This window comes from Diadema antillarum, unplaced genomic scaffold (genome assembly GCF_040938485.1).
Source record: "Diadema antillarum isolate AM-2024a unplaced genomic scaffold, OU_Dant_1.0 seq00001122_RagTag, whole genome shotgun sequence".
Classification (NCBI taxonomy): Eukaryota; Metazoa; Echinodermata; class Echinoidea; order Diadematoida; family Diadematidae; genus Diadema; species Diadema antillarum.
Window position 1 is genome coordinate 61,861 of NW_027271936.1, and position 110,400 is coordinate 172,260.

The 110,400-nt window shown below is 37.7% G+C and overlaps 1 protein-coding gene across 1 annotated transcript; it reads left to right on the forward strand.

Moving 5' to 3' along the window:
- Window positions 1-27,572: 27,572 nt before the first annotated feature.
- LOC139743937 (two pore potassium channel protein sup-9-like) lies at window positions 27,573-77,802 on the forward strand. The gene is made up of 2 exons (XM_071654404.1): window positions 27,573-28,063; window positions 76,703-77,802. The coding sequence occupies exons 1-2, from the start codon at window positions 27,763-27,765 to the stop codon at window positions 77,530-77,532; spliced, it is 1,131 nt and encodes a 376-aa protein (XP_071510505.1). The 5' UTR covers window positions 27,573-27,762; the 3' UTR covers window positions 77,533-77,802.
- The last annotated feature ends 32,598 nt before the right edge of the window (window positions 77,803-110,400 follow it).

Here is a 110,400-nt window from a genome sequence, read left to right on the forward strand (position 1 = left end):
TATTCTGTCTCAGACGATACTCACAAGGTACAAAATACAACACACACAAAACACACACACACACACACACACACACACACACACACACACACACACACACGCTCACACACATACAGACACATACCAGATGATGTTGCCCGGTATTGTATAAAATAACATATAAGATGGTGATTCAAGGGAAAATACGAATTTACAGGAAAAAGAGAAGGAGATATATGAAAGAAGAGAATCCAGACAAGAAAAACAGAGATGACGTCCATATAGTTTAGGTAAAGAATAAGAAGGGTTAAAGGATGATTAAAACGAAGATATTAAGAGATACGGAAAAGAGTTGTGGGTGTTTCAGTACTACTAGATATACACGAAGATGTTGAAAAAAAAATCTAATCAAATCAAATAGAGAAAAAACGCAAGCAAAAGACAGATGATCAGCTGGAAAGCGATGGAAACGAAATTTGAAAACTTAAGCCGGCAGAGAAATGGAGAAACGTAAGTCATCTTCGTGACGTCATGCTGTTTTGGCGTCTGCCGCGCATCACAGTTGTAACATCCCGCGATCCGATGGACGTTTTGAATTAGACAACTCGCCCTGCGCCACGGCGGCCCCCTTGCGAACTCTAGGCGGGAAGGGTCACGGGCTAGCGCTGACGTGACAGATTAAAAGTCTCTATCTGCCCTGGTGTTGATTAAAGGAAGTCGCAGAAAGGGCGGCTGGTATTTACAGTGAGAGAGGAATGAACAGGGGAATGTGTATTTGCGTGAATGTGTGTGCATGTGGGTGTGTGTATGTGTTTCTCTCAACAACTTTCTCCATCCGCATCTTGCGATAACAAGGGTTAAAGAATTACGTCACCGATAATTCAACAAACTGTTCGCTACCTTGAATCTCTGTTTGTTTATTCCTTCATTTCCTGTCCGAAGGTGAATGGCTCCTTGCTTTCTATAATGTTGATTGACGTCCTCACACACAAACACGCACACACACGCACACACACACGCACACACACAACTAGCGATTTCAGGGTTGACAGTAAATACTGAAAGACGTACGGCTATGGGGAGAAATGGTGTGAATTGATAAATAATAGTCACAGAGAGTCTGGAAACCATACTAATCAGTGATTTGGCTCTGCAAATGATTCCTTTAAGTTCAAATTTCTTTTCCAGATTCAAGAAAATCTATTGTCTGATCAAAAATACAGAAATAATTTGTAATTTCCTCCACTGGCACACGTTATGATACAAAGTGATATAAAACCATTCAATAATATATACATGAAGAAAGTGTAACATAAAAGACATGTAAGTGTATGGATTCATGATAACAATAGTACATTAAAACACTTGAACTCACTGCATCCTTTCATTCCTTCCTCTTCTTGAAACAAAGACAACATACTCTTAATTAGATCGATAACATGAGAAATAGGGATACAAGCGACTAACATCTAACTACTAGCATGTTTAGCAGTCGAAAATACGACCATTTGAGTGGTTGTTATTACAGTCCTCATCTTAGATAGTTTATAAGCATGGATTTATTTTCATTTTGATGATATATCTTTATTATAGAGTTGATAATACATACAGTATCCAATAATTTATGTGAAACATGCAACCCCGTCTGTGACGTGTTCAAACAGAATATCATTAGCTATTGCGGCAAATCCATTTACTTTTATAGAGATCAAACAGACTGCCTACAAAGAAGCCACCCTTGTACATGTATTATCCCTTATACAAACTTTATTATTTGTCGTGACTATGCTATGATGACACAGTTATTGGACTGTAGATGTACCCCCGTCAGATTAGTTTAAGTGGTAAGTTCTAAGATATATAAATGATATCATCATACATTGTGCATTTTCAGGATGTGTGTCGTTCAGAATGTGTCTATACTTTATCTGCTTTTTCATATTGCGATCATATGTGTTTATGTGTGTGTGTGTGTGTGTGTGTGTGTGTGTGTGTGTGTGTGTGTGTGTGTGCTGTAGAATCCCAGTCCCTCAAATTTCCTTTTATTGTCGTCCCGATTGAGCGAGACTTTCGACTGTTTCGCCCGAGGGCAATTAGCAATATGGACCATCTTGTTAAATTTCAACTTTCTGTGTCGATCAGACGTGGCCACACTTGTCCTAATTACACAAGACCCTATCAATCATACTGCGACACGGAGGAATGGGCGGGGAGGGGGTGGGGTACAGACGTTGTCAGGAACGTAATGTCGTCCGTAATAATACGGACAAGCTCTCCTCACTGTTTATGTAGAACTTTATGAAAACGCCACGCGCGCTAAAAGCAAACATGTACACGCACATACATATGCCACTCACACATATACACCATCATATAATATTATTATTTACAATTATCCATACGACGGATGTCATGTGCCGTGTGGTTATGAGAAATTCGTACTGGACTCATAAACGTCAATTTTCTCCATAACTGTTCTACTAGTTTGATGTTTAAATTGATTCCCAGTTTGAGATACGGTCTTGCCCCCCCCCCCCTCCTCTTTCTCTTAATACTTCCTTTCTCTATCATGTATAAACCTAGATATATACAGCATCACACACCTGCTGTTATACGTGCTTTAATCATCTGCTCTTTTTCGTTGGAGATGTGTATGAAGATCTAATTGATGTATGTTTATCTTATACCTTATGCAAATTATTCCCTCGTACGTGCTGGTCGTAACGACGTCATCAAAAATTAGATGATAATCAAGCCATTTTTTTTTTCATTATTGTATAAATACCATATTTGATGTGATTTGATTTGATTTGATTAGCTTATTTTTTTTTCAATGTCATCATTATATATACAAATGAAATAACGTTGAACAAAACAGAACTAGAAAAAGAACAATACTTATTGAAAAATTCATTTCGAACTGGCGAAAAACAACCAAAAAAATATTATGCGGAAACCCTTAAAAAAGGGTAGGTTGTAAAGTATAAATTACCAAACTAAATACATGTACATAATTATAAGAGTTTGTTTGCAAAAACCGATAAGTCCATATTTGCCAAATGGAGATATTTGCGATTAAAGGTCAGGAAAAATAAAAAGAATAATAAAAAAATTTTTGCTTCTTTTGACCATAACTTAAAAAATGTACCTTTATATGTAGTGACTAATATATCATTTAAAAGGTATAATTTTGTACTTTATGACAGAGACCGTACTTTAAAATCTTCAAAAGTGGACTTATCGGTTTTTGCAAACAAACTCTTCAATATAGATACACGTAAAATCACATTCAGTTTTCATCCAGATTATGTACTAGTATGCCAATTAACAGTCGCCCTTTGTCATTTTTACCCTCTATTTCAAAGGTTTCAGGAAAAAATATATATTTTTGGACAGTTAACAACGTCCTGGGCTGAATTAATCCTAGGTTGGTTTAAAAACGTTCAACTAATATTTACCATTGTGCAGCTAATAGATAAAGTTATGAAACAACTTTCACAAAAACAGGATAATATAGCCTATTAATGGATAGCCCTTAATGCCATTGATCATCAAACTCTCTTTGACCGTAGATGTTCAGCGTGTACGAGCTAGGTCCAGCTTATTCTTGGTTTAAAATCTATAATTGATCTTAAAGGCAACAATTTGTATGCTGAAGGCCACCTCTCATCCATATCAAATATTTCATGTGGACTACCATAAGTCTCAAAACTTGGCCCCTAGAAAAATTCTTGATATATTTTATGGATGATACAATGAATTCATCTTTCATTCTTTTCTTTTTTTGGTCTATGTTTGTGGATGACACTACTGTTTTAGCTTCTCATAAGAATGATCATAATCACGATAACCTTAGTTAGATATTAAACTCAGAATAGCGGAAAATTGTGACATATGAAAATATGTATGTATATATATATATATATATATATATATATATATGTATATATATACAATATCCTACATATTGGTTTATAATATCCTACATATTGATTTATGTCGTAAGGCAATACAAACATAATTCCGTAACTCTCGGATCACGAAAGCGCGTATGCAACATGTTGTTAATTTCCGTCAGGTCTGGTTCATTAACCATTACCTATGTACAGAACTCTATTTACAAATCACATGAACAGTTGTTTGCATCGAAATTCAAACACCATTTTTTCATTCCGTTGTCAGAAGTGGGCAAGGTCTTTTATTATCATTTCATCATTATTTCATTATTTCTACTTTATCGAAATGGTGATTTATGTTGACATAGACACCTATCAGTAAATGTTGTATAAGGACGGTGAGGTTTTTGTATAAACACTGGCGACGAATCAATTTGCCGTCATTTCCAATCTCCAAATCGAACAGGAAAAAAAGAAAGAAAGAAAAGTGTTCAACCTTGTGGTGACTTTTGAGAACCTCTGAGATATTGCTGAGAATCTATCGACGAATAAAGAAGGAAATGTGAAGGGACACGTATATGATGCATTGTCTTCATATCAATTAGATTGATATTCTGCAAGAAACTTGTATTAAAGTTTATTTGTATCAATTATTTGATACATATTTATATGCGACATTATAGAAGATCAAAGATACTCTTGCATTGTAAACTTAAGAATTCTTGAATACCTTAATCTAGTTTTTTTGACTGGGAGCATTGGGGAAAATGTGTTAAGACAGGATTCTACCCATTGAGAAGTTACATGATTTGTAACTCTAAAAGCATATTCGTAGCAAATGATGTTCTGCGTCTAAATGCTGGAATTACCATGCATGTGGCAAAAATGAAATATGCCCTCTTTTCCCCCTCTCGTACTCTCTAATCCTCTATATAAATAGCGATAATTAACTTTTTGTCAGTTTGGATATTGCGAGAAAAAAGAAAGAGCAAGAACAATTTACTATTCATCCATCTCATTGCATATACATGAAAGCTTTCATCAAGACGTTATGATTATCGGAGCTTATAGATTTAAATGAAATATCCAAAATTATTGTGACAACGCATCAGTTATATGTGCACAAGATGTATTCATCCTGTACATAACCCACCAGTCAACGCATGCAGGAAAGATTGAGTAGAGATGGAACTTAATTACGTAATAGGGAAAGTAATTATGATCGCGATGACGGTCGTGATGATTAATGTTCAAGCGTGTACCTTCGAGGTTGTGTTTAATGACATCATGCGGCCAGTTACATTTAATTGAAGTAATTGATGACTTTTCCTAAATGCATCGGAGAAGGAGTGACTAAGCATTGCATATGACGAGAGAGGTGGTGAACCGCAAGGCAAAATGTATCGACGTAGCCGCAAAAACAAAACAAAACAAAAAAGCAAAGCAAAAAGATGAATGCAAAGGAAGCCAGTGAACGACAAACATGTCTGTATCAACAGAGGGTTGCACAAGGGAAAAGAAGCAAACAAACAAACACTCGAAAGTCTAACTTGTACATACACCGCATTATGATGTCATATTGCTATGCAGACAAGAAACATGATTGATTCTCCAGAGACTATGATGACGTCATAAACAGGGAGTCAGATTCAAGGCGCGTGCTGCCCTTCGATGAGGATGACGTCAATATTGATTCTATGTATACGGTCGTGGAAGGCGCTGGGAAACACTTACCGTAACATCGCAGTCTGACGTCACAGTCTGTCGAGATTTTGGAGATAAACATCGACGCCCATACACAAGAACGATAACCAATAAAGATTGTTGTTTGTGATTATCTTTTTTCCCCCATGACCTAAGAGAGGCATTGCTTATCCTATTAGAATAGCAACTCTTAAATAAAAAAAGAAAAAAAAAAGGCATGCCATTGCCGAAACGAAAAATATGACAATGCTGAGGCGCTTGATGAAAAAGAATCTCTTCTCTAACGACAGATATTTGTGTCGTTATTTTGCTATATCATAACCTTGACTGACGTAGTAGTAACGTATTTTGTTTTTGCGGAGAAGAGGGAGCTTAGTACAATGAATGTAAAAAACAAAAGAGTTTTCATGAGAACTCATTAAGTGCTATAACGCTTGGTGGTTTTTCTCTTCTGTTTTTTTTTTTTGGGGGGGGGGGTACTTTCGATTGCAGTAAACTATTTTTAGCAACTTCCTCTTATCCACTTTTTAGGTACCAAGAACAAATCAAATAAGAGATGATGAAACATAGCATTACACACTCTTAAAACATCCGAGTCAGAATTGACCCGGAACTGGGTCCGTTGGGGTCACACACCATTCCGGGTCAGAAATGACAAGGAATGGGGTCAGATATGACCCATTCAGAGTCATGAATTGGGTCAGGGTGACCCCATTCGGGGTCTTCATGACCAAATTCCAAGTCATTTTTGACCCGGAACGGTGTGTGACCCCAACGGACCCAGTTCCGGGTCAGTTCTGACTCGGATGTTTTAAGAGTGCATTCATGAGTGATTAATGTGCAAACGCATAATAATCAAGGCAAAACAAATTAACTCTTACAGACTGCTATTCACTGCCTGAAAGAGGATATTCTATGTCCTTTAAATAATCATTATTCAGTTCATGGTTTGTCACACTGAACTAAAAACTGCCACTCCATCAGTAAGGAGGAGAAATTGTCGCGAAACCATGAGTTACATTACATCGCGGTCCTGAATTAAACAATGAGATTCCGAGTTTGATCTCAAAAAGAGCTAAGCCCCATTTTTATATATTTTAAAGTTTGTTTGCTTGTTCATTTTCCATCTGAGAAGATGCTGGATAGCCCATATTCAGCTACGTTAAGCTGGTCTTCCATGGGGTCCAGTTGGATGTGAGGTGGGACCAACACCCTGCTCTTTGAGATGAATTAATGAAGCGGGATCTTTTACGTGCATGAGTTGTTACTCTCTCATACACGGGACCTCCATTTTATGTCCTATCCGAGGGACAGAGTGTTTTTGCCTCTTGCTAGGGGGGACGGTATGCTTACACACAACATTGCTCAGTCCAGACTCGGGTTCGAACCCGGGCCGCGTGATCGTGAGGCAGACGCGCTACCGACTGAGCCAACTCACCGCCCTTCACCATTACATAGAGCTCAATAAAACATTTCCAGTGATTCCCCACTTGATACATAACAAGGAATATTCTTGAAGTTTTGATTAAAAAAGATCGTAAATTTTCTTATCATTTCTTTTCATAGAAACTTAAATCGCATATATCCTAAATTACAGGAACTGAGATAAATCGTTTTGCGATCACCCAACGTTTGTAAAGGTCACCATCAAGCTCTATCCATGTTTCTAGACTTTCCCAGGTCCAGTGGGGGATTTCATGCAGCCCTAAAGGGCGGACTTCTTCTATCTCCCGTAAGTTAAACCTAAGGACTCATACCACAGAGATTTTTTTTTTCAAAGTTGTGACGTCACTATCAAACCGTTACCAACACGAAATACATGCAATAAACAAAATGATTACTAGCAACCGTGCTTAATCGAATATTCTATATTTTTTCGCGATGTCAACTAATAATGCCACCATTAAGAATTTTTGACTATGTAGGTCTCATTTAAACTTGAAAACTATTTTACGGCGTGTTGCTTTCCTTTGATATACATCGACAAGGAAATAAAACTCGTCATTAGCAGCCTTAAAAGTCCATTCGAGGGTAATAAATTCCCATGTCAATATCGTAACTGTCCGGATTAGAATGCAGCACCACCCACAGAACGAATGCATACATCGCAAATAGTGAAAGGGAGAAAACGCGCAGGGAGCGAAATCAGTGCGTCACGATGGTGCCATTAAAAGATCATAGTCCCACAGAGGGGCTTTCGTGTCATGCCCAGAGGGGTGCTTTTTCTCATTTCTGGCTGTTGCGACGTTCAAGATCCTTGCAACTTTACCGACATATTCCAAGTTTCCAAGTATGACTTTCACTGTTTTTTTCTTCGCTGATTTTGTAATTCTGGGCGATGTTTTCCGAATCAATGTCAAAGAGATAAAGATGTAGCGAAAAGGCGACATCGCCCTAGTACCCTTTCCGTCATGTCTATGCTTGCTGCAATAAAGCCTAATCGTTTTGCACCGCACTGACCATACTGTCTTCTTTGCAGAAAAAAAAAAATGCGAGAAATAATTTCGTACATAAATTTTCCTTTTGCAACTGTTTTATTGCATCCATCGTAAAGGGCAAAAAATTACGCTTGAAATTGCTCTCGCACTGAAACGCTTAACTTAATTATGAAATTGGAGGTCAAGCGTGCTACGGCGTACGAATTCCTAACGGCGGGTAATAAGGGCTGAATTGATTCGTGTGCAACGTTACGGGGTAAAACGTAATTCAGTGCTAGTCATGTACGCAGATAAGGATACCCATAGCATTAATGTAGCATACATGGAAGTCACCCAAAATGGCGCCTTGGGGCAACCTTTACTTGGATACCCTGAAGGAAACTGATCTCTTATAATTCTGATTCGGCATCATGCATCATAAAATAGATGAAGAAAGAAAGAAAGGAAAAAAAAAAAGAAAAACGACAAGAGATGATTTATCATAAGGCTGAGATATATTCATGGAAACATCATGTGAAATCATAATGGGCTGTAAGATATCCAATGCCGGGAAATGACTCATGATTTCTTTCTTTTTTATTCCTTTGCCTATATAGCTCTAACAAATGTTAACCCGTTCCTTACGGGAACCTGGTGACCTGTATATCAAGTTTATGGGCATTTCAGGATTCAATATCGGACGGGTTAAGAGGAGTCATGTAGGACTCTATATACATTAAATGAATCATAGGTTATTACGATATGTTATCATCATCATGTCTATTATCAAAGTAAAGTCTTCGATTTCACAAAGCTATGTAAAAGGACACTTTCAGAACAAGACATTTATACATTTGACAATCTTATCCCTACACACACTCCTATATGTGAAATAGTAAGAATCTCAACAGCTAGAGTTCTTATTTCATTTTTCTTTTCTTTAATCACAACTTTAGAAGACAATCAACAACCCCATGTACCCTGACTATGAAGGAGTTATTATCACAATAAAGTTTCATTAGTATACTCAACTATTCGTCAGCGGCAAAAACAAAACGAAACAAAAAGTAGCATTTCTCTGGAAAAAGAGATTTGTGTTTTTCTGAAACACGGTCATAGAATCAATCATTGACATAAAATTCATACAAATGCATACAAACGTAAGTGATTACAAATCTAGCAATTCAGGCCAGATTTCTGGAGATAAATTTTGTATTAAATTGTCTCGATCTAGCCGCGTCTTCAATTTAGTTGCAAAACGGCGCACTATATTATCATGGCACTAGCGTGCGGAACGTGAAGTAGCGTGCTCTTTGCAAACTTCAGGTTGGTGACTATAGACCCACCTCAAAGTACACTCGTCAGGTGCGAATTGATTGGATTGTTATTTGATATATTCCTTTAGTCTGAGATCCGGTGAAAATGCTTCATTTCTTATCAAACTGACAAGGAACATTACTTAGCGTCTCCCCACGGGAAAACAAACCTTCCTATACATTCTCGTTATCTCTCTCTCTTGCTCTCTTTCATTCTTCCTCATGTTGTAATGACTGCGCCTATGAAGAAAATGATGTGATCGAATTCGACAAGTTTTCATTTTGCATAATCACAACGCCAAACAGAAACGCACTGGATATTTTGTCTATTTGTCAGATTGAGTTCAGAACAACAAATTGCCACACGCCCACGTGGTGTCTTTCGAAAATGGCTTTAAGGCCCACGCGTATTCAAAGTGACGCCTATGTTCCGTTGATAGCCGAGACGACATATCGTGTAGTCATAAAGCGAAGGTTTGCCTCGGTGTCCAATATCGTCTTGTCACTCAGACGTACTGGCCACGGCAAATATTATTCGAGAAATCGATCGCGCTGTATCGGTTGTTCAGGAGAAAGCGGAGGATAAACACTGATATACACTCCATCGGGCTCTAGAGGAGAAAATGAAATACATCTCAGGGAAAGCCAGGCCTGGGAACTAATGGGGGTCCGTCCTGCCCGCTGCTTGCAGCTGGTAATCGCCTAGTCCGTGTATCGAGCCAATGGTTTGGACGTTGCCGGCCGTGCCATGGGGGTCGGGGAGATAATGTTTGTTGATGCAGTTAGAAATTAACTAAGAGGTTTGTGTGTGTGGGGGGGGGGGGGGTGGGGGAGGGGGTGTGGGAAGGAGAAACCCATGATCTTCAAATGGCTGTGATATGTTTGGACAAATGGATAGGTAGAATTGAGAAGGGAGAACATTATCGGTTTGGAGAATGAAGGGTAAGAGGCCACCGAGAATTATGCGCGGATAAATACTTGAGGAATATTCTTTAGGTTCTTATGATCCGTCCACCTTCTTGATTAAAGTGATACGCCTTTATTTAGATTGACGTGTGACAGTAGATCGACACAAAAAGGTGGTATAGCAAACAAGAACCTTAAATACGCATCACCTCATTCTATATTAGCAGGACTCTGTGTAACAAGAAAGACAATCTTTTAGCAGCTCTCTCTCCCCCTCCTTCCCTCAGCCCCTTTCTTTTTCTCTATCTCTTTCATTTCCTCTTTCCCTTTCTCTATCATTTATTTATACCAGCGAACGATGGTGACACATAAGTCCAAACATCATTGACCACTGCATTTTTTTTTTAAGTTGACTCAAGTTTGATAGATGATTAAAAAACAATCCTTTTATGAATAATGTGCATGGGAATGAGACGGATAGAACGTCGTATCACAAGTGTGTGTTGGTACTTGTCGGTATAATATTATCTGAATAAGAGAAGTTTGAAAGGTAATGCCTTCACAGTTTAAGCAATACCTGTTCGTCGAAGAGAATTATTTTGGTATCATGATATTATCAACGTATCAAGTTTAAGCGACATACACCTCTGAGATTCGCTCGGGGAGATGGTGTAAACAGCGTATTGCCGCAACTAAATCTTATTTTAACATTATTTCGATTCATCTGTCTTCATCCTTATATAGTCGCACAAATTACTCGTCTTGACTACTGAAAAGATCACACAGCAAGGCTATCTACTGTATGGATACGAATTCTTGTGGTCTTTATGTATCTATTATATCTCACAGACAAGTGTAGGTTATACCTGTTGATGAATGGGAGACAATTTTCATAAAATTTTTATCTGTGAGAGCTTTTGTTCTCCTTAAACATGTTCTTCTAAGTCCTGTACCTCATTCCACCGTTTTGTGTTTGATATCAGTCATATGTTTGTTTCCAGGAACGCCTTTCTAACTGGCAGGGATGGCGCTGGTTGCATTGAACGTGAAGACCTTGATGTCAATGGGAAATGTATACCGTGCCTCTTAAATAGTGTGAGGGAAAATAGACTAACAGAGACAGATACAGGAAAAAAAGCGAGACAGTGAACGGGGAGAGAAAAATTGAGATATATGGGAGAAAAGAGAGAGAGAGAGAGAGAGCTAAACATTATGCTACAAAGAGACTGTGAGAGACAAATAGAGACAGAGAGAGAGAGAGAGAGAGGGAGGGAGAGGGAGGGAGGGAGATGAGCGATAATGGCTTAAAATCATTCCTTTGTATCTCAACCCGCAGTTTAGTCGGTAGATTCAACTTGCATTTCTATTTCAAAAATAGACCGTGACGATTGAAGAAGGAGTGACTGAGAGTGAATATAAATATGATATGACAAGGAGAGAGAAAAAAAAAACCCGGGGTATGGATTCTGGCTATCTTCTGACAGACTCATTCACTTTATGATGAAGTTGAACAATGCGATGCGTAGTCTCTGTTTCAGATGTTTGAGACGTGGTGATCGTTTATAGATATGAACTGAGAGCTGCCGCTATCTCATACTGGTGAAGACCACGTATAGGAGGCTGAGCTTAAAGGGATCGTGTAGTTTTAGTTGAGACCTAATTTCAGGTTTCTAACATTTTTTGATGAGATAATGAGAAATCTCTTACGAAATATGAAAGAGCATGTAATTCTATGAGGAATTCAACGATTATTTGAGGAAAATTGGTTTGAAATGGCTGAGATATCCCAAAAAGAGAGATTCTAATAAAGTGTGGGACCCACACTTTATTACGATTGCTTTGTTTTACTTTGTTTTTGCATGTTTCAGTCATTCCAAACCCAATTTTCATCAAATAAACTTTAAATTCCTCTTAAAATGGTATGCTCTGTACTATATCATAAGTGTTTTCTTGGTATCTTGCAAAAAGTTTAAAGCCCAATTCTCATCTCCACCAATACTGTACCATCCCTTTAAAGGAATCAAGACTTGTACACTGGTCAAACTTTCTTATTGGTGGTAATAATTTTTGCTATAATCCCCAAATCTATGTTGGTCAAATTCCAGTCAGTGCTTCGCTGTTCATGATATCATCTTCTCAATCTTCATCCATGGGCAGAAAACTATTATTAAAATACATCACACGGAAAGACTGTTTTGTACGTCAACCATCCATAAAGATGTTTAATACTTCAACAAAGATATCTTTAAAGCAGATAACACTTTGAAATCCTATAAAAAAAAATGGAGAGTAGATGAAATAAAAATGAAATGAATAATGTATACAGGTTAATTATTTCATCAAAAGAATTTCGTGCATTCAAAAACAATTGAAGAGTTTGTTCGCAAAAACCGATAAGTCCAAAATTGTCAAATGGAGATATTTGCGATTAAAGGTTAAGAAAAATAAGGAGAATAATAAGAAATTTTTGCTTCTTTTGACAATAACTTCAAAAATGTACCTTTATATGTAGTGACCAATATATCATTTAAAAGGTATTATTTTGTACTTTATGACAGAGACCGTACTTCAAAATCTTCAAAAATGGACTTATCGCTTTTTGCAAACAAACTCTTCAATTGTGCTTATTACACACCTTACAAAAATCTTTGCAGTGTCTAAAGACGATTCCCCTACTTCAGGTCCACCAATTTCTTTACAAATTGACCAATTTGTATTATGCAGTCGCAACTGAGTGAAGTGAGTCTGAATCTCGATATCAATGTCCTTAATTAATGAACGTGTAACAATATTCTCAAACCATTCGAAAAGTCCGGATTTCTATACGTTTTTATCGCCTCGTTAGTCGTTATCTGTTTTATAGTAATCACCTCATATTTGGATGAAATGTAAGTGTGCGCATGAAATCCATGGGGAAAGTTTGCTGCAGAAATTATCTTCTGGTAATCAGTAAATTGGCAACTCTGACTAATATCTTGTATCGGGAAAAAGGTTATATTGAACTCTCTACATTAAATCCCGACTTCCTTGGCAGTCCTCTTCTATAGTGTAGAGGTTTTTGCCCTTAGGTATGGCCCTTTATCACTGTTTATACTCATTGCTTACTCCTTAAGAGGGGAGTGTAAGATGTCGATCCTGTGGCTACTTGCTTTACAAGCATTGGCTTTTTCCTTACGTTTACGTAAAACAAACCAAAAATTCAGTTCAATTCAATTTAATTTTGTCTAGTTAATTTCATTTTATTTTCATTTCCTCAACTTGTTTCTACAACTCTTTCTTATACAACATTAATTTTACAAAGACAATGTAAAACATGATGAATCTAAGGGTACTCCTTAGATTCGTGGTGCACATTGGCATAATAGGCTTATCATTATATACAATTATATGTATGTATATATGATATATATATATATATATATATATACAATGAAGGTTCACAGATTGAAAATTACGTGTTGTTGTTTTTTTTTTCGTCAAGAGAGTTTGCAATTTTATCGAAGACTTCAGTTGTTGTCGGATTGGGAGATTTTTTTTTTTCTAAAATCAATTTGAGCTCGACTGAGAATTCTATTCAGTGACATAGATGAAGAAACCAATATTTTACATTCATTATTCCGAATATTTTGATATCCATGGCAAAAGAGATATAGGGAATAATTTGCAACCCCGGTATAGGATAATCAATTGGAATTACTTTTGTTACTTTAATACACAGAACACTATTCAGTGAGTGTGATATATATAATATGTGGCAAAACTTTGTTATTATTAATTAAGTAATTATTTACTTTAAAAGCCTAGTCTTAAGGAAATCATATCTTGCAGACGTTTTGGAGGTTTAATCCTTAAATTTCGAATGTCTTATTTTGATCTTTTGGAATAAAACCCTTTATATTTTGAAAAGATTCGAAGAGATAATTTGAGGAAGGAAGAAAAGTACATTACGACTGTCTGTGTAATAAGCCGAACTGAATACAAAGTGAAAGAAATGTAAAAATTGTCCAGAGTAGATGAACATGAAACAAATGACAAGTTCACGAATGATCAACTGTAATAATCTGAGGGCCAAACGTTTTGTATCGATGTACATATATACATATATGTATAGTCTAAATTCAATATCAGCTTTAATTCCAAAATATTTCCATATTTCTAAATGGAAAATATATCAGATATAAGGAAATAGAATGATTAATAATACGGATTTCAATATAATCTTAATTAATACAGAACATGGCAGTCAAACTTAACATCGATCGCAAGAAATGCAACGCGTCACAAAAATAGATGTTTATCAATTTGAATAAATGCAAACAATAGCTGTGTTACATATTCGAGGTCCTGTGTGGACAATATGCAAAATGCTAGATGAGGACGACGGAAACTACTTTAAAACAAGCTTGTTAAGAGTAGGTTCCAGTAGAACTCGAGTGTGAAGAAGAACATAAGGATTAGGGATGCAACGTACTTGGACCAAGCTGAAGAGAGAGAGAAAAAAAACCCCGGACAAAATATTAGTATACTTTGGGTTTTATAGGGTTTTATCATTCTTCTTAAAGACAAGTATAGGAAAACAAATGAAGCACATTCTGCAGACAAATAAACAGTTATTCATCCACAAGCAATAATGACAGTATTACATAATATCTTAAGGCAAAATGGGTAAAGTGGAAGGTCTTTCTTATGCCCGACGTATTTCGCAGGACAGTTTTTGTGATTTGCCGTGCCAAATACATACAATGCTTTCAAAAGATACGAATAACATTATTACTACCTTACTATCGTGTATCAATAAACTAAATATATTACCATGCGGAGGAGAATGGGAAGAAAAATACAAATCATGAAGAATTCAATTCCAGCCACACTTTTGATACACCGCTTCGAAGAGGAAATCACCGGCAAAGTGAATTCCAGCCGACTCCTATAGGATTAGGACGAACGAGGCGTGCATGGCTTGGCAATAAAAAAAAGCGAATCTTCACAAGTATCATGACGGGGGATATTGTTTCAAAATGGAAACGACTTGTGGGCGAAATGGGAGATTATGCTCAGGATTTGAGGCCTTAGCAGACATTTCGATGGATCGGCTGTTAACCTCAGGGTACGATGATCCATCATAGGCAGGTCTGGAATGCTATCTCGGCGATCACGTGACAGTGCGGAGCCCTTTTCTGTTGGCGCATGATTCCGACTTTTATGTACAGATCGAAACTCCACCCGTCCATGTTGTAGGGCTGGATCTAACCTTAGCTTCTCAGCCAGGAATAATCTTACCTCCTTCTCAGTGACATTATAATCAAACCGATACTACCCCACACACAATCATACACACCACCACCATTTCAACCAACCAAATATACAGACAGACAGACAGACAGACAGACATACATACAGACAGACATAAAGTGTCAAAGTGAGTCAGTGTCTTCATGTCTGTTCTAATATCAAAAGCATGTGTATGCATACTGTCCACTCTTAAGTTCATTACTAATTTTACAAATATAAATTCCGTTGATGACATTTCTTTGCTGTGTCCTTTTCAAATTCATGAAAAATGCTAAAATCCTTCGGTTACGTGCATTATATTGATTGCCTCTATATTTGAGGAGTAACTGTGCCATGTCTGCAGAGAGCGTGGTTAAACACAGAAGAATGTCTATTTCATATCATTCATTTCATTTCAAACAAAAATACAATTGCAATTAAGAATTTGAATATTCACGATTACAAAAAGGAAAAAGAAAAAAATCTGTACAACACTGTAATCACTGAAAATACTTTGAACTGGAATAAAATAAGTGTTGTGACTTTTACAACAAATTTATCGAATAAAAAAAAATGGTTGGAAGTGGAGGAGACTGCTAAAAATCAGATCTTGTAGTTCGTACCTTTCTCATAAACAACAACTTATATCTCAAAACGCTTATGTAATTTTTTGATTTTGGTGTTTTCTTACAATGCCGTTTCATTTTACCTGCAAGAGCAACTGGACTTGAAAGAGGTGATGTTGAGATTAACCCTAGTCTGTTGTGGGTGAGTTGTATATAATATCCCACGATATCTCTGTTCTTTCACCCAGCTGTGAAAGAGGATAACCGGCAAAAATGACAAACTTCACAGGGCCCTCTGGTAGAGCCGTGATGACATGGACACAGGCTATACTGTAGGTAAACGAAAGAATTGAAAGAATAACTAGCATTGTTAGTCACCATACATAAATACCTGTACTATTATGGATATGACTACGTCACTGTTATCTTTGCTTATTATGTTTATATCATGATAGTCTTCGTTGGCATTATCTTTGTTATCAATCTTCTTCTTCTTGTAATCATCTTTCTTGATATTGTAATTGTTATTAGTCTCTTATACCAAGAGTTTGTTATTATCATTATCATCATCATCATTATCATCAATGTTTATTATTATCATCAGTAGGCCGTATCATTATTATCATTAATTTTCGTGTTGTTTTTAAATTACAATTATCAAAGTATTTTGTGTTTATCAACATTATCATCCTTAGTATTATCATCAGAATTGATCTTACGTCATTACCATTATCACGTTTTTTTTTTTCATTTCTATCTATTTAGGTCATCCTCAATGGGAAAGGTAGGACTAAATGAGGCGTTATTTTTTTTTTTTTTAATCTCACATTGTCTTTAATCCTGTCTGATCGAGATGTCTTCAATTTTACCATTAGAAAATCAATACAACAGGTGCTCATGTGACCATAATGACTCATGAAATTGATCGTAGTTATAATTCTGGTGAATTTTGCGCTCGATTAAGTTCAATTCAATTTGCATGACTTCATTTCTATTTTTTTCCAGAAGAAGAGAATGAAAGTGTAAATATCATGAATTCATTCTCCTTAAAATTACAAAGGAAACTAAAGTTATTCTATCACTTTTGTAACCTTTTGTATACTGAATTTAAAGCTGAAAATGCTGGATTTACCATTTCACTAATTTTAGCTTAACAAGAATGTGGTTCTTCGTACATTTTGAATGTTAAATTTAACACTTACAAAAGGTTTGAGGAGTAACAACATTTAGTATGTTGGATTCACCTTTTCATTTTTAGAGTGGTAAATGTGGAGTTAATCGTCACATGATATGCTTGTAAATCCTTCCTAATTTTAAAGGGATAGTACAGTTTTGGTTGAGATGAGAATTAGGCTTTTAAATTTTTGCAAGATACCAAGAAAACACTCATGATATAGTACAGAGCCTACCGTTTTAAGAGAAATTCAAAGTTTATTTGATGAAAAACGGGTTTGGAATAACTGAAACATCCAAAAACAAAGTAAAACAAAGCGATCGTTACAAAGTGTGGGTCCCACACTTTACTAGAATCGTTCTTTTTTGGATATCTTGGCCATTTCAAAACCAATTTTTATCAAATAAACATTGAATTCCTCATAAAATTGCATGCTCTTTCATATTTCATATGAGATTTCTCATTATCTCACCTAGAAATGTTAGAAACCTGAAATTAGGTCTCAACCAGAACTGTACGATCCCTTTAAAAACCAGAATTCAACTCATTACACTGAAAAAAAAAGGCTGAAAAGCAAATACCTCATATTCATGTAACTCTTCACTTGAATACAATCAGATATCACGTCTCTCTTTTTTTTCTTTTCTCTTCCCGACAAATTGTAATAAGACGGGGGAATGCTACGCGTTGGCCTCCGCGCATCTGGTAAGCTGCAAAAACCATCACCACTTCTGAACATCAAAACTACGGTGAAATTGAACACAGGCGTTGTTTTGATGCGTTAGTCGGTGCTGCTAAAACACTCACCTGAAGGAAAAAACTGAAAGAGATGTCATTGTGTTTCTGTTTTTTTTTCCCCCTCCCTTAAGTTGGCAGAATCGCTAAAAACTAATACAGTACATGTGTCGGGTGTGATTAGGCAAGATAATTGTACGCCGCACAAAGTGTGGCTTTCCAGCCAAAACGCGCATCAATGCAAAATGTCAGCGGCTTATTTTTTTTCTCCTTTTCTTTGCTTCTATTATGAAAGACTTTTCACAACGTGTGTTTGTATTTTGCAAGTATGTCTGGATTTTCTGTCAGGCCTATGTTATTTCCACGTACTTCCACGTACTTACCTCCCATGGGATCCTTTTAATACAGTTTGAATTGACGAACAAAGTTTTTTTTTAAGTTATTGTTCACCATTTGGAGCTGTGATTAAAAAAATGTTTTATTCAAAAAAGTTTATTTCATTTTATGTATAATGTGCAGATCAGTTGTATAAGAAAATATCCTACCATATAAAAATTTCCCTATAAAACCCAAAATATAAGAAGATATCAATATTATTCTATCAAACGAACCGTAATTGCAGACGGTTTATTCTAGAAACAATTCATCACAGCTTTTGTTCATATTTTGCATATTACACCACTACTTAACAATGATTAACATTTTTTCATTGGTTGTTTCTATCCCTGACTCACATTCTGGAACTATTTTGAAGCACTATTAAAAGCTTGGTTTTCGTTTCATCTGCAAATGGTAAATAATGTCTTTAAGGTCTTGTTCTATGAAGATCTGTAACCTTCCTCACCTTCAATAGATGCAGGTTTTATTGTGACTAATGACAACATTGTTTACTGTGCCAATTCTTTTTCTCTCATGCTCTCTGTTAAACGTACAATAAGAATCATGAACCACGCCGGATATTTAGATGATACAAACTGCTTTCCGTTCTCCGTATAAATCCACGGCAATGAATTTGGAGACCTACAGTTTTACAAGCGAAATAGCTTTCATGTAGACCCCATCATATTTCTGTTATTTCATTGTGACATGGCCATATTATTGTACATTTTTGTGTTCAGTATGCTCTGCCTTTTTTTTTTCTTTTCAAAAGGCGTGGTTCTATATATTTTGTATTCTTACTTGTGATATTACTGTCAATCATCTTTTGATTTCATTGAGAATCTTTGTGAAAATTTTAAATGAATTGAACTGAACTGAACTAAACAATCATGTGGCCTTCCATTGTGGATTTTTCTGCAGAACTTTGGTGTGTTGCAGCAGTACCTTGGTGGTTTGAGCTAGCATAATTACACTTTCAACATGTTCAAAGCATTTCAAATTTCCACATTCCAAGCAACATGCATTGTTTTTCTCTTTGATAACAAGAATCATTGATTCTTATGCCTTGAGTGTTGTACAACGAGACAGAGAAAATACACATTTACAGGTAAAACTATTCCATGATGTATTGGTTCAGCTTTTTCTGTTAAGGTTTCCTTCGTAGGAATTGTGGTTTATTTTGCTTACTTTGCATGAAAATGAATGAAAAATAATACCAACTCGAAAAGCAGATTCAATAAAACTGCTTGCGGCTGATCAAACTCCGTTGAAAACAACGACAAATTCCACTGCTCAAGCTGCAATGCACCTTATGTACTGCGAATACCAAAATGTATTTTACGAAAATGACTGGTGAAAAATATCAATAGCATCATAAACTTTGGTGACATCAGGTCCTACATATAAAAGCATATAGGCCTATATACATACACACACACACACACACACACACACACACGCACGCACACACATAATTATAGAGATATCATTATGTACATCAGACTCTAGCTTACAACTTGTAGCAATGACTGACTTTCTAGAATAAATGCATTTAAGGCAATCATTATACATGGTTGAGTTCGTAAAGTAAGGACAACAACAACAACAACTACAACAACAACAACAACAACAAAACCGAACAAGTTACAGCGTCTTTCACAGTGCTTTCCGAATGAGCAACACACTTTAATTTCATTATTGTAGTTATATTCTGTAGTGATGAAAGATTAGGATGAACCAGTTAACATGATTAAATCTATTCAAAATAGAAAAACAAAATGTACACAAATTTGCCATTTTGAGAAAGAAACAGAGTCGTTAATAGTCATAATGCCAATTTAAGAATCAGTTTCAAAGATACTGAGTACTTTTTTTTTTAAATTTTGCAACTGGAGCCATTCAATATTCAGAATAAAACAGAAAGGAAATAGATATGAAATGTTGTTTTTTCTCTTTTCTTGACAAAATGAAATACTTTGAAGGGATCGTATAACTATATCATTATGGAGTAAAAAAGAGTCAAAACGAAACCAGTTTCTGGCACTCGATGAGTTAATGAGACAGAATTGATATCTTGTCATCGTGACCGAAGGGTTAACCCCAGAAAATGATACAGATAATCCCCCCCCCCCCCACCGCCTTAAGAACATCAACATGATGCTATATACCAGCCGAATTAAGTCTCCCCGAATTTGATTAGGGGGGAAAACATGCGGCGGGTCGGGTTAGCAATCTGCTCATGGTGATTATTTAGTGGAGAAAAGGTCAATGGGAATCTAAACCAGGCTACTATTTTTAAAACATTTATTTGATTAGATTCGTAGCCATACAAATATTCGTAGATATAAAGTAAAGACCTACATAAAGTATGTATAAGCACATATACTGTTTATGCATTATAATGTTTATATAATTGTATACACTATCTACAATGTTTATATAGATTACATACACATATACACACACATACTATATAATATATATATATATATATATATATATATATGTATGAGAGAGAGAGAGAGAGAGAGAGAGAGATGTGCAATGTTTATCGTATTTTTCTCTCCACTCTCCTTCTCTTTACAGAGCTATGATACTCTTTAAAGAAAAGGAGAGTCGAGAAGGAGAGTCGAGAGAAAAAATGCGGATCGCGAGACATTACATTCTAGTACATTCTAGGTAATAAGAGGAAGGTATGTGAGATACCTCCTTGTTCCTATTGTGCTCTGTACGTCAGATAATATCAACGCGCTATTCCCCAAACAACAGATTCTGGAGTTCGTTGTTAGATCACAAGTAGATAGGATGTTAGAATCTGCACTGTTCTAAAGCAAACGAACATTGGGTGTGCAATAGCATACGGTGTCATGCTGTAGGAGTATGATAGTAGAGACCATGATAGTACAGGACTACAACGGTCAATGGCGCACCAGCCTAGGGCTAGCACCTCTCAACACCCCGTCCTCACGATGACCCGTGCCTTCACTCCCCGCAAGGTCAAATCTGCCAGGCCGGACAATGGTGAGTCCCTGATACCTATCGATCTGCGGTGTGCCTCCTACCACCACGTCCCTGCACCCTTCACGATCCTGCAACTGGAGGAGTTATCTTGGTAAACGGAGAAACGAGTAATGATAGTTAACAAAAATTTTGCTTCCAAAGTTTAGAATCAAGATGTCAATACGATGTAAATGAAATAAAATAAGGCATGTTTGATTTACAATAACACGGTAACCTAGTGATGATTGGTTCACATATTACACTCATTGTATATTCTGTTTTGATTGCGTGGTAACCGGGGATTAAGTGAACCTGATCCAATCAACATCATTTCTATCGATGTAGGATGCGGAGGGAGGCGAGAAGAGTGGGAGAAAGTAAAGGAGAGAAGGAATGAGAGCTGGAGAGATAGAGGGAGAGAAAGAGAGAGAGAGAGAGAGAGAGGGAGAGAGAGAGAGAGGAAGGGAGGAGAGCGCGGGGGAAGGTGGTACAGATGAAACGAAACACAAATCAAATTATGGTACCTCAGTCCTGCACGCCACAGGGAATCGTCGGACAAATTCGAGGCTGTCTTTGGTGACGGAAATTGGAATGGCATGTAAATATCTTGTTTTCATGGAAACGCTCTCAGTTACATGCCATTACCAATGATAATGATGCCTTTGAGAGTTGAGCGGTGTTCTCTTGTTATTATATAGAAACTGTTTCTGTCGTCCCGTCGAAGTTATACAAGTATGAAATAGAATTCCGCTCCATTTTTTTAGATTGACTAAACACGTTTTTCATTTTCCTTTCATTCATCTTATTTTCTATATTATGCTAGGATAAAACAGTGAAAAAACCAATCCTAAAATTCACCTAACATACAGGTCATATAACCTAAAGAATATATTACATGAGAACTGCACGTTATCTATGAAATTATACAATACATATATATGATGATGTATAATGTCTAAATGTTTTGATAAATCGTATCTGACCAAGGCATATTAATTGAATAGCTCTGAAATACAATGGATGTGTAGAGAACTTGGAAATAACAGAACAAAAAAACACATCAACACAGTAAGACTGAATAGAATGCTAGAAGAAGCTCAATGCAAGACAGGTGATCACTGGATTTGGAAGAGAGGAGGCAAGTTGTTTTCGACGTTTCAATAACTATACTGAATAGGATTTTAATTAATTATTTTTGTTTAATTTGAATGTTCAAGGACTTCAATTCAAATTCACTTTAGATTCATTCTAATTTTCTTTCATATCAATTTCTTCCATAACAAAGCATAAAAAAGAATAAGGTGAAATGAAAAGAATGCGCAACAAATTATATTACTTAAGTCATATTTCATTTCAGAAAAAAAATAAATGAAAATGAAACATGATTAATATTGACCAAACAGAATTATCAAATACATAAACATTTCATTCAGTTGGAATGTAATAGACAGCAGATGAAAATTAAGCATAATTAACAAAAAAGAAAACATGTTGACATAGTGTCAAAGTTATTTTGATGACGTCAGAAGCTCGCTGTGTAGTCGATTATCAAATCTCAATTGCAATTCTCTCGTGGCCGTGAATTAAGCCCCCCCCCCCTTGTATCTTTTTGCATCACATTAAGTTGCTGTTTGTGAAAGCGTAATAACAATAAACTTTGGGTATGACTTTTCATCAATTTTTCTCCCTCTGTCTAAAAGTGATATATGTAAGATCGCAACTGCTTATCCACATGTTTGTTAAAAATGCTCCGACATGTTTGTTGAAAATGTAGTTTAGCAGTTAAGATCTTACAAATTTAATTTGTACTGAGGGAATCAAACTGAAGAAAACTCATACCCTAATAACTGTACCCCTCTGCTTTATAATCTCCTGCATTCAGCAACAACGTTGAGAGGAATTAAGAAACGGTGTAGTTCTATATCATCGTTGAAAAGCCTGGTCTTCATACGACATAAACAAAATAATACTACTTCAATTAATTTGTATTCCTGTGTTTTAATTTCAATCGGATTCAGTTTATTTACCATCAGTTCAGGAGGAATATAAAAAGACATACAAAACACAAAATGATATACAACTAATTAGAACAAAGGGAGAAGTAGAACTTTAGGATGGGAGCCCTGCAAGAAACATTGCTTATAATAAGTGGCCCCAATATCTAAGAAAAACATTAAAAAGATAAGATACATAAAGGGGAATTAACTGGTTTACTTAAACCGCTTATCTAGGTCACTATAGGATTCATATTCATCTTCTTTATTACATTTTTATTTACACGTTCACACTGTTGTTACTATTTAAATCGAAAACAAGATACAATAATGTTAGAACCATACACCTGTAATAGAAATAATAATGTTTTCTCTAATAACCTTTTCTCTTGTTCTGGATAATATAAAAGAAGTTGCTGTTCTTTTAGATAGAAAAAAAGAAAAAAGCAGAGTGAAAAATGGGACCCTATTGAAAAGTATATTTATATGATTATAAAAGAAGTTTTTTTTTTTTTTACTATAAAGCACTGTTTCGTGGAAATCCAGTTCTCTGAATCATCTGCAATGATCTACGTAGCTCACATCATGTCGTTAATCACCATTATGGGGAAAAGTGACGTAATCACTCCACTCTCAATACAAAGACCTAACGATGAGAGATGATTAGAATTCTGACCAATTGGCAATCTCTCCGTATTAATCTATTTATAGGGTAGAAGGCTGTTATGCTTTGTTTGTCTGGGAAATGACCATTGACACAAGTACAGTTAAACCAGGCGACTTTTAAAAATAGAGAGATAGATAGAAAGAGAGAGGAGGGAGATAAGGGAATATACAAACTAACTCTGGTAATAATTAGGGCAGGTGGTTGACAAAGAAAAGTAGATTCAAGAACATTGCGTAACAGCGATCCCATTAGACAAGCGGTCATTGACACTGCGCGTGGCCTCAATTTGCTTTTAATAACGCTCTATATACCTTCAAGTAGTCATTGCAGTTTTAAAGGGACTGTTTACCATTGGAAGCAGTAATGAAAAAAAAAACTGTTCGAGATCACACATCACATTTTATTTTGATGCATATGTCTAGGTCAGTTGTATTACAAAACATCCTACCATGTAGAAATTTTGCAATAAAGCCTAACTATAAGGAGATATCACATATACACTAAATAAACCATAACTGTTTAGTCTGGAAACATTTTTACTAAAACTATTGTTCACATTTTGTATATTCAACTATACTTAACATAAGTTATACTGATTCACATTTTTTACATTGGTAGTTTCTGTCTCTAACTCACTTTTCACAACTATTTTGGAGCACTACACCTGGGTTTTTGTTTCATCTGCAAATGGTAAATTATGCCTTTAAAGTGGGTGTCACGGAAATCTGTTTTTCCTTCAGAAGAAATTGCAAGAAATCAAAGAGAGAAAGATGTGGCGGCGTGGGCGTGACGGTATTGTTTTGGAGTGTCATTGATGCCTATATAATATTAAATGGAATATGGCGCAGGCCAAAATCATGACTGTCTAAGGTGAATACATAAACGATTCAATAGATACCTAAAAGAATGATATTCCAAAGTATATCAAAAAGCAAACACAATGTTTGCACATATCTACATGTGTATGTATTTTAGATTTATTCCTTCTTGTTTTGTTTTGTTTTGTTTTACAGGAGCTTAAAAGAAACCCAAAATATAAATGTGGATTAAGTGAAACCATATAAGTGAAAGATTTAGTAAAATATACCAGCGATTCAAAAGTTCTAAATCTTTAAAATTTCAGTGGCGTGATTGATAGATAAGGAGCAACAAATCAATGGAGTTTTTACTTTTCATGACAAAATTAATTTGCGGAATTTTCTTTAATTGTATATATATATATATATATATATATATATATATATATAATTATTGTCAAAAATGACATCATGAAGTGAATTAGTCTCCTTATTCAGCGATGTCGGCACCGAAACTATAAAAAATTCTTTATCAGGTTTTCCCAATTTTCCTCGAGCCTTCACTTATGTTTTGTACTAATACTGCTGATTAATGTCAACAATCTTTAACGAATGGTCATGCGAAATGTAAGACTCACAAGCTACATTGCCACAGAACGTGAAAAAATGCCTTAAAAACAAAGATACTAAAACAGATATTAAAAAAGGCTCAGAGTGATACATAGAGAGAGAGAGAGAGAGAGAGCGGGAAAGAGAGAGAGAGAGAGAGAGAGAGAGTAAAGATGAAGGCAGAAGGTGAGGGAGAAAGATAATCAACATTAGAATATTCATGAATATCCGGAAGTAGGACTTAGTGATTACGTAACTGTAATTTGTATGGCATAATGAAGAGGAGTGCGAACAAACAAGCTGCTTTAACGTTACTTGACTCACCACTAACATTGCTGCTAAACTTTTTGCAAAATTAAATGGATATTTCTTTTTTATCTCTCCAGTAATATCTTATCATTATACAGATCTACAACCATATACATTATATAATATATATACATATATATATATATATATATGAATATGAATATAAATATATATATATATATATATATATATATATATACATATAATTCATGAAAGTATATATATATACAAACATTCTAAAAATCACATGCACAATTTTTTAATAATTGACTAGAATATCTCATGACCAGCAATGCAAGTGAAATATCGGTAGAGCCATACGACGACACAAGACAACATTTTACAACACGTGACTTGTTATCCAAAAAAAAAAAAAAAAAAAAAATCGAACAAAGGGTAGGCTCATTCCTAATTTTCTAACACGGAAAATATAATAAAGGAGCATTTGAATTTAGGTCTAGAGGCAAAATCGGGAAGTGTTCAATATAAATCATTGTTGGTTTTCCGCGAAAATTCCCCAATATACCGTAACAGAAAACATTAATTCACTTTAAATATGCTCCCCCTCCCCCAGTACACCATGTTGTACATCAATCATCGACTCACTTACCAAATGATATACCAGCACATTGATATGTGATATCTCAGTCGCTAGAACCTTTTTTTCTGTTCTAGTGATTTTTTTTTTGTTGTTGTCAGAGATTGTCAAATGCAAGATTAAAGTGTTATACCATTTCTTCTTATAAGAATGTCGTCCTTCAGAGCTACAGACATAACGTATGCTCAAGAAAGTTTTCATGCAAAACTGAAATCATGGCATACAAACATAATCTGATATCAGTTTCTGCCCTATATAGAGTTCTAGCAGTAAGGTTTGATATCTCCTTCTTATCTAGGGCAAGTCAAAATTTGAATGACTAGACAACCAGTGTGAACCCATTTCTGGGTTTCTGCAGACAACTCGTGGTTGCCAGGCAACGGAGATCGAAATTCAGATAGAACAATGTGAAAGCGATCGGTAGAGCCATCTCCCCAAAGACAACGCTATATAATGTCGACTCTGCCGCATGGCTGAACGCTCAATGCTACCCATAAGCAGTCGCAATCGATTTGATAGAAACCGCTACATTAACTCCCCTGGGTCCAACAAATCGACAATGCGGGTAACAGTTACGGTCCACCTGACTTCCAAAAGGACATATGAACATCATCATGGCCAAGAACGGTCGTAGAAATCGCTAAGGGGCGACCTTGACGGGCACGGGGGTTGGATCTGATGTGAAGATTTTGTTCACATCTTCCCCTGTTTTCAGGTGGTGGCGTGCATTTCCAACCACCGTTCAAATTTGCATGAGCAACGGAAAACGAACCCGTTCCTGTATTGACGAAATATCGTGCTCCCCCACCCCACTTTTTTTTTTTCTTTTTCCAGAAAGCATGTGCGGAGAGCGAAATGGCAGAGAGTCCGTACAATTGATGGGAGACTGCTCCGCTTCATCACAAAAAGTTCGATCTATCGGAGATGTGCTTAGTATGTCGGGCCGTGTGTGTATGTGGCTCTGAGTGTATGTGCATGCTTATATATTTTTGCTGCGGGTGTGTGTGTGTGTGTGTGTGTGTGTTAGCGCGTGTGTGTATTTCGGGGCAGTGTGTGTGAGTGGGATTGTGCGTTGTAGTTCTATGGTTGCACACTTGGCTAACAGAGAGCAGACGGTCACTCTGCTACGAGCGGAATGTGTGCTGTTTTGCTCATACGTTTCGCAGTGCGTAACAGGGCGCCTCGTGTGCGAATTTTCGTCTCTCGTTGATAGCAGACGACTTTCACTCGGTCACGTTCATTACACGCTGCGGCGTTATCGTGTGCTAACGCTCCGGATTATCTCTGAATCCAAGCGCCTCTTGCGAATGTGTGTGCCCTTTACCTTCGTACCTTGGAAACACTGAACGGATATAACCCACATGGAATCTATCTAACCCCACGGATTATTACGCGCGTTACGTTGTCGTTTAACCACCAGGGGAAGTGTTCGCTGGCATTAGTTGCATGTTTTTCCCGATCAAAATGAAGCGGCAAAACGTGAGAACATTATCACTCATTGTTTGCACGTTTATCTATCTCTTGCTTGGTGCCGCCGTTTTCGACGCGCTGGAATCCAGAAGTGAGGAAAAACAGAAGAATGAGCTGGAATTTATCCAGAAGCAGATCAAACAAAACTATAACATGACTGACGAGGATTTCAACAATCTTGAAAACACAATTATCAAACTAGTGCCACATAATGCCGGGGTTCAGTGGAAATTCGCAGGTTCTTTTTTCTTCTGCATGACGGTGATTACTACAATAGGTAAGCATCAACTGAAGAAGCGAAAGTGAGATAGAGAGAGAGAGAGAGAGAAAAGAAAGGGGGGAGGTGGAGTGACAATGCTGCCTAACATCTGTACAGCCTACTTATTCATTTCCAGCAAAGTCACATTACCGAACAAAAGTGATATATTATGACGCGGTAAAGCCTGTGAGTGTGACAATTGACGACGCAAACCAGTGAGTTATCAATTATAGAGGGATTCGCTATAACGGTTCGCTCACTGCAAAATTCACTGAACGGATTCGCAGAACTACAGCAAATGAAATTATTTCGAGCACATTTCCTCACATGTGAGTAATGGGTTAGGTCCCACGCAATGTGTATAGCTGCAGCAGTACACGATATGTGACTGTCGCTCATTAAATCCGAGTGGAGTAAAAGTTGCACGGTAGGAACATGCAGGATAGTACATCGTTTCAACGGTAGCAAGATTACCCTTGCTTCCATATCATCAATTACGTGAAAGGACAAGGCGTGCTGCATGTATAATGTTACGTCATTCTTGGCGGCCTTGATTCATATCGGGCCAAACATCTCATCATTCTCTTCTAGCTGCGTGTAGCGTGCTGCATAGTGAAAGCGCTTTAAACGGGCGATGGCTTAATTCTATTCGTTCTCTTCGATCAATTTAATTAGCATGATGTTGTACTAGTGCTGCGATTAGGCGTAGTATGCGTGCATGTCATTGCATCTGCCGCAGCTGCATAATCAGCGCAATGGATGTGGATACAACGACGCTATACCCGCCCGCGAAAGCTTGGTTCGTTTTTGCGTACCGAGGTTTCAACAAGCTGAACCCGCGAAATGACGTGTTCTGTGGCGCCTCCAGACACACACACACACTGGATATTTGCTTCGAATTCCCGAAACAGACAATTAAGTTCCCCTCACTATACAGAGGTGGGTATATCGTGTCAGAGTCCCCTAGCTTGAGGCGTCAGGGTTGCAGAGTTATACTCACACATCACCATAACAACAACACGAAAATGATATACACGATCCTCGACGTGGACCCTTTATCCAGATCTACTTGTGGGAATACCGTATCTATCAAGCTGTAATCGTTTGTGGAACACACAACCCTCATTAATCAACCGTTACTCGCGGTGAGGAACTGACGTGGTAGTTCATTTTACTCCAATTCTTCTTTGTCCTTGCTAAACACGACCTGGGTAATGAGAAAATGAGACTTAATATGATATTAACGTCATGAAAGTATTAGTTTTTTGCCCTCCGGCATTCGTCGTGTCGCGATTACACATCGTTCCTCACAGAGACGGTAGTAGAATAGACAAATCCAGCTGCCCTTTCAGATCATCAACGCAGATGAGGCACAAATCCCACCATTATTCTCTATTACGCGGGCTCTTTGTCAAGAGTTACACACGTGGCAGCAAAGTGCATTTCATTATCTTTATGAAAGTTGAGTCGCCTATTGATAAGAAATACAGTGTCAAAAGCGCGAAAGTGTTGTTGCTGATCGAGCGCCAAATGTGATGACATCGAAACTCTTGCCTGATCATAGTTTTTACTATAGTCACACACTACGTGAAAATACACTAGAGTAATAGGCGCTTTGTTGATATAGGAGATACGAGGTCCATCGCTTTCTAATGACATCAACACTGTGTGCACACACGCCGCTGTCATATTTTGATTGAGAGAGTAGAAGTGCATGGTTATTTCCGACGTCAAAATGTAATCATCCGCCTCAAATTACATGAATGATACTGCCGCTGTTGTACAGGAAAGACAAACATATTATAATAACAACTTGTTCAGTCAGTTTTCCTCTTTAAAAAGTTGCCAAGGCAAAACTGCAACAAACTGTGTGGCTTCTTCACACATCTTTTGCATCGGATCTGCATGCTTTGCGATGCCTCCATGTGTACTATACCTACATGCAAGAAGGGCACGATAGTAGGCCCTATATGGGTGTTGTGTGTTGTGTCTTTTTGCCACACTGTAGGAATTTTTATCCGATGGACACTATACAAAGTGCTATGGTGAGACTAATAATTTGAATTTTTCTTGCTTACTTCACATATTTTTTTTTCGAGAAATTTCCAAAGTTTCCAATCTAAAAACAATCAATGGATAAAGTAATAGCCAAAGCAGAATAACAACAAACAAACAAAAATCAAACAAACAAACAAACAGAATACAAAATAACTATTTCATTTCGTCTGATATATATCATGTCTGCAAACACGGATATTCCACGTCTGTGGACATTCTACTTCAGAAAGATTAAAAAGAGAATAGATACGCCAGCTAAGTTTTCATTCATTCACTTTTCTGGAATAAAAATTGAGGCCAACAAGACAAGGCTTACTTCATAATAACGACACCTACCCAACGCTGGCTGCGTAATTTATACCTCCGCTATGGCTATTAGTGGCCATAGAAGGACAAAACTCGTAAATCATGTCGAAATCAATTGCTGCAGTGAAAGCAGGGACGCCAGATGAAGATATTTTTTCATATTTATGGAATTACGAAATTGTAAACAGTGCCCCTTATCATCGTTACTCATGGTTGTTGTGTGTGTGTATTTGGGTTTTTTTTTTTTGAAGAATATTTGTAAAGTATACATTTTTGGGCCAATAAGAGAGTTGATCGCAAAGCAAATTTCGTCTCTTGTAAAAACGACATCATTTCGTATAGATATAGGCCTACTATATCTTTATGATATACGTAATATGTATGTATATATATATATTATGTTTATATATTGTGATGGATTGTTTTAAAAGAGAAACAGACAAACCTATATAATGATCCCAAATGATAAAAAAGCATGTCTCAAATCACGTTTTTACGAAATGATTCAGATTTCTTTTTTTTTTCACTCAGGCATTACAATTAATCGCATGTTTCCTCTTTTGTAGTCTTCTATTTCTTCTGTCTGTAGCTGTTATCGAGAGAGACTAGAATAATGCCATCCTTTCCTTTACATTTACCTATACCATGGATAATGGAGGCTGTCATAAATACATTATACTATACTATATCCCCTTCTACAGTTAGGTCGACAACACAACTACATATTGCTGGCGATTAGCTCTCACTTTCGTTAGTCTTGTTCATAGGCATATCAAGCACAGAGAGAGAAGGGAGGGTGGTGGGAGAGAGGAATTGACAGAGAAAAGGAAAAAAAAAAACAACAGCAACAGACAAACGAAGAAGTGAGAGTCAAAGACAGGCAACTGAACACTCAGACAGGTCAGAAAAAAAATCCAAGAACGTCTATTCACTAGGATCTCAGTTACTTTATTTTTCTATCTAAATATACAACAGTGCTAGTTTCGATGCAAGGCGTTTATAGTGGATTGTGTCACGTGACACGTATGGCGGGAAGAGGCATGACAATCCGAGATCTTATCGTCGCTCCGCATTTCCTGGTGCATGGTTTGCAATAACATTAAATACCGAAAAGGGGGTAATATCAAAGATAGAGAGAGAGAGATAAAGAGGGGGGGGGGGGCGTTGAAGAAAAACATGCAATCCCACACACCCGCATCCGCACTCGCAAAGATTAAAAAAGTACACAGAGCGTTCGTACTTTCATTGATAGAAGTGAGAAAGTGGAACCGACAGTATCTCCGTCCTCCTTACGTACATCCGGGTGTATGATACGATACTACATAGAGGGATCTGAGACTAGACCATAAAAAACAAAGAAACCGAAAACAAAATTAATGGAAATTTCAAAATTTTTCGTACAAAGTATTTGGCAAGTTGTGAGGTGATGACATAATATTAACTCCCCCATAATAATTACGCAATGTATATTGACTGTATCAGAAGTTTTTTTTTTCTGAAAATAACAATTTCATGACTTCCGTAATATTTATCCCACATTCCTGAACTAATTGTTCATATTCTTCAAGCCATTCTTAGGTGTCTTATTTGTCTATTTTGAGCAGCACTGTATATAGGTATATGTGCATAATCTCTTTTTAAACATATGAATGAAGCAAAATGAGGGATTGCCACAAAAAAATCCAGTCCCCCAAAATTTGGTATCTATAGAAAAGACAACATACATTTATAAAAGTTTTATCGTATCGTATTTCAAAGCTAGCAGGATCTTTTGACCAATAGTAACTTCTATCTATCTATCCTAATAAATGCATGTAGACCATGTCGACCGTTGTCTAACTATCCTGTTTTTATTTTATCTAATAACCTTTTATTAATTTGTTGAACCACTTGATGTTAATCAACGATTAGACATTCTTGCTCAATATTCTTGGCACGATGCGTGCACATTGTATAATGGCATTTTCCATCTATATCTATGCTTTCAGAATGTATCTATATGTTTAAGCATGGACGTCGACATAAAACGTCTTTTTGACACCTTATGGATCTTTATACAAGTTGAATACGCTTTTGCAAATATTATAACGACTACAATCATTAGCTGCCTGATGATGAGAGAGTAATACGAGAGAACTGTAAAATGGGGGAAAAACCGTCAAACTTTGGAATGTGATTTCTATCTACATGAAACCCAGCGTAGTGCTGCCGAAAAATCAGTCTCTTTTCATTTTATAGGAAATATGATATTCTTCGGAACACTGCTGTAGAATGCAGGAGGGATTCAGTTGGTTTTATTCACGATCCAGGGTTATTCTATTATTTCATCTAGCCAAGTGGAACTTGTGTTATAAGATTCTTCGTGTGTTCTGATGGCACGTGACTTTGCGTGTGCGCAGGTTTCTGAGGGTTTATTGAACTTAATGTCTATCATTGTGTGTATGCGTACGTGTGTGTGTGTTCGTGCGTGTGTGAGTGAGCGCTTTTTTAGTCCCTCAATTTACGAAACGAGGGTTCTTATAGAAAGGGAAAACTATTCAGGTCAATCGTCCAGAAATGTTAGGGTATATCATATTTCAATTCGACTTTTTATTTCTTTTTGATTGATTTTTTTTTCACTTGCAAGAGTTTTAGATGGGGAATAAAAGTCTTGAGCTTTGAATGATTCATAACTATAAACGCGATAACTGCTCCCCCGGATTTTTAAATGTATGCCTGCATATGGGAGGTAGTAAAAATTGCAATGCACAAAGTTGAGCCAATTGGCGCCCTGTAACTTTGCTCTTCTTAATTCAACGCAATACTTTGTCGTTTGTGAACGTGTGTGGGACGGAAGACTCCCTGGCATTATCTGCCTGTGACGATCAATCGAATAGAATTTGCCTCCTATTAAAGCTTCGGAAAGTCTGCCAGAGCTTTGGATACTGTAATCGCTATGGTATAGAGGTACTGACAACAAGAAAAATAAAGGAGGAGCATTTACATGAAGAATGAGTGTGAGAAAGATGGCTAGATTGAAAGAGTGTGTAAATAATTATTTTGGATAGATGAAGGGAGAGAAAACTTCATTTAAAGGGAAACTCCGAGATAGAGATGAAGAGAAAGAGAAGGAGGATAAGGAAGCGAGACAGACAGACAGAGAGAGAGAGGGGGGGGGATAGGGGAGGGAGAGAGGAGAGAGGGATTTTACGACAAATTATGTCCAGTATCTTCTAAACCTGTAAAGGATAGTTTAGCTCGTGTTATAAGCCTTTTGTTTTTTTGAATTAACCCGCCTTTTCATGAAGTTGTTCTTTTTGTCGATTCATTAAAGATGAGTGAGGTATATCCTTTATCGCCCACCAGTTTTGAAAAAAATAACCGACACTTAAATTCAACTAAGAAATATTGAAGAAAAAAAAGACTGCAATGTGTGCCTTTGAGGAGATAATAATGTATGATTTTCGCGGAAATTAATTCTGGAGGCTTTTTTCTATAACGATCAGAACATTGATGTATTCATCAGGGGAGATGGATAAGACATTGATGCATGGCTTAGCTGCTCTAAAACTCTCGTAAATGAATGGTATAATATTGGCTGAGATGGGGCTTCAGGTTGTTGTGATATAGTGAGAAACCTCTCATGAAAATAATATGAATCAGCGCACAATTTTATCAATGTGGAATTCAAATTCAGTTTGATAAAATAAAATGGTTTTGGAATGGATGAGATATCCACAAAAAAGCGAACATTATAAAAGGTGGAACCCATTTTTTATTATGACCGCTAAGTTTTACTTTGTTTTCGATAATAATAGTCATTTCAAACCGATTTCATCAAGGAAACTTTTAATTCCTCTTAGAATTGTATGCTCTTTAATAATTCATGAGAGGTTTCTAATCATCTCACAAAAAATCAAAAGCTGAATGGATTCCCGTCTCAACCACAACTAAACCGTCCCTTTAATTCGACCATAAGGTACAGACACACGCCAGTAAACACATACATACACTCACTTATGTTATTACGTGTTTTATATATTTCATGCATTTATGGGCCTACGCATTTTGCCACGATTGCACATTGGCTAAGACCTTGTACTATTTTCATTTTTTAAATCATAGTTATAAAACGTACAAAAAACAACAATGACAACAAAACAAGATATCAATTTGATTGAATTTCAGGTCAGCTGCATCCACATGAGATATCTATACCGATGTTATCTATCATATTCATTAAAAAAATATATGTCTTATCATGTGGCATAGACGCTGTTTCCCGTTGAATGCCGTGAACAACTACTATAAATCATTAGGAGAAATTCCTAAACTGAATGCAAAAGAAAATTAATTTTCATAAATAGTAATCACACGGATTGTTTTGAAAGGAGAAGGAAGCACACACACACACACGCACACACACACACACACACATGCACATGAATTTAAAGGACAAGTTCACCTTCATAGACATGTGGGTTGAGTGAATGCAGCAATATCAATAGAACACAGTGAGAGTTTGAGCAAAATCGGACAATCCGTTAAAAAGTTATGAATTTTTGAAGTATCTGCTCAGTCACGGCTGGATGAAAAGACTGCTGTAGCTTGTGATGTCACATGAGTACAACGATATAAAGAAAGAATAAAAAAAATCAACATATTTCCATTTTTCTCGCATAACAAAAGAACACTCGACTTCTCTCTTTCAGAAGGCAGGGGGAATAATTATTACCCTTAACATACGTCAGTAGCAAGTCAAAGAAATGTGCACTTTATTCAAAAAGTAAAGTTTTGTGAAATTCTCTTTTTTATTTTCTTTATACAGTACAGTTGTATGCATGTGACATCATACACTGTAGTAGTCTTCTCTTCCAGCAGTGACTACGCAGATACTCAAATTTTCACTGATGTGTTCTAATAATATTGCTACATTCTCTCAATCCTTATGTATTATGAAGGTGGACTTGTCCTTTAAAGTATCTACCTCAAAGATCTTTTTTTTTTCGTGTAAAGCTTCACTATTTTCCATCAATAGCATAATTGAAGAACAATGAGGGAAGAAACGACACGATCACAATATGCAGCAGGGCCAAGTGGGGCTGCCGAAACCTATACGTTACAGAAAAACATGTGCCTAACATTGTACCGTGGGTGTTCTTCAGATTGCTTGAATATTACGTACCATCCATCCCACATATCCCTACGATATTACCAGGGTACTAACTCACGTAGGCACATCATCATTACTGCTTCACTGCTATACAATCCGGACTCAGTGCTGAAACAAAAAAAAATAAAAATAAAACGACAACAAAAAAGAAACCACGGTCCAACGCACGTGCGCTTTCTAAAACGTGGCGTCAACTTCCGGCTTTACTTGAAACGTCAAAGGCGGACATCAGAAGTGACGGGCGGTGCATTATGGGAAAGTGGCCTTGAACCTTGTTCGGCGCGCATAGCCAATGTCGCGTATACACAACGATCATTATCGTAATACACACCGTAATGGCAGCCTTTGCGTGTCCTGTGACTGACGCTAATAAACGAATGAGCAGGAGAGTGTCTCGCGTTTAACGCTCCATGATCATGGATTATGACAACGAGCTTTCGCAGCTCACTCGGCTCTTAGCTTATTTACTCCATCATCACTGTTATATAGGCACTCTTGGACAATGCTGTAGCTGAACAACTAAAAAGGGTGAAAAAGCCTCCTCCCCCCAAAAAAAAGTAATATCCTGATTACCCAGTTTGATGATATTTGAAAAATACATATAAAACGCACTCAAGCCTGAAATACCGTGAAAAGGGCAGAGATATCCAAAACCGCAGAGCAATCCGAATAAAAGTTGGCACACTTTTATTAGAATCGCTTTGTTTTACTTTGTTTTTCGATGTCTCAGCCATTCCAAACCGATTTTCATCAAATAAACTTTGAATTCCTCTTAGAATGGTATGCTCTGTACCCCTATTTCATAAGTGGTTTCTTGGTATCTCGCAAAACGATAAAAGCCCAATCCTCAACTTCACCAATACTATACACTATACCATTCCTTTAATCACTTTTTTGTTTTTGTCTGTGTATGTGCGTGTGTTTGATTTTTGTTTCGGGGAAACAAGATCCCTCTCTTCCCATTTGCCAAAAGGGGGGTGGTGGCGGTTAGACACCTCGCAATTCTAGAGTTTCATATACACTGTATGAAAGTGACAAAAACCTTTCCACGAAGTGTTGTAATTTTTGAAGAAACTACTCTGGGTGGATATGAGCATACAAACTTATCAAATATCGTTCTTTTTTTCTACTTCTTCTCGTTTCTCGTTCTCTTTACCATGGTGCTCAGTTTCCCATTTATTCTCAATTCCAAGTTCCCAGTTCCCAATTATTGATAATCTGAACTTTTGTTTTTAGCAGTTTCGCATTTCTAACCATTATTTCGATAGTCTTGTTCAGGGCGGTAACTGTTATCATTTTCAGCATTGTTTTTGTTATGATTACTTCATCCTCATTACCACGGTCTGATTATATTGACCTCTGAAAAAATCTCTGTCCATATGCTCGTTCTAGAGTTCTCTGCTGCGGACACGCTGCTTTTTCCTTTGGTTCGGCCACGCCAAGGGCACGGCCGCCAGGGTCTCTGTCGGGCCGTTGACTTATTCACTCGATAGTGTTATTCATTAACTCTCCAAGACCCAAGGGGGGCAGGCTTCAGTGACTGGCTGACAGGGAATTATGACTCGGGAACTTCTGACGTCATCAGGTGAAGACTTCAGCTAGTCGCAGACATAGGCACATTTAATTTTTTTTCTCCTAGTCTTGAATAATGACATCCATGTTCGCTTCCCGTACGAGCATAATGAACATAAACAGTTACGTTTGCATTGCTCTCAGCCTTTAATGTGATTCGCAGGAGTTGAATACGCCAGTATTTTTACGTACACGAATCTATGTGATTATGTCATTGGTCATAATAAATATGTAATAATAGTTGATATTTTTAGAGCGCGTTTCCACTGGATACAAAGCGCTATGAGATGTCATCCCTGGTCGCCATAGGAGATAAAACATATACAAATTACGAGGCAGTGACACTACAAGTCCATATGCCATTTGGGTATTACACCTATATTAAGACTTTTGGTATTGTACTCAGTATGCGGTGTACAAAGTCCCCATAGTGGCATTTTGAGATTGATAACAACAATAAGAAGAAGATTGCCAACAACAATACCATTCGCCTATTAACCTAATAATGCAAGCCTTGGAAATGATAATAACGAAGATAAGAGTAAATGAAAGTAATACCTTTAAATACTATACCCACGCTCCATTTGACTTGACGTTCAAGGTTTTCTCCGTATAGACGGTTATGGACAGAACGCGAAATGTTCAAAAGGAGGCCAATGTTGGGTTAAAAGACTCTCCTGTGATTTTTTTTTTAAGGATCGGGGTGGAAATGATGGATCTTTCGCGTGATTCGAATGTTTGCCTGTGTTAGGACATTCAAAATAAATGAATTCATTAGCATGGAATAGTGTTTATTACTATGTATACAGTTAATCACTATGATTACGTCGTTTTTTTATTACGACTAATTCTTGACACTATCAGGTGCTGAGTGTTTTATTTCCGACCCACCTGATTTGATTCCGATAAACGAATGTTTGAATAGCAATATTCATGTTTTACTTGACAGCACTGAAACACTAACTCTCTATCACCGTAAACAAGAAGATTTAGCGACGATGTCTGAATTAATGTGGTGCTTGGGGGCATTACTGAGGATATATGGGGCAAGAATAAAAAGATGCGTGGGAGTAAGACAGCCTAAATCTCATAAACTCAGTCCGGTATTTCGACATCTTCACTCGAAAGTAATCATAATCCACCGAATCGTTTTAGCACGCCAATTCCGGTCTTCACGTTGATCAATACGCCATGCTATGTCACCGTAAAATTTGCATTTCATCTAGATGCTTTCCATTAATGCAAATTCGCGTATAGGCACACACACACGCACACACACAAACACACACCCAAACACACAGGCACACACACACACACACACACACACAAGGAGTCATAACACATGTATATAGACACAAGCATGTATTATACATAATACACGCACTCATAATGCACACTCCTGCTCTGTTGGTTACATACCAACACCCACGTATATTCTGTATACACGCCAACACAATGCAAACTCATCGGAAGCAGGGGGAAAAACGCCCAATTTTGCTGCATTTTGAAAATGTCAATCATCACAAGAAAAATTGCTCCCTTACTAATTTGATTATAGGTCTCTCTCTCTCTCTCTCTCTCTCTCTCTCTCTCAGCCTGTACACACACACACACACACATACACGCACACACACAGACACAAACATACATACCACATATCCCTCGACGCAAATCTCAGAGTCGTGTATGAAATCAAACCCTTGCTTTTTTACCGATCAAAGGGCAACAGGTTTCTGCTCATCCCGTATTCTACGGGTCGAAGAGGGGGTAAAGGGGAAAAAAACCCAGACAGCAATGGAAAGCGTACGACAGCGAAAATGGTACGCAGGCGTTGAATGGTGGGTGCCTGTAGCGGATGGCGCAACGAATACTAGAGTACAACGCATATACAGCGAGAAATGGACGCTGATTCATGGCGCTCTTGAATGCGTGCAACAGGCAGTCACATCGGGCGCCACTTTACTGCACTGGTGTACGCCTTGAGAGTTCATGAGATGTATCGTGGCGAAAGCATACAGAGTATGTACTCAAATGGGGGGAGAACACCTCTCGCTGAGGATCCATGTAATACTCTTTGCACTAAAAAATACTGTACCGTCTGTGTTTCACATTCATAGCTCGTGTTTGCTGTGGAGATCTCATGCAATAAGGGCAATCCAGTATATTACCAGAGTCAAGGTGTAGATTCTACCAATCAAAGAGTAGAAATAATCACCAAAAATTTGGGCTGACCTGAGAAACATCCATACTATTCCAGTTTGTCCAGACATAATACATGGCTGCCATTCATGAATAATATATATGACCCTTCTCTTCTTCACTTTTTTTTTCATTTAACAGTTTTGCTGTATTGTATCTATTCTTTCTATAAAATACTGTATGTATATAGCTATATGGAATTAATGAGGCGCCAAATTTATCTAATGCTTAATGCTCAAGGTGCAAACTGTGAATTACATGCACAAAAGTAAAGTTCAAAGAGAAACAATACACACAAACACACCTATTATATATACACATATATATATATGTACATACAAATGTTTATGTGTTGTGTGTGTGTGTGTGTGTGTGTGTGTGTGTGTAGGTAGGTAGGTTTGCTCACATTTATTGATCAATGAATAAAAACACGTGGTATGCACAAAGCTCGTAGGTTGTTTGAACGTAACATTTTATGCTTAATGTCCAGACAAACTACCAGCTTGGTGGGTTTTTTTTTTCTCTCATAATATTATATAAAAAATTAATACACAGAAAAAGGAGGGTGAAGACGTTGACACCCTCTCTCTAAAGTACATATTTGATTGACATATTCTGTTGACACAAGTTTGTGGGGTTTTTTTTCTTTCTTTTTTTCCTGTGACCATGTGCGATGTGGCATGAACTCCGAGGCATGTTTTCATTCCTCCTACCTTATGACGTGTACGAGGCCGCCGTCTGTTTGGATTCCATTGCGATATTGTTTATTCGCGTATTGACGTCTATTTTCGTGGGCCATTGTCAACTCTGTTCAGGCCAATGCATATACCTCACACTTTGCAGATGATTCCCCTGTCTTCATATTGACTGATATTATGTCGAATTCTGATGGACATATATTATATTACTTCATGTGTACGAGGAGTTATTCTTAATAATGACGATAGAAATAGGATCAGCGTGCATGTAAAGTCGGTATAAATGTAATCAATTTTTTTTTTAAGCTGATAGCGATCGTCTTGTCAATACTTACCTTGAGGATCAGGGATACAAACAAAATGCCTCTCATTTTCGAGGAAAAATATTTGGTTAACGTTCACAATGTACATGTAAACTGTATTGTCTTAGAGACACCACGTGACAATGCAAGTACGTGTCCCTTGAACCTCTTTTGTACCGCATCTATATACTGCAAAGAATGTACTAGTACAAGCTAGTGTAACACCTTTATCATCTCAGCTCTTTGGATTATCTACATGAATAAACCGCATGTGTACATGCTCAAGCACACACAAATGTCTATTTGTGGTTCTCAAAAAAAAATCACAAAAAAATTTGAAAATGAAACAAAATGACAACTTTACAGCTGACGGGGAATTAAAGAGTGGCGTTAACATTGTTAGAGTAATTGAGAAAATCTTTGACTTGATTTGCCGTAAGAAAATATGTAATTAACTAAATCAAGTCGTATCAATTCGAAAGATATTTTTTTTTTCGATGTTGCAGACGCGTCGCTTACATCAATTCTCAATTCAGGGCTTTTCTCAATCAATTTCTGTTGGAAAGCTCGGCGAAACATAATTGGCATTCTCGTGTCTTGCTGTCGATCTGTTTTCCAGATCAACGTCTTGCGCTTGAATAATCGAAATAAAAATTAATACAGAGTTAAAAGAAATAAATCCATCGATCTATACTGCACGCAATATTTGCACCTCCATGTTTCGGTGTAATTGCTCCAATACTTTCAATTTTGAGAAAACATAGGAATTGAGGTAAAAAATCGTCTCATTATTGAATTGACCATAATCTTCAATTTTTCGATGTAGGTCTGAAGAAGAGAGAGACGAAAGTGAGAAAGAGAGAGGACATTCTATCAGTGATTATGGTAAAGTTTATTGGAGAGTTTTATCGCAAAAACGAGCTAATTCCATTTTGGTTAAGTTGAGATATTTGCGGTAAAGCTGCTGAAAAAAAAATAAGAAAGAAGAAGGTAAGAATATATTATGTGATATTTGTTATCGTAATTTAAGAATATTTCTTGTTGTCCTTGTTGTTTCCGAAATTTTGTTATAACTCTAGTCGTTATAACGGGGTGTACTACCCTATTATTGTTATTACTATTATTATCATTATTATTATTATTGTCATCATCATTATCATTAAAATAATTAATATTACAGCAATATTACTACATTGTATTTGATATCATTGTTATCACTACATCCTTACGTAAGATGTTGATTGTTTTAAAAAATACTTTGCTAATCATGCGGAGAGAAACAAAGAAGAAAAGACGGAAAGAACAGTTTTCAAAACAAAGCAAATATCCCAACGTTTTGGCCAAAATGACATGAAACATAGCAGAATGGAAGCACAGCTTCCTTTACAAAGTTAACTTTTCTTTTTCTCTCTCTCTCCCTCTCTCTCTCTCTCTTTCCCCGTCTTTTTGTCTGACTAGATCTCTTTTTCTCACTATCTTAGCTAGAATGATTCATACAATTTTACTCATCTTTTTGGTCCACACGTGCGACAAAAGCTGACGTGGAGACTTAATCTGATGAGGCATCACACATACACCAGTCGCGGGAAATTACTTCCTTTGCTCTCATGGTTCATGTACGCCGTAGACATGTTCAGAGTGTAATCATTTGGATTTCTGTGCATCATGGCTGTTTGAGGTACAGGGACAGGGGTAAAAACGATAATAACATTTGTGGACAAGACAAGGACAGATTATTTTACTAAATCAATCGCGGACCTGCAGATACAACGTCTTTTGCTCCAGGTGAACTTTATCCTTTGCTTTTGATGAAAATTTATTCGGCAAATATTGCATGCCATGACGAGTACACACACACACACACACACACACACACACACACGCACACACACACACACACACACACACACACACACACACACACATACCCCACACCACGCACACACACGCAAGCACATACACAGATCCATTGAGTGATGGATCTGTAGACGAGGCTGCTGCGTCTAAATATCATTGGTCATCAATTAGACCGTAATCGCTCCCACAAACGTTCACATAGATTGTGCGCGGGGTATATGACACTCCAATGCGTGGGTGGGGGGAAGCCGTACACACCTTATTGGACGCCAGTGAATTCCCGAGTCATCGGCGAATTTTCGATGTATTCAAGGCAATGAATTGAACTGCTCTCAAATTCATGCATTGCGTGGGTCCATGCCAGACTGCGTTGACTCTAATTAAACCCGAAGTCAATTTCTCGCTTTTAGGAAGTCTTGTGACAGGAATGCTTAACTCACGAGACGATTTTCAGCCAGACATCAAGACTAGTAACTCGTACAACATACAAAAATCTGCTTGACGGCTCTTCATGATCCAGCCTGCTAAAGGGAGAAGAAGAGGGAAAGACAGACAGACAGACAGACAGACAGACAGACAGCGATGGAGAGAGAGAGGGAGAAAGAGGAAGAGGAAAATGTGGGTTGAGTTCATCTATGACGATTATATTCAGAGAACAAGACTTAGTGAACGTGAACGTTTACATCTTTGGAATCCTATAGAAATCAAATCGAATCAAGTCAAATGTAAAGTGAAAATATCGCTAAATGTAATTTTCGCGTACCTTCCTTCTTTCTTACCCTGTATGAGAAATTCTTTTGTCTTTGTTGTCCCTTTCATTCAATGCCTGTCTATCGTTGATCCTCTCCTGCTATCGCTGTCTACATTTGAGATTCGCCCTTACCTTCCCCTTCCTTTTTTTTCGGAGGTGGGGAGGGGGGGGGGTGGTTCTTTTTCACGAAGATATGATTTTGCTGGAGGTAACCCCAGGTCTAGTAGGGAAGGAGGGGGTGGAGCACGCGGCTTTGATGCAATTGTTGGAATCCATCATTATATCGTCATCTTTTGAAATGTATGTACAACTCGACCACTCTCTCCTCTCGATTTTGGCGGTATGAGGTTACGGTTGGACCCATAATTAAACTGCATCGGAGTGAAATTCGAGACGAACTGTCAAATGTCTTGGAGCCCGTTCGACGCTGAGGAGTATTAAATTTATGGAAGCGTTTTTTTTTCCCCCTCTCTCTCATCAGTATACTTCAGGTCCTCTACAAGTGTGTGTAAGGCTGAGATAAAGAACAAAACCTACAACTATTAACTATTCAATGAATCGGTGAAAGTTTAAGAGCGCACAGAATATGCATATTATAGTTGTATTATACTTTTCAAAAAATGTGAGCCTCGCCAACAGAAGAAAGACCATAAGTTGTTTTGTTTTAACATCTTTCCATTTTGTAGACATCGATATTACACTTTATTTTAAGAGAAAAGTGTATCTTCCGAGGATTTATAATGAATGTATCCCATCTGTCTGTGCGCTTTTCCTTAAGTAACACATACAAGAGCATTTGACATTTGAATCGTAAGAGAAGCTTGATGCAACTTTCACTTAAAAGATTAGTCTTTAAAAGATTTGTGTTTGAGATTGCATTACACCATTTTCGGAGTACCCGCTTTTCTCCCGGTACGTTCATACAGACATCGACATAATTCCATTTGTCCGTTAATATGCGCAAGATAACATGTAGCCGGATTTCTTGAACATTCATATTCGTACATGTTCACTGCCAATAGAAACATGTGAGTGTAGTGAGACAGATGCGCTCTGAGCATACAGACATGGAAATGAAAGTAAAAACTAAAATGTGTGTACATAAATTATATTCAGAAAACAGCAACGACGAAAAATGGAGCGATCGATGTATGTTTAAAGGAGAAATCACTTTTTACTATGCGTTGGGATATTTGATTTCATTTATTGATTGGGGTAATCATATATAAATATATATATTGTTTCTTAACCGTCAATGATATTAAAGCTGTGCGAATTCTCAACAGCATGAAAATGAATTGAACACCAGCATTCGTAGGGCGCTAACATTGCATTTTTTTTCAACCCATTCTATGTGACCGTTGTCTCACACTCACTTTTTAATCAATCCTAGAGTAAAAGAGAATACTTTCTAAATTCCTTAGATTGGAAATCAATCTATGACATTGCGGTAAGGGACAAATCCAAAATTAGACTTAAAAATTAGATTGACTTCTAAATCTATCAGCTTGAGATTTTCAATCTAATTTTGGATTTCTCCCTCATCTAAATCTAAAGAATTTAGAGAGGTTGATAGCGTGTCATAAAATGCAACTCTTGATCAAAATGTTGGTTAGGAACTTTTAACAGTAAAACCCGAAAATACCACAAGTGCAGTTCTTTAGTAAATTTTCATATACCTTGGGTGAGGCGCAGAAATAATGTTCCATAATATCAGCGATTTTCATTGTCACCAAAAAGACCTTGGATGACGTCATAGTTAGCCTAGACTAGAGTGAGTCAGCATCTCCTTCCGGGAAAAAAAAGAAGAAAATCTACATAATTGTTATGTTAATGCAATGTCTTTCGTCCGGTTCCACGACTTGATTTGATTTGTTTTGATTTGATTTGATTTCTAAATTTCTTTTTCATACACAAATGAAATGCAAAGTCAATTGAACGAACTAATTGAGCACAGTATAATTTGAATCTGACAGTTAAAACAGATAAATGATTAATTCAAATGTCCAACATTTTTTCTAACACAATGCAGAATGAAAACAAACAGGCATTATCTTATGCATATTTTTATGCAAACATGGGTTTCTGTGTATCTGTCGTTCAAAGACAAATTAGGCAACTCTGGATATAACAAAAATACAAGAGACCATCATCATAAGCAAACGCTTCACGAGGATAATGGCCTCACAAATGATTGTCTAAACAATACGACATAGTAAGAATATATTCAAGTCACCACTCACTGAGTGGCGAAGAGAGAGAGAGAGAGAGAGAGAGAGAGAGAGAGAGAGAGAGAGAGAAGAAGAAGAAGAAGAAGAAGAGGGGAATATGAGGAGAAAAAAAGAAAAAAAAAGAAAAAAGTGCAGAGGTGCATTGTGCAGAATGTGAAGTGTTTGCGTGGAAATGAGTTGTGAATACTAGTAATGTTCATGTTTGTTGTGTACTACTTCATTCTATAAGATGTGCGCACAAACATTATGCCATTATCTATAGCCACGCTAAAACTCGGACAGGTTGCATTATCGATACAATTTGATGTAGGCCCACTTCTCGGTAAGATCCATAATAACATCCTTTTAATCAATCTAAATGCAAAACCCTCTCCCACGGAGGATCTGTGTATCTACCTGTCGGAAATAGCACACAATCGTATAAGACATGTTTGAAATCAAAGTAAAAATAGTCAAATTATCTTATGAATAGTATCTTCTCTTTTTTTTCCTAATGAAAGATGACGATTCATGTTTATAGTCAGACAATTGGCTTGATGTCAAATCTATTCTTCTCTCCAGTATATTTCATTTTTCCCCCTGGGTAACTGTCCCCGATGGCTGTAAAATCATTACGGTTTTCTGAATGCAGCTGTGAAAAATTGAAATGGAAAAAAAAGGCGGGAAGTGATATTTGATTTATAGTTTGATTACCGGCATTTCAAACGGGACTCTCTTGAGAGAGAAACTCGAAAGCTGACGGCGGTGTTTGGAAAGAAAGTGTCGGGTCCGCCATTCAATTCGTATCAAAAGAACTATATAAACCACGTGACATCCAAATAAACGAGCCATAAAACCTTCGTTTCTCTCTCTCTCTCTCTCCGTCTCTAATAGATTTATTGATGCCTTTATCACGTGCTGATTAAGATTTGTCGCTGCGACGAAAATTAACAGATGATAATGGCAAGACCCGAAATCATCGGGTGGAAATTTTTGTATAGTATAACACTCAATACTGATTACAAACTGCCATGCAAACCTCCTCACAAACATACATGAAAATGTATAGGCCTACATACATTTGTTTTTTTAATTTCTATTTGTGCGTATGTAGACATGTGTTTGTGTGTGTGTGTCTGTATGCGTTTTAGGCAAAATAAAGCAAAACATGTTTAATGTCCTGCCTGTAAGAATAAGGTGGAGGCCCATTTTTAATTTTCATTTTATTTTATTTCTCTTTTTTTTTAAAACAAAATGGCCACCTGACACATTTTCCAAGACAAACTGCCAAACACTTTATCAACATGGCGGCCTGCCTTTTCGTTCCTTTTTTGAATATCTTTTTTTTTTTTGGGGGGGGGGTGTAAAAAGTATGACATAGTTCGTCGATCTTTCTGATTAGAAAATGCGATCTTTCCTCCGGAAGAAAAAAATCTATCTGTCTCTCTCTCTCTCTTTTAGGAAGATCATACTTTCTTTTTAAGTATTTTTTTTTTTGGCTAACAAAAAAGGAAAAGAAAAAAAAAAGCAGACGGCCTCAAAAAAGGAAGCAGGCGGGGACGCAAATCATGTATTTTTCCTTACATCACCCTAGCATATCATGTGTTTAGAATTGTGAAGGCCTGCATTCATACGATAGCAGCGAAGAAAACGGACCTGGCCGAAGGCTGGTCGGCGCTGCCGCCGAGCCGAGCTGTTGGGATGAGTGATGGCTGGCAAAGCCTCCGAGAGACGGGACACGATCATTATTATCACGACCCGCGTCGGGTTACGAGCGAGGCACCAGGGCAGTAGATAGGAGAAGAGCTTTCCTCCTCTAAGATGCTCATTCGGTCACGTGATACGCCGAGATAAAGTCGTCTAGCCTTGCACCAAGATGCACAAGACCAACGAGGCAACATCAAACATCAATTACCGCCTACGGCAAGTGTACAAAAAGAGCAAAAGCAGCAACACAGCAGCCACTGCTAAATATAGGTCGCATTATAATATAATGATCATATAATCATATTATGATTTCTCCTTTGTAGGTGCAGCCATCATCTCTATAGCGGCCTATGTTGCTTGGAGGTACACTCAGATCAACACTGTGATACTTTTCTTTTTCTTTGGTTTTCGCCATTTAGTCTCCAAGTCAAATGAAGGTGTAATAGATGTCATACGCTCTAAACAGATCGCATATCATGGTCATATTTTCCACGTTATACCCACACCATAACTAGTCACAGAAATAATTACCGACGTCCTCATAAACGCAGCACATTGTCAGAGTGATAAGACGAACTATTTTCGTCCGTGCTTGCGAGATCATTGCGCGGACCATTAGAAGTAAATGTGCGAGGCGATGAAAGTCAAATGCTTATCAGCAGAATGTACTGTAAACTGGTCTCTTCTGTAAATTATCTGAGGTGAATTACGCAAGTAAACGCTTGTCAGAAGTAATTTACGACCATAATATACACGCTTACTTTCATAATCTCGTACATTATGATTAACTTTCTTTTCTCAAGTATACTTGAGTAATCGCGTAGTCATAAAGATATGTCGTGGTCGGGTGAGTGACAAGAAGGATAAACTATCTGCGAATAAAGCACAATTCGTCGTATTCATTATTGATGTATTCATCGCTTGATGTGATAACTCTGGAGATGGAAAACAGTGATGTAAATAAAAGGTGATGTCTCGGTCAAAGTGGAAAATAAAAGCCGAAGACACAAAAAAAACCCCACAAACAAACAAACAAGCAAACAAACAAACAAAAACAAACAAACACGAAAATGAGTTCAGGTTGGCTTAATAGGCCTAACAGGACAATAAGGACTTTATAGCTGCCACAAATGCATTATAAGAAAAGAAAACGTGACTATTTTTATCAATGATATAACACTACACATTGGCTTTGTGTTTGCATAAAGTGACCCACATCCTTACGCAAGGTTGACATCAAAATCTCTGACCTTATCCATTTCTCAGGCGGAGAAAACGACAATTTTTTGACAAGTTATTTCAGGCACGACGACATGATTTTATGAGCTATGGATTGCGTAATTTCGAATTGCCTTTGCTATAGTCCCAAACGGTGCATGATGACGTCACAATAATGGTCATACACAGAATGGTATATCTCCTGAATGTAATTTGGTAGAAGTGGCTTCGAATGGAAATGTACTGAGAGTCACGGATGTGATGCGTGTTCAGTTCACAGGCTTTAATTTCTTATACTTGATAAGCACTGTATATGTCAAGCGGTCAATATGAAACTGATACACTCTGAAAACTACTCTGAGTATCATGTACTGAGCGAATGTTAAACGGTAGCTTAGGTGTGACGTCGCGTGCGGAGAGCGTTTTACCCTCACAACATAAGCCAAGACTTACTTTCTGTTCGCTGCGCTTGCTGCTTTTTTTTTTAATGAATTGTTGGTGTACACTTTACATTCACCACATGAGCAGTCTGTCTTCAGTCAGTGTCGTGTGAGAATTGTTATGGCAATATTCATATCGTTAACTTTAAGGAATTTCAGACCTTAGTTTGACGTAACCGCTAACATTCATCGTCGATCAGCTCATGTGTATCATTGATAACATGCTTATTATGATTATTCACAGACATATTCACATTGACGGCTACACCTTCCTTGCGCACAGATGCGGACGTAGCCGCGAAGAGTTTCATTGCAAAGTGGGCTAAGCGTCATTTTGTTGAATATTGAATATTTTGAAATAAGTCCATTATCAGATGGAACAAAATAAACCTTCCCAGTCTACTTACATAATTGGGAATATTCTTGATGTAATGATTACAAACATCATTCCTCACGTTCTTATTATTTTCTATATCTTAGCAGCTTTAAACGCATATATCACAACAACAATAAATAAAACTCTTTTTATAAACTCAAAAATACGTACTCACATTAGGCCCTATATGTAATGTTTGTAATGATTATCTCAGAAAAGTTTAAGGATATTGCAGTTGAGGAATAGAGTGACTTTAGGCTACCAAATAAACCCGTCGAAATCATTCCCCTTTCGAGATATTTATTGTGTCTCTGGTCTTTCCCAATGATCTGCGGGGATGATTATTTTCTCTTTTTACGCCAAATAAAAACCCCGAAACGACCGAAAATGGAGAGCGGAATTGTTTACCTCCGCCTTAGCGAGGCAGTGACTCCATGCGGCATCAATATTACAGTTTGCCTTTTATTGGCAGGGCATTATTGAATTTTCGGCCCGATATATGGAGTCGTCATGAGGCTGGTGTTTATTTTCATATCGTTCGAGGCCATAAACACGAAATGTCACTCGATTTACATTGCGGCAATATCACCGTGGAGGTTTTTTTTTTTTTTTTTTTTTTTTTTTTCATATATATCTGCGCGAGGCATTTATTCTCACGCCGGACTATTGGGGCTACTGTTTGTGGTGACCAGTTGAAGTTAGTAGCGTGCTCTGAACGAAGTAATATCTCATCATGGCCGAATGGGGCGCCCCCACCGACACCAGAAAATGGAATTCGATGATACAGAGAATTTAGCGGCAGCTATTCGAATAGCATTAAGTTCCTGTAATTTGGATTGAGTATGAAATTCCTTGTATATCATTATATTCGTACATTATCCTTCAATAGGGGGGGGGAGGGTGATAGCTGTCAATTTGATTCTAAAAGTAGTATGAAAATCATTTCCTTTATTTTTAGAAGCATCTCCCCTCAAATACACTTTTCTCGAAATCTCTCCATCGACCTGTCTTTTGTGTGCTGGATGACATCAGAAATAAATGTATGAAAAGGATGTTGGGTCGAGGTTTGATTTTCAAGCTCCAGTGCAGCGATTTCTGTGTGTGTATTAAGTTACTCAATTTTCCCATCATGCAACTAGTATACACTGGTACTGATAAAAACAAACGGCATATCCTTTTTGTTTTCGTTATTACGACATCCTTTTGTTTTCCTCCGTTATTCCTGGGAGTTCACCCAGGTCGAGTGTTATTTAGTACCGACTGATATCACAAATTGCATTAATAACAAGATATTTCAGCCTAAATGTCAGAGAGAGGGCTACCCCTGCCTCGGAACGTGAAGACAATTGGATCTCGTTGTTGCCGAGTCTTGCATTGGATTACCCACCTAATTCGGCGCAACATTGGAAAAGTGCACGGGGCTTTGGCGGCTTGTTTCGGACGATCTTAGCATAAGCTAAGCGCTCACTCGCTTATAATGACATAATTAATCGCGTTTGGTATAATTAAACTATCAAAAGTGCTTTAGAGTGTGTACAAGAATACATTAATCAAGCTCCGAGAATTAATTCTCTTTTTCTCTGTGTGTTCTACCACCGTGGATGTACATGTACATTGTAATGGTGTATGGTGCGTTACAATCCACCATCTGGGAAAAACATTGTCGTAAATAACAATCTGCATTGCACAAATTAGACCTGGCACCGAGGTTTTAGGTTCTTCTGTTTCTTTTTTTAATGCATCATTCATCGTTACTTTAAGCTCTTCATTACCTCTGCTCGCGACACTTCGCTGAGTGCTATCATTGACATTAATATCAATCTACTCATTCGCTATCAGGATTTTTGTGTTTTCATTTCACATCGGTTACATCGGATACCCGCTTTGATAAATGAATATCCTGTATCATCGTCGGATATACTTTCCCTATCTCTGTCGAATCCATCAGTGGCTGCGCTTTCCTCTTGAAAACAATGAACGCTTCGTCTATTAACCGATAAAATTTTGCACTCGATGTTACTATTGGATCCGCAGTCTCCGTTCGATGTAAACGGATCGCGTTATTAATTCTGCGTTCCTATTCCGTTTTTTTTTTCGACGTGAGCGATACAAAAGAAAAAGCACTGGGTATTATGTTTAAACTCTGCGACCCGCTGAAGGTGGTGCGATTCTATTTGTCGTGATACCATGGTCGCGATTTCAATTCGCGTTATTTCGCTGTGAGATATAAAACACAAACGAACAATACTCTAAATAAATTTGTATCCTTCCGTCATCATTCTGTCAAAGGCTAGTCCGATGTGATGAGACGTCCAAAAAAAGTGTTTAGAAATGACTATTATCATTTGAGATGGACTAATGATCGATATCATATCAAGTTCGCGTCAATTTGTTCGCCGTGGATGATGTGACTTATTATAATCTCTTTCTTTATATTTCACAAGAGATTGCTTTATACCTTTAACTTCGTAATGAAAAAAAAGTAGAAACATCAGATATATAAACATGTATATAATACATGATTATAATAAGCTTTTGTGAATATCCATTGTCTGTTAAACTGTTATATTGTTCACCTAGGAAGGTTGTTATGTGTTTATATAGAAATGTTAAAGTAGTGTATGCATGTATGACACCCCTGTCGAGGGTAGATATCACATGCATATCTACATTTTGTAGTTATCGCGAGCGTGGTCACGTTCTTCAAACAGAGATGCGCAGTGTTCGATGTCACGGTCTCAGCGATGGCCAGTGGCCACCCCTACAGAGATACCCAGCCACGGCCTGGAGCCGACGGAGAACGCGATGCTCGGCGGGAATATAGAAGGAGACGGAGAAAAGGAGACAGAGAGAAAAGAATATGGAAAGGGAGAGAGATAGATAGAGAGAGGGAGAGATACAATTGTCACATGATATGTTTGTTTACCAACATAGAGAGATAGAGAGAGAGTGTGTCTAGCAGAGACACCTTTGATAGTGCGGACAGAGTAGTGGTGTGGCGCAGAGAGTTAAAGACTGTGGAGCATTTCAACCTTAGCCAGGTCGTTTCCATGAACTACATAATTTCCTTTTTGTTTTCATTTTTAATAGCTAATGCACGTTGTTGAGAGACTTTATTTTATATTCTCTAATTTTGCGTCCATAATTACTAAGGTGCGCACGTTCCATTTTTCACAATTACCTCAAACCTCTTTGGAAAGAAAAAATAATGTTCTTCCCTAGGAATGAATGTTCTTTCAGCAGTCGTAGAACTTACAGAGAATATTTGGACCAGTTAAAAGTTAGTATGATAAGAAAGAGTAAAATCTTTATGAGCATAACAGCGATCAAAGTCAGATGAAATTTTAAGGAATTTACGAATTACCAAATAGTGAGGATTTTCTAACTTTCACAAAGCAATTCTTGAACAATCATTAGAGCGTGTTGATGCCACCGCTGCTTACCTTACCATATCAAATAATTTACAATAATCACCAGTGGTTTGTTTTTTCCTTCAAATAAAATTATACCCCATTCTGAAATCTAATACGTTTGACTGCTGATTATTTTGACGCTTTTCAGGTAGAAATAACATTTGTTTGACACTTATCACTTTTTGATAAGCAAAAAAAAAAAATGAATTTCGTCAGTTTTTGCAACACGATGAATGGAAATATTGAGGTGATGATAATCTGTACTCACTCATTTGACTGTTCATATCTTTCGTAATCTGTTCGTATCTGTTCGTAATCTGTTCATATCTCTTCATAACATCCGTGATTTATATCAGATTTTGATCACATTTCAAAATTGTGTGATTATAAGATCTCTTTTTTTTTTCAGACTAACTGTTACTGACCGAATTCTCCTGTCGTTTGTCAACTCTCTATACCGATACTTCTATGTCTTGCGTTCTGGCAGTCAGTTATTTACTTTATGTAGATCACTGAATAGATAATAAATAAATAAGTAAATATCTGAATAGATAACTAACTAACTAACTGACTAACTAACTAACCAACTAACCAACTAACTAACTAACTAACTAAATAAATAAATAAATAGATAAATAAGCAATATCTTTACAGTAGTGCATATTCTGCGCTCATTGAAATATTTTGCTTTTTTATCAAGTTTTTTTGCATCTTTCGGAAGGGGCTTAGAAAGTTTTGTACTAAGCGCTGAAATATTATTTATTATTATCATTACTATTGTCATTATCATTATTATAATTATTATGATTATGGCTATTATGATTATGATGATGATGATTATTGTTATTATTATTTTTATCATTATTATTATCATTATTAGTATGATTATCAATATTATTGTTATCATTATATAGTTATTATCATTGTTATCATTATTGCATTATCATGAGATTGTTGGTCAGTTTTGTGTGATTTATACAGGTTTGGGTGTTTTCTAGTACTCTCCGGAAGGAATTAAATCTGCGCTCATTAATCTACCAGCATTATAAGAAAAGAACTTCTGTTCTATCAAACCGAGAGGAAGAAAAAAACGTCAATGTGAGAAAGACAAATGTGAAACAGTATCATGAGATTGTTTGGGAGAAATGTAATGCATCGGGTGAAATGTTAATTTCATCGTTATTATTTCCTTTAGACCATCAGAACATCATCTATTGAATCGTTTATTATGCATTTAGACATTTTTACCCACTTACTCCTGCCTTCACTTTTTCCCATATAATTTTCATTTAAAGAAATCATGGAATAAAATCATGGGCTTCTCAACTTGTCAGAAAATGCTTCATGATTGAAAAACAGAGCAAAGGACTGGTGAATATATTTCAAATTCCTATGTCAATCATGCACTGTATTCTTATGCCAGACACTCATCGTTCTGTTGTTCTTTACAGGGTAGTCTTTCGAAAAGTGAACAATTGACATCAGTTGCCGTCAGTGATACCACAAAGTTGTGTTTCTACGTGGTGTTTACACCACTTTGCTCGATGCGCCAGGCGGGAGGGATCGAACCTCGAATCTCTAGTGTGTGAGTCTTGGGTATTTTTCGTCGCACCATCGACGTCCAAATTAAGGGGTGTAGTCTTTTCTCTCTTTCTCCCTCTCTCTCTCTCTATTTTTCATAAATAATCTAGTCAGGTGTCTTTGGAGGACTACCTTAATCAATTTGAATCCAATTGCTTGTCGGTCATGCGCGTAATGCGGGGCGGTGTTCGGGATTTCTATCGACAAGTCTTGAAATGATGCAAAGAGTATTGACCCTGCCGGTATCGGGCAGGTGGCGGGCCTAGATGGGACGGGCGCGGGAGAAGGTCCCAGGACCTTTCTCGAATGTCAAAGGTTCTCCTTGGTTGTGGTGTTAGGAGTGCTCAAGGAAATGTCTTTTTCGTTATCCAGAAAGAGAAAGGGATTTGAAGAAAGAAAGAAAAAAAGAAAGAAAGAAAGAAGGAAGGAAAGAAAGAAAGAAAGACGAAAGAAAGAACGAAAGGAAAATGGAAGTCCCCTTTGTAATCCTCGTATGTGTCACCGTCAGATATAGAAGCACATTTTTATTCAGGATTCATCCGCGCGTTATCTTTGAATTCAAATTTCATTGGTGTTCAGCGAGACTTGTCAATATTGTTTTAATCAAATTGCTCACTGGAATCTATCATAGTGGCGGCATGCATGAAATTGCAATTACATTTGGGACAAATGGTTAATTGCACAACGTCGATACAAACACAAACAACACCAATGATATTTTGCAAGTAGATATGTCCACGGTTTTCCCGCGACCAGTGCAGCTGATGAACGACCGGAAATGGGAATGAATAGGCCTTCGTACGGCCGAGACAGGTTACTTCCATCTCAATGGACCTCCTTTGTGCTCGAACGTCATCGGAGACACGTGAACTCATATTCCTTTGTTTCTATGTTCGACGACAGCATTATTGTCCATTCACGCATTAATTCATGGTTTGCTCTTTAGGAACAATATGACAAAGAAAAAAAAAACAACAACAACACAACAAAAACACGACACACCAATCGTGAAACTTTTTTTATTTTGCTCTGACCAACAGAGAGAGAGAAAAAATACTGGAAAATTACATCGTGATTGAGTGGCTCGTTGGAGTCTCCTTTTGAAATACAACACCTGCAGACAGTTTTGTACTATAATTATAACTGTGTGTGAAAAAAAAGCTATTTCAACATCTAAATGCCACTGCTCTACCACTGCACTCCCACTGTCTTTTGCCACTGCTCTACCAGAGGGCCAGCCTGCCATTAGTATTACCCTAGCCCTGCCATGTACCCATTTATACACCTGGGTCGAGAGGGACGTGGTAGATAAAAACATCTTGTCCAAGGACGTATTTAAGCACTGGGCGGGAATCGAACTCGGGGCCTCCGATTGGGAGTTGGAGTCTTATCCACTGTGCCACAGCGCCCCCACAGCATAATTTTGTCGTAATGATGTCCTTGGAAGTTAAGGTTGAAGCATAATTACAACATATCTGGATGACTCTTATTAGAGATAAGATTAAAGGGAGAAACGCGCTTATCTACTTTCAGCGCAAATCCTCAAAGCCCTGTAACACAGTCCCGCTCCTTTCTACTGTACAATGCAGGGTGACGCGCGATGCGTCGGACGGAACCGGTGCGATCATAGCATTCAACACCACGGATGCCGATCACACCTTTAACAACGCCATTTGTGGGTGTGTGTTTTTTTTTTCTCCTGCCATATACAGTAGACGTACATTAACGAAGGTGTTTTTTTTTTGGAGGGGGGGGGGGGGGGGGGTGGGGGCGAAGGACGTTGGGGGTTAATGTTAATCTGCGAGCCTATTCTAATGACTTGTAAGTATATAAAACAAAACAATTTTAAGCCAAGTACATGTTGTGTGTGACCTATTAAAAAGGAAAGCGTTCGACAGGTGGATATCATTTTAATATGAGGTGTGTTTTTTTTTTTTTGAAGGATACACGTATTGAAGTTATTCTGATAAAGTTGTTCATTTGTTATCGAGGCAGTTTACATCGCTCATTTTCAGCTCAAGATATCGCCAAATGAGAGTTTGATTGTTTATTCATAATTTCAACATACTAAAATCTCTAAGTTTTCAACTTCGCAAACTATTGCTACCTGTTCTACCTCTGAACATCTAAAGATGTCTTGTTTGTATCAAATCTTGCCCTTCGTGTTTGCAAGACATGGACATTTCAGTCTAAACGAGCACAAATATACCCACCTGCAAATCAACAACAACAACAACAGTGACACACACAACAAGAAGAAACCACATAAACAGCACACGAATACACACACGCGCGCGCGCACACACACACCCTCACACACAAACACAAACAGATGGATAAACACAAACACACAAGTATCATTACGCATACTAGCCGAGTGACGCCAAACCGAAGCTGCATTGCCTGCGCACTGCACACCCGTCAGCGTTTGGACGAAATCAGCAATAATCTTGTTACGGCAAACCACGTGACACTAACACATCTCCATCACGGCGCACTGTAAATTTTTGGCCGTGAATGCATACGGAATGTTATCACGAGCGCCCACGCACGTTATTTAGCTTTAGGCCGGATAAATCCTAACAGACGATACCGCTTCGAACGAGGAGTTGCGACCCCACCCCCCCCCCTTCCTTCTTCTCCTTCTTCCCACGACCATTATTCTCTCAATTGCAGCGTTCAGCTACCATTACCTGCGCGACTGTCAAGACATTCTTGTTCAACACGGACTGTTGCATTCGAATTACTCCCACGCTTCTCTGTAAGATGGTATACATAGGCGTCTGACAATGCTTTTTGATGGTTGTGACATTTTAGAGAAGGAGGAAGAGTAAAGAGACAAAAACCCTGATGAATTTGGAATTCAGAGGGGTACAACCCACTAGTGTCCCCAGCGCGCGGCGACATAGCAATTGATTCTAACTGCACTGCAATCGGAGAATGGGGAATTCTTTTGTCGCTTAGCAACGATCTTTCAGATGCGATCACTTGTGGGTCAGTTTCGCGTTTGTTTGCCACTTGAAAAGGTCTTTTTATACGATCGTTTGAAAACAAAACAAATCTGCGTCACCGTATTATCAAATAAACATCACACCTCCGTCTCTCAATAATCTGTTTACGTTCTCATTTGTTTCATTGTATTTCACATTTATTTTTTGTTTAGCGATTTTTTTTTTCTCTCTCCTTTTGGAAAGGGGGTGAAAAAAGACAAAACAAAATTGACATGTTATGTCAGCTTTTATATTCCTGTCCCAAAATAAAACAAACGAATAAGAGAAAAAAAAACGGCCCTCACTGTAAATATCAAGCTACGGGATGATATGATTTTTTTTTCTTTTACGTTGTAGATTTCATCACCCTGTAACTGTGTATGGTGTATTCTTCCATTCTCGTCTTTAATGATACGTTCCAATAGACACATGATTGTAATTGTGACTTAGGAAAATATCCACTAATCAATTATGATTTCCTCCTTTATAATGATGTAATTTAGATACTTATTTCTGAAAACAAAACTGCACCCACTCCCGCTTGTGTACGAGAAAATGCAACTGCATGTGTTTCAAATATCCGCACACATTCCAATTATTCGCTTGTCGTGAACAATCATCAGATATCATTGGTATATTACATTCTAGAATAAAACAACATTATCTCTTTCTCTCAGTATATATATATATATATATATATATATATATATACATTTATATATACATATACATGTATATACCTCCCTTGTCAAAGATTATAAAAGTTTGTACAATTAAGAAAGGGGGTCATAATGTCGGCCCGACTAAAACTACGTTTGTCTCTTGTTAGAATGTTAACCACATTTCAGAAGTATTTTGTCGCAAGGCGTCCACATCATAATGACTCATATCATAATTGTAACAAGAAAGAATATAACTCATCAATGTATGAACAGTTCAGGTGAAGCGCTTTCAGCATATACATGCTTTTTTTATTGCTCTCCAAAAAAGCTCCTACATGCATATTTTTGCATTAATTATTTTGATTTATAGTGCTGCAAGTTACTTGAGTTTGTAGTTCGAATGCTGCTAGGTAAATCTAACATATATGATTATATCTATTTCATTTCAACCTGTATTTCTGAATGCGGGTCAACAGGGCAGTAAGATCAGGTACATCTCTCTGGTAGGTTTCAGACTATATTCACAGGTTTCGTTTTTAATATTATTGTCTGTTCTATAGACCATTTTTTTGACAGAAGATTGATTAATTTTATAAATTTGATATTTATTAGATATCTATTTTAATCAAATGATCTAGGACAGTACATTGAAACAAAGTGTGCGCTAAAGCTCGTACAGTGTGTAGTCTTGTAGTATATGCTTGCTATACATACTACTCTACAGTCTGTTATACCTTCAAATATTTTCGACGACCTTTGCTATTTGCCGAGGTAGGGGGCTACGATTGAATGCGTTTAGTAAACACTTGAGTATCTGCACGTGTTGTATGATATGTGTTGTTGATCCTCCGATGGGTATATGTAAATGTGTGTGTGTGTGTGTGTGTGTGTGTGTGTGTGTGTGTGTGTGTGTGTGTGTGTGTGTGTGTGTGTGTGTGTGTGTGTGTGGGCTTCAATGTGTGCAAGTGTGCGGTGTGTTTGTAAAACCAGCTGTGTTTACTTCGTAACATATGGACCGCGACGCAATAAGGAGTAATTCATAGCCCGGCGATATTGATGACAATATAAACACGAGTCTTTAGATTCACGCGGCGGGTAGTTGAAAGGCGACTAAACTGTCACTGTTGACACTGATAAGACCATTTTCTAAAATGCTGAATTGAAGCAAACAAACGGGGCAAATGCTGGGGCAAGATTTATCATTAATGGACGGTTTGAGTAACAACGCAGGAATATTGGAACTCCGTTGCACATTTTTGGTAGGTTGCTATAGCCATAATAATTGTGTCAGCTTGTTTTTTGTATCTTTTAAATTCTCTCACCTTCGTATCTTTTAGTACAGCATCAATTTACGTATCATCGCATTGTAAAGAAAATCACCTATGCACCAATATGTCATAAACATTCAAATATGCATGGCCTAATATTCAAACGATTTACTCATCCATTTAGTTTGAAATGGATGTTCTAATGTTCAAAATGATATCATCAATAAATCTGATGGGGAAGACATTCAAAATGATGCTTGAGACAGTAGTGGAAAATAGGAACTTAAATCACGTTTCTTACTACAATGGAGTACAAAACGGAACTATTCAAGACCAAGTATTATGTTTACCACACGTCGATTATTGTACGTGAAGTAAAAACAGAACTATTTGTCATTACGCGCAAGCGATTTTAAGAACAAGTCACCTTTACTCACATATTACGAAGGCCTGACCTCACGTCATCACTGCTAATGGATGGCAGTGAGTATTGTACGTTTACATCAATCAGAAATGGCGTGTAATGGGTTCACGAAGGGGGATTTTGTTTGGGTTGTATGGGCGTATGGCGTTTGTCGCATGGCGTACGCACGATGGTGCAAGCGGGATGATTATAGTGGAACATAAGACAGTTGTAAGAGCACCCGGTAATTCACTTCCAAACAAACATTATCCTGTCATGCCGGTTTACGTTTCACTTTAGGGACTATTGATTACGGAGATAATGCCATTGCAAATTGGGAGAGTGTGTATCTGCGAGTGTGAAAGGGAAATAATGTGTTCCCATCATGGTATACTCCGGCATTGGTAAAAGAAGGCGCCATGAGCAATTTGCATACAGATATAGTGTACACATATAGCATGCCCATGGGTATCAAGTTATAATGGCTGTATATATAAAAATACAGAATTCCACGTATATTGATATAATGGCTTAGTGTATATAATGGCTTAGTGTATAATTATGATATGGTAGATGATGGATAAACAATTTTGTCTGCCTCTCTCTGTCTCTGTCTCTGTCTCTCTGTTTATCTATCTATCTATCTATCTATCTATCTATCTATCTATCTATCTATCTATCTATCTATCTATCTATCTATCTATCTATCTATCTATCTATCTATTATCTATCTAAGATCTATCTATCTATCTATCTATCTATCTATCTACTCTGTCTATCTATCTATCTATCTATCTCTCTATCTACCTATCTATCTATCTATCTATCTATCTACCTATCTATCTATCTATCTCTCTATCTATCTATCTATCTATCTGTCTGTCTATCGATCTATCTATCTCTCTATCTATCTATCTATCTATCTATCTATCTATCTATCTATCTATCCATCTATCTATCTATCTATCTCCATCTATCTATCTATCTATCTGTCTGTCTATCTGTCTGTCTATCGATCTATCTATCTATCTATCTAATCTATTTATCTTTCTCTCTATCTATCTGTCTATCCATCTGTCTGTCTATTTATCTATCTATCTATCTCTCTATTTATCTGTCTATCTATCTCTCTATCTCTCTATCTATCTGTCTGTCTATCTATCTATCTATTTATCTATCTATCTATCTATATCTCTTATGAATTTTGGTCTTGATACCTATCGCAGACACGCAAACACAATTCTCTGCGTATGAAATGAAATGAAATATGACTGTTATGCTTATACCTTTAAGAGTGTATGTAAGCATAATCTGTTTGTGCATTGGCTGCCTAAGTATAAAGAACATTATGCACTATAATCGTGAGATAATATTGTGACCCACTTCATCATCCCATCATGTAAGACCCCGGTCCCCCGATATACGGAGTATAGGCTGACAGCGTGACAAACTCGCCTGGCGAAATATTAGATTCCTAGTCTAAGCAGACGATAATCTGTTCCAAATCGAATGATTCTAGCCTCGGTGCGTTCTTGCTTTCCTGTTTACCCGCTGCTCCATTGCGGTAACATTACTGTCCATTAAGTTTGGAGGTGGGGTTTATAGGGGGGTTGGGGATGAAGGAATAAAGTAGATTTCAGCTCGGCTCTGTCTCGAAAGAGAGCCCGTTGTATCCACCAAACGCTTCTGATATTGAGGTCGCTTGAAAGTGATACTGGGGAGATCTATTTAAAGATTGTTTTCCCTTCGAAGAGGAATCATGGTGTCTGTTGAAATGCCACATCTTCTCAAGCGAAGGAGACAATGACATTAGAGACCCTCTTTCCTACCGCATGTTGGTTCATTCCGGGCACATATTATATTTGCATTAAACAAATCCACTCAAACATTCAGCCATTCGTGGTCAATGTGATCCATCTTAAAATCTTCTTAACATATCCAAAGGTTGTTGTCAGAAACAACTTAGATTGAGATATGACCATCCAAAAAAAAACAACAACAACCCAAAGAACAACACTTTCATAATCGTAGAATGTTGAACGTCCGATTCATAATCATCTCGACCTGTTTTCCTGTGTGTCAGCTCTGTCAATGCAATAAATATTTGTTTATGAGAGAACGGCTTGTGAGTGAAGTCTAAGGACTCGTTAGTAACCTCATAAGTGTAATGAGTCTTTCTTTAGTCCGTGTGTGTGTGTTCATCTCGTTAGCAGCATGGTTATATTATTTTCCAAATTCAAGCGATACAAATGCCGTAGATTAATTCTTCTTAATCTTTTCCACATTGCATTAAGTGTGCAGGATTATCACCTTTTTCGCATTTTGCACCATCTTTTTAAGAAGCATTCAGTCCACACCACTGTTTGGTAAGAGACTGAATCTATATAGGACAAGTCTCCTCTATTAGATTTTGTAAAAGGACAAATATTTACAGCGAATGACGCAGAGACGCTCTCGACAGGGGACTGGTGTTAATCTAAAAGCCGGGTACTGCATGCCAATATCGAATCAGCTTCGGTCAGTGACTCTCCGAAAATGAAATTGTTTGCAAGGTCAGCCAGTGAAGATAGATGTTGAAAAGTGAAATGAATATTATATTACAAACTTGTGTGCTTTTGTAGTATGTTTTGTGTGTGCGCCTGTAGATGCTCGCAATCTGCGTATAGGTTGAGCGTTTGGTGCGTTACAAGAGCTAACGTTTATTAAAGGACTAGTTCACCATCACAGACATGTGGGTTGAGTGAATGCAGCAATATAAGCAGAACACATCAGCGAAAGTTTGGGGAAAATCCGACAATCCGTTCAAAAGTTATGAATTTTTGAAGTTTCTTCTCAGTCATGGCTGGATGAAAAACTACTATAGCTTGTGATGTCACATGTGTACAAGGATATAAAGAAAGAATAAAGGAAATTCAACATATTTCCATTTTTCTTGATAACAAAAGAACACTCGACTTCTCTCTTTCAGAAGGCAGGAGGAATAATATTACCCTTAACATACGTCAGTAACAAGTCGAAGGAATGTGCACTTTATTCAAAAAGTAAAGTTTTGTGAAATTCTCTTTATATTTTCCTTATATCGTTGTACGCATGTGACATCATGCACTGTAGTAGTCTTCTCATCCAGCAGTGATTGGGCAGATACTTCAAAAATTCATAACTTTTGAATAGATTGTCCGATTTTCCTCAAACTTTCACTAATGTGTTCTACTAATATTGCTGCATTCTCCCAATCCTTATGTATATGAAGGTGGACTTGTCCTTTAGGAGGGGGAGGATAGAGGGGCTATCGATTCAAGTGGATAGTATAGATTCTAAACCGTATACTATGGAGGAGGGTTGCCGCTGTTATCATATCGGAGTCACGTGGACTATTAAAGCCAGCTGGATGTGTTTTCCTCTGGGTAGCTGCCAACACACGTGGATAAACGCACTGTAGGCAGTCAGTCAGGTGCGCAGTGGGGTATACCCACCATTGGCCAAACGCCGACCGTCCCGGCCGCCCGCTGGTCATTGGCGCCGACACGGTGGGCGCCGATTTCAATAGCATATTAAAGTTATGGATACCAGAAAGGGTCATCGCCCCTTTGATCTCAGACTACAAAGTCGACGACGGGAAAAAAAAGAAAACTTTTGCTTCTTTCGAAACAAAACGAATGGCTCCTAGAATATTATCTCGATTCAATCGCGTGCGAATGATGTCAGAAAAATGATATCCTGAAGAATAAAGCACAATATTATATGCGTGTTTTGTCATTAATCCGGTTAGGTTGACCGAAATAAAATCGTACAATAATGCGTTCATTCTTCGCTGCATGTATCTATCGTGGCTCTAAATATCCAATTGTAAGACAAGCACCGGACCATCTCAACATGCGATCTACTGGTGTGAGGGTGCGAAAGGACGTTCTCCGACGCGTTTATGAAACCCAAGACGGCTTAATGTTAGCGATTACGGTATCGAAGCCGCCGGCAAAATGACGCATGGAATACGAAGGCGATAGATTTGCGATGTGATAGGTCTAATTTGGGATAAGTGGTACGGCGAGCGAATTGGTGATGCATGTGTAAATGCGCCGGCTGCAAGGTTTCCATGCGTTCGCCTTATCTCCGACGAAATGGGGTACAATTAAGGTAATTATCGGCAAAATTATGTACTCGCTGCAAAGCTTTCTTACCCGGTCCATCGGTGGCTTTTAAGTGCACGAATTCTGAACAATCTTGTCATTAGCATCATCACCCGACATACATGTTTCAATCTTGTTGATAGGATCCATCCATGGTCAGACAATTACAAACACGTCGACTCTCATTTCGATCGAGCCGTATTAAAGTCTCCACAAATCATGGTACATCTAAAGCTCTCCACATATAATTTGCGAGTCTTGTCCTCAACCAAAAGAAAAAAAGAGAGGGATAAACTACAAAAATAAAACAGAAGACGAGAAAAAACAAAAAACAAAATAAAACAAAACAAGACTAAGTGAAAAACTTCACAATTATAGTTAGTAAGTATTTCTAATCGTTTTCTTCTATTTGCATTGTTCTCCATGGAGTAAATTGTCTTTTTATTTCTTTTCTTTTTTGCGTAAACACATGTGTAAACACATATCAAGTAGCAAAAAAAGAAAAGAAAAGGAGATAGAAAAAAATCATAAAGAAAAGTGAGGAGAGGGAGAAAAAGAGTAAACATGGTAAGGTTGAAGAGAAGAGAGAGAGAGAGAGAGGAAACGTGTTTCCTCTATCACCTTACTGAAATTCCATTTAGTAGCAGATTAGATGTGACACAATAAAACCTGCGCTATGCATTCCTTGTTCTCGGTGCCATACACGAGCGTGACTCCAAACGACAATTGGCGTAATCAGATTTGTACTGAAAAGATGTTCCTCATCAGTTTTGAAGCAGGTCTTACCGTGAGGCAATTATGGTGACATTAAGTTGCATATCTTGATTATTTTTTTGTCAGCGTTGCTTTCAATCAGGCCCCTCGACATTGGCAAGCAGCTAGGGGGGCCTTAGGTTTTGCATCTTTTGAGGGATTTTTGTTTCTGTCGTCGGAAAAACGCATATACGATCTGACTCAATCATTTCTTCATTTTGAGGGGAAGTTCTAAAATGGAAGCCAAAGGCAAATAAAAGGGAAGGAAACACGTACACGCATACACCCAAAAACGCAGTAGGTATACATCGAGCAACCAAGGGCCAATCAGCAAAATAACAATTTCTCGTCTTCTTCTTCCTCTTACTGCAAGTATTTTAATCACTACTTATTATTATTATAAATATTGGTATTGTCATTATTGTAAATATTATAATAGTTTTAATTGTTATTGTTATAATTATCATGACAATAATCATCATTATGAGTGTTTTTATCTGTATGTTTCCCAAGAGAATCACGCCCGTAATACAACATAAATTATGAAAAAAAAATGAGGTTTCAAATATGATATAGATTGAAATAAAAACTTAAATAAAAGAACAGACGGGAATGTTGTTCTCGTTTTGAAACAATTTTTTTTTAGTATTCTTATGCATTGATTGTTGAGTTTAAACATTTTTGGCAATAGGATATGGCTAAAACAACATGGAAAATTTTATTTCATCTGCCATGCTTAATGGTTATTTTTACATAATAGGCCGTCACCCGAGGCATGCTTCCTCCTTGAATGTACTTCAAGTTTTAGAAATTTAGTTTGAAGTAAAAAGGATTGTTGAAAAAAGTTATTTATTCCAATTTCTCGAAAGTTCTAGTACTGCCACTTTTGTCCGTTCTCCCCCATGTGAATAATTCATCTGACAGAAAATGTCCGAGCATATACTGTATAGTGACAGTAGTACTTTAACCGGTGAAATTGGCTTAGATGGACTTTCAGCTTCAATTTCATATTTCATGCGATGACAGTTTCATGTTTAGCATCAGATTTCCAGCCTGCGTGACGTGGAATGCATAATTTCACGATTGGCGACTATGTGTATTTGTTTTGAAGCATTACACGCATATGACTTTGCCGACATGTAAATTTCATGAGCAGCTAGTGCATTTAGGGTCTTCTTTACTTTTGTTGGAACAAAATGCTCATTCCTGTTACTTAAGCTTATATATTTCACTTTAGATTTCATCTCTTTCATTTTCTTCCATGGAGCAATAAGTTTTTCATCTGCCGTCGTTTGGGTTGCTGATTTCTTATAAAGAATCAAGACACAAACACAACTTTTATATACTTTTTTGCGTGCACACTAGTTTCATATCTTTGAACATGTTGCAGCGGGTTGTATTTCAATATCATCTTTAAGCATACAGTATTTCCGTTTTTTAAGTTGACCGATGGACACAACTGCGCAGTAGCTGAGGTATATGATTTTTATAGCTTCGTGTTGATTCGGTCTTTACAATGCATAAAAAATAGTAGTAACTAACACCGACAGATTATTAGAAATGAGTTGGAGGAAGGGTCCATCCAGTCAGGGACCAACAACGTTACCTTCACCATGTTCACGGAAATTATGTCAAGAAATGTATGGCTTGCTGGTAAAACAAGGAAAAAAACCAAAAAACCTCTTTGTAATGGTTTCTATTCCCCGATGTAAAATATGGCTATTTGTATTTAACATTATACGTAAGATGAGTAATTGTTGAGTATCATGCTTAGACTTTAATGATACACTCCATGTCTGCTATGCATAATGGCATCATCGTTGAAATCGGGGAGCGATTCATAAGCATCGTTTTATGTAGAAGGGCGTTTCCTAAATATTAATCGGTAGTTTATTATCAACATTGTGCGCCAACAATTCAATGGTAATGGTATATTCTTCTTTTTGCAAGACAAAATCTCTGTTTTTGATCAGACATAAATATTATTTGTCATTTTTTTTTCTTCACTTGCCAGATTACTTCAAATTTTCCATTTCTATAAATTAAAATCTCAAAATATCCTCCAATTAAGACGCACTTTATAGCTGCCAAATGAAAACGATGGAGACAAACCGAACCATTAATAATTTCCCTTCCGCATAATTTAGACAAGCATAATCAAGATTATCGATATAATCCTGAAGCGATAAGTACATTCTTCTAAGAACGTCGACGTATAATAACATTCAGCTTCGTCCATTTAGGTGTGGTAAAGCCCATCGGAAATGCTGACAAGATTGTGTTGGTGTTTTAATAGTCATTTTATTATTGGTAAATTATACTGCTGTAATTTTTTTTTTCAGTCGGTTTCAGAGCATGAACTTAATGAAAAGTGTGAACCCATCCTAATGGAATCCATGGCGTCCAAGTGCAAAAAAAAAAAAAGAAAAGAAAAAGGAAATCATGTTTTTGCTCTCTTTTGGACAGGAACGGGTCTTTCCCTATATAAACCCATGAGGTCTATTTCACTGTCCGCATGCAACACCAGTGACACCACAGGGCGCGTCACTGCTTCCTTCATGCCCATTTCTCCGGGTTTTAATGTATATCGGACCTCTTCACAATGTACAGAAAACTGTAAACAACAACTCCTTTCACACTGAGATTATCATCCTTTGATTATTGTTTTCTCTGTATAGGAGTGAGATCAGATGAAAATGAAACTTGGCCAGCTGGAACACGGTACACTTAGAAAACACTCAGTATCCCTGCGTTTTACGCTACCCTTGATTATTGCGTTTCAAATTTTCCCGTTCGCGCCTAGAGAGAGACGTATAACGTGATGTGAGGTAGGGGCTGTTGTCCTTTTTTTTCCGAGGTGAAAATGTCGTGGACGTATGATTTTCAATCACATTTTCCCCCTCCGGGTCATGATTTATTGAACCCATTTGGGAGAGTACTTGCAAAATGATCGATAGCAAGTTTTCTTACCAGCCTGCGTCCGGGGCACAGGGGTCCCGTTCGATACACCTATCATAGCGGTAATAGGTCAACAAGCGGATGGAAAAGATTTCTTATAATCGATGAGTAAAACGTCCCTGCTTCTTCATTTTATAATATACAGAGGAGAAACTGTCCACCATTAATCGGAGTCTGTGGATTCGACTGATGGAGCAAATGAAGTTTCACGCGGAAGACGCCTCCCATAATGGTGTACAAGCTCATGTGGACAATGAAAACATCAAGTGTAAAACCATTTGAACTTTTCTGCAGTAATCAATATCATAATGCTTTCATCATCTAGGAAGTCACAAAGAGTAATTTTATGTCTTGTTGTGATTTGTCCTGTTTTTTAAAAACATCAGCTGAAAATGATATGATTTTTGTGACAACTTTCAACCCCGCGCTACATTGGAAGTGTTGGAGATAGATAGAGATAAAGAAATCCATGATTAATATTAACCCAACCCTATTAAAGTGACCCGTGTCTTAAACATTATGGATAATCATTGTATTACAAGAAAATTTAGGAAGCGATGGATTAATCTATATAATCAGCTCCGCTTTGATAACTTAATGGAAAAAATGTAGATTATGAGAAGGAATGAGCGTCTTCTATATTACGAGATTGAATAATTTCAGAGAATATTATATTGAAAAAAGTGATGACGATGATAATAGATTATGTACACCTATACGACCTGTCGGCTGTTACGACATTTATGATAATGAAATTCACGACCAATTTCAGACTACTGAGAGTGTAAAATGATGTTGAAAATTAAAATGGTAGTCACGCTTTACACTACAATATATTACCCTTTTTAGGTGTGAATAATTACATTACCAACGAGAAACAATCGATAACGGATGGTCTAAAAGACTACAAAGGAATAGATGTAACAAAATGAAGAATTTGGTCTCATAATGAATGAATTTCATTCTTGATAATTTGACGTATTTGTCGTGAAAGCTGTTAAAAACAAATAACCTAATAACAAAATACCGAGTACTCTTCATCATTCCTTTTGGATATTCCTTGTTATGGAATAAGTGAGGTACTAAGTATCACATACTGGCAGGGTTGCATCTTGTTCTATCTGATGATGGACGATGGTTAGAAATGCGATGACACTCTTCAAAAATGTCAAAGCCAAAATTTAACTAAAGAGATTAACCCCAGGCTGTAAGATCTTGCACATGGCATATCCGTCTCCTGCGAGCAATAAGTTAAGATCTACCCCAGATCTTCTCGGATCTGTAACTTCGTGGAAAAGCTGACTCATGTACAGAGTTTTCTTTGGAAGGGAAAGGATTATTAAAGAGAAACACGCCTCCTTTCCCTCACGCATGGCAATCTTCACACTTGAGTAATTTCTGTGAATTTTCAGGCTTTCTGAACGCATCAATAGGCAGTAAGAGGAAATTTTGTCTCTCGTTAACAGAAGAAATATATGTCCAATTAGTCACGCTCTACAAGCATTGTAAGTGACGTGTCTGATGCATGATAATATTATGATATGATTTAAATTGATTTGATCTATTGGTTTCTACATTATCTTAGTGTACGCTTGTATCTACACATTGTCGATAGTATCATTAAATAATTTATATATGATAAGCCTTTCTAACAGAATTGTATTGCCGAAGCGATCCCTTGACGTGAGTAATGAATTGAGTAGAATAAATTTTTCTGCTTTATTTTTTCACCTATGCATTTACACACAATTTATGAAAGTTAACACTTTTTCCCCGACACGCCAAAATCTTACTTTAGCTGTATTTACAGTCAAATCAAGGCAGCTGTGACTTATTTCCCTCGGGAGTTACACAATAACGCAAGGCTACAGTTTTATTGCATACAGTTTTATTGCTTTTAATGCTTGAACAGCCAAAATTATTTTTCCAGTCGTTTCTCAGACACCTTCTTCACCGTATTAAAGCCATCAATATTTATTGTCTTTATACTTTTTACTTCATACCTTTCAGTTCTTCCAAACAGCACTGTCAGCATAACAGCGACACTGCATGGTAAAATTTAATCTTTATATAATACACACATAGGGCAAAAGAGACATGTTTGATGAAACAGTTTGTCACATATAATGTATACACAGCGTGCTAACTCAAACTCAGCCCCCTCCGCCACCCCCTCTCCTATATACATACATACACACATACACACACACACACCCACACACACCCACACACACACACACACACACATACACACGCACAAACATATTTCATGAAATTTACTTCTGCAGCGGTGTTTCTCATTTGAGCAAAGCAAATAGAATTTTATTGCAGTCCAGAAGTCTCGTAAAAGAGGCCAGCTCTCCTTTAAAGATGGCTTATGGCTACTATAAACCCGAGGAATCATTTCTCAACTCGTCGATCATATTGCTCAAAGTCGCCCGTACAAACCACTCGGCCCCTTACTCTGTTGAGGCCAACCCAGACAGCTTGGGGAAGGGGAGTGGGGTGAAGGGTTGGGGGGGGGGGGGGGTGGGGATATGACACATGAATAGCATTGTCCGCAGGGCGCAGTTAGCTGCTAATGGTTGATTTAATCTGCATGGCTCCGTCGGTCGTTTGCACGTGCTCAGTTCTTGGCCTACCAAGAACATCGTCGTGTAATCACGTACCAGCGTGCGTGCCACGGCGCATTCTCCTTGCATTCGTCAATTTGTTGCTACTGTCTGCTGTATCCTCGCTGAAGCTTCGGATTAACGAGGGGAAATGTTGCATAGTTTTGTCGTTATTCCATCCGCCACAAATTCTCTGCGTCTTTTCTTTTTCCTTTCGAGAACGAGATGATAATGTTACACAACATCCCTTTCATTTCAGCCTCAAAAGAAAGGAGACATTCCGATATCATGGCCGAGGCCTCAAAATGTAGGTCAGTAGATCGTTTCATATACATGCAAGTTGATATACTGTTGAGAGTTTTTTTTTTCATATTTCATCATCATATTATGTGTGGAAGGGGAGAGATAGAACATAGTTCCTGCATGATACATACAGTTTTCTTCAAGCAAAATATCAAATTTTACTACTCACTGGTCATGAATGATACAATTTCCTAACGCTCATTTTCACAACTGCGGATCAAATTTATGCACGGAGAGATAATAAAAAGCTGCTCAGTGGTTTCTCATGCTTCTCATGGTGTGTTCGTGAATAATATGCCCATGCAAATCACTGAAAATAATATCGAACGTGATTTGCGCGGGTGGATGTCTGTCTGTGATAGCGATTGCCATGGTAACAGACAAACAACCACAGTATGGTTGTACAAGGAGAAAAACGTGAGATGCCGTCCTCCAGTGTGTCAGAGCTTTAGGCCACAAGGCGGGGTTTGTAGAGCAAGCCACTTTTTTAATATTCGATGAATTCCAGACTTTTTTTTTTCAATTCCTCACCATTTTGCATTGGCAATGCTTCTAAACCAGACGTGATTTCTTACACAATCCATTAAGAAAAAAATAAGATTAGAATAAGTGAGTAAACTGCTCGCTTTTGAGCACAATTATTAATAGAATAAAGTTTCCTCTTTGTTATAAGCGGGTTCTTCGAAGAGCATCATACACTCGGACATTCTTTGACAAACGGCGGTGTCTGCTGCAAGGCTTAGTGTCTGCCACGTTATTATACTTGATAAATATGTTATTGTTTTCACGCCATTGTGGCATTTGTGTGGCAAAAGGTTGTTCCCCTTGAAAAGCGAGTTATTGGTTCGTACGTTGCACTCTTAGCGCGTCTGCCTCTCGACCCACATGACCCGGGTTTGATTCCCGAGTCTAAAGTTGAGAAGTGTTGTGCGTAATCTCTACCTCTAGTACGAGGCAAAAACACTCTGTCCCTCGGATAGGACATAAAATGGAGGTCCTGTGTGTGAGAGACTCAAAACTCATGCCCCCACTTCATTCAGTCATCGCAAAGAGCAGGGAACAAAAAAAACACGGTGGTCCGCCGCACATTTTTTTTTCTTTTTTGAGTGTTTCAAAACAAAACGCGTTCAACAGCAAAAGAAATGCTGTCTTTCGAGTCCTTCACATTCCATAGTCTGCAGATCAAATTTAACATCAGGAAAACGTTTAGGACTTCCCATTAACAGGATTTCTGACATGATGTAAACCTAAAGGAACTCAGTGCTAGAATTGATTTTTCCTCTCATTATTTTGTTCTACTCTGTCTGCTGGTCGGAAAACAAAAACACACCATGATAAAGTATCAAATCAAATGTGGCTTAAAAGGAATAGATAAGTTGTTGAATGTGTTTTTCTCTTTTAGTGCGTGGAATATCACTGGTTTGTCATAGCTTTGTTTTTGTTAGGTTTTGGTTGTTTTGCAAAATATCCTCATACACGCTTTGAACAACAGTCGACGGCATAGACGATCGCGGGGAAACGAGTGAATTTTTATCATTAATACACGCAACGCCAAACCGCAATATCCATTCTTTTCTGCGCAGCGATACAAAGTACCTTATCCAGAATTCGCCCTCAGAACACAAGACGTGCAGTCTTCTTCGGTAACCCCTTCCTCCCAGGTATAGGTTATCAGTCCTTACCATGCTTGCAACATCATCTGTCGACTTAGTTCTCCACTGGCACACGTCACGTGAAAACACCAACCCTTTGTTGACTATGGCAAGGACAATTTGCCCAGTAAATGACGATGTAGGCCAAACAAATTCCCGGAGAATGTCAGCGCAAGAGAGAAGTTTCCGCCTGCGATGGGGAAGATTATACGCGGGGGTAGACTTGTGGGTTCGTAACAATCTCTGCCACTTCTAGTCAAGTTGGCACCCGTATTACGTGTTTTCTAGTCGAAAAGAGCAAAGTTTCTGTTAGCCAAGGCAGGAATCAGGCTACATCATTGTCCATGAAGTTAATATACGAAGCATTGCAAAGAAAAAAAAAACAACTGCAACAACTACAGCTTCTGCAAGAAAAGAAATAGAAGTTTGAAAAGGAGGACGTAACAAGGACAAAATGACGACGACAAGAATAGAAAAGCAAGAAAACACACCTTTTGAGAAGGAAACTGAAGCTGGAGAAATGAAAACGAAAAAAGAATTCCAACCTATTGACTTTCTGCAACATTTTGTTTTGCTCACACATTTTACTTTACAGGCAATAAATCCCACAAGCGTTTTCGAATTGTGACCTATGGTCATTACAATTATTTGCAGATGATGCATACGGGGGAAGGATTAATCACTCTGAATAATGATGTCAAAGAAAAAATAAACATCGTGACGTGACTACATTTAACATTATGGAAACTGTTTATTGTTATATTGGATTTTTTTTTTTTTTTGCATTCAGACATGTGAATTGTGTCGTGAGGGAACGAAAATCCTCAACATCGTAAAGCTATGCAGCGGGTGACAATATTGATTAAAAAAGGAATCAGACACTACTTCTGAAAGTTTACATTGTACCAGTCGATGACATTATACAAACCTCTGCGTTTTAACCCCAGTCTCATTTTCCTTTGAAATGAAGCACTTTCTGCACACTTTGTCTCTGTATAATTATGTGTATTGTTGGCTTTAAAATAGTTAACATTTGATACATTCGTACCCACATAACAGAACCAACTGTTTGTTCCCTACGTCTATCATGCGTAGGTTGAGACAGTGTTTTGTGCTGAGATAAAGGAAAGAAAAGACATTTTCGTATACCTGTTCAACAGACACGGTGCCTTATGGCTAGGCGCTACGCAGATCACATGTAATGCAATGTTTACATAATTACCACCGCCTCACACTGTACAACCAGATGGAGACGGACGCATCCACGACCCGCATTCTTGAGTAGCCACAATCATGCATTGCGGGAGCGTATGTTAGTGTGCAGTGTAACTAGGATCAAAACTGGCGCCACTTTCCGAGTTTGACAAGCTGTTATATACAGTGGGCTTTAGAATTTGATACATGGCGCTAGTCTTGCGTCAAGGCGTGCTTTCTTTATTCTTTCGCTACCTCACGTCTATCTCCTTCTAGAAAATGTGGCTATACATTTCACTATTTCCCTCTTCTTTTCTTACATAAGAGTTTTTGTTTCTCTCGTCGCTCTTTCTATATCTTAATCTATTCATTTAACTATCTATCTAGTCATTAATTAATCTATCTAAGCATTTTTGCATCTACTTATAATTTATCGTTTATTTAATTCTTTTTTCCTTCAGTTATGTATTGAATTGATTATCTATTCATTTATATATTTATCAATCCATCTATTTACTAATTTTCGAATGTTGCAAAAAAGGTAGCCTGTATTTAATAGAAATTAGAGTACTAGTAACCCTAGAAGTTGATACATTGAGGCACCCTTGCTTGTCGCGCATTGCTGAGCCTCAAAAGTTTGATAGTGTTTATACCTGGGTATACCCGTATACCTTCCTCGCGGTGCGTAGGAGAGTATTGCGCAAAGAAATTATAATATGAGTAGGCAGTGTGTATTGTAACCTCTTTGGTAGACTGTGAGTGGGTTGCACATGTATGTGTGTGTGTGTGTGTGTGTGTGTGTGTGTGTGCGTGCGTGTCTGTGTGTTATCTTAAGGATCCACTTGGTTTTAACTAAACATTTTGTGAGTAGTGATGTAAGGTTAATGTAGCAGCAAGGCCCATTGTTCCGCCTACACACACACACTTGAGTTTCTAGTATCATGCTTGACAAGACTCAAATACAGTTTTTCCCTCCGATCCCTTCGAGAAATTCTAAGCTCTCGACGTCGCAATATCTGAGTCAGACAGGTCAAATATCATCAATTTGTCATCCACCCAAAGAAGGTCTGTCAATCATATTTTAATGTAGACACAATTAATACGAGATTAAGAAACAGAAGGGAGCCTATCCAATCACAAAAGAAAACAAATCGGGAGTGAAAAAGAAAGACAAGTTATAGAGCAGAACCATGAGGAATACATTTTATCGAAGCAACATAAAGATGCAGAGATGCTTATCGTGAGTGATTTGTGTTAGTCTGGACTCGAGCAGTCTTTTTTACGTGGCCTTGACTACAAATTTTACCTCCTCAAGATCTTGATTTTCTGTCCCTTCCGATCGATACGGGGACGTCTGCAGAACGTGCAAGGCGGCGTGTCTCACCTGTGGGACGATGCATATCTAATGGGGGGATGTCAGTTATGTTGTGTGAAGGAGGGACTTTATTCGAAAACAGGGGAGGATTATGTATCAAAAGCTCTTGTTGTTGTGCGTCTTTCGCCTGCCGTCGAACGATCTTGTGCGAACACACGTACACTTTAAATCAACAGCCGCCTGGCATACCTACATTTGTCATTGAAGGAGCCAAATTCTATCAAATTACTTTGGTAGATGAATACATGTTTATTCTCCCAGATGTTATTTTACCAGTGAAATATAGAAGCCCTACGACATTCTGCTTGTTCAGCACGCAAAGATACAGCTATCGCAGACACGAACTGCCGAAATCACTTTAGTGTCTGAGATATTCTGGAGACAACACTTTCCACATGATTTCTTTTGAAAGAATCTTGAAATGAATTTTGTTCCAAATTCGTCTGGGAAGTCTATGTATTCCGTGCTTACTTCCAGAGTGATAAGCACAGATGGATTAGTTTTCAGTCTGTATAGAAAAACAATGCCTTTGATTATTTTCATTGTAACTATGTAGAGCACATTTTGTCGAGAGTATATTATTGTGTGTACGCCCTGATCTCATGCTGATTTTCTTTTTGTATTGTTTGGGTTGCTTTCTTTTGCTGTTGATTTAATTCAATTGAAAGTACCACTTTTTTCCTTCAGTACCAATTCATTTAGAATGAAATAAACAGTGACAATTTATGGGAGGCGTCGCACCATAAGCTCAGCTTTAGCTTTGTTCAAAAGAAAAAACACATTAGCACTCATAAACAGATAAAACAATGACGTTTAGTAGAATGAATACGCTGTGCCACTTGAGACATGGAATCAGTAGTGATAGTGTGTAGTCTAGAAATGTACTACAATGGAACGTTTCTGTCCAGTGATCTGAGCTCACTCGCCCACCCGTGACTGCAGGGGCACTCTTCGTGTTCGGCCCGCCGGTCATCGGCCGTGGCAAGCACACCGCGAATCCATCGATCTGCTCGAGATATGATAGCGCGGTGTTCGCCATTAGATCCAATTTTCGCCGAAATGTTCCTGCGATACAGAGGAGGATGCATTACACCGCTTCGCCTCCTGGGAATGCCACGGAGCAGACAGAGGTTCGGGGGAGGAAAACCAACACGGTCTCGGAGAAAGACGTCGCCAAGCTGTGTTCTCTCTCGATATCACAAAGCAGTCTAGGCTTTCCAACTGTTGCAACCGTATCCCATTGCACGCGCCATTGTGCACGTTAATAGGAACAATGTAGAGCGCTCCTTCGTTATTGTATACAAAGTTATAGCTAAGACTGCCACCTTGTACGCATGGTGTTGGCGTTGTTCTCGCTCTTCTTATTTTAGTTGCTCGTTGAGTTTTTATCGCGATGATTTTGACAAATATGAAATTTATATCTAATGGAAAATTCAACTTATTTTGCATCTGTTTCATTGGTATAGGCCTACCCCAGTTATTTGTGAGGATCATTTTCCCCTTCTTTGATGTAAGTTTGATATGGGCGAGTATAGACTGTAAGCCATCCTTCCATGTTAGCTTATTGCACTTCTTATCAAAGATGTTAGGATCCGAATGATCACAAACAAGACTGGCTCATGGTAACTTTGAAAATGCTCCACAACGATGTTGGTGGGGTTTGGGGGAACAGCATTTGCTTGTCCGTTCTCGAAATTTGAAAATGCATGCGAATTCTACATACTAAAAATGATTTGGTATACCACTACGTAATAGGCATTACACGTGCTGCGATGTACACAGTACGCAAATGCTCTCACCTTGTCCGGAAACCGGTCACAAAATGAAATGCGGGAGCTGCGCACGGCTGCCCGTCGCATTTCTCGCACTCAGCGGGATTTCGTAATCTACCGAAGATGTGAAGTAGGTCGACAAAGCCCCTTCTTCTCTAAGAAGTCCCTCGGAATTACATGGTGTCACATGACACGCTACGACTATGGATAGGTGATGAAGCTTTGCACAAAGCGTGTCCTAGACTAGGTTATGCAGGACAGGAAATTTGACATTGACAAGCAGGGTTGTGACATCCGAAGCGCAAGGTCGAAACATAGTGGCTCAGGTATATGGAGATAGTAGAAAAGTGAAAGTGAGAGTGGAAACAATCGGAAGCGCATGGCGAAAAAAAAATACACACAACAATAACAAACAAACATCAAAACAACATATAGAAGTTTGACACAAAGCTTTTATTAGCAACTCTCTATTTTTTTCTTTCTCTAATTTCTTTGTTGTTGTTTTTCATTGTCTCCTCCAAAAGTCACAAACCTCAGGAAATGACGTAATGGTGACGAAATGTTGAAGATCTTATGAGCAGAATGATACTGTTGAACACAAGAAACATGAAACTTCTCTCTCTCTCTCTCTCTCTCTCTCTCTCTCTCGCTCCTGCAACGCTCTTGTAGATGACACTATTTTAGTAGTATTAAATGAAACTACTAGTATTCGTAGACTAAAATTTGTCACAATTTTCTTCCTTGACAGGTTACGGTCACTCCGCTCCCCACACGTCTGGAGGAAAAGTCTTCTGCATGATCTACGCCCTCATCGGTATTCCGCTAAACTTGGTCATGTTCCAGAGCGTCGGAGAACGTCTCAACGTCCTGATGGGATTCGGCGTGAAGAAAGTCAAGGGGTGTCTGCGCTTCAAGAAGGTCGGAGTGTCCCACACGGAGCTATGCATCATTGGCGGCCTTGCTAACATCATCATTACCGTGTCAGGATCCCTGGCGTTTGTGCACTTCGAAAAATGGAATTTCCTCGACGCGCTCTACTACGTTGTGATAACGCTGACTACCGTCGGATTCGGCGACTACGTGGCTTTGCAAAAGGATAACGTGATACAGGAGAAACCGGAGTACGTGTTTTTTAGCATCATTTATATATTGGTCGCTCTAGTCGTTCTTGCGTCGGTGATGAACCTGCTCGTGCTGAGATTGCTAACTCTTAATACAGAGGATGAAAGGCGCGAAGCCCAGGAACAGCAGGAAATAGCGCTAAGGCACAGCGCGGGAGAGCTAAATCACATTGACACGCATATGAATTTTTACAATCACAACCACGCGCGCGGACCGCTATTGGAACCGCACGCAAAGGGCGAGCACAGGCCGTTGTGTCAGACGTGCACGTGCAACAGTAAAGCACGGCACAGGACTAACGCCGACTCGTACGCAGTGGATTTTAATGTGGACACAAAAACGGCTTACGCAAATAACTACAGCCCAGCCGTTTACAGCACCTTGTATTCGGAAGACGCCGAGGTTTTCGATCAATTTCTAAATTCGGACAGATCAGGTAAACGGGCGTCGATTTGATTACGCAATCTGTGACTTACATGGAGTGATGATATAGACACCTTGGGAATATCGGGCGCAATTTTGTAGACCCGGTCGTCTGCGTTCTTCTTCTACTTTACAACAATGGCTATATGATATGGGAGGTTATACCTCCGAGACAGCTTTATTAGTAAGCCTTTGTATGAACATTTCCACTGACATTCATGCACAAACTTGCCTTGGTTACTATACGTGCGTTCATCTTCTTTTTGCACGTGTTCAAACAAGAGTGCTTTCATTATACGTGCTGTCTGGCTGGCAGGTGATAACGCCTGGCTTCTTTACTGTCAGAAAGTTCTTTGCTTGTTGACTAATTTTATTCATGCAAGATGACTGACATAGACATTCAGGTTAGACTGCAAAGCCTGACGCTGAACAAAAAGAAAAACAAGTATATTTCTCTTCCTTTTAATATGAGAGATTACAAAAAGATGATTTGATGTATTTGTGTTCACTTTTCCCCGCTTCTATTATATTCATGGGAGACGTGCTCGTTGCAAACCTATATCTTCCTCTTTTTTTCTCAAGAAAAGTAAGACTCATGTCGATCAATTTAGGATACTCAACACAAGGTAAAAGCAAAACAAATCCTAGTATTAGCCAAATAAGTTCATTTTGATGAGCCTGTGTTACATCGCCAGAATGTGTTGAAAATAAGATATATCATTCGGCCTTTAATACTTTCCTCGTTGACACTTGGGTCATATTAGTGGTCATTCAGCCCTTATTGAACTACAAAACTACAATTTTGATAAAAGGCAGCATCTTTCAAAGTCATATGAGATGCAGGACATCACTGTGTGATGAATGTAAGAATGGTATTACATTGAAAGATGCGTGAATGACAAAATAATATTCTACTAGGATTGATAGAGTTCCCCCCCCCCCCCCAAAAAAAAAAAAAAATACCAGGTGACTTCCTCTAACGTCCAATGCCAACTTTTTTTAAAACTTTGGTTCTTGTTCTGAATGCACTGACTAGCCAGAATTGGCTTTGCCTTTGACTCGAGCGTATGTTGATACTTTCAATTAAACCATTTCGACACGCCCCGCTTCGAAACGCATCGGAGTAGATCACTTAGCTATTCCCCTTTTAAACCGAGACTTTTTTTTTTCTGTGGGAGGGGTTCGGGTTTTCGGCTGAAATGAAACTAGGTCAAGCATTGATACAGGTTAATGGCGTACATTATAGTCATGAAAGTTGATTTTTAAGGATCTATGAGATGCGCTTTTATTGCGGCACGGACATGTTTAAAAGACATTTTTTTCTCTTCAATTTTATGACGTAAGAATCAAGCGGGCACTGTTTGATATACCAGGTCAGGGTTTTTTTTTTTTTTTTTTTTTTTCTTTTTTTAATGTTATCTTGTGTCTGTGTGTGACCTTTGAATAATGCGACGGTGAAAGCAAAAATTTCAAATGTTTGCCCCCACATAATAGCTCTGATGATTCAGGAGATAAAGATAAAAGTTGAAATGACCACACTGAAGATTTGAAGTTTATTTAGTTAATTCTCTCGGCGCCACGGAATTTGGTCACTGTGTACAATGTTACCGGGTTCTCTGTACCATTCAACATTCAACGCACACAAGCGGTCAAACATGAACCTCTCTTCATTGCGGCTGTGTGAACAAAATGTTATCATTCTACTTTTTAGGATTTAGAATTTTTACAACTTATATGACCTGCTCATCGGTCGCGCTTTCCTTATTGAATTGAACTGTATTGAACGCTACTCCTAATGCACGTTGACAGAGTGGAAAATGATGAGAAAAAAAAAAAAACTTTATTTGAATCTTGTGTGATATTCTATAATCACATAACACGACCTCTCATGCTCCAAGAGAAAGAAAAGTTGCGACCAGCTCTCTGACCCCCCCCCCCCCCCCCCCCCGTACCCTTCGGTATCCTATTTGTGAATCTTCCGCCATCCTGTTTTCAATCGTCCGTAACGGATGCGTGGCTCCCCCGTCATTGCAAACCATCTGTATCCGCTGACTTCCATATTATTTCTCGGGAAAGTGTGTGCTCTGTCTCTGTCTCTGTCTCTCTCTCTCTCTCTCCATCTTTGTCTATTCCACATGGACTAAAACCCCTTCCGGCTGTTGTCGCAGGCTACAAGATGACTCGTGAAGGGGACGGTAAGCCACCCAACGGCTGACAAATTCTCGCACGTGAAGCGATGCGCAATAGCTACAGTCGGCTACACACAGAGCGCAAGCATGAAGCTTAAAGCGCGCCCCCAACTGCTTTTGATTGTAAAAGTGGAGAGCATTGTAACAAACACAAGAAAACAATAGACAAACACCTCAAGAAGTAAAAGGATGTAGCTCCGTTATTTTTAGATACTGTTTTCTACTCGTGATCAAATGAAATGGGTATTCTGTTGAACACGTACATGTGATTGTAAGTTTTAGACATTGCGAGAAATATTGACGAGCATTTCGATATAAATTCGTCTAGCCATGTCTATGTCGCTATTAATCAATGCAACTTGCCATAACATTAGGTTATGCGTTTGGCACAAAACCTTTCCCTATGATTATGCGTAAATGTTCTACTTGGCGACACCCTCCAAATTAAACTGTGCCCGTCATCAGCCATCATGAACAAAACAATCTAAAACAGTTTCTCTTGACGTAACTAAAGAAAATTGGTATTTCATGGAGGTCATCAATAAAAAAAAAAGGATGTAGTTGTATAACGAGTCCTCCCTTCACTGTACTATTTCTACACTGAAGGAGACACATCGGGACAATGGGTTCAATCATTCCCACAGCTCCTCTTGATATAGACCAAGCTATGAGCTCAAAAGAGGGTGAGTTTGGTTTATTCAGCCCGATACGGTTCCTACAAAGCGCGAGAACAAGAGACTCCGGTGAGGACAGGTGGTGAATGCAACACATATTCTACTGTGTCAATGCAAGGTGTCGGTGTTTTAAGACACCCGCACCCCTTCTTCGCCGGTTGATAACGCTCCCTACGTGAGCACTAACTCTTGTTCCATTATCGTTATTATCTATGCTACGGCGGAACCTACTTGAACAACGCGGAGGGGAAATCTAATTACATCCACACCTTGTGGACAGGTGGTGGGCACAAGAGAAACTAACGGGTGCGATTGGACACGCCTTCGAATGTCAAAGGCAAAATAAACGATTGTTTACCCCCCCCCCCCCCATACTGACGGGGGATTATAAACTATTCGATCAAACTCTCTTAAAGAATTACATGAAACAACTGTGTTTGGTGTGTCTTAATCTAATCCTGTCTTCATCTTCAACACAAACCTACAGATTCTTCTACAAATTTAGAGAGCGTTGGCGACAATGTTCCTCTATAGTGGATGTCGTTTAGTAAGACATGCAGACGACACAACTTAGACGCGTTTATCCTACCGCCAAATTACCTGTCAGCTTACTATACGCTAGCCAGAACAACCATTAATAGTGAATCCTAATGATTGATGGGCTTCGTCGGACTATAATGTCACAAGTTCGAATCAAACATTCACTCCCACGCGACACATCATACTAGAATGTATATATGCTTTACATCGGCAAGAAACATACTTGACATAGTTGACGCCACTTCAGAATTACCATGTAACCAAGTCCGCTCCTTCCACCTGCGGCAGAAGAAGATGTAAAATAAATATAGAGAAAAAAAAAATATGGAGCACAATATGAAACAATTTTGCCTCTCCTACCTGTCAATATTTGCCAAACTGGCTTTGTTCAAATCTTATCTGAATTCGCCTAAATCTTTGTCACCCAGGGCAGATCTTTTCATATCCCTTATGTTAATATTCACAATCCTCTGGCAATAGTTTGATTCATCATCGTACAGGTTATAAAAAGAAGAAAAGGATAGATGGCAATGAACAAATTTATCTCCCCCTCTTCCTCCCGCTCCCCATCTCTATCTCCCTCTCTCTCTGTCTCCCTCTCTCTCTCTCTCTCTCTCTAAGGAATGACATGCTACTAGTAACTATGACACACGTGATCGTAAAACTCGTCTGATTGCAACGAATGCCTTGCGATGCGGCTTAATGCCCAGCATATTAAACGAGGATAATTCAGCGGTCGTTAAAGAATACGAGAAACGTAGACAGACCCATACATCAGAGGCATGCGGGGGAGTCTTGTGGATTTGTCCGTTTTGCCTTGCTCGGGCAGCGGTGCCATCACCGGAGTTTGGTGGCGCTTCATCACATTTCCTCAGCCAACCCGCCCAAGCAAAGATTACTTGCAAATGAAGCTTTCAATGCACAGTGCAGCAATAAGTTGAGAAGAAGAAGAAGAAGAAGAGGAGGAGGAGGAGGAGCAGGAGGAGGAGCAGGAGGAGGAAAAGGTGTGCCTGCTGCACGACCACCAAAACAGCTTCTCATTAAGCCACACCCTATTTGGCCCATGTACAAGAAAATAGACCATTCAAGCTTTTTTCAGGTATTTTCTTTTTCCAGTTCGCGGAGAGTTTTAATTTCTTGTGATAAAAGCTGCACCATTGAACCCTTCAAAGCTAAAGCTTGAAATGAAAGCGATCAAAAATATCCAATCGATGAAAATATCATAAGGCATGTCATCTCTAACAACACGGAGGAAATCTTAATCCATAACGTTCTAAAACTCATAGAGTTCCATAATGCAAAAACCCTTTCAAACTCTATACTGCACTCATATAAGAACGCGAACAAGGTTCTACATCTCACTATAACACTAACGTTAGATGGCGCTTCCGTAACTTTATTGACATGGCTGTGATGGAAAAAGGCGCTAGTTGCGACGCAAAATCACGAAATGTTGTCACTTTTCTTCCCATTCTCCATTTTGTTACGCTGCAACACCTCGTGTAGGTGCGATGCCCTTTAATATTATGATACAAGCTGTCCTTCAAAGCGAAGGCCGATTCATGCGGATTTGATGAGGTGTCGGAGAATTATTAAAACATAGCCGTTGTAAGTCTAATCACAGGTAATCGATCAATTCACGCGACAACCGCCCGTGTGTTCGCACTCGGGCGCGGCTCAGGGTCAGCGCGTGAGCGCAAAAAGTGCACTTCGATACACGTGCAAGGGTGTTAACACCATCATTCAAGCCCTCGGCTTTAAAGGGATGATAACTTCGGAGAGAACGTTTTCATATCGGCAAGCTCGATGAAAACAAATTGAACAGCAGAATGGTGAAAAGATCCACCGATGGAATGTGTTACAGTTAGAAAGTCAGTGGATCATTTAAGCGGATTTCCTTTGAAGGCGGTAAAAGAGTGACTTGATAAAACAGAAAAGAGTTCCATTTGCGTCAATCAAGCGGAATAACATTCTTTATTTGTGTTCACAAGGAAAACTGAATGATTACATTCACTTTGGATTCTCCCATTTCATACGTTATGATGACAAATTACGTTGGAAGTTCTGTATATTTCTTAAACGGATTCATAAGAAATTTCCATGCTTTCAGTAAACGCTGAATTTATGCGTGTCGATAATCTTTTTTCATGATCTGTGACGTCATAGAAGAGTGACCAAAAGGCCCCATCGAAAGTGATCAGCTAGCACCATACTATGTAACATAATTCATTTGGCGGCATTACCAGACCGTATGGCATTACAATAATCCTTACAGATTTCCTCCACTTTTTTTTTAATAGTTCGGTCGTGTTTCACCACTTTCATGGGGAATGTGTGTTCCTTTAATCGATTACTCCCAGTAAATTGGGCACTCACATTGAATTTTAGGTTTCAGTTCTCTGCCACAGAGCAAGGAATGCCCAGGTAAATGTAATCACATTCATAGCGAGGAAAGCGTATTGTGTTGCGTGGCAAATTAGTGATCAGGGACACGGGAATTATTTTGAAATATTGTAGCTCCAAAGTACATTGAACTTCACCTTTGCTCTTTTTTTTTTCATACCTTTACATCAATGTAACTTTGCATAATAGCTAGATTTGTAATAAAATAAAAGGTAATGTAATGGTAAAACTGGAATTTAGGTTTGTAGTTAGATAGTCCATGCTTATTGATTGTCTGTCGGGCGGTCTTTGATATTTTGATATTTACATTTCATTCATGGAGGTGGGATGAGATTTCAGAAATTTAATGGAATAGTTTTCTTCGATTCTTCAGTTTTCTATATTCACGATTTGGGTATATTTTTCTTCTCTTAATCTGAAATTAAGTAGGTTGACGTCATGTTTGAAATCAGAAATGGCCATTTTTCTCATTTATTCATAATTTATCTATGTGTATGAGAGAATCCAATGACGAGAAAGCGCCCCTGGTAAACGAGTTAATTTGATTTGGACATTCATCCTCCTATATGAAAACTGCTCTGCTATCATAAGTAAGGTATACTGATTAGGAAACCGTCCCACCCCATCTCTCTCTAAGTTTTTATCTCTCTCTTCCCCTCTCTCTCACACACAGACACACACACACACACATACACACACACACACACATACCTATACATCAGAAGACAGACCAGAGCGTTAGGGTGATTTTAGGGGATAAGATTGGCTTGAGAAGAGCCACGAATAGACCCGTGGCAAAGCAAGATGCTTTGGAATTGGCAGCCCATTTGATCCCGGGGCAAAATTCCGTGTCGATATTATTAGAATAATGTCCGACTCCGTTTGGCCCTGACCCAAAAACAGCTCCCCGCACCCTTCCCCTTTCATCGCGCGCGTTTCGGCGCCATAACAAGAACTGCATCCCGCCGTGCCAACTGCATTTGATTGCAGACGAGTAAATTGAAGTTTGAAAATCACCTCTCCTCCATTCGTTTTAGTTTTCTGTGAATATCTTCAAGGAAATTATCATTAAACAGTTGCAGAAACTATTAGTCATTATTCATTTTGCACACCTCATTATCTTATAATCTCTCTCTCCCTCGCTGTCTCTGTCCTTCTTTCATTAAAATGTCTCGTGTTCAATTTACAATGCAATACCCCGCCATAATTCGCCTGTACAGGTCAAAAGGATGATGCACTGATGTGGAACTCGGCGTTGCCATGGCGACATTGACGTCATAAATTCATTCGTATTCCTCGAGCCGTCATACGTGTACGACTCGAGGTTCTATTGTCCGTGATCCTTGCGCTTCTCATAGTAGTTACCATTTTTAGAGTGTTCTTTCTCTGCATTTTGCATTCACATCAGGAACACTGATGCATATATACATTGGTTTACTCAAAAGACACTTTTTTTTATCAGGGATGCCCCCATAAGGGTCGTATCTGCCAATGTATTCAGGCACCTGCCTATCTTATAAGGACCCCCAAGTTCTGGCAAGCTTATTAGCATGCATAACCTAAAAGTAATTGTACTCTCTCCGAGTTCCACAATAACTACATCTTGAAGTCTCATGTGCATTATACTTTCAAAAATAATTGATGTTTAGTTAAATGCCAGTTGTTACGGACATTGGTGTTTTAGGCATTTTAACTCTGCGGAATTGTGATTATTATTTGCCATTTTCTTCCAAATGAAGATAAATCATTTGATAAACCACCTAACATTCTTCCCCCTCTCCATGCTCTCTTCAATTCTGCGATAAATACATTTTGTTAAACTGATTATAGACAAGATATTCTTGCTTTTGCCATTTACTGACCCCATCCCCTTACTGTGAGGGGTTACCAGTCTGCAGTAATACAAAATCGCGTTGCCGTAACACCGGCAACTTATGATGTATAATAATACAATTTCATATATTTCTGCAGAAAAATGGAATATATGAAATATGTGATTTTATAGATTTCCGTAGAAATAAATAATGTGAGACAGAAAGAGCGTATTTTTTTTTTTGACGGATCAGTGTGTTATTGAAATAAAATGCATAGAAAGAAGACACTAAACTGGCAATTTCAAAATGTGAAGTAGCGTTACTTTGTTAAATATTGAAAACGGTGGGGTTTTTTTTTTCGTTTTTATTTCCTCGTGGAGCTTCTTTGGTTCGTCTTTCTTGTTTTTGCATGTCCTCCTTTTGATAACACGATGCTATCTATGAAGGGGTGACTGGAGAAGAGTATAAGATTCCCCCAAGTTTTATTCTTAGGGACACGAAAATTATCGAATATTTTCCAGTGCTTCTGTTCTCCTGTTTGACGTCCTACCCTCAAATAATTCCTTTCTTTACCAAATTCTTTCCTTATTCCACTGTGTGGTAGTAAATCTATTCTTCCAGAGCTTGTTCTGTTCTTCTTTAATACCAATCCCATTTGGTCCTTCGATTACAACAATCTTTACTCCTTCCCATCCATAACGTCTTAGTCTTGTCTTTCCCGCAATAAATCTGCGAGGTTCCAAGTCACTTTTATATTTTGATTCCTGCACTGTGGTCAGTGAATTACCTTTTTATTATTCTATTCCACAGTTACGTTCTGGTTATTCAGTCTTTTTGAGTTTCCCGGCAGACATTGGAGACACTGTGTAACATTGTTGATGGTTCAATTTCTGAATTTTAACACATCATGACTTAATTTCTGTGATGCTTGCAAAACACTCCAGCATACAAAAGTTTTGGGAATCATGCTGTCTCTATATTGTAAGATCTATCATATTCTTATATCACCATACTAATAATCTGTTGAATGATGGTGTTGTTGTTTTTATATTACTGTGTATGGGAGATATTATTTCGCATAGTTCGTACGCTGACATTTTTTTAACGTTTATTTTGAAGTACATTTGGTTTTATGCAACTCTATCTTTCATCACTTCATATTATTTAGTCAATATCAGCATCTAGGACCATGCAGGTTATTTCTTATCTTTAAACTGGGGGTATCTTTAAACAGCGCCTTTAAAATAACCTCCTTCTTACGCGGTAATCCACTAGCAAACACGTTTAGCCAAATTATGCCGGCACGCGGTATACTTCGCTGCAATACTTTCGCTTCTTAATGTAACATTTTGTCTGAGGCAAATTTGTTGCGGTTGTATTTCTGGCCGAGTCGTTCTTGGCCTTGACACCCCACAGCGAGATACCAACTGAGGTAATCATGTTAGTTTATACTGCACTTTGATATAATCTTTGAAAGTGTGGTTACTGTTTCCAGTATTATTTCTTTCTTTTTTCTCTCCTACTCCAGTCATTCCTCTTTCTCCTCATGTTTTGTCTTCTTGATCCCGTTTTCCATTTGCCGGTAGACATAAGGCCTGACCTGATATCCGTATTCTCAAGAATTCGGACGTAGGTGGAACGAAAATGCATGCTTAGAAGTGACGGTGATAAAAAGAAAACACTAGCAAGTACAAATGCGGTCTCATTAATTACGAAGATTAAATCAATGAAGTGAATGTACAACCCCATGTTAAACACGAATAGTATAGAGCCACACTCGCACTTCATCAGTTCTCCTCTTACAATTTGCGAGAGATTTCGTGCAGTTATAAATCTTAATCACCATTTTCTCCAAATGATGTAATAATATCACCCTATATCGCAATGCATCCTGGTTGGTCATTAAAAGCAAAAGAAAAATAATTGACAAGACAACAATAGCTTCGGACCTTCTACAGGCGCATCACACGTCTTCCGGTCACCGGAAGTTTAAGGCAGCATTTTCTGGTAAAAGCCGCCTATACGACGAGCGTGATCGTTGAATTGTGGGACAGGTGTTTCAGACCAAGATGGCGTGTAATGCCTCAATGAGCTGAATCGTAGGGGCGTATCAGGAAAGGAGGGAAAACATAATTCTGACCTTTCATATTGAAGGGGGTAAGTGAGAGAATGACTTTACGTATGTGCGATGCATATCTACGTGTTAGTGCTTGTTGTTTTTGTGGGGTTTTTTTTTTGTCCAAACCTTCCAGTTTGTTGTTTCAGGTTCCTATCTTGTTTTCTTTCTTTGTTACGAGGTAATTTATGCTGCTCCTTGAAGCTACCTCCCCGTCGAGACTCGACAAATGTCTTTATTCATGAGAGTCTTCAAATACTTGCGCGAAACCATTAGTTACGCGAGAAGAGGTATAATATTTCGTTCCACAAGGTTACGCATAAGACGGATCTTCATTCTTATTTGTATGGAGTTGACAATTCAAGATGTAATGAAAATGAGGAGGAAAGAGCGGTCAAAAAAAAATGTGTGAAACACACGCACACACATACTGCAAACTTTATAACAGAAAACGGGTTTGTGGAATTTTCGTTAAAAATCATGGGAAGTACCGAAATGCCAATATAGCAGTCATCAGCCAGCCATTTTCTTGCCTAAACCTTGGAAGCGCTCGCGATAATCGATGTTTGTCGTCTACTGCGACGTCAAGTCTTATCAGCTTCCCCATATTTCTTTGGTCTCTACCCAAATATCTCCTCAGTGATTATACTGATTACTTACGCTGTATGAAGATGAGTCTGCTTCGAACAAAACGAAAAACAGCACGCGAGAAAATTGAACATAGCTCAAGAATGGATGTAATCATGGAGACTGTGATATTAGTAAAACAGGCAGTAATTATAGCGAAGTCAATGAGAACTGTTGTCTCGCATCAGTCACATACACCCACGTACACACCTCCGCACATACTAGAGATCGTAGCATACTTAAATCGGTAAATTTCACGGCCATGAACGCTTCATTGATTGAACATGACACTTCATTTCCATTCTGAATTGGGGTATCATCGAGCGTGTTCATGAAGTCATAATGGATAAAGCAGAATGAAGAAAACATACATGCACTGAAAAAGGGGTTTTCCCTGCCTGGTCGTTGTAGGCGTTGTGAAGAAATGGTTTCCATGATGGAAAAAGATGATTACACTTTTCCATTTCATTCTTTTCTTCTCTCTTTTTTGTTTTCGTCGAGGTAAAGTGATTCTTCTTGTGTGGTAATCCCAAAGCGATGTATGAGCTAGATTATCATCCCCGCTGACATAACTCTCCCATCTCAGCCGCGCACAAAATGCTGTCGCATGGCTGTCGCACCAGCGACGTTGTTCGTCCCATCTCCCGCGGCTCAACGCGTGATATTGCTTTGGCGCTGTTTGCTTAATTAAGTGTCGTACCCCCTTCACGAGTCCCCTCACAGCCTAAAAATGCACGAGCATATTCATGAGAGGAAGAGTGGTCTGCAGCCATTTGGGTGCAGTTGTAGCTGATGTCGCTTTCATTAAGCGAAGCCTCGTCACTCATACACAAACCTCATCCTCCGGTATCCTAGAGATATTACGTCAGATAACGGAGTGTCAGTTGAAACATGAAGCCCGTAATGAAAACAAAGCAATCGCACTTCCCGTTTCGAGACCTAACTGCGAGTTCATCCCCAGTGCTTCACCATCTTATATGTTGTTTGTGATTGGTTTGTGTGTTTGTTTTCAAGTCTGAAGAGATTACGGGTGTATACTGAACTCCCTGCCCTTGATCACAAGGTTTAACAATTGACTATTCTTACCGACGGTTTATCTGTCATGTTGGTTCAGAAATGAAAAATGAAAGAGATGTCCCAAGTAGAACATATCAAGATAAACGAACAAAACAGATTCCATGAAGGGATTGTATAGTTTTGGTTGAGATGGGGATTCAGGTTTTAAATTTTCTGAGATAATCAGAAACCACTTATAGAAAACATTGATGAGTATACCTTTTTGAGAGGAATTAAACGTTTATTTGATTTTAAAAAATCGGTTTTGAAATGGCTGAGACATTCAAAAACGAAGGAAAGCAAGTGGTCCTAATAAAAGGTGGGTCCCATTTTTTAATAGGACATTTTTGGTTTTGGATGTCTCAGGCATTTCAAAACCGATTTCCATCAAATAAACGTCTGATTCTTCTTGGAATGGTATGCTCTTTAATATTCATTGAAGTGATTTCTAGTTATCTCGCAAAAGATTAAGAATTAAATCCCCATCTCAACCAAAACTATAACATCCCTTTAACTGTGGGTAAAGTGAAACTTGTTACTTTAAATTGTTTAAAATCTTTTTATATATGTTTACTATGTTTATAATCATGTGATTGTAAATGTATATGTCGGCCTACATGTGTAATACCATACTCTTCAGGTTTTATAACATATTATAATCAATTTTATTGTTATTACAAACTAATAAAAGAGAAATCATAATTTTGTATAAGGTAAAACTGGTTCAAATTAATCTGAAGGAAAAAATAGATCTTAGAATTCTTCGAACAGTAATGTTGAAGGAGTCGTAATAATAGTGTAAATTATTCACAACTATTAATTCTTTTCAGTTTGTACTTGTATTTCTATTTACCAACTTTCTTTCACTCAGTCATAACAATGTTTTTTCGTAAGGTGAGAAGTTCCGTGGTCTTCGCTGTATGATGAGGCACTCTCCATTTAATTTTCTTTAATCTTCCTATCAATATTATTTCAGTGTATTTGATTAATATTAATGGCTTCGTCATCTCGAGTTTCTATTACACTACGATGTATCACGAGCTGAATTCATAAATCATTGTTTATCATTATTATCAAACTTTGCAACGATTACTGATGACTTAACGCGTTTCGAAGAAATCATATTTCCATATTTTAAGTGTAGTGCAGACATTATAATCCGTTTGTATTTCTGTGTTATTTGTATACTAATCATGTAAGAACATGGTATTCATAACTGCAGTCAAAAATTTTAATCAAATTACTTGTTTTCCATTAACCCTGTAATTTACCAGACAATATAATCATTACGATTTTTTGTGTTGTCAGCATTGTTTTCGCAAAAGAAAATTAACATTTTATAATAGTCTTATATTTGAAATTTTTATAGTAGAAACATACACAATGGTGTTTATCAGTGTATGATTTGATATAATTTAGTTTCAACATGAAATGCTCTTGTCCATATTTTCATATGTTTTGTGTCTATTACATGTAACCTGCACACCTCATTTTATACAAGTGTCGGCTTTCCAGGTGTAGGGGAAGTGATATGTATGAAATTTACTGATTCATTTTTTCCGAATACATACTACCAGTTTAAGGTTTAATAGTTTGCTTTATTGAAAGGGATCCAAATGTGTGCATGCATAAACAGAGGGGAATTATTTCGTATCTTGGAGGCAAAAAGGTTAATGACATGTGACGAGTGTTTGTTTAGAATCTGCCTGACCTGAAGCGTATTTGTATATAGGTCATCCCAGTTCATCTCTCCCTACCTGACGAAAGGCACTGCGGCGAATCTGTAAACTGGTCGTCGCACGCCATTAAATGCTTAGCACCCCTTCGACGATTAAAGTATAGGATGGTTTCATTTGTTCCTTTAAAAGTTAAACTATCACTCCAACGATGAATTGAATCCTTCACCAAAGTATTAAAAAGTAAATGTAAAAGAGTAATGTCCTATTTTTGCAGCTAATCGTCGCTGCTGGAGGCAACAAAAGAAAAATGGGCGTAGACCTATGTAGTGGAAGTTCTTTCCACTAGTGAAATTAGCATTAGAGTGCCCTCATCGATGTAAACTTGTGTTTAATCAAGTGAAATGCTTTCTATAGGTGTATAACTTCTTCCTAAGTATAATCTTCCTGCATTGATGAAAAGGGCCACTGTTAAAACGACAATGTATTCATTACAATTACAACAAGACAGGATCAAACGGAATCAAAACATTTTTGTATTAATGAAAAAGTGCTCATTTTGGCACCTCTGACATTGAAATCTGAGCCTATAATAAGGATTCCCATGGCGGGATCGTACGAACAAGGGATAGATCGCGACGAACTGTGTTTTGCAAGTACTGTGTGTGTGAATGTGTGCATAGATCGTTGTCTTTCAGTAAACTTAACCAAGTTGGTCGATTTGATTTCTGTTGATTTGACTTAGGAGTCCTCCGCTAAAGCTTATGTTAATCTCTTGCTTACTGTCATGACATTACGTTTTCTGTGGGTTGCACGAGCTGTCTAGTACAAGCATTATTCTATGGCTTCCCTCATATATCATTTTACGCATGCGTCAACACGTCAGTACATTCTGTATACACAATACTCCCCATGTCATACTCTAAGCAGGTATCTTGTCGACCTTAAAGTAGAAGTCGCCATATTTTTCTATACGTTTTATTCATTTACTTTGGTTTTTTTTGGGGGGGGGATTTCAAGGGAAATAACACACGTGTGATTGAATTCCATTTTTGTATGAGGATAACTATGTGATAAGATTATACTCTCTGTTTAGGTTAAGTCTATCGATGCGACAATGTGATCATTTGTCAGTAAATTGTTGGTAAGGTGAAACAATGAGTGAAATGACGATGAGCAAAAATATATTTAATATGATATTGAAAGAAAATGGAAATGCTTCAGTATAGAGCTGGAATTGTACAAGTTGCCTTTTCAACACTGGTTTATCCCTGAAGGACAAGGATGGTACAACTATTTACTAAACGTTATAAAATGCATTGAAACTGACAAGTAGTGAGGAGTTTGATCGCAAAAAAAGGTTAAGCGCCATTTTTGAACAGTTTTAAGATAAGTCCATCATCAAGGACTGAAAAATATAGCCTCTTAAATGATTCGTCACTTGTTACAGAAGGATTATTCTTGAAGTATTGATAAAGACTTCCAATATTTTTCCTCTCATTTCCTTTGTTCTTTAGCAAGTTTAATCGCAAATATCTCAAACTGACAGAAATGGAGTTAATTTATTTGTGTTTTTCAATCAAGCACTTCAACTGTTCACACACTGCACTGGTAGCGTGACGCTGATGTGTTTTGTGCTTTGATGCACGCTCTTCCATCAAATTGAAACAAATTGTCCTTTAAAAAAAGACGTTTTGCTTAAGGTTTTTCTTTTGCGGAGAAATAGGTGGAAGAAGGAATATTGGTGAACCCTTTGCGTGTCACATCAACTTCTTGTCCATAGGCTTATGTGTGTAATTCGTTCACATTTGACTCATTGGCAGAGAAAGGGTGAATTCCCAATTGATCGAGAGCGGAGTAAAATTGACATAACGGCAATGGGAACAAGGACATTGTCACTCATGTAATGTCAATGCATTTCCCTGCCATAGTAGAAGGAAAGATAGGAAAAAAACACAGAAATAAAGAAATCAAAAAGTAAAAAAGAAATATACACATTACCATTGTGTACGTGTAAAGTGACCTTGATCACTGATGTCAGACTTTGCTGACACGGATTGTCGTTCATTAATGTTACAATGTTCACTTAATATCACTTAATGTTATAATCATTTCCCAAGTGATTTCCATGACACTTCCCAAATGTTCTGTGATATTGACATTAGGAAAGTATGCTCGAACTGTGAAAAATTTTAGAAACCAAAAACAAACAACCGAAATGACAAATAAGGACCGTCTTCTATAATTTCAACTCAATTGTCCCTCTCAGTCCAATTTCCATTTTCACGTCTTCCTACTTATCACTAATACTTTCATGGATTTCAACTGGAGTTTGCTTGTTAAATTACCTGCTTTTTAATGGATCCACTGAATCGACTTCATTATTTTTTTTTTTCATGGGCACAGGATCAAAAGTGAAATTCGATCCTCTGTGAAAAAAAGCGTCTTTTATACCAGCTTATTACTGAGGTAAGCAGATTTGCAGATTGCTATTAACAAATTTGAGGGATTTCAGGTATGGTTGATATCTATTTTTCTTTACGTCAGAGCAATTCAAAGTTGGAGTACTTTACAGATATGTAGCTAATATCAACATGAATTTTAGATGTGTGTTGGCATTTTGAGCTATAGTTTACATTGTGATTATTATCAGAAAAGCAGCGATGCGTGTCTCGAATTCAACATCAAGGACTATGTACCATAGTGCATTATTAAAGGATAAGTAAATATTCAAACAAAGCTACTGAAATCAATCAAACCTTGGGTTTCATGTCGCACTGATTTTTACTAGAAATGGATCTGCAATCGCTGCTGCTCTTCTTTAATGCATACGAACAAAGCCAATATCTCCTGCTTTGATTACATGATAATAATATAATTCATGATTATTTTACGAAGGAAATACGTATTCATTTATGGCCTGCTTAGACCTAAAACATAAATGAAGACTGTGCCCCGTGAATGAATTGTATGCAAAGCGTTGCTCTTTATGCTTTTGACATCTATGATGAAGGTGAGATGGGAACGTACACCACTCTGTTTGTTGTGTAGCTCTTCATTCATTTCATGTATTCAACGAATTCCAGGGATATTCACTGGAAGTAATAGCTTCTTAGTTATAAAATCGAAAAGTACCATGTTATTCAAAATGTGCATATCTTTGCTGGTGGATACTGTTATGCTTTCATTTATTTCCGATTGTTCAATTTTCCCTTATTTAAATCCCAAACTGCAAAGTGTCGCTACAGTTTACAAGCGAATAAAGAGTGTCTAAAAATGAATAATAATCATGAACGGATATTGTACAGAAATATTTGTAGATAGTATTTTGACACGACCTGTTTTCAAGGTTATTCATGTGTGTATGAAATGATACAGTAGTAGCATTTACTCCTTTTTATACTACAAATAATTGTTCTTTACTATTACAACATATGAATGTAAATACCTATGATTGACTGTGTAATATTGAATTTTTACGATTTGGGCTAGTTCATTTGTTTTCTTTCAATTTTGAACAAAGTTTACTGATTGTGTAGAATTGCAGTTATGTATTGGGTACATCTTTGTTATACAACTGCATATAAGCTTAAAAAAGAATAAAAATACAAAAAATGCCGTGCCTCCAACACACGTATGTATTACGCTGTTGTCGTATATTTATTCTTGACAAGTAAGAATACAGGTGTCTGTCTCTTTATGCGAGTGTTCGTTGGAAGTGAAAAGTGACTCCATATTCAAATACAGCTGTCATGTTATTGAAACTTGGAATATACAAAACGGGAGACCTTTCGTCGAAATTATAGCCAATAAGGAGAGAAGAAAGTTAAGGAATTTGAGAATTCCTCATATTTTCACAAAACGTACTACTCTATGGTCGTCATCATAATTATGCCAAGCAGATTAGATGAAGATCAACCACAAGTCCCCAAAAGACAAACACGATTTTTTTTGGTAAATATCTCCTTTAAGATAATATTTTAAGATGTTGAACATATCCTGTGGTCAAATCATTGTGCAATTACACAAATTGAGCTCTGGGCACTTTTCTGGGAAGGGATCGAGCTAAACGATGTTTGTCAAAATAATGGGAAATTTGCCAAAGGATGAAATCATTCATTTAATTGCATATTACCATAATATTGCGATAATTACCATCACAGTCTGCATGTATACATGGAACCGAAGAAATCCATAGCTGATATAAATCTGAATAAGATAAATAATATTCCCTCTTATTCATTCCAGTCTGCTTCATATCAAACTTAAACTGGAAGAATCAAAATGGAGAAACATTATAATGTACTTGAATGTGCTTGTTACTTTATACTTGATATATGTATGGTACATGAAACGTAAGAATACAATGCAAATATACAGCTTAAGAATATCCTTGCAGATGGAAGGTGGCATATATTTAATATATTCTAGACACTCTCTGAGCTTGAAACTGCTCCATCCATCCGTACATACGTGAAGCATAAAGTTTCCACGATGGTTCTCTTGAACCACGAGTGAAATATTATTTGAACATTGATTAATGGTATCTTTATTTCCTTCAATAGATTCATTCATGCAGCCCGATGCAGAATTACAAATTATTTGCAAAGTATGTACACATAACTGGATTATGATAATGGTAGAATTAAATATTGCGTCAATACACCACATATGTTTTCAATTCAGCTTTGCAGAATAGAAAAAAAAAGAAGCAAATGGAGATATGTGTCCAAAAAAGTAGAATAGTAATTTTGATAAACATAATGTGAAAATTATTAACAATATAATATCTGAATGATAATATCAGCTTAAAGAAAGGTATATTGTGACATATGTCATTGTCAATATGCCAATAAAAAAATACCAAGAAAAAAATACCAGTAAAATTGAGATAAAATCACTGGAAAACATATCGCAAATTGTGAGAAATGATAAAAAAAAATCAGTACATCAAAAGGGTGACTGGACACAACATCACCTCGAGAAGTTCAAACCGGTTAAACTGTAAGCTTGCACAAAATATTGAAATACTCACAACTGATAACTGAAACATTGCTCACGACAGACCATTTCTTTTAGAAGAATAGTGTTAATAAGAAACACGATACCTTCTTGTAAGTACGGTATGACCGTCATTTTCATTTTCCTAATGAAATCCAAATAACTACCAAAAGAAAAAAAAAATGAATTCTTATACGCTGTCAAAAAGCATAATCGCCGGGTTGAAATCATAACAGACAAAGGAAACATGTCTGTTCCATTCCACTCTATTCACTTTTGAAGCGACAGTGTCATTGGCTTTGGTTTCATAGACATCGTCTGGATAAGATATTTACCGGTACTCCCCTTTACCTCTATAATATAGCTTGAATTTCAGCACATGCCCCCCCCCCCCCCACAAGTTTCTGGTACAACTTTATATACGTACATTACCTCAAGATCCAGAAATGACAAAATTACGGACATGTACCGATTTTCGTCACCTGTCGTCAAGACATACAGTAGTCATTGGACAAACTAAGGGTCATAAACGATCTGTGGGATTATGTTTGCATACGTTCATGACATGACATAAGTTTACATGACAAGATTTCAAATAACATCACTTTAACGTAAGAAAGACCAATACACCAATCTGTCCATGCGTACACACACATCAATTTCAATCAGCCTTTAAACATAATGACTTTACAGGTGATTGATATGACAGAGTAATGTATTGTGTTTTGTGTAAACAAAATAATGTCAATTTAGTGTATGTATTATCATACGCATACATCAAACAAACATGGCTGTGTATCATTGATACATGATGTAGACCTATTGTAACATACATACATCACATACAGAAAAGAGTGACATATTACATGCCTCAGAGTGCGCGTGTTTTTGAATTTGCGAATTTCAAAATGGCCCGAAATAATGCTCAAAGACTCTTTGGGCGCGAATATTTTATGCAGGCAATGCCACATGGCGAATATTGGCAGCAATATATAATCTTCCAAACGATTGCTGCTAGCTATCCGTCGCCATGGCAACGCTCCGCGTGACGTACACGGGGGAAGAAAAGACGGCAAGACGAAGTGATCTTTTGCACGGACAATTGTCATGTTACCCTCTGATGTCCCTTGAATCTCCTTTGCGAGCCATTATATCTCGCTACCAAATCTAATGGACTCTCAAAATCATGCCTGTTAGCGCATGTTTTTCCCCTATTACAGGCAAAATTCAAACATTAAAGTGAGCGAAACGACAGTCCATCAAGGGGACTATTCAAGCCTTTTTCTTTCGACGAGGAAGTGGAGGGAAGTGATTGAGAATTGGTTCATTTATTATGAACAAATTGCTAATCGATGTGCATGGCTGTCACTGCCACGGTTCCCTGACTGTAATCAGAATAAACAAGAATTTTTAATGTTGTTTGAAGCATTGAATTTGAAGAATGAAACTGCAATTAGAGTTTCAAATATAACTTTCTTATGCATAATATACAGCAGGGCGTCAAAGACCTCCAATTTCGCGGTATTGTGAGGATCAAGTAAAAAGGGATGGTATAGTATTGGTTTAGATGAGGATTCAGCTTTTAACTTTTTGCGAGATACCTAACAGAAACCATTTTAAGAAACGTTAAAGGGTATATACAATTCAGCAGGAATTCAAAGTGTATTTGGTGAAAATCGGGTTGGATATAGCTAATATCAAAAAAAAAAAAAAGCGATCCTAATAAAAGGTGGGTGCCACCTTTTATTAGGATGTTATCTCAGCCAATATCTCAGCCATTTCAAAGCCAATTTTCATCAGGTAAACTTTGTATTCCTCTTAGAACTAAATGCTCTTTCATATTTCATATGAGGTTTTTCATTATCTCTAAAATATATCATCAAAAAAAAAAACCGTTAGAAACCTAAAGCACCATGACAACAGAAACTGTATCATCCCTTTAAAGACCTGGCAGTAAGGGGCGTATGATTGAATCGACCTTTATTCGCTGGCCATCGGGGCATGTTCAAAAAACAAAACAAAACGAAACAAGAATAGCATCAGCGAATGTATGGTGCATCGGAGCGTACGCAAATCAGTGACGGTGACTCCGGTAAGTTAGCTCAGTCGATAGCGCGTCTGCTTCACGATCAAAAGGACCCCGGTTCGATTCCCGGGCACCACCGTCCCCTCTCGTAAGAGGCAAAACACGACTCTGTCCCTCGGATATGTCTTAAAGGTCCAGTTTACCTTTGGGAGCAGAGATTTCAAAACATTTCAAGATATCACATTTGATGCATAATTATGTGTAGGTCTGTTGTATCATAAAACATCATGCCATATAAAATTTTTGCAATAGAGCCTAAAATACGAGGAGATATCAGTGTTTTTCTTTAAATAATAAACCGTAACTGTAGACGGTTTAATCCAAAAACATTTTCATTATAACTATTGTTCACATTTTGTGTTTTTAACAACACTTAACATTGATTATACAGATTCAAATTTTTACAGTGGTTGTTTCTAGCCCTAACTCACATTTTAGAACTATTTTGAAGCACTAATGCTGGGTTTTTGTTTCATCTGCAAATGGTAGATTATGCCTTTAAAATGGAGACCCCGTGTATGAGAGAGTCACAACTCATGCTCGTAAAAGATCCCGCTTCATTTATTCATCGCAAAGAGCAGGATGTTTAAACCGGTGAAGTGGCCCTGTCTATGTCTAACTGGACCACGAAGACCAGCTATATATTGCAGCTGATTATGGGCTATCCAGTCATCTTCGCAGATGGAAATGAAACGAGCAAAAAGCAAACAAACAAACAAACAAACAAACAAACTCCAGTCGATATATCATATCATATAAAGTTCATCTTAAAGGAAACGAAAGCCCAATATCAATGGAGATTGAATGAAAGCAGAAATATTTGCAGAACACATCAATAAAAGTTTGAGGAAAATCGGGTGATCGATTCAAAAGTAATGATTTTTTATCCTAGTCGGCCTACCACTACTGGTTCATGATTTCATTTTTGGACGACATTTAAAAAAAAAAAGTATTAAAGGGGAATTCCACAAATTTTCACTTTTCATGACAATTACAGATTCCATCTACTCGTGACTTACGCATGTTAAAAAGAAAATAATAATATTCCCCCTATTTTCAGAGAGGTTTGTCAGGGCTTTTTTATTATTTTAGAAAAGTGAAAATAATATATTATTTCTAACATCCTTCATATTTTCTTTATATTGTACGTAGTGTTGTCCGTAATAACGTCACGAAGTGAAGTCTCCTTATCTTGCTCTGACGGTACAAAAACTTTAAAATTAATTCATAACTTCTGAATCAATTATCCGATATTCCTTAAAACTCTTTCTCATATGTTCTACTAATATTCGCATATAAATTAGGATATTGGTTTCCTTTATTGATTGATTGATTGATTGATTGATTTTATTTCTGCCTTTTTCCAAATCACACATAACAAAAGAATACACATATTTGGAAATCACGTTACACGACATTTAAGCAAGCATATACTGTCTTACAAATTAATTCAAGGTACACATACACACTATGAACATGACAGTATTCGATGTATAAAACATGTAGCATATCACTCACAAAAAAAGAAAGTTCGGAGGAGAATCATCAAATCAACACTTGTAGATTATATGAATAATAATGAAATATTCATTTAGAGCATATGATCACGTCGTTTCATTAAACGAATTTCAAAGAAAAGAATATAACAGAGGGGATTTAAATAAAGTGATATTAGAAATTAAACATTTTGCTTATTATAATAACAGAAAAGCAGGAGACCGCGATCATAAGCAGCAGCCTGACATGGATCGAAGCCTCGGGGTAAAATTCAAAGCTTAAAATCGATTTACATATCTGTATAATGGACGTGTCTACAAAAACAGAATCAATAGTCAAATCGAAAATATTGTAATAATTTATGAAATTAAAAGTAAACGAGAAATTCAAAATAGTTTTCGTTTGTTTCTCATCAATAGGCGTTTTTTACCATAATACTGTGCTGAAGTGAGTGCTGTGTTGTGCTGTACTGTGCTGTGCTGTGCTGTGCTGTGCTGTGCTGTGTTGTGCGGAGCTGTGCATGTGATACAATACAATTTCATTAATTTAATGTTTGGGTATATAATATACTTGATTAAATTGATTCTGGTTTATTCTTTGTGTCACATGTATGTCTTCTACATACTTCCATATACAGTATCAACAATTTTGATGCCCAGCAAAGTACTAAAACTAATACTATATCAATATTGACTTTTTATGAGTGAACGTAGAAACCCCAAAACTTCTTATCAGTCATATATCATTATATTTCGATAAAAGATATTTTTTCATAAGTGCCTTAAAAGTATGTAACTTAGTGGTTGTCTTAATTTGCTCAGGGAGATTGTTCCAAACGTCAGGTCCATGATGTCTAATTGACTTGTGAGCTATCACTAACTTGGGATTGTGGAGGTGATAATCTTTAGACTGTCGAGTTGGGTAAGCATGGACGCTGGAGTTCACAGTGAATAGGTTGTGGAAAGAGGAAGGAAGGGTGTTGGATTTGTATTTGTAGATGAATATTGCGCTTTGTAATGTGTGAATATCGTGGATTTTCAAAGCTTTCAATTTAAAAAATAGTGGTTCAGAATTTGTAAGATAATGTGAGTTGGTACAAATGCGGAGTGCTCTTTTTTGGAGAAGATGAACTGATTGAATTTTTGTTTTGTTAGAATTTGCCCATACCATATTACAGTATGTGATGTATGGTAAAATCAGTGCATCATATAAAATAAAAAGAGACTTTTCTATCAAAAAATCTTTCGGTTTAAACAATACACCTATATTTCTTGATACAATATTACTTATATTATTTACATGTTCATTCCAGGTAAGATTAGAATCAATAATTACACCAAGAAATTTCGTAGACTTGTTTTCTACAAGGGGTACCCCATCAATATATGAATTACATTCAATATCAAAAGAATGAACATTTTTAAAATATATAAAACTAGTTTTATCAATATTTAAAGATAATTTATTGCATTTGAACCAGGAAGAAACTTTACCTAATTCAAAATTAAGTGTGTGGATATGTATCTGTGGATCTTTATGTGAATAAAATATATTTGTATCATCAGCAAACAAAATACAAGTTAATATTGGTGAGACATTAATTATATCATTAACATAAATAAGAAATAACAGAGGGCCTAAAATAGACCCTTGTGGTACTCCACAATTAATTTTTAACCTCCTGGAAGAACATGAATCAAATTCAACATATTGCTCATGGTTATATAAATAATCTTTAAGCTCGATTTTGATGACAATTCATCTTGTCGTCGACTGGTGATAGTCTTCTACTGAAACCAACCTTAACTTGGTTAGTCACTGCATCGTGAATGCAATAAATTCATGGTAGGACGCTTGTTATTACAGTAAGCACACTTGACTTCCTTCGTGCGACAAAGAATTTAATTTCCACGTTCCGCGACCAATACTTTCTATTTATAAGTTGTCAGCGGAAATAACTATTTCTTTATTGCTGAAAACACTCGGCTAAAATCCACATTTCTCTTTGAATCCATCATTCTTTTTTTTTTCCAATCTGTCTCCTTCTCACTGCTTGTCAGTTCTCTCATCATAACAAATACGGACGACTGTGTGTGGCGCCTTTTTAAAAAGAAATGATATTAAAACAGCACTTTGGCAAAATAATTGTAGGCCTACTACCCACTCAATCTAAAAATAAAAAGAAGAAATAAATAGTTTTAGGAGCCATGGATTACAAACAACACAATCTCAAGTTCATGAAATTATATTCTATTTCATTCTGTTTCCTCAATTTCCAACAAACACACAATAACAAACAAAAATACAATTACAGTATAAAGATATTCAAATACACATAATTGAACAAAATCAATACAAATCTGTAATGAAGAAACTACAATGAACCGAAGTGAAATAAAGGTAACTCTGATTTAAATGCACATGAAAATTGTAGGAAATGGAGAAATCTGCTTAAAACAGAGTTTTTCAATTCAATTCAATGCATTTATTGTTCGATTCATTTTTTCTTCCAACAAAACGTAATACAGAATAGATCAAGAATTATATTATAAGCATTTGTGAAAAAGATAAACGATAATCAACAAATACAGATACACATACATACCGGCAAAATAGTAAGTGACGTTTAGAGGGGAAAAAGAGGACTCAGATGTTCACTAGAATGCAATGCTTGAGTTTGTATATCGCAGGCATTTCATAAACAATGATTAAACCACTTTCCCATAATTATAGCCAACAGGCAAGATGACTAAAAAAGGAAAGATCAAAGGACACACAATATAACGCACAAACACCATGAACACGAGACAACTCTCTTGTTAAAAAAGGAAAAACAAAGACGGATAAGTAAGGAAGGAGCAACAGGAATTGGCTTAAAAGACAGGGTTAAAGACGAAGAAAGATGAGTTGTAGGGTCTAAGCCAATGCACGTGGTACACGAGATGTACGGATTCATGGTGAGAGAAGGTTGAGTTTTGAGACGATAAATGAGTTTGTTAGAAAAAAAGACTTGAAATTAGGGCTTACAAAAGTGTAACTCCTTCTGCTACATAGGAATTTTACAGACAATTGTTTAATTTCAGAGTAAAAGTATTCAAACTTTAATACAGCTTATACTTTTATACTGTTATCAAGTAATACTGATATCAAGTTAATTCAAAAATTTTGGGCCAGAAAAAGAGAAAATAGTTTGGCAAAAATATAGTGCCAGTTTCGGGAAGGTTATGAGTGAGCATTTTTTTTCTTTTTTTTAATGGAACGTGGAATCAAACACAAAAGGAAGAGGATGATTACAAAATTTGTACATAAATTGTCCTAAGTGCAAACAGAATCTTGTCATTGATTTACGTCCACATTGTAAATGTTCTAAACAGTGTTGCCATGGCAACCGCAGTTTTCATAATGAAATTGATACAAATCAATACAAAAACACAATGGATTAAGGTAACTCCCTTGGTTTGTGAGCTTTTGATTTGAGATTTAGTACTTGTGACGGATATAGTTTTCAGATATGCAAAAGATATTTCCCGTCCGTGTTGTTCCTGTAGACAAGGTTAGGGAACCGGTAGAGGCATTGAAGCGAAACTTGACATAATGCGTTGCAGTTGCAGTTGTGCTTATCAAATATTGAGCGCACACATCATAGGTCATAGGACAGGTTCGAGTACTGAAATTTTATTTATTTCCTATTGTTGAACAATGCATTGCCATGATAAAAGCAAGTTTTGCAATGAAAAACTTACAAAAAATACGTGGATTTTTTTTTTCAGTCTATGAGTTTCTGAGTAATTGACCGGATATTTGCATTTATGACTGCTATGGTTTAGATAAGTAAATTTCAGATTTTTAAAGAAATATTAAACACTGTGTTGCCATGGTAACCGCAGTTTTTACAATGGAAACCATGCAAAATACTGTAAATTAAGCTAAATTCTTTGGTTTTTTAGTTTGGTATTTGAGATTTAGCATTTCTGATGGATAGAGTTTTCAGATATGCAAAAGATATGTTTTTCGTCCATGTTGAACAAGGGGCTGCCATGGTGACAGTATTCCTGAAAAAAAAAAAGAATTGTGGACAGAGCCAACTCATCCAGTTTTTCAAGTATTTTATTTGAAATTTCATTTCATTTCATTTCATTTCATATATTTCATTCTTTCTTTTTTCTTTTTTCAGCAAACATACGTTCACTGAAAAGCATGCTTGTAAATTGTGAACCACTCAAAGGATTCTTGTGAACATATTTGTTTACAAAGACAGGACGGAACAAGACAGGACAGAACAAGACAGGAGAAACACAACAACGTGACATGACTTGACAGAAGGGTATCCCATTGAAAGTAATAGAGCACAACAGGATAATGGAAAGAAAGAAAAGAAAGAAAAAATGAACTTTGGCACATGTGCCCGTTTTGATGTGTAGGTGTCTAAGTTTTACTTTTTGTTAAAATTGAATTATGTGTTGAAATGGCAACTGTTTTTTTTATTTTTGTTTGTTTTTTGTTTGATGTGTTTTGTTGTTGTTGTTTTTGTTGTTGTTGTTTTTGCCAGCGTTGAGCTGTGTGTTGCCATCTTGACAGCAAACTTCTTTACGTTTCTTTTCTTTCTTTCTTTTGTTGTTGTTGATAAGGCAAGCTTAGTATGTATTGGGCTGATTCTCTCACTGCACTGATTAAGCATTTGACTTGAGATTTGGCACATGTGATCAACGTAATGTTTATAATGTGACCAACAGGCATCGTTGTGTACGTATTTCTTTCTTTATTTTTGCTTTTTAGCTTTGCCAAGAAAGTTACAGCCGTTTGTTATCATTTCTTTATCAGCTGTTTATAGCATTGTTTATTCAGAGTATGAAACTGTAATAATCTATTTTTTACGATTATGATTGTAAATAAGTGCAATTTAGCCTTTGTTTGTTATTATTTATTGCTTTGATGGCAATGAGATTGCGCGCGCTAGTAGGATATCAACACCATACTGTTAATATCACTATAAAAAATTCATAAGCACTTTCATCCCTGACGAAGGGGGAGTCCCCCGAAAATTCGGATTTTGAATCAAAATCAAGGCAAGTGGCATTTAATGCATGCCTCAATTGTGACATTTTTTATTATTATATAATATATACGTATATATATATATATATATATATATACATATACATATATGATATATATATGTATATATATATGATATATATATATATATATATATATATATATATATATATATATATATAAATCGATGAGGAGACATTAAATAGTTGGTTGAGCTAAGTAGAAGTGAGAGCAATTAGGGTAATCAATCCGCGAAGCTGGACGGGGTCAAGTGCAGGGCTTGTTGATGACACGCATTGTGGCCGAGGAAGTTAACCAATGATTTCTTAATACACTTGATAATTTGAAAGCTTTAAAAGAATTTCAAACAACCTGAGATAAAAGATTTTTTATTATAATCAAGGCGAGATCTCCCTCCCCCTCCCGCCTCTCTCTCTCCCACCACTGTCATACTATTAAACCATGTCATTATATCAACTGAGGATATTTGAACACTGCTCAAACAATTGGAATTTCAGAAAGCAATATACAGTTGGTTTTGAAATGTGAACGTATTAATTCTGATAAAGAGCCGCGACGTCTTTAAGAAGATAGACACGGAGTCATGCGAACTTTTCTTTTCCACTTTTTTCTTTCAACGTCGAGCGCGGGAAATGGAAATAATTACATGATTGGCCCTGAGGTTGAAAGCGCATTTTCCTCGTCACCTTCCAAATTCAATCAGCTTCATGAGGTGCATGTCCATTTATTAAAATCCTTAATACGTCCTGACATTTCGAGAAATCGGGTCATTGGCCAGGAGCAAGGGCGCTCGGGCAAGGTGGAATGCATACACCAAAATTCCGCCTCCAACAAAAGAAGGTATAGCTGGCCATGCCGACATCTAGCCGCTGTCAGCTTTTGGAGTGCATTCTCTTCGACCTCACCCGATTTTAAAATTGGACAGTGGTCCTGGTGTTATTGCTTTGCGCGATGGCATTTGCCTTAGAAATTAAGTTCAGATTTTCTTTATCTCTCATATTCCTCTCGGCCTTTCCATTTTTGTCTTCTGCTTCTTTCAAATTTCTCGGTGACCTCTTTTTATCCCTTTCGGACGTCAAGAAAATAAACTGTTGATATGGGGGCTCCGTGACGCCAAGCAGCAATGGGCGTCCTTCTGCCGTAATCCAGACAAAATTTCCCGTATATCTGAAGAAAATGAAAAGAAAATTGTAGTAAGATGATTCCGAGTATTATAAAGCATGCAACGGATAAGTAAAAAAAAAAGAAAAACAAAGAAAAACGTACTAGGGGAAAGATCAGAAATAAATCAAACCGGCAGCGAGAAGTTTCAAAATAAACCAATTTGTTTGATATAAGGGTCCGAAAGGAGAAGAAAAAGAATCATACTCTCTGATGAAATGACATGACGTATTTTCAGATTTCATCATCTCTCCCTCTATTTCTTTCTTTCTTTCTTCTTCTTTTTTTTTCTCTCTCTCTGTCACTACATGAGTACTTACTTATACTTCAGTAACGTTACCTCAAACCGGAGGGCATTGTTTAAACATGAGAATAAGCTTTGATTGAAATCGGGATGTCAAGAAATTTCGATAGAAAGTTTCTTCTTTAAAAAAAAAAATCCAGACACAGACAGCTCAATACTCTTCCCTCTGGCCTTTGCCAGTTATTGAGCCTATTACTTTCTGTCAACCCTACCTACCCTTTATATAAACAACTTCTATTCAAAATTTCTTTTCCATCGCATCGAATAATCTCTTCTCCAGAGTTATTTCTATTTCTCTGTCTCATTGTCGTCAAAGAAATGAAATGAGGGGTGATATTTCAAGAACAATGCCGCTGATTATGTAATTCATGGATTATCTGTACTCGTACTCCATTTTATGCTTGTTGCTTTTGTTAATTGTCAACGTCCACTTGTTTCGCTATTTGTAAAGCGTTTAGAAACATTTTGAAAAAGGTGCTATGTAAATGTTATTATCATCATTATTTTTATCATTACTATTACCATTATTATAACTGTAATTTGCTGGTCACTGGGCGTTCTTTATTCACCACAGATGTAGCAGGAGATGTGTGAAAATTTTACAACAATCAATAAACAATATAAAAACACAAGTTGTAGTCAGCTGTCCTGATCGACGTGATCACAAATTGACCAGCTTGACCGGCTAGAGGGCGTGATACTCGTCGACATCCTCGTCTCAATACTCTTTTGTCCTATGTTTATTTTATTACTGTGTTTGTGTGTTTGTTTGTTTGAATGTGTGTGTCTGTCATTGACCCATTGCTTTACTTCCAATTTGTTACGGCACATTTTGGTAAATTGCACATTTTGGTAAATTACCAAAATGTGCAATTTACCAGTTACGGCACAGTTTGCTACTAAACTGCACATTTTGGTTTTAAAAAATTTTACCAAAATGTGCTGATAGTGCACCTATACCTGACGGGATCAACTGTTACCAAAATGTGCAGTTAAAATTGGATTTGCCCTCACATTTTGGACAATCTGCACATTTTGGTAACTGAACTAAAAAGCCATGGAGGGGCTTGAGAGTTATTATACGGTCAAGGAAATAAGGTGATGGTCCTGCAGTAAAGACAGGCAAGACAAATTTGCTTCCCCGCAAGTCAACCCGCAAAACTTCCCCGGATACGGTATGACAAGGCCTTCAGCATGCTCAAAATATGTTCCGATTGAGTCGCGGGGGTACACGCAGAACACCAGCAGGAGACCCTTACCGCATCATCTTGTAGGCAGTACCAACGCAGGTACTTCGCAGTACCCGTAAGTCGCTCGTAACAGAAAACGGATCGGTTTCAAAGCTCTCACGCAGGTCACACTGAACACACGCATGTAGAAGGTAAGTAGCACGCGTCTAGCAGGTAAGAGACAAGCACGAAACTCACAAACATTCTTGTCCGCCCGCAGAAATTTTCCTGCGTGCTGGAAAATCCCTACTCGCAACAAGCCAGCGTAACTTGCCCGGAAAGGTGTGACACGGCCTTACAGGCCTTACAGGCCGCGTCACATCTTTCCCGGCAAGTCTTACGTGCGACTTGCGAAGAACAATTTGTACTACCCGGAGGTCCCCGCAGATGACCCGCACTTAACAGTAAATAGCACGTATCTCACTCGTAGTCGCCCGGAGGTGCGCACGCAAATCCGTTTTACCCGTGGCCGTGTTTAGGCCTTGTCACACCTTTCCGGGCAAGCTACGCGGGCTTGTTGCGTATGGGGATTTTTCAGCATACCGGACAATTTCTGAGGGCAGACAAGGATTTGTGCATGTGTTTACTTGCTGGACGCGTTCTACTTATGTTCTTCTTGCGGGTATCCTGTGTGACCTGCGTGCCAGGCGCGTGGGGGTGACTACTCAGTTAGAAATTCATCTGAAGGAATGGCAGAAGTCCAACAGAAATGACAGAATGTCATTATTTTGGCAGCGCTGGCCGCATACGGGGACTGCGAAGTATCTGCGTAGGAGTTGCCTGCGAGGTGATGCTCAAAACTTGGCTGCGGGTAAATCGGAAATGCGTGCGCACCTCCGGGCAACTACGGGCGAGATAATTTTCCTGCGTGCTGGAAAAACCTTACTCGCAACAAGCCCGCGTAGCTTGCCCGGAAGGTGTGACACGGCCTTTAGGCTACCAAACTCATTCGGTGGGGACAAAAACCAACTGCACTTACAATTTGTTTTTGTGATGATTGTGGAGGAGCAGAAAGTTACCAAAATGTGCCGTAACATGTCACAGCACATTTTGGTAACTGCACATTTTGGTAATTTACCAAAATGTGCAATTTACCAAAATGTGACGTAACACACCTCTTCCTCGTATCCTTTCTGAATCGTTATGCCCACTCGTTCATGTACGCACGTATGCAGACTCATTTTTTTTTCTTTTCACTCCGGGAACTTGGTAATTGTACAAGCTCTGCTTTTTGTGCAAGTTCCCCCATATTCCCTCATATTCCTTAGACTAGCGACTCGTGAATTCATGATGATCAACTATGTAAATCACGTGTATCTTTATGTGGGTGCAGCTGTACATGTACTTTACTTTTGTAATATTATTGTTTGTATTTGTATGAGTGCTTCATCACATTTCACCTTTCCACCTGTTTGTACAAATCGATTTATGCTACTTTGCAATTATTTTGTATTATTTGGATATGGAAACAAATGAATGAATGAATGAATGAATGAATGAATGAATGAATGAATGAATGAATGAATGCTCCTATTTTACTGGGCAATGTACATAGACGTGCAAACATGGTCTGGCGCTGAGACAGATGTGAAAAATGGAACCTAGTTGAGAGACTATGTATTTGCCCGGCTAGCACACTTGTTATCATCTAACACCACAGTTCTTAGTAGTCTCGTTCCCAACAAAAAGTAGTCATCTTAAGAAGATATGGATATACTGAGAGGTTTACATGAGCCATATTGATATATCACTTGCCAATCTTTTCTCTACGGGCGGTGATGTGGTTCAGTGAGTCGGTTAATAGCGTGTCTGCCTCGCAATCAGAGGGCTCGGATTCAATTCCCATTTGAATCTAGCTGAGCAATGTTGTATGTAATCATATCGTCCCCTCTTGTAGGAGGTAAAACACACTGTCCCTCGGATAGGATTAAATGAAGCTCCCTTGTGTTAGTCACGACTCAGCACGTAAAAGATCCCACTTCATTCATTCATTCCTCGAAAAGAGCAGGATGCACCCACCAAAGAGGTTCTCCTACCGACCTACACATACACACAAACAACAAAACAACGGGCGACTGGTGCCGACCCTTCACGGTTCGCCCTTGATAATTAGCAATATTCAGCAAAAGGTATCAACCAGGTACATTGTGCCATACGAAGAATAAGAAGATGAATCTTTTTCTCACAAAGAACAACAAAGGAAACCAAGAGAAACCAAAGCATGCAAGAAACTCTTTTTTTTTTCGAAGACAAAAACAATCAAACAAATAAATAGGTAACATTCCTTGGTCTCTATGGGAGATTATTTAAGAAAGTTGGCATTTCTATCCCAAATTCCTTGTACATTCTCTACAACAAAAGGATTAATTCATTGATTCTCGAGGATGAAACGCCCACAGTAAAGTGGAACTGTACCACCTTAGTTGGCACGTTTGCTTGAAAGCTGCTACGAGATGATTGTTTTCGTTGATGGGTAAAATCTCATTTTCAACACGACGCGCAGGAAGCAGGAAGGGACTGAAAGAAATAATTCTGAACAATCATGATTCTGCTCTGACGTCATACTTCATCTCATCTGTTCACGGTAACCCGCTCTGGCCCGGTAAAAGTGCGACGTAATTTATCGCGGTGACGATATGAATTGTTTATAGTTTTGGATGGGAGAACGCGCAATAATTTCCCCCTCTCCAAAATCATTCCCACGGCAGTAATAAACCTGACCGACTTCAATCAGATGGTCAATCACCGCAGGTTGACGCCGATATATCGAGTGATTTGTATCGATAATACAATCACTGACCTCCGTGTATGGGGATGTTGTATATCAGGCGGAGCTGTTCTGCTCTCTCTAACTCTGCTCTTTCAATAAGAAGAGGCTCTTAACCCATTGAGGACGGTTCGATTGTGCTACAACATGCATTTCCCATATACACCTGCCCGAGTATACTCGGGACTCTTCCTCAACAGGTTAAGAACCGAATTCGCGTTACCAAGACCTCACAGCCTAGCCTACGATACATATAATATTATGACGATGAACCACGCATAGACCTTTATCATCCTACGATGCGCGTCACAGCATAACTATATAACCAGCTTTAAAGCACAAAAACGTCTGTACAAATAAGCAATAACATCCACCCCAACAGACATACAAACCCACACAAAAAACACACACACATGCAGGCAAAGACGTTGATACACTTAAGATAATCCAAATACATGAAGTAAGGATAGTTTTTACCTTATTTGTTGAAGGAAGATAATCTCTGCTGAAAAATAATGTACAACTTTTCCAAAATGGGATCTCCTATAATCCACTAAGCAATAGAAACCTAGACCATTGGAAGATTATTTTCAAAGAAAAGGTCCTTGAAAATAATGAACTGTTCAAATGCAATGAGTCTTACCTTATTGTACTCGGGACTTAGAAACAATAATAATTTTAACAA

Excerpts from the sequence above, each read along its gene's own strand:
- LOC139743937 (XM_071654404.1), top strand. The coding sequence starts at position 27,763 with ATGTTTTTCCCGATCAAAATGAAGCGGCAAAACGTGAGAACATTATCA. Across the intron at positions 28,064-76,702 it reads GACGGTGATTACTACAATAG|GTTACGGTCACTCCGCTCCC; the intron begins GTAAGCATCAAC and ends CTTCCTTGACAG.